Genomic DNA, 137,548 nt, shown 5'->3' on the forward strand with positions numbered 1-137,548 from the left:
CATGGGATAGAAAAAAACATGTAAAAAGAAGAGGGGACAAAAGAAAATGAAATGGGTCACATTATATGCATATCACAAGTAACTTTATTATAAAATGGTTGTCTCCATGAAAAGAAATACTATATCACAAAAATACAACAAATGTTATCTTTTCCTTATTATTTTATTTTTAATATTAGAGTTCTTGGTACTCAGGAAGCAGTATTGCACCTAGCCAATTATAACTCTAATTGTAGTATTAATTTTCTGCATTGGTTTCATGGTAACCAGTTTCTTTTCCACATACAGCATCTCCAGTTTCTTGGAGATGCTGTATAAGCTTGCTTTCATGCATTATGTGCCTCTACTAATGCATCCACTTCTGTGTAATCACTGAAGCTTAAGTTATCTTGTAAGTTGATGATGCACATGCTCAAATATTTCTTCCCTATTATTGGACTGTTCTTTACAATTAATAGAGGAAGAAGCATGTGAAACTTCACACATTGCATTATTCAAGTCAGTAAATTCAGCATGTTTCAAGCAGTTGGCGATCACTCTTTCATCAACTTCATCCCATGCTGAAACACAAATACATTGCCTACAGGATGTTGATTTTGCATTGAATTTTGCCTTCAAGACAGCACAATTTTGTTTACTAGAATTCTTCGACAGTTTTCTTAAAACACTGGATTACACCTTGAAGAACTGATGTCATACTTGGTGGTAGGTACTCAACAGTGATTGCATATAGGTCATTTACTTGACAATGAGCAGTGCAGTTATCCATGGACATCAAAATTTTTCAATTCTTCTCACTCATCCTGCGATCTAAGTCTGTAATCCATTCTTCACAAATTTGTGATGTCATCCATACCTTTTGGTTCTCCCGATACATAGTCGGTAATGCCTTCAGACCTTTAAAGCATTGAGGCTTCTGGGCTTTCACAATGATTAAAAGAGGCAAGCTTCTCTGTGCCAGACATGTTTACTGCTAGGAGAACAGTAATCCATTGTTTGGCCTTTTCTCCGCCACTGCATTTCTCGCCTTTAAATGTAAGTGTTTTATCCAGTAGCAATTTAACGAGTCCAGTTTCATCAGCATTGAAGATGTCATTGTGGTTGTATGTCAAAAAAACATTTTTTAAATGGTTTTCTTTCCATTCCTTTGTAGTGTCAATGTCCACGGCTGCACTTTTGCCATACTTTTTTGAACGACAAGCCATGACATGTCTTAAATTTTTGGAATTATCCATCTGAACTTTTAAATTCTTCAATATCCATTCGATGCACAAACGATTCAGCCTTAACTTTTAAAAGATTTACCATTTACAGGAATGTTTAGTATGAATCATCATCATTGGCCATTCCAAAAGTACCTTTTCAAGATGTGGATATTTCGCCTTTCGTGCTCGAATCCTACCTGGCAGCAGATTTCTCTAAACTTTTCAGTCTTTTTCCGAACTCTCAGAATAGTGAACAGAATACTCTTAGGAATGCCAAACTGTTTCGTGATGTCAGTCTTAAAATTAGGATTTTGTAGAGATAATAGCATTCATTCTATCTGAGATTGGTAAGCTATTCGCTTTCTTGGAGCCATACCAACAAACATGCACTGCAAGAAAAGTGTGTGTGAATTCTTAACAAATGATTTCACACTGTCATTGCAAGCTTGTCAATTACTTCAATATAATTGAAGCATTCTTCATTTTTAAATGTGAATATTGTAATAAAAAAGTAAAAATTCAGATTAAGAGGTAGAAATTTATGCTCATTAGAGAGAATTCTTTTTATTTTCAATGTTGCTATACTGAATGTAAATTAGTATTAGTTAATGATAAATTGGCCAGGATCAACCACATAGGATGTTTATTACGTGTTGGGACATTACATTTTTTTTTTTACGCTTTTCAGTTCAATTTTTCCAGTCAAATGCAATTTGCAGTACAGTCAGTCCTCGTATAACACGTGTTAACATTACACGAATTCGATCATACACGATTTATAAATAGGGGAACGATATCTTATATAACATGAACCGAATTCGCTTATGCATGATTCGCCTTTGTGTTTACAAGAAATGGCAGTCAAACGCAGAATCACCCCAACCGAACGCAACACGATAGGAATGAAGAGAAGATTCTGAAAATGTATTTATGTTTCTTATATCAGTGAAGGGGAAACACATTTCACCATAATAACGTATAAAAACCCACACAATTCCAGCTATCGGTATTATCGCAAATGCAATTAGATCGAGTTTACTACCAGTTTATAACAGATTCCACTAGCAGAAACGCAACTGGAAATTGTTTTATGGTAGTAACCCCTAGAAATGTGCTTTAGTAAAATGTGAGGTGTTAATAGTGTATCTTGGCCTTTACGGTGTTGTTTATTCAGTTGCTACACGCGCGCAGCTTTGTTTATGTTTATCAAGCGTGCCTCCTCGTTTTCTAATTGTGCTTTATTCCCTAAAAATGAGTAAAATACTTAAAAGGTGTGAAAAGAAAGCATCCTGGTGAAGACATTGCAGATTCAGAGAGAAAAAGAAAAGCAATATTGATAAACAGAGGCGGACTGGGTCAAAAATTCTTACCCGGGGAAAATTTATAGTGGCCTCATACTAGCGTTTATGGCCAAAATCACACCGGCCTCCGGCCAACTGGGGTTTCCCCGGTAAGGCTTATGGCCAGTCCGCCTCTGTCGATAGAGAAAAAAATATGAAATTGTGAAACGCTTTGAGCGAAATGAAAGACCATGTGATATTGCACGTGCTACAGACCTAAATGAGGCAACGCCGAGAATTACACAGAATGCGGAGAAAATAAAAAAAACTTTAATAGCAGGAACACTCAAAGTGTAATTAAAATCCATTAGATTAAGACACAAAGAATTGGAAGAGATGGAACGCCTGTCATCTGTTTGGATAGAAAATCAAACAAAAAACAAGTTTGCTTACGATAGAAGCAAAGCATTAGCAATATTTTATTACGTAATAGTCGTAATAAAATACTTACGTATTTTATTACGATTATTTATTGTGTTTGGTAATGTTTTGGTTACAAATGTGTGCTCAATCTTGGGTGGTCGGCACCTAACCCTATTTTTCCCATAGGGCCTGTTGTTCATATTGCACGATTTTGCATTGCACGAGGGTTTCTAGGAACACAACTATCGTGCTATACGAGGACTGACTGTACTTGCTTTCAAAGGGGCATTCTTTGGTTTAAAGCAACTTTTAACCAATATTGTAATTAACAAGAAAACAGCTGAACTGCTAGCCAAACTTTGAATGCTATGAATAATTTCCAATTTATGATGAGAAATTTTGAAAACTACTTGTTTATTGCCAAAAAGTTATTTTTCATGTCCATAGATAATTTGCATCTGTTTTCCTGACAGGGAGTTGTTTTGAACTGTATAGTGCTAATTAACATCACTCAACAATGCTGTTTTCAGCTTAGTTTTGGTTTACATATTGTTCATGTATTGTGTCCAAGTGACTGATTTTAGTTTACAGTGTTCAACTTCTCTCTCTCTTTTTTTTTTATTATTATTCTTCTTTAATTGCATAACACTGGATGTTCTGTTGTAGTCAGATCTTGATCTACATAAACATAACTATCCAGTGTTATTTCATTTTCGATGTTTCCGGACGATTCTAATAATGTCCAAAAGTTTTTCAGTTGTGAAAGGGGTGGTTCATCTTGTTCGTCCAGTTGTTCGACTTCTTCTTTGTTTTGTTTTGTTATTTGGTTTTTAGGAGCATTAGCAACTAAGGCCATATTGCTCCAGGATATGCGGTGGTTTTCCACATCCTCCGTATTTGGTGGTGACGGGCTCGAACCCCGGTCTAATCAAGAAGCGTGTGCTATGCACTGCTGTTCCTTCCCATCTGGCTACGGAGGCGCCCCGTTCGACTTCTGTATTCAATGCAAATCCCGCTTTCGAAAAACAATTTTGAATAGTGTATTCGGTGACATCGTTTGTCCAAACTTTTGCCAGTTCAGAGATGCAATCTCTAAGGTTAATAGTAACCTCCAAGTTTCTATTTTCTGATAACGCATCGACAATCTTCATTATTATTCTCTTTCGATAATGAAATTTAAAATTTTTAATAATGCCCTGGTCCATTGGCTGGAGTTTTGACATTATGTTTGGTGGTAAAAACAACAGCTTCGCACTTTTAAGTTTGTAAAATACTGGCAGGATGTGCCGGACAGTTGTCAGTCACCAACACGATTTTCCTTTTTTCTTTTGTTATACGCTTGTCTAGTATCCATTCTTCAAAAATATCACTTGTCATTTATGCTTTTTTTATTAAAGGTGTAGTCAACTTCCAAAGATTTTGTGCCTCTAAAACATCTTGGGTTTTTTGATATTCCAATGCCTAAAAGTCTTAATTTTTCACTTCCTGTCATATTTGCTCCAACTAGCACAGTGATTCTCTCTTTGCTTTGTTTTCCGCCAAAACATTTATCATCCAAGCAAGTGTTCTATTCAGTAAACAGTTAAAGAATAAACCCATTTCGTCAGCATTAAAAACATCATTATGCTCATATTCTTCCAAAATCTTCTTTAAGGTATTGTTCCTCCAACTGTTGCAGTCTTCTTCGCTTATATTAACACTTTTTCCACAAATAACCTTTTCCACAATTCTGTGGCGCTTCTTAAACTTATCTAGCCACCCAGTGCTCGCATTAAATTCTGTATGTCCAAGGGACTGTGCAAGTTTCAGAGCTTGTTGCTTAATTATTAGGCCCGATATTGGGATATTCTTTTCACGTATCATTTCACCCATTTTAGAACAGCTTTATCAACATCTTTGTATATACACAACTTAATTTGTTTCTTGTCTGCTCCTCCTTCAATTGCATTTAAAATTGATTCTCGATTTTTTTTAAATCGTAGATAAACTGCTTGCAGGCATGCCATATTTCTCCGCAACATCTTTTTTCTTAAAATCCTGGTCAATATCATAACAATCTTTGCTTTATCATTAATACTTAAAACACTTTCTCTTCGACATTGTTTCCACAATTGTAAAAATTACTCTGCTGCAGCTCATGCCGATACATACACCGCAAACTTCGCTGTGCTGGCCATATAGTGAATTGTTAGTACCACCTACTCAATGACGTTCGCTTGCCAATTCAACAGTATCACATGACCTTTCCTATCAATCACTTTGAAGAAATACACGACTTTGTGAATTTATTTTATTCTGCTTTCATTCATATATACACAAAAGAAAATTTATGATTAATGTATGCTGTATGTTACTTTTTAGAAAAAAAAAAATAAATAAATACAAGAGCATATAGCCTATGTGATTGATGACGAACGAAATATAAAAAAAAAAAAAAAAAAAAATCACGAAAACCATCTACTGGGAGTCCAGTTAGATGAGAACGGACATATCATATAATGACTGACAGGAAGGTCACGTGGTACAGTTGAGGTGAGAAGCGAATGTCACTCAGTAGGCGTTACTAAAAACCGACTATGGTAGCATTCTATGTATTGCCGCTGCAGCATGCTAAAGGTTTACCGCAGCGAATTTCGTTTTTCCCTGAGCCAACGTCAATTTACAAATCTACCCTATTTATTGTAAAGTTTGTATGACCACTTTTAAGAAAACCCATTTGGTTTAATAACTGTAACAAAAATGAAACAAAGACCCTCCTATGGGCGTCAATGGCCACATGTGTTCACTAAAAGGATGATTATTTAATTACAGATGCTAATGCGCAATTTCGGAAGGAAGGAGGCAGTATATTTGAGCTGCTGTTTAGCAGTAAATGCTTGAAAATCTTCAAAAATGCTTTTACTAATTTTTTAAAAATTCATTATAGAGAGACTAACGCTATATGGGGTTAATTTTACATGTAATTTCGTTTCAAGGTGCACTGTTTTGCGAAAATTCATAATATAGAGAAATTCGTTAAATAGAAGTTCCACTGTATATATATATATATATATATTTTTTTTTTTTTTTTCCCAGGATACATCCTTCTATGGGGAAAACTGCTCCTCATTCATGAACTACTCTCAGAAATAGTTCATAAATTGGGAGGTTACTGAATTGAGATAATTCAAAATTATATGGGGGAGGCAGAAGGAATGCTGAATTTCTGTTAGTCTGTTTTAATGAAATTTGGGCTGGTTTGATAAATCTTTGAAAGATACAAATTAAAATTTCATAAAAATCTTTCTTCTCGAGTTGAGTTGTTACATAGAGATGGACGGACAGATAGACGTGATGAAAACAATAGTGTTTTTGCAGCTGTACCTAGAATTTCTAGAATATAAAAGAAATTCACTTCAAGATAAAAAAGCAAAATTGCAAGAATTAAAAACAAGCAGGCAAAATAATTTAAAATTTAAAAATATTATAATGAGCTGTTCTCTGAATCAGAACTGCTCTAATGGTAGGCATCTTACAATGCATATGTAATTAATGGAATGCTTATTTAATTCCATGATGTGGTGAACTATTCTTATGCACTGAGAGTTGTTCTAATGAATTCTCTATTATTTCTGTATTTGATTTGCAATGATCAAACTGAGTTCATGAATGAGCATAATCAAATAAATGCTGTAAAATCAATCCAAAAACTTTCATTATTTATCTTTCCAAAATATAGTAGAAAAACATTAACCCAAACAATTGCCATATGACTAGACTTATGAACAGCAGCTCAACTTCAAAATGGAAGGAAACAAAACATTTATTCTTACGAAATACACATACAATAACATATAATAATGGATAACACTTTGCTTAATTATATGTCATATATCGTGGTGTTGCACTGAACTTTGCATAAGATTTAATAACTTTATTAATAGCTTCCAAGAAGTCCTTTTCTGTGGCAACTTTACGTCTTGCACGGATAGCAAACATGCCAGCTTCAGTGCATACGCTACGAATCTCAGCACCTGAAAGACAAAGCAGAAGGAATATGTTACTTTCAGGTACATTACCTTAAAGTAAATTATCAAAATTACTTTACCACATTAGTATTTTGATTCTTGCATTTACAGAATCTCACACAAACCAATTATCCCGAAAGATCATTACAAAATAGTAAAGGTCTCAGGGTTATATTTCAATGCAGGCATTGAAACAATCTGAAAACTGTGTGCATTTTTGCATTCAGTTTTCATCTTGAGGACTTAAGCTCCTCCACATGACAGAGATCAACGTTTTGCTCACATTACAGACGACGGAATTGTCCAGGAGACAACCGAAATTGCTAATAATTCTGGAGGGAGACCCAAAGTGTCTCCAAGTCAGAAACTCAACATAGAGATATGTACAATCTTCAGAATGTTTCTGTGCCACCAATTTTTAAATATAACCTCCAAACCTTTACTAAATTTAGATAGCACAATTTTGAAAGTAATTGTTTGTTTGTTATTTGGGTTTTTTAGGAGCATTAGCAACTAAGGCCATATTGCTCCGGGAATATGTGGTGGTCATTCCCTGACTTTTCCGCATCCTCCGTATTTGGTGATCACGGGCTCGAACCCCAGTCTAATCAAGAAGCGTGTGCTACGCACTGCTGCTCCTGCCCACCTGGCTACGGAGGCACCCAATCCGCAAATGATTATAATATGAATTTACCCTCAGTGTATTGTCACAAATGAATCAAGTTAATATAACTATTAATTAAAATAAGCATGTATTCAACTCTCATATCACGTCGAGGGAATCGGAAAGAATCACGGAAAGACAGTGGCCACCAACCTCCAAAAACCAACCAACACCACAAGCCGTCATGAGAATTGAAAAACAATTGTCGCGAAATTCTAAAAACGACGACACAAACTAATTCACACGAAAGTTAAACTTTAAAATTGTGTTCACAAGAAGTACAAAAGTGATTCGCGAATGCTATCCCCCCTGTTTTATATCAAATTAACGACACCTGACACAAGATTATTTATATAAACCAATGTACGAATTGCTATTCATGCATGCGCGTAAGGGTCCAAGAGTCCGAAATATTATAAGGTCTGCGTACATTAATAGAATTAACATTTAATCTCATTTATAATGTTTCGGGCAAGTGATAATTTAAAATATTCACACTGTTTATTAAGAACCTTGGATTCATTAAAAAGAAACACATATCCATCAGTTGGTTGGTTGGTTATTAGGATTTTTATGGCGCATCATCATCTAAGGCTATAGTGCACCAACATATCCATCAGTGATTGCATGAAACGCAATCACTGATGCACCCATTCTACCTGCTCTAACTGATGCCAAATGCTGCTGTATCCTTACCGAAAGTGAATTTTGGGTCGAACCAATATAAGTAGAATTGCATCCACCACGAGAAATATTGTAAACAATATTGTGAGCTTCCATGGTAGGAACTACATATGCCCTATATTTCAATACAGTATGGAGCTTACTCATGGGTTGTGGAACAATCTTAAATTCAGTGTTCTTAAATATGTTAATAAATTGTCTATACCAATGTTGTATATACGGAACTTTAATAAAATGTTTGTGATCTGCCCTGTCATTTGTTGTACCCGTCTCTAATTTATATTTCGCCTGTTGACTAATCTGCATAATGGTACCTAATGAATAACCCCTATTTAAAAATCTTTTAGTCAGTTCCGTGAGTTCATCCAATAAGGATTCTTGAGTAGAGCTGTATCTATATGCATTATGAAACTGGTTAAAAATAATGCTCCTTTTATATGTAAAAGGGCGGTAGCTCGAACGGCGCAAGAATTTCTCCGTATTCGTTGATTTCCTATAAATTTTAAAAAATAGGGCCAGAGGTGTGAATATGCGGTGGCAGTAAATATATGTTATATAGCAGGTCTGTTGCACACGCACACACACACACACACACTTTATTCTGCTTCATAATTTGGTGCTTTCATGTCAAGTTGGATGTTTTTCATCCTTATGCTACTTTTTATATTATTGTTGTTTATAAGAAAAAATATATATTTTACCATGGACAATTGGGTAATCAGAACAAAATGGCCAAGGAGTGATGACAATAATTTTGCTACATATACTTCAGAAGCTAAAAGCCTAAGAAAAATATCATGTGAAAATTTGGTCACAAATGTTATTTCAAGTGTAGTGTAACCACCAATTTCTGGTAGAAAGCTATCATATTCCAAATCAAAAGAAATGAAAAAGAATAGAAAATATCCAGAGGGATTTAAGAAGTACAGCTTCACTTACAGTGTTGTTGATGGTGAGCAACGTCCTGTGTGAGTAATATGTTATGAAAAACTGGCTAACGAAAGCACAAAACCCATTAAATTAAAGCTAATGAAAAAAACCGAATACACACCAACGCCATACAAGGTCTGAAAATTTTTCATGAAGGAACATATGGCAGTTCCTTGTGAAGCTTTAAAAACATTGTTGGAAATTTCATATTTAATAGGAAAAAATTTGAAATCACACACTATTGCTGAATCTCTTGTTCTCCCTGCTGCAATAAAAATGATTTCAATTATGCATGGAGAAAAGTAGAGTAACGATTTAAATACCATTCTGTAATATGCTGTGAGACACAGTCTTACAGCATATTACAGTTATTATGGACAATATAAAATTCAGTTTATTAAATCGATCAAGAAAAGGTCTAACTTTTCCAATACAGTTAGATGAATCCACAAATATTTCAAACCTTGCACAATTTATTGTATATGTCAGATACTGCTATGAGGGGCATATTTTGGAGGATTTTCTATTTTGCAAAGCTTTGGAAGGAAGAACGACGAGCGAGAATATTTTTGATGTTATAAATATTTTCTTTCAAACAAATAATCTAATGTGGAACAACTGTTTTGTGATTTGTATTGATGGCATGGCTGCATTAACAGGACAAAATAAAGGAAATATATATAGTTTTTAATCATTACATTATACATAGGGAAGAATTAATAACGAATGAAATGCAAACTGATTTTCACAAAGTTTTGAAAGTGCAGTAAGTATGATCAACTTTATTAAAAGTAGAATCTTAAATAGCAGACTTTTCACTATTCTTTGTAATAGAATCGGATCTGCTTATGAATTGCTTCTTTGATATACGAAAGTGCGGTGGCTATCCAGTGGTAAAGTATTTCGGCTTCTTTTTGACCTCAAACATGAAGTTTTATTGTTTTTATTGGATAAAAATCAGAACCTTGCTCAATTGTTTACAAATCAAAAATGGCTTGGAAAACTTAGTTCCCTTGTTGATATATTTGAAAAACTTAATGGTTTAAATTTAAGTCTTCAAGGACAGGGAACAAAGATATTAATACTCTTGATAAAATAGAAGCTTTATCTTTGGAAAACTGAATTTGAGTGTAATAATACTGAAATGCCCCCAAGTTTTTCTGATTTTGTTAACAGCAATAACACTGACATTTTACAATTTAGGCATATCATTGCCACTCACCTAACAATACTAATTAAGAATTTTTCCAAAACAATTAAATGTATCTCCACAATAAAAGTTGTATTGGATTCGTGATCCCTTTGCATTTGATATTTCTTCATGCCCCTTCATTACCATTCAGCAAAAGGAAGATCTTATCGACCTGAAGAAGCATTATGGGCCCGTTTCAAGACAACTTCTTGTGAAAAATTTTGGCTTTCTCTTCGAGACGAGTATCCAGAATGATCAAAAATGGCGATATAAAGATTGTTACCTTTTGGGTCTACATATTTAAGGTTGGTTTCTCAAAATTAACTATAAAAACAAAACAGCATTCCAGATGACATGAGATTAGCAATTTCAAATATTGTGCCAAATGCGGACCAAATATTAATGGGTATCCAGGTTCATCCTTCTCATTAATTGTTTTGTTTTGTACTTGTTCATTTTTTATTGTTATGCGATCTTAATTGAAGAATAAGAATTTCATTTGTTGTTTTTGCTGTATTCAATTAAAATATTAAACAATTATTTTAAAGCATAAATTAAATAGGAAACAATTTTTTTATTCCTTACTCAGTACTGGAATAAAATTTTCTACTATATAATTTATAAAATGCAATTTTTCTTCTCTAAAAATCTGGTCATTCTACCTCGGGGTTTACGTTGATGAGTCGCATCAATTTTATATTTAATAAAGGGGGTTGTTGTTTGTTATTTGGTTTTTAGGAGCATTAGCAGCTAAGGCCATATTGCTCCGGAGATATGCGGTGGTCATTCCCTGACCTTTCCACATCCTCCGTATTTGGTGGGCACGGGCTTGAACCCCGGTCTAATCAAGAAGCATGTGCTATGCACTGCCGCTGCTGCCCACCTGGCTACGGAGGCGCCAAAGGGGATTGCAAGCGAAATAAGTTTGTGCACCACTGGTATAGAGCATTATGAATGAACAAAGAGCAAATTTCATCCATGTCACTTCAGTATAATACCAACCACAGTGATGATGATAAAAACTCGGCCATGAAAGGTTATAAATTCAACATTACATAAATCATGGCAAATAAAAATTTATGTACTGATCAATTTGTAGACATTTTTTTTTTTTCAGCAGAATTTTTATGCATTGCATCAGCGTGGTCAGAACAGAAGTAGCATAGATAATCTACTAAGCCTGTTTAGCTTTTTTTCAGCCACATCAGACATCCTCTTTTTTTCTTTTTTTTTGGCTTTCATTCATATTTCCTCAATTAAGCTTTCAATGAACAGGGGTTTTCTCTCTATAGTTCCATAAAGTTTATGATAAATTCTTTGGACTTGAACAGCATTGCACAAAACTAAAGATAATGTATCAGCTGTGCATTAACTGTAGATTGTTTTTGTAATGATCCATTACCACTTTTTGATAGATAAGGAAATCGTTTTATCATTATTTATAACAATCAGACAGAAATTTATAGCCAGTGAAGCCTTTAATGCCTTTCAGATTGGATGGGCAAAATCTCAAAAACTGAATAAGAACTAATTATGTGTTTTTAAACATCTTTCAAATAGAAAAAAATAATAATCGTAAATGTTTTTCTGTTTGAAAATCATAAATGGAAATCACTGTAATTTTCCTCATTCACTTTTTCCCTGTTTGCATTTTATATTATAGACAATGCATTTAAATTTGATTATCCAAAAAAATTGACTAAACAAAATTCTCATTCTCGGGCATTTTGGATAACTGGATCCTACTGTGTGGCATTTTAAATTTGTTATCTATAATATTACTGTTGAAATAAATGCATAAACACTTATGTAGTATAACATAACAATTTAGGATACAAAACACATACCTGTACTGTTAGGACAAAGTCTTGCTAAGAGTTCAAACCTAATATCACGTTCTACACTCATAGACCTCGCATGTATTTTAAAAATGTGTGTTCTTCCCTGGAAGAATTAACACCATAATGAGAAGTAAAATTAAACAATATTAAAAATACAAGGTACTTTGTAAATACTTTAAAAGATATCTCCATTATAATTTAACACAGATGTAAGACAAAAAGTGCATAACCTCTTCTGAATACGATTCCAGGGTGTTTCAAAAAATAAGGTAACAGAATGTCAAACATGATGGGGGAGGGGGGACAACATTTTTTAAGGCAGGTTTAATCAAGAATGCCTGTTTCTCCATATAGGCTGCCACAAGTCAACAGTATCCTGGATCCCAAAATTAAAGCGTGGAACTGGTGATGTGAAGAGACGACCTGGATCAGGCCATAAGAGAGTGACGACGCCTCCCCAAGATCGATATTTGAAATGGTATGACTTCGTAATCACCATGCTAGTGCTCCTGATCTAAAACTGGATTTTGAGATGGCTTCTTGTGTTGAAGCAAGTGCACAAACTATCCAAGGCGGCTTTCGGAATGTGGTCTGCATGCCTACTGGGCCAAGAAGAAGCCTTTGTTGACCCAACAAATGAGGAAGAAGTGACTTGCTTGGGCTAAAACGCATGTTTCATGGACAAAAGAGCAATGGGACACCGTCATCTTTTCTGACGAATCAAAATTCAACCTGCATGGCTTAGATGGAAAGCGATGTTAGAAGACGAAAATCGGAGGCATACCATCCTGACTGCATAACAAGCAAAGAGGTGGGGCGAATTAAGTTTATTAATGGAACAGTGAATGCAGAAACCTACACTGCTGTCTTGGAGAGTGCCTGAAACCTGTTATTAGGGATCACCACACAGATGTCCAAAACTGCATTTTTCAACAAGACTCAGCACCTTGCCACACAGCAAAATTGTTAAGTTTTATGCTATTTAGATTTAATGATGAGTTTGTCTTCTTGTCTCACAAGGCTTAAAACATACTTACACCAATGTTTTCCCTCATTTCTCTCCCTTAAGGTGCAGTCATACTTCAGAAATGCTGGCATTACAGTGTTGGACTGGCCCAGCAACAGTCCAGATTTGAACCATACTGAAAACTGCTGGTACATAATGTCATCTAAAATTGCTCAGAAGAAGCCAACAAGTAAGATTCAGCTGCAGGAGGGCATTGTAAGGGTGTGGTACCACGAAATTGGCTATATCCAGAAGTTGATTAACTCTATGCCAGATCGTTGCAAGGCTGTAATGGCAGCTCGAGGAGGAACAACAAAATACTGAGGATTTATTTTGCTGATTTACAGTACATAATACTATTACGTTAATTTGTCATTTCAATTTGTACACGTAAATGCAATAAAATGTATGTTTGGTTGTCATGATTGCTATTTGCACTATTTCTCATATTTCCATTAATTATGCATTTTACCCTTTGGGAAGATATTTATGGCAATTAGGTATATCAGGTGGAGTCTTTTTATTGGATTTCATTCACAGAGATATATATCCCATCTAACAAATGCATTTCGAACATTTCTGCAACCCGCAATGCAGTGCAAAACATTATTTGCAAAATTCACAAGTGATGCAGTTTTTTGTCCACCACCACTGTATATGTTACTTTTGCTTTTATTCACTACATTTATTGTAAGACAAATACGTACAGTACTTATTAAAAAAAAGGATAAAAAAATGAATAACCATAGCTCGTGATTACACAATTACCAATTTATTTAATATATTTATAAATAATAATAATTTCATTATTAAGCAGTCTTGATATAATACATTGTATTTTTTTTAAAGAAGTCTTTCAATGTTGTTTGTTTCAAATTTCTTTTAAGGTGAAATTTATGAACATTGTCTTTCATTTTACTGAGATAAAATTGAAATTCTGGATCAATGTCATTGGTTTCATAAAACAAAGAAAGAGTTTTTAATGGTTTGTGCCTTTGTGTTCGACACTACATTAATCGGACAACTCAACCACTGTCTTCTTCCTTGCTATTGTCTTCAAAAGCCTCTTTTTCTGTAATAGCTTTGAAACTGTCCTCATCTGTCAATGTGTCAGCAATCACGAGATTGCTGTCCACAGTCTCGTGATCATCTACACATGCCAACCCATTAAAAGCAGCATCCAAGTTATATTTCTTCAACCACACTGTTAATGGAATATTGTTATCATTTTCTTTAGTGTCTTCATCAACTTTTGTGGGCTTTAGTTCTGCCTTATTAAAAGCATTTCTGATGTCTGTGATGTGACCTTATCTCTTTGATGCCTGTGATGTGACCTTGCTTATTCTAACCCCCCCCGCTACCTACAACCGTTCGAACCCCCCCCACAGGCCTTCAGCACCCCCATCACATGGGGTGTTTGGGGATTCCCGCCATGCCAGTGGAATGAGGATTATGCTCTTTGTGGTAGCATATTGCACTAAAAACATTCTGAGAATCATTAAAAGGGTTATACGTAAATTGCTATTGACAGGGATGAGGAAAGCAATAATGGATCTTAGTCCCTCATGCAGAAGTACAGCTGCTGCTTGTTGTAATGGCGTAAAGATTTGCTCGTTATACTTGTGAAGTTCTTACCTACCTTGATTGCTTTAATCAAGAAATGTTGCTCTTAAAATACATAATCTACAATCAACTCTTCTCTGTTTGTTTGCAACAGCTAAACTCTCGTTATAATTGTGCTCATTATAAATGAGTTCAACTGTATTTTAATTTGCTTTATGAGTCTTTAACTTCAGTTATTCTGTAAAATTTTATTTTATAATAAGTTTTCTTTTGAATTGTTTGGCATTTGCAAGAAGTCATGTGTATCCAATACCCGACATCAATCGCATCTCTCTCTAGATAGAAGTGTCTACCAAATATTCGTCCGCATTTACAGAAAGCAGCTTCCCTTTACAGAACACAAATTAATAAGATGACAAGGACAGCCTATTACCACCAAATGCTCAATTTCCTCTTTTAATAACCTTAACTTTAGTTTTTAGGCCTATCATAACAGGCACATTATCACCACTTAAGTGCCAGACTGTTTTTTGAAGGGATCCACATGCTTTCAGGCTGTTCAGAAGAAGATACTCAACATTGTACCCTCTACAGGCACCGTGCAATGCCGGCACTGAGAGAAGTTGCTCACAATTTCACATGATTTTTTTTATTATAAAAGGTTACCACAATGGGACATAGCTGGAACACTTTGATTACTGCCCTCTGTAGGAATCAAAAATGCCCCCCCCCACCATTTTTTTTCAGAGCCACCACTACCTCTTCTTTCTCTATATGTGCAATTTCAATGATACATCTATTTTTGCATTTTTTTCTGTGCACTGCACTCTGTCTTTATGCTTATTTATTTGCAAGTGCTTGGTTACATCATGTTTTCTGCTACCTGGAATTGAAATATCACATCTACATACAGAACACAAAGCAAAATGTCACTTTTTTTTTTTTAGATTTAATTCAACATGGTAGATCTTGTGTATGTCTTCTGAAATTGTACGTTACATTTCTTTAGCATCTCTACTGAAACATATTGTTAATTATCTTCCCACTAATATGAAATGATTGCACATAACAGAGAACAACACTATTATCCCACATTTCTATTTTGCAATGTAGACTAACATACCTGATGGCCAATTCATTAATGAAATTAAGAAATTAGCATATTTAAAAAAAAAATTCTGAGAAATGTTTTGTTACCGACTATATCATAGTGGCAAACTTCTTGTACTGGGCCAACTTTTCAATGAACTTTTCAATGAATGCAAAATTGGTTGCCTAAGTGCTCCCCATTTTTGTAAAATAAATCTGTAATCACTCATCAGATTATGCAATTTTCTTTTCAATGTGCAGATTTACGTTGGGAACCATTTTTGCCAGAAAAGGACTTCATTTCTACTTCAATATTCAATGCATTCCATTTTTTTTGAAACACTGTCATCTTTTTTGCACCCATTGTTCACAGTATGAATAATAAGAATTATATATAGGAACTGTATATGAATTTTTACACAAAAAAATATATAACAAATAAATATATACAAAATGTGCTCACATACAACCATAAACTGAATGATGTTAGTAAGAAAGATTGTAACATGGCAGAACATGGGTTTTGTATACATAATTTCAACTTTGTTTTGGATGTAATGGAGGAAAGCTGTCAGAAAAATAGTATTATTATTAGTGGAAAATGATGCAAGACTATAAGCTCATGCATCAGAAGCAAAAAAAAAAAAAAAAGCCAGCACTTTCCATATCATCTGTTCATTCCCTCTAACAGTGTCTACTACTTTCTTAATTCATTTAAACACTTCTGTGATACCAGATGAGAGTTTGTCCGGTATGTTCAGTTTGTCCCCAACAATCGACTACCTGCTGGCAAATTTCCATGCGACTATCCTGCAATCATCTTTCCTCAGTTTGAATTTGTCCCCTCATATGCAGAGTCTGAGCAAGAGGAAGAATCCCATCAGCATTGGGTTTTCTTAAACAATTCAAAGCCTTTAATACCTCAATCAGATCTCCTTGCAGGTGTCTAGTCTACAGATTTCTACTGATGCTGCCATTTGCAGAACTGAAGCCTTCCCTGTTAAGAACACCCTTCTGCCTCCCTCACTAATCTTGTTGCTCTTCTCTGCAACCTGTCGAACAGATTCATGTCCTTCCTAAAACGAGGTTTCCAAACTTGCATGCAGTACTCAAGACACAGTATACAATTACCCCTTATCTCTGCTGGCAAAATTCCTGTATATTACCGACAAAACCCATGAGCTGTTCTGCTCAGAGAACTTCATAAATGACTACACAATACCCCCCCCCCCCCAGTCTTTTCATTTTTCGGTAACCTGAGTGGTACCACACAGATGCTACATTAATCTGGGATTACTGCTACCCTTGTATTTATCAACATTAAACTTCGATTGCTGCTTCTCAGTCCATCTGCCTAATTTGTCTAGATCTTTTCCAGTAGTATACCCTGATTACTGTCATTAGCCACCTTACCAAACTTCATATCACCTGCAAATTTAAGACATTAAGTCTAATATGCCTTCATCAATATCATTAATACATAAGAAAACAAAATTGTGCCTAGATCTGGGGGACTGCTAATAATTAGTCCAAGAAGAGCAGTGTCTATTGATAAACGCACTCACTCAACCATCCCTTTATCCATAGCAGTAGTTTGCTACTAATGCCATACTGCTCCAATTTGTACAGCAGTCTTTATGTGGAACAGTGTCAAAAGCTTTTCTTAAATCTGAGTATATTTTGTCAAAATTATTTTTTGAACCCAATTCCTTTGTTACTGTGCCATAACATCTGATCAAAATTGGTCAGATAAGACTGTCCTTAAGAAATCCATGTCATGAATGCAGTATAAATGCATTCCTGTCTAATTGGTCCTGCTTACTTCTTTAACCAGTGACTCCATTATTTTCCCTGGGACAGAAGTCAAGTAATTACTCATTTCACCCTTTGATCCCCATTTGTGAACTGGGCATAGTTTCACAAATCTACAGTCCATAGGAAAATCCAAAGATGCTCTTTTTAGCCATAAATCCAAAGATTTATGGCTAAAGGTTTGCTTACCTCTTTTTCTGCTCCTCTAATATAACTGGATAGTTCCTATCCACCTCCAGGTGCCTTTTTCATGTTCAGCTTCAACAACAATTTCTCTTCCACATTCCTCTTGGTTATCACAAAATCATTTAGTACTGTTAGAATTTGATATACACCTGGTATTATTGGGTTAACATGTTCAACCTAATCTGTCTGCCTCCTACCTCTTTCTTTCAGTAAACGAAACAAAATTTGGGTTCTACACGTGTTATATTACCTACACCACAAATCCGAGGATGTGACTAACTGGGAAGATTAAAAGGATGCTTTTACTGTTCCTGTGGATACTCAACCACACTGACAATTGCTATTTTTGCATGACAAAACAAAAAAAAAAAAAAAAATCAGAAAAAGCAAATATCCAAAATGAAATATCCTAACATACCATTCACATAATGAAGACCTGCTAATATCAGATTCCCCCAAAACATGGGACAAAGGAAACAGTGTTGAAAATAGCACAGCAGCGGGAAAAAAAAGAGGGAGGAATTATGAACAGAAAGAAGTAACTTAAAACATGTTCCACTGGTTGAACGAAAAAAAGGTTCTTCTTCCACCTTTGCTTATAAAGGTTAGATTAATGAAGAATTTTGTTAAGGCTCTGGATAGCCACTGCTACATTAAACAGATGCAAAACTGAAAGAATGAATTTTCATAAAGAAATTCCTCAAAAGTGATGTATTTGAAACAAAGCTATAGGATACTGAACTTTAGCTTGGCAATCATTTAAAGCAGTTGTGCATGGATTTCTTGGAAGAAGGAAAGAAGATAATTATGAATCTGTGGCGTCAGCTTTACTGCAATGTTACAAAGATACAGGCTGCCAATGTTCTTTATTCCCATCTCATTCCCCCCCCCCCAAAGTTCGGAAGATGTAAGTGGTGAGCAGTGGGGCAGTGCTTCCATCACGATATATCTACAATTGAAAAGCAATACCAATTAGTATTAGAAGGTCACTGAGATATGATGGGAGATTAATGCTGATTTTTAAGAGGAAAAAAAATTAAATTATTTAAAATTAATTATTTGATTATATATTTTTAATGATATTTGGAATCAGAAGTTCAGTTTTGTTAGAATCTACAACTTTTGCTCCAGAGGTATGATTTCACCCCCCCCCCTTTGTTGAATGATATTTGTTTTTATTATTTATTTAATTTTGGTGATGTCATATAATTTTGCTGTTAATTCTAATACTAATACATGGAGCCCTATCAGAACCCATACTGTGTGCAGTATTCTCTTAAATAAACAGAATTATCTAAGAGTATCAGATTAAAATAATTAAGCAAACTGCTTTCAATAGTTCAAAGAAAAATTTGATGAAATGATTAATTAAAACAAAAGATTCCAAATGAATAAACTATGGAGATAATGAAATGAACAAGTCACTTCCAGGTAAAAAAAATTAGGATATATTATTAAAAGAAATGAAAGCCACATCCCTTTCTTATTTAGGTGTGCACACACACACACACACACACACACACACACACACACACACACACACACACACACACACACACACACACACACACACACACACCACACACACACTCTAAAAAGGTTCAAAGATGGGCAACACCTAATAAAATTGGCTAAAGAGTGCCCCAAATGAGAAGAGACTTCACTATGTGGGCTACAACAGCTTAGTAACTACGTACCTTGGAAGAGATCTGATTAAGATACATAAGGTTCTGAAAGGGAATATTAAAATGAACAAAAGTGAAATTTCAATGTTATGAAATGATGCTATATGGTACCAAATTACGAGGGAAGAATTAGGCTGGATTGTTAAGAACTTTTCCTTTAGCAGTAAAGCCTCTGGGGCAGCAAAAGCTTTTTGTTTCTTTGCAATGCATGGTCAATAGGCATTTACCTTCTCAGATAAAGGCATCATTGCAACAAAATATTGTGTAATTTATACAAACATTGCATGCATGATTCTTCATCCAGTTTGCCATTCAGAAGAGTGCCACTTTTCAGTGGCACTCTCAAAAAAGAAGTTTGCCACTTTTGAGTGGCAAACTTCTACCTAAATGCTTTCTTCAATTTGTCTTTAAAAAAATGGAATCTATCTTATTTAGATGTACATGGTATTTGAAGAAATATATATTTTCACACAAATTTTAAAATACAGATGTGTCTTTACCTCCAAATCTGGAAGACCAAATTCAATTTTCCTATCTAATCGTCCAGGTCTCATGAGAGCAGGATCTAAAATATCTGGTCGATTAGTAGCCATGAGCACTTTGATGTTACCTCGAGGATCAAACCCATCTAACTGATTTATTAACTCTAACATGGTTCTCTGTACTTCATTATCGCCACCAGCTCCGTCATCAAACCTAGCACCTAAAGAATTATTACGTAAAGATTTTCTATATTTTATTTTTATACATCCAATTACAAGTAAACTAAATTAAAAAGTTATTTAACAAGTGGAAATATGAAGTGATCACTAAGAAATATACAATTCATACAATTCAAAATACAGGAACTTTCCGACTTACGTAAGGGTTGCATTAGCGGAACACCATGTAAGTCGGATTTTATGTAAGTTGGAATTTCCCTCATGCTTGTGCAGCATTTGCAACTGTGCTCGCTGAATTGATTGAATCAAAAAAGAAATATGTGATGAACATGTAAATAGATTTATTGTATTTATTTAGTTTTTTATCTCATGCGCAAGAAAAATTACAAAAGCTTGCAATTTAAAAAAATTTCAAAATTACAAAAAAGAGAGGAGACAGGCATAACGTCAGTAAGTGTCACCGCTCGAGCATCGTTGCCAGAATCGACATCTTCAGCTGATAAGTATACCACTGCGGAGGTTGAGGGCTGTGGAGATTTAGAAGGGGTCGGCCGTTCAACCTTACAAAAGAATATATTAATGGTTGACTGGACCATGGCGTTTTTCTTTTCATCGTAGATTTCTTTGTAGCAAGCAAGCATATCATTCACCCCTCTGTTAACTTTCAAGAATCGTTTGCTGTCAGGATCCATCTTCTCAAACCTTGCCATTGCTGATGCAATTTCACGAAATGCCATCTCTCTGGTGATGAAGCGCCTCGGCTCCTCATTTGGTTCATCTTTAGCTTCGTCAGCATTTTCTTCTTTTACTATTGCTGCCTGCAAGTCAATAAGTTCGTTACATAATTCTTTCTCTTCTTCCTCTATCAACTCCTCCACGTCTTTGGCATCAACCTCCAACTGAAGTAACTCTGCAACCTTTACAATCTTATCTGTAACCTCTTCATATGATTCAACTTTTTCAAATCTTCGAAGCCTTTTACGTGCCGTGGGCATATTTTCTCCCATGCAACATTTAAACAACTTTTAGTAATTTACGCCCAGGCCTTATTAATGTTTAAGATGGCATGGTAAATATTGAAAGATTTCCAAAAGTCTCTTTATTTTAACGTAAAATTTTTCTCATAGTCTACTGCAGACAATGCCTGAGCCAATTTCAAAGGACACTGCAATTGTTCACTTAATGTTTATTATACAAAATGCCTGGTGTTGACTTAGTTTGACACTATCTATACATGTAAGAGGGAACTTGAAAGATTATATCAGCCTTAACAAAATAAACTTGCATATAAATAGAACACCCATATACCCAAATGACAGTCTCAAACACATTTGGAAACAACTCAGTAGTAAGCAGTGTGTTGCATTCATTAGCACATAGTAATTTATAACTTTCATGATTTATAACAACATAAAAAGGGGGGGGGGGAAAGCAATGATTCATTCCTCCAGTCAGTGTGTGCAACAAACAATGTTGCCATACTTCAGCTACAATATACAGTATATGGATAGCTTATGTGATATGTATAGAAAAAATAATAATAAATAAATAAATAATAAAAAAAATAAAAATTGCTAGATTTTCATTGGTCTGATTTTAATTGAATTTGGGATTTGACAAATCATTCTAAAAGGGCAAAATATAAAATTTTATGAAAATCTATCCAGTGGAAGTCTTTATATGCAGACAGATGGATGGATGGAATAGTAAAGGAATGGTGATGGGCAGACATGACATGGTAAAGGGAACAGGAGCTTTCTACATATGCTAATGTACCTAATAATTCATGATATATATAAATAAATAAATGTGAAAAAAGCAACGACTTTTATGCACAAACCGAGAACATTTCATTTCTGTGCATCCTCCATATTGCCTATTCATTCCTTCAACCAGAAAATGGCAATACATGTACTATACAAGGTGTGGCTATTAAATAACAATGTTTGCGTAGCCACTACACACTAATTATCAGTGAAACAAAACACAACAGTTGACCCTGAACCGTTCCCTAGTTGTCTGCCAAGTTACGTTCCAACACGATCATTCACTTTGCAATGAGACAGATTTCCATTACCTTGTGTTTTTACATTTTGCCAGAAAATTTACAGATAAAAGAATTGAACAATGAATCAACCTCAGATTTTTAATAAAACTAAAGACAACACCAACCGAAAGTTATTAGTTGTTATGTCAAGTTTACTGGGTAGATATGTCAAGAGCTCACATGTTTGAATGCCATAAAAGATTTTTAGAAGGAAGAGAGAATGTGGAAGATGTCAGTCCAATATCCAAGAAAACTGATGAAAATGTAGTCTGGGTAAGGACAATGATTAGAAGTGATCATCATTTAAGCATGGTTGCATCAGAACTCAATATGGACAAGGAAACAGTTAGACAAATTTTAACTGAAAATAGGCATGAGAAAAGTGTCAAGATAGTGTCAAAAATTCTGAATGAAGGTCAAAGAATGAGAAGATGTTTGAAAAAAAATTGAAGGTCCAGACTTTCTGGTTACTGTAATTACTTGCACTGAAAGTTGGCTGTTCCAGTATGACCCAGAAACTAAAAGACAGTCAATCAGTACAATGGAAGAGTAAACAATTTCCCAGACAAAAAAAAAAAAAAAAAAAAAACACACACACACACACACCCAAGAATGTCAAAATCAAAAATTAAAACCATTCTTCTTTTTTCTTCAATATTAAAGGAATTATCATGGTTGAATATGTCCCACCAAATCAGACTGTCAATCAAACATACTACATTGAAATTCTGACAAGGTTGCATGAAAAAATTCAAAGGAAGAGATCTGAATTGTGGAAGGATAGCTTCATGCTCCAGCATGCAATGTGCTCTCTGTTTGCCAGTTTGTGACCAAAATACTGTCCAGGTGTGTGAACATGCACTCCATTCTCCAGACCTAGCCCCTTTTTTCCCATCCCTAAACTGAAAAGCATACTTAAGGGAACCCATTTTCAGTCTATTGAAGACATTCAGAAAAAAAAAACAACTGAAGTGATAAAAGGAGTTACAGAAGTTGACTTCCAGAAATGTTTCTGTGCTTGGAAAAAATGTATGGAACAGTGTGTGCAAGCCCAAGGCAATTATTTTGAAGGAGCAAGTTGTCGGGTATGAATTATTTCATTATATTTATTTTATTGCAACATTGTTATTTAACAGCCATAGCTTGTACAGTGCTTCAGCTACAATATATGATATACGGTTAGCCTGTGTGATATGTATGAATATATATAATAATAATAATTATCAGATTTCTAACGCTTCGATTTTAATGAAATTTTATAAAAATCCATCCTCTAGGAGTCTGTTATTACATGTGGACAGACAGTCTGATGGACATGGTGAACACGATAGGCATTTTATGCATATATGCTAATGCACCAAAAATGACAAAAGTTTGAGAAAAATCGAAATTGGCCTCAGCAATAATTAAATTCAGGTCTATAACACCACCGTGATCTAGTTTCCAAGCAGCTATCAGTTTTAGCTCTAGGAAGTGTCTCATACTATGAAATTTCATCATTAATGCCAAGGATATTCAGTTTTTTGTTTTAAATCATGTTTGAAGATAATCTAACACTTCCTCAATATGCCCTTTCAAATGAAGTCTAAACATGGCTACCACTTCATTTTTTCACTGGAAAGAATTTCATGCTAATAGGGATTCACCAAATAAACACATGCCAACTGTCCAGTTAATTATTATAAATAAAATAAAACATTTAAAAATATGATTTTAAGCTTTAACAATATGATTATAGACTTTTACAGAAGTGAAACATAAATCTATAAATACCATGAGATAAATCTGCATTAGGAGCACTCCTAACCACAAGTTCATTATATCAGGGAAGAACCTGTAGTTACTATATTCAGTAAACCAGTATTTCATATGAAGAATGGAGCTGGAGACATGTAATTGGGACAAGAAGCTGTGATGCCTAAAGTATTCAGTGTTCCTGCACAGCTGTATTTTGATTGTATCAAGACTAAGGGGCAAGAGTTGGATCCAATGTGGTATCTAGCAGAACAGATGTAACACAGAGGAACAACTGACCATACATCAGGCACTAGCACAAATGGGCTATTGCAGATAATGACCTAACCAAGAACCCTCCTGATGACCCAACACAAGTAAATGTACCCACAACGGACACAGAAGTGGAGTCATTGTGCAATGGATGACTGGAAACAAGTTGTCTATTTCAAGGAATCGTGTTTTCAACTACCCATGCTGATAGGGTTGTGTACAGGCAACTGGGGAGAGCATAATTGTCTAGGGTAGGTCTGGACAGAACTACCTTGTGGAATAGTAATAGAGGCATGTGATGCAAGAAAGCAAGTGTATGAGCTTATGTAACATCAGCAAAAAAAAAAAAAAAAAAAAATTCACACATCCATTCCCTCTAAAAGTTTGTCAACTTCCACAACGACAGATGGAAGTTTGTTCCAGTAGTTAACCAGCTACTGGCTAAAGGCAAATTTCCACACATCTATTCTACAACTGTCTTTCCATAATTTGAATTTATATCCCACCAGGTTTGTAATCTGAGCAAGCAGATTTTTTTTTTTTTTTTTTTTTGATTTGGTAGTTGTTGGCGCATCGGCTTCTGTGGCCATATTGCACCTCCCAAGGTTTTTTGTAGTACTTTGATCCAAGCCCGAGGCGGGAATCGAACCCGCGACCTTTGGGTTGCCGGGCAGGTACTTTACCCACTCGGCTAGCCCGGTCGGCCTGAGCAAGCAGAAGAATCCCATCACAATTCAGTGTGCTCAACCTATTCAAGGCCTTCTATGCCTCAATCAGATCACCTTGCAGGTGCCTAGTCTCTGGCTGCTGCAATTTGCAGAACTTAACCCTTTCTTGGTAAGAGGACCCCTTCATTCCCCTCACAAATCTTGTTGCCCTTCTCTGTACACACTCAAGCAACTCTATATCCTTCCTAAAATAAGGCCTCCAGACCTGTATGCAGTACTCAAGGCGTGCCTCACCATTGCCTTATACAAAGGGACAATCACCTCCTTTTCCCTACTAGAAAAATTCCTGTATATCATTGACAATACCACATGACCTGCTCTTGCAGCATGTCAGCATTGCTCAGAAAACTTCATATCTGACTGCACAATTACTCCCAAGTCTTTTTCATTTTCTACCACCCTAAGTGTAGTACCACACAGTTGGTACATTTTTCGTAGGGTTACTTCTAACTATATGCAGTATTTTGCATTTGTCAATGTTAAACTTCAGTTGCCACTTCTCAGCCCACCTGCCCAAATTTTCTAGATCCTCTTGCAGTAGCATATTGATCTGATTGAGGCGTAGAAGGCCTTGAATAGGTTGAGCACGCTGAATTCTGATGAGCAAGTGGAAGAATCTCATCACAATTCATCATGCTGAATTGTGATGAGATTCTTCCGCTTGCTCAGATTACAAACCTGACGGGATATAAAAAACCTTTGTATCATCTGTAAACATTGGTATTAAGCCTGATATACCTTCATCAATATCATTGATAAATATACAAAACAACAGCAGGCACCCAACACTGAACCCTGGGGGGGGGGGGGAGAACTACACTAATAAAATTAGTCTACAAAGAGCAGCATCCACTGATTACCACTCTCTGTTCTTCCCACTCAACCACCCTATTACTATTATCCATTGTAGCAAATTACCCTGCTCCAATTTGTACAGTAGTCTTCCATGCACAACAATGTCAAAAGCTTTCCTGAAATCCAAGTACAGTAAACCCTCGCTATTCGCGGGGGTTACGTTCCTGAGAAATGTCGCGAATACCGAAAACGCGAATACTGAGTTATGGCTCCCATAGTAATAAAGGGGTTCCGTTCCAAAGTACGAAATATATAAGAAAAACTAGTCTAAAATTTTGTCTATGTATGTATTATATGTACCTTCATAATATGACAGTACATAGTGAAATGCAAGCATATGGCATCGAAATGAAAATAAGAAACAATTTAATATTAAATGTAATATTTATTAGAAATTTCAAACAAATCTTTCAAATCAGCGCCTTTGCTAGAAAAAAAAAAACATCCCGCCAGTGCTATCACCAGTTTCGCTAAAGTGTTGATAAAGAAGTTTTGCCTTTTCACGAATGATGAGTGAACTTAACGGAATTTTATTTTATTTTGAATTCGGTCTTCTATCCACAGATTTAAAGGTTTTCCATTTTTTTTTTAATTTAACATCACGAGTTACAGAGCAAATTTTTGAAGCAATTAGCGCGGTTTCACAGACACTACGGCAGATTTTTTCTTCCGATTTCTTGTTTGATCGTACCGTTGACTCATTGATTTTATAATGTTTTGCCACTGAGGAGACACTTTCACCTTTAGAAATTTCGTCTAATAACTCAATTTTATTCGCTAGTGTCATCACCTTCTTTGATATTTTCACATTTCTCTTTTTATTCGTAGCCATATTTTTGTAGAGGTTAGAAAGAACTTGACCACAATAAAGTCACTTTCTTCCGTTAACGCACTCGAAAAAGTCTGTTTTACACTGCAAAACGGTAGAGTTATCATTTTTGTAAGCATATCAATTTATAAATTGATAAATTTATTCAATTTATAAACATATAAATTAAAATCAAACGACGAAACCTTCCATGACTAACACATACTGAACAAGGATTAGCGAGAAACATCCACGCTCGCGATTTTTTTCACCCCTCTACCCCCCACCCACTGAGCGCTGTTTTGACCGGGAAAGATAATTTTAGCCACGCCCATGTTTTTTATGGCGAAAAATATTCACGGCGTTTTAAAATTCACATTTTTTTAGGTTTCATTTTATATTAAATCGGCGATCGCGAATACGCAAAACCGCGAATACAGATACCGCGAATAGCGGGGGTTTACTGTATATGATATCAAAGTTATTTTTTGCATCCAATTCCTTTGTAACCAACATCATAGTATCCAATCAGATTTGTCAGACAAGACTTTCCCTTAACAAACCCACGTGTGTCTAAATTATTATTGCAGTCTTGTCTAGATGATCTTGCAATGCATCTTTAATAAGTGACTCCATTATTTTTCTGGAACAGAAGTTAAATTAACTGTTCTGTAATTACTCATGTCACCCTTAGATCCCTCTTTGTGAATTCGGGATAGATTTGCATATCTTCAGTCCAAGGATGCTCTCATAATTATGGCTAAGGGTTTGCTTCCTTCCTTTGCCACCTCCTTTAATATAACTGGATATATCCCATCCATCCTAGGTACCTTTCTTATATTTAACTTCAACAATTTCTCCGCCACTTTGCTCTCATTTATTACAATATCATTAAGTACCCTGTTACAGTTCGATAAACTTCCGGCATTTTCCTCCCTTAATAACTTCTCGTGTGAATGTAGATGCAAAATACACATTCAGATTATAGCTATCTGAGAAGGATCATCAACAGTCAAACCAACGATATCAAGTAGATCAATCTGATTCATCTTCTTCCTTCTAGAGTTTATATAAGCAAAGAAGTCTTTGCTGTTTTTCTTGGCATCCTTTGCCAAAGATTTCTCGTAATCTGCCTTCGCTTGCCTAATCTCCTTTGTGACTTGATTACAGACTAACTTATATCTGTCGTAGGCTTCTGTGTCGCCTTATAATTTATATGCATTCCATGCATTTTTCTTCTCTGCCATGAGTCTCAATAGTTCATCTGACATGCAATTAGGCCTAAACCTTGAACAATATTTTTTAATTGGTATGAAAAGCCTAGTAGCTTCCACAATTAGTTCCTTGAATGCTTCCCACTTAGAATTTGCGGTTGGTAACATCATCAGTTGGTCACACTGTGCAGAATTTAAAAACTCTTTGAGACCATTGCAGTCACTTTTACAGAAGCAAAAACCCTTCCCTTTACCCCTGATGGTAATTATATCTAAGTATATCCCACATCAGTAATCAGTACACTGTGATCCTGCCACCTAGTGTTCCTTTATCTGCAAATTCTTAATGCATAAATAATCAATGCAACTGCAGATAACCAGCTCAAGAGTATTACACTCTCTGGTTGCCTCTTGAACATGCTGCTGCTGCAGAAAAAAATAATCCAATAAATCTACAAAAGTCTTGCCAGTGTGCGAGTGACCAACAAAAGTTCTAGTCAATATTTGGGAAGTTAAAATCCCCCATTATAATACAATCTGATATACTGGTCCATTACATTTCTCTGTACAATTGTTCGTTGTACTCATTAGAGTAGTTAGGCCTATAACACACTCCTACTGTAATTTTTGCTTTCCCAGTGCTTATGTCACACCAAACTGACTCAACATTGCACTGTCCACCCATGTCAACTGGATGCACTTCCTTAGATTTTGTGTTTTTCTTAACTAACAGCATAAACACTCTTCCCTTCCTATCCTGTCTGTACACATTGTACTCCTCAAATTCGAATTCTGCATTTCTTATCTCTGTGTGACATCATGTCTTTGATATCCCAACAACGTCAGCCTTTGATGTCTTCACCAGCACCTCAAATTCATCAAATTTATTCACTATACTCCTAGCATTAGTGTACCAAGTATATATGCACCTATTCTTACTTTTAGCTACCTTAACAAAGCTCATGTATTTGTTTCAAGATGACTCCCACCAGTCCCTGAAACCACCAGCACCCTGCCATCCAGGCCACTGCTCATTCTAATAGAAGCAGTGCAAGAATAAATTTCACCTCTGCCTGTGGCTACTTTTAACCTTTTAGTCTGTGAATATCCCCAAGCTAAGCAGTTTTCCGACCCACCTAATTTTTATTATTTTTTTTTTTATGAAAACCCCAAACACGAAAGGTATCAAAACCTACAGTACCGTGCATGGGTTGAAGGAGAAGTATGGGGGGAGGGAGATGCCGGAAACTTTGCTCTAGAGACTAAACATGGGTTTCACCACTTCAAGCCTCCAATAAGCAAAGTGGTGGTATTTCACTGGTTGATGAAAGTCATCTACCACCTACTGAATAATGCTGGCTTGATAGCATCAGCAAACAATCTTGCATCCCTTCTATTTAAATGTATCCCATTGTCGTAGAAGCAGTCTCTCCTGTTAACAAGCATAGACCATGTTGAGAAAAATTCTAGCCCATGCACAATTCCTCCAGGGCCGAACTGAGTGACATGCCACAATGTGTCCTGTGGAAACTATCAGCACAAAAAATTCTGTGAATTAACTAAAACCATTGCTTTTACTTTAAAAAAAAAATATTCTACATTTCACTTATAGATAAGAAGTACAGTAAGTGACACTAAACTACCAAGTGTAAAGATTAAGCTGTTTTAGTGAAAATGTTACCGAGTTCAGTTGAATGAAAACAACCTACTATAAACACTTTTAGCATTAGCATTAGTAGAGGCATTTGATGCAAGAAAGCAAGCTTATGCAGCATCAGCCAAAAAAAAAAAAAAAAAAAAACCCACTTCCACTTCACCCCTCTGTTCGTTCAAAATACCTGTCCAGCTGAGCCTTAAACTTATTTAGGCTATCAACCTCCACCACAAGGGATGGAAGTCTGTTCCACCAACCAACCACCCGCTGGCTAAAGGCAAATTTCCGCACGTCTATGCTACATCTGTCTTTCCTCAATTTGAATTTATGCCCTCTCAGGTGATTTTTCTGAGCTAGAGGAAGAATCCCATCAGCATTGAGCATGCTTAAACCATTCAAGGCTTTATACACCTCTATCAGATCACCTCGCTGGTGCCTAGTCTCCAGACACTGTAATTTGCAAAACTTAAGCCTTTCTTCGTAACAGCACCCCTTTGTTCCATTCACTAATCTTGTTGCCCTTCTCTGTACTCGTTCCAGCAGCTCTACATCCTTCTTGAAATGAGGCCTCCAGACCTGTATACAGTACTCTAGGTGTGGCCTGACCATTGCCTTATACAAGGGAATAATCACCTCCTTATCCCTGCTGGAAAAATTCCTGTATATCATTGACAATACTCCATGAGCTACTCTTGCAGCCCGTCTGCACTGCTCAGAGAACTTCATATCTGCCTGCACAACCACCCCCAAGTCCCTTTCATTCTCTACCACTGTCAGTGTAGTACCACAGAGTTGATACGTTGCTCTGGGGTTGCTGTTTCCCATGTGTAGTACTTTACATTTGTCAATGTTAAACTTCATTTGCCACCTCTCAGCCCATCTGCTCAACCTTTCCAGATCCTGTTGCAGCACCATAGTGTCAGTAGTGTCCTTGACAACCCTGCCAACCTTTGTATCGTCTGCAAACTTGGACATTAAGCTTGATATACCATCATCAATATCATTTATAAATACAGAAAACAATAATGGACCCAACACTGAGCCCTGAGGGACTCCACTAATAACATTAGTCCACGATGAGCAGTGTCCATTGATTACCACTCTCTGTCTTCTCCCCCTCAACCACCCCTTTATCCATAGCAGCAATTTGCCTCCAATGTCACACTGCTCCAATTTGTGTAGCAGTCTTCCATGTGCAACAGTATCAAAAGCCTTTCTAAGATCCAAGTATATAATATCAAAGTTATTCCCTGCATCCAGTTCTTTTGTGACTGCATCATAGTATCCAATCAAGTTGGTCAGGCAAGACTTCCCCTTAACAAAACCATGCTGTGTCTGAGCTATAACTGAAGTCTTGTCTAAATGATCCTGCAGTGCTTCTTTAACCAGTGCCTCCATTAATTTTCCTGGAACAGAAGTTAAGTTCACAGGTCTATAATTACTTGTGTCAGCCTTTGATCCTCCTTTGTGAATTGGGATCACATTTGCACATTTCCAGTCTATGGGTACATCCCCTGAGTCCAAGGAAGCTCTCATAATTATGGCTAAGGGTTTGCTTACTTCCTTTGCTGCCTCCTTTAATATAACTGGATAGATCTCATCCACCCCGGGTGCCTTTCTTGTGTTTATCTTCAACAGTTTCTCCTCCACTTTACTCCCAGTTATTTCAAGATTTTGTAGCTTACTGCTAGAGTTGAATACACCTCTGGCATTCCCCTTGCTGAATAACTCCTCATGTGTGAATGTCGATGCAAAATATTCATTTAGTTTGTTAGCTACCTGAGCAGGATCATCAACACTTGACCCATCAATATCAAGTGGACCAATCTGATTCATCCCCTTCCTTCTAGAGTTTACATAAGTAAAGAACTCTTTGCTGTTTTTCTTTGCATCCCTTGCCAAGGATTTCTCGTAATCTGCCTTCGCCTGCCTAACCTCCTTTGTAACTTGGTTGCATATCAACTTGTATCTATCATAGGCTTCTGTGTCATGTGTTAATTTGTAAGTATCCCATGCATTTTTCTTCTCTGCCATATGCCTCATTAGTTCATCTCACATCCATTTTGGCCTAAACCTTGAACAATATTTCTTAGTTGGTATGTAAAGCCTAGTAGCTTCCAAGATAAGTTCTTTGAATGCTTCCCATTTTGAATTTGCTGTTGGCAACATCATCAGTTGGTCCCACTGTATAGAATTTAAATACTGTCTCAGTCCATCGTAGTCGCCTTTACGGAAGCAATAACCCTTCCCTTTACCCCTAATGGTAGTTACCTCTTTGAGTAAATCCCACTTCAGCACACTGTGATCACTGCCACCTAGTGGTTCATTTATCTGCAGATTCTTAATGCATGAAGAATCACTGCTGATAATCAAATCAAGAGTATTACTCCCTCTAGTTGCCTCCCGAACATGCTGATGTAGAAAACAATCCTCCAATAAATCCACAAAAGCCCTGCTAGTGTGTGAGTAACCAGCTCCCAAATTCCAGTCAATATCTGGGAAATTAAAATCTCCCATTATAAGACTCTCTGATTTACTGGCCCACTCTATTTCCCTGTACAGTTCCTTATTATACTCATCAGAGTCATTAGGCCTATAGCACACTCCTACTCTCAATTTTGATCTCCCAATGCTTATGTCACACCAAACTGACTCAACACTGCACTGTCCAGCGATGTCGACTGGCTTCACTTCCTTGGTTTTTATGTGTTTCTTAACTAATAGCATAACCCCTCCCCCCTTCCTATCCTGTCTATCCTTTCTGTAGACGTTGTACTCCCCAAATTGCAGTTCTGCATCCCTTATATCTGTGTGACACCACGTCTCTGATATCCCAACAATATCTGCCTTTGATGTTTTGAGCAATACCTCAAATTCATCAAATTTATTTACTAAACTCCTAGCATTGGTGTACACGCAAGTATACCTGCACCTGTTTCTATTCTTAGCTACCCTAACACAACCCATGTGTTTACTTGTACCGCAATGGCTCCCAGCAGTCTCTGAAATACCATGCATCTTGTTTTTCAGGCTTCTGCTCATTCTAATAGAAGCAGTGCAAGAATCTTTCACCTCTGCCAGTGGCTACTGTCAATCTATTGGTCTTTGTCTCCCCCCAAGCTAGCAGTTTTCCGACCCACTACGACCCACTTAAACAGTTTGATGTGGAATGGAAACTCCTGGAATTCTAGTATTTCAGACATTTCCACTGATAATTTCTCATTCATTATATGTGGACATTTCTCATTCTAATTTCCAATCAAAGAGGCAAATTAACATTCTAAACATGCCTTACGATGAGAAACAGTAACTTTTCCAAATTCTGCCAACTGTTTAGTGTTTGTATTGAGGTGTTTTCAGTTAACTCTGTAACATTTCACTAAAACAGCTTAATCCTTGTACATGGTAGCTTACTTCATATCTATAAGATGAATAATTATGTAATGTGCCTATTTAAATTAATTCTATATTTAACTTAAAAATATATCTTACCTCCAATGGCATCAATTTCATCAAAAAAAATGAGGCAAGCTTTTTTGCTCCTGGCCATTTCAAATAACTCCCTGACCATTCTTGCACCCTAAAATTAAACATTTAGTTTCTTAAAAGCAAGTTAAATAAAAGTAGAAAATTTCTATATGAAATATATATATATTGTGTTTCCCTCACCTACAGCCAACGTATCAATTACTAATATGTGAATAGGAAAGAGCCAGAAGCATTTGACAGATCGAATAAAAAGTGAAATCAACAAATGGCCTGACTTTCTGCTTGAAAAGCAAAGTCATTACACTTATCTATAGTGGTCCCAGAATATTAAATAGCCCTTACGCATACACCGATGAGCCAAAACATTATGACCACCTAACTAATATGATGTTGGTCCTCCACGTGCAACCAGAACAGCTTGTACCCGATGAGGCATGGACACTACAAGATTTCTAAATGTCTTGCGGTATCTGGTACCAACACTTAACCAGCAGATCCTTTAATTCCTGTAAGGTCTGTGGTTGAGATGCCACAGATCAGAGTTGCTGTTCTAACACAAACCACAGATGCTTGATGGGATTGAGGCCAGGGCAATACCTGGAAGTCTTCCTCATTTTCCACGAACCAGTCTCGAACAATCCGGGTGGTGTGGAATGGTGCATTATCCTGCTGAAAGATGGCACTGCCAGAGGGGAAGACCGTTGCCACAAAAGGGGTGTACCTGGTCAGCAATGATGTTTAGGTAAGGGGTAAGGTATATTGTTGTCATGCAAGCATCAGGGGTTTCCCCCATCTCCGCATTGCTTTCTTTGTGGGTGTACCAGTTTGCTGGGAATGCCAGAGGTTTAAAAGTGTGTGGGTATCATACTTGCGTAATGTTGTGTACCATTGTTCATCTGGTCATTTAGCCGCTGAAGCCCAGCATTGCCCCACCTTCGCCCCCATGGAGGCAGACCAGGAACCCAGTAGACTTAAGTTACTCTGGCAGGTCCTGCCGCATAATTTCCTGAGATTTTGGCAGCTAGGACCTAAAAGAAAAAAAAAAAAAAAAAAGTACACATACAAGGACATACATATATATGCACATATACACAACAGTGATACACAATATATATAAATATATACGCATCCATGCAGTCGTAATTACTTTGGATGTTTGCATACAGCACGGGTGCATGCATTCATATGGCAGGAGCAGGGCAGTGCTTGTGAGATAATTAGGCCGAGACTGGGTGAAGATTATTTTTGGGCTAGATTAAATTTAGTGTGTAGGGTGTTCGCATTGTGTATAGGTAGAGTGGGGGAGGGGAGGCAGAAGATTGGGGGTGGAGGCAGAAGTATGGGGGTAACAGAGGAGATGTCCCCAGGTGGTCAGTGAGGCATGCCCATGCCTCACCAGAAGGAAAGGTGGGGGTAGGGGTCGAGGCAACAGGTCGCCCCACCCTCCCTGCCAGGAAGGGGTGTTAAAGGAGAGCCAGGCTAGTGCTTGGCTCAGGCTGCCAGAATGGCTGCTATTCGTCCTTCATTCAGATCTTTTGTCTATCTTCATGGTTGTTCGGTAGATCATCTTTAGTGTTATGCACATTTTGGCTTCGCCATTATGTGGCTAGTGTACATTCAGGTCCTGTCTTCTTCTGTACAAGTCTTCAGCGAACTTGAAGAAGGCAATATATTCCTGCCTCCCGTCCAGGAGGTGTTGTTCTCTATCTCTGGGCAAAAAGGTGATCCGGTGATGAGCTGGCATTCATGCATGAGGTGGTGCCAGCTCTCCAACTCTCCACAGCAGCAAGTAGGGTAATCTGTAATACCCTGGGCTGTAAGCTTAGCCTTAAAGACACCATGTCCCGTTAGCAGGAAGGTTGTGTGGAGTCCCGGCATGAACCATGCTGGAGTCATTGGGTAGAGTTTTCCAATGTTGGGGAAGAATCGTTTGGTGACCTCTCCTTTTGGGGAATTGTCCCATCTGGTTTGCCAGGTCTGCATGAGGTGATTTGTAAGTCTCCTTTCTCAGTCAAATTGTTTGTGGTAGGATCTGTGTGGAAGCTGGCGAAGGTACAGGCTTTCCCCTTGGAGAGTTCATATAATACTCCACATTTAGTCACTTCAAGGTCTAAAGGTAGGGTTCCCACCAGCACCTGCAGCGCGTGGGTGCTAACTGAGCTGCAGGCCCGGGTTATAGCAAGCAGCATGGCTCTATGGATAGAGTCGAGGATTCTGCAATTTACAGCCATGGTAACTTTGGGGTACCATGCTCCGGAAGCATAGGTAGCTATCGGCAGGAAGGCAGCTTTGCAAAAAAGCTTGAGGGTCTTCTTTTTCAATCTCCAGTCCTTTTTTGCGACTCTGGTAAGAAGATACGGGGCTGTATAGCCCCGTATCTTCTTACTGTTATTTTTTTATTATTTTTTTTTTTAGGAGCATTAGCAACTAAGGCCATATTGCTCCGGGAAATGCGGTGGTCATTCCCTGACCTTTCCGCATCCTCCGTGTTTGGTGGTGACAGGCTCGAACCCCGGTCTAATCAAGAAGCGTGTGCTACGCACTGCTGCTCCTTCCCACCTGGCTACAGAGGCGCCTGTATCTTCTTACGGATGTATTTCAAGTGTGTCCGGAAGGAGAGAGTGGGGTCCACTATTACTCTCAGGTATCTAAGTTCCTTAAAAAGTCATAGTGTGACACTATCAGTCTTAATCTGTGGGGGTCTCCTGTAATCTAGGGCACCCTTGAGGAGAATGGAGTCTGTTTTGGTTGCAGAGATCCTAAGGAAGTGGATATTGGTCCACTCTTGTAGGATTTTAAGGGCATGATTTGCCTTTCTTTCCAGCTGGATTCTGCTGTTTGCCTCTATCATCAGGATGAGGTCATCTGCAAAGGCGTGGGAAGACACCACTCCAATATCGGTATTTAAGAATTTATCCAAGGCAATGTTCCATAACATGGGTCCTAAAACGGAGACTTGTGGACAGCTTCTGTTGATTTTTCTGGTATTTTATATGGAGCATTCACCATGATATGTCTACTGGAGAGGTAGCTTTGGATTACTCCATAGAGGTTATTTTATTTTATTATTATTGACTTTGGTGGCCCCTAGAGACATTTGTCCAAATCCACCTAATATCACTGACTTTATTATCCTTATACAGGATACCCAGCCACCAGAGAGCAGTCATCACCCAGGGTAACTGCTACCTGATGCTCGTCCTTATGAACGTGGACCTGGGCCTAGGTCTACTGTACTGTCTGTGCTGACCACACAACATTCCGGCACCCTCTGGTAGAAGTGGTAGACCAGAGGTTGCCAGCAATCCCACCCCCAAGTTGCCCAAGCCTGGGAGCCAGCAAAAAAATAAAAAATAAATAAATAAATAATAAAATAAAATAAATACATAAAAAAAAAAAATAAATAAAATAAATACAGTAAACCCCCGATATTCGCGGTATCTTAATTAATATAAAATGAAAGCTAAAAAAAAATGTAAATTTTAAAGCGCTGTTAACATTTTCTGCCATAAAAGACATGGGCGTGGCTAAAATCATCTTTCCCAGTCAAAACATCGCTCAGTGGGTTGGGGGGTAGAGGGGTAACAAAATCGCGAGCGCGGATGTTTCCCGCTAATCCTTGTTCAGTATGTGTTATGCGCTTGCCATGGAAGGTTTCGTCATTTGCTTTTAACTTATATGCTTATAAATTGAATAAATTTATAAATTGACATGCTTACAAAAGTGAAAATCTACTGTTTTGCAGTGTAAAACAGACTTTTTCAAATCGATAAAAAAATAGAGTGTGTTAACAGAGGAAAGTGACTTTATCGTGGACAAGTTCTTTCTAACCCTTACAAACATATGGCTACGAATAACAAGGGAATTGTGAAAAGATCAAAGAAAGTGATGACATTAGCGAGTAAAATTGAGTCATTAGACAAATTTCTAATGGTGAAAGTGTCTCGTCGAATTGCTTCAAAAATTTGCTCTGTGATGTTAAATTATTTGCTCTGTGATGTTAAATTTCTAATTTTCTAATTAGAAAATTAGAAAAAATGGAAAAGGCTTTAAATCTGTGGATAGAAGACTGAACTCAAAATAAAATTCTGTTAAGTTCACTCATCATTCGTGAAAAAAAGCAAAACACCTTTATCAACACTTTAGCGAAACTGGTGATAGCACTGGCAGAATAAGTTTTTTAGCTAGCAAAGGCGCTGGTTTGAAAGATTTGTTCGAAATTTCTAATAAATATTACATTTAATATTAAATTGTTTCTTATTTTCATTTCAATGCCTTATGCTTGCCTTTCACCATGTACTGTCTACGTACATAGTTATATTATGAAGGTACATAGACAAAATTTTAGACTAGTTTTTCTTATATATTTCATACTTTGGAATGGAACCCCTTTATTACTATGGGAGGCATAACTCAGCATTTGCGGCATTTCTCAGGAACGTAACCCCCCGAATAGCAGGGGTATACTGTACATAAAATAATAATAATAAATAAAATTTAAAAAAATAATAAATAAAATAAAATAATAAATCTCTCCTTCCCACCCAGGTATCAGGAATCAAAGCTTCCTACTCCTGTGGGCAGAGAAATAAAAAAAAAAAATAAAAAAAATAATAAAATAAAAAATAATAATATATATATAAAAAAAAAAAAAAGACACCATCCTGGTCCACAATCCCGCACTTAGTTACTTACATAGTGCCAGCAAACACAAAAAAAAGGAAGGAAAAAAAAAAAAAATAATAATAATAATAAATAAATACTAAAAAGGAAAAAAAAAAAAAAAACCCCGAAGATCAGGGTGGTTAGAGAGAAAAAAAAAAAACTCTACCCCCCACCCAAACTCACCCTAGCAATTTATCCCGCACTATGTTAATTTCCACAGTGCCAGTAAACAAAAAAAATATAATAATAATAAAATAAATAAATAAATAAATAAAATAAAATAAAAAACCAGGATAAGAATAGGATGGTGGAGAGAAAAAAAAAAAATCTATACAGTGAACAGCTATTAGTTTACAAATATCCAGGCTGATAACTCTTCTTTTTAGAAATACAGAAATAGCAAACCTTTGAAAAGCAACAAACTTAATATAATCTGACAAGTAGTTATTTTCATTTCCATATCTCAAATCACTAATGACATTCTTTAATTGAGCTCTGTAATTCTGATACAACAAACAATCATACAATACATGGCACCAAGTTTCTTCAACACCACATACACAATAAGGGTTTGACTTTAATTCAAAATAATATAATTTACTATTCAAAGAACCATGCCCTGTTAACAAAAAAGAAGTCTTCATACTAGGAAAAAACCACTTGTTCAACTCCATAGAGGTTGCCTGGCATCCCAGTTCCCTGGAGCCGGGCCAGGACGCTCTGCCACCAAAAGGGTGTTGAATGCCCCAGCGAAGCTGATAGAGATAGCCAGGAAGTATTTGTTTTCTGTGGCAGCTGCATGTGCAAGGAGGTTCTTCAAGGCATCCACAGTTGACGTTCCCGGTCTGAAGCCACACTGGCTTGAGGACATTAGGTTTGCCTGTAGGTAATGAGGCTATTGGTCTGGTGGTTTTGTCGGGTTTTTAATTATGAGTTTAATATCTGCTTTTTTCCAGTCCTTCGGAAAGGTCCCAGTTTGGAGACATAGATTGAAGAGGTTCAGTAGCATATCGGGGCCTATCTCCACCACCTTCCTGATAATTTCCGGCTCCAGGAGTCCGGACCCGGGCATTTCTTACTTTTAATAAGGTGCGTAGCCGCTTGTAATTTCTCTATTGTGAAATCCGGTTCCCTGTCTTCTGTTCAGAAGTCGTCATTCTCCGTGCACATCTTGATTTGTTGGGGTGTCTGCGGGTCTACATGAGGGTGGAAGGTTGCGTCCAAAATATTGTTGACAGATACCTCCCAAGAATTGGTAACTTCTCCCTGTGGTGTTATGGTGGTTGAAATTACCTCTTCCCTGGGGAAGTTATTAGTGGTTACTTTGTAGACCAGCCCCCAGGGGTCAGTGTTGTCAGTGGTTGTTACCAGATTTTCCAACGAGAATTGTTTACTCCTGTATATGAGCGAAGTCTTTAGTAGGTGGTAGATGTCAGAGTGCCCGACACATGGATGACTGGACCCAGGGCATCCCAGCAGAACATCACCCAAAGCACGACACTGCTGCCACCAGCTTGTTTTCGTCCCACGGTGCATCTAGGCGCCATCACTTCCCCAGGTAAACGATGCACACGTATCTGGCTGTCCACATGGTGCAACAGGAAACGTGATTCTACAATGGGCATGCTCACTTGCCCATTCTAAGCGCTGTCGCCGGTGAACTGTGGTTAGCATGGACACTCTGAGCAGTTTGCGGCCATGCAGCCCCATTTCCAGCAGAGTTCGATGTACTGTGTGTTGTGACACATTACTCCTGTCACCAGCATTCCAATTACCGGCGAGTTGCGCCACAGTCTCCCTTCTGTTGCCATGTACCATCCGGGAAAGCCTTCGCTCACCTCAAGCATCGATGAGCCGTGGTCGTCGAACACCTCGCCGGCGGTTTGTGGGTTTTCCTCTCCTTGGACCACTTTCGGTAGGTACTAACCACGACTGACCATGAGCACCCCACCAACTGTGCCGTTTTGGATATGCTCTGACTCTGTCGCCTGGCCATTACAATTTGGCCTTTGTCAAACTCGCTTAAGTCTGCTGCCTTTCCCATCTGAAGAACAAGAGTAACAATGATTAATGGAATTCAGCATCAGGTGTTTTTTATACCATGTCCTGACTCGTGCCATAGTTCATCTGCAGTTGCTTCTATGTGCATAATGACTCGCTGGTCATAATGTTTTGGCTCATCAGTGTATATTCATGTTAAAGGGTTAACAAGTTTTTTCAAAACTTTTTACTGCTGCTGCTATAAATACTGCATTAGCATATAATATATTACTGCCTTAGACTTTACAGCACAGCCATTCAGGATAGCACTCATAGCATAGACATTTCTTCTTATAAACATTTCTCATCCCCCCCCCCCCCAAACCTAAAATGGCTGCCAACAGCTTTTTGTTGAATCTTTTTTTCCTAGTCAATAATATCATACTCAATGCCAAAATAACATGTTCACAGCACCAATAGTGACCTAACAATTAAAGCTTGACATGTGTGCTGAGTGGGCAATGTAGAAGCATAGTGGTATATGCATATGAGTTAGCATTAGCATTAGTAGTGTAAAATGTGCAAGAAAGTAAGCTTATACAGCATTAGCAAAAAAAAAAAAAAAAACCCCACAGAACAGAACTTATTTTTTTAATGTTTATGCATAGACTGATACAAACATGTTTCACTTTTTTTACTGATTTATTTTTCCCTAGCCTTCTCTTGGATTGACTTAAGTTGCAATTCAAATATACCTTCATGTGTATCTATGTTACAAATTAAACTTAGCAATGCTTAATACAACTTTTTATAACAAGCAATAGCAAACAAGTTTGCTATTTAAAATACTTTGTCTTTTCAATTGTGATCTTGTTTAGGCATAGAGCTCTCAAATCATATGACTACCACGTTAAAAATAACTTCAATTGTAATGGAAGCATGGCTGATTAGTTAAGGTAAGTGCTGAAGTAACTAAGGCCATGAAGCATCAATATATGATCACATATGATCTAAGCAGGTTTGCAAGTATCTCGAAGGAAAAAATCATTCCTATAAAAAAAAAAATCCTACACTCACCTGAGATCAGCCAAGTATAATCAGTAGTCTGTGATGGAATTTCCATCGTGCAATGATTATTAGACTTTAAATTTGGGCAAGCATTAAGTAGCTGGCCACAGTAATACCTCCTCCTCCTCATCATCATCTTCTTTCAACATCTTATAAACATCTTTTTTGGTTTTCTTTAATCATATGTAAATGTCAGAGCTAGTGTTCTAAGTTTATGTCCATAAAAAATTTGCAGCACTATCTGAAAACAAAAATAATTCACCTCATGTCTCCACATGCTCAGATGAGATGAAAAGATTATTAGGCTTTCATGCCTAATAATGTAAAGAAGTTGTCGTTATTCAAAACCAGACCTTTCAAAACAAGAATAAATTTACACACTTCAGATTTAAACTAAAAGTAATCAAATACATATATAAAAACACCAGCAAAACAACCACAGCAGCAAGAGAAAAGTAATATGCAAACTAAGTGAAAATGGGTCTGTGCTGTTTAGCATAGAAAACATCCTTCCCCCATATAAAAATGCTGATAAAAAAAAAAAAAAAAAAAAAACCTTTTCATTTGAATATGCATTATTCAAAAATCTCATTTTGCATAGAAGTTATCTGTAACCAGCACTCTGGAAGTTTACCTTAAACATAAGCAAATTAATATTGTGGAAATAACTTTTTAACTAAATGTAAAATTCAAGAACTGTGAGTTGTAAATTAAAGAAACTTCGGTGATATTTTAATGGTGAAACTTCTTACCTCCCCCACATATTTTTGAACTAGCTCTGAACCAATCACTCTGATAAAACAGGCATCTGTTCTGTTGGCAACAGCACGAGCACATAATGTCTTCCCAGTACCTGGAGGACCAAACAGCAAAACCCCTTTAGGAGGCTCGATTCCCAAGTTCACAAATCTCTCAGGCTGTTAAAACAAGCATTAATAATTTTACAAAAAGACATAATACTAAAGGATGATATAAGTGGTCTCCCATGTTTTCTAAATGCATTACAACAAATAAGGAAACTGAATACTACTATTAAGGAAAATTTCCCAATACAAAAAAGTTCTAATACACATTATCTTTTTAACAGGTAAAAATGGCCCGAAAATTAGAAAAACATTTATTATCATTTTTATTTTAATGTTAATTTCCATATAAAGTAACAATATATGGAAAGTCTGCAATGGGTTTCAAAAATAATATCAGGGTTTAAATGAAAATTTAGTGTATTATAGTTTGGAGCTTTTAAATACGGTACAAACCCAACATTGATATATAATCAGAGGCATATTTTAATCAGTTTAATTTGTCAAATAAAAGAATAAAGCTGGTACTCAGGGCTGGTATTTAGATGACCATTTTCCTTAAGTTATTCAAGACTATGCTTTGCAGGTTTTTTATTTTTATATGTTTTTTCAGGGTCCATATTTTCAGTGGCCATCATCATATCAACTAAAGTGTTACTTCGCAACTGGGTTGTGATTATTGCAACACCAGGGTACCTGCCCACCCACCAATGAGGAGCCAATAAGCTCTGAAATGGTGCCGTATGGGTGATGGTATCCACTGAGAATAAGTAACAATAGTCTTCTCCTATGGTGGTGTTACTTATTCGAGGTAGTGCAATATCATGGCAACTCGTTGTGAAGGTATTCACAATATGAGATATACTTAATGATGCCAATTTTATTCTGTGCATGACCAACTACTTAACTTGGCCATGTACAGAAATGATGCAATTGCACTAATTTGTATGCTACAGTGTTACTTGAGCCAAAGCTCATCAATACAAGTAATTATTTAACATTATCACAATTAACATAACATCAGACTACTTGGTCCTCTCTACCAACTGAAATTCAGCTTTTGTGGAGAGATTACTGCCAAAGGGAGGTGGTCTTCTACTATCATAACAACTTTATATCACTCACGTCCATGTCTCTCAAGTGATTTAAAATCACACAATTTAAAATCCTGTATATCACTATACAATATTTACATCTCTATTTACATTACTTACAATATATATTTTCAACATGTTTAAAATCTCTATTTACATTACTTACAATATATATTTACACCATGTTTAAAATCTCTATATACAAATATACAAACACTATACACTATTTACAACTCCTTTCAACTATATACACAATACAAAACCAAACATTTTGAATCTTAAAATCCTCAGATATAAAATGAATAAATACCAAATAAAATTAAGTCCCCAAAGAGCTTCTGCAGCTCGATGATCTCTCCTACCTTTCTTCTAAATTCCATCCTAGGCTCATCATATTAAGAGCATCCAAATATAACATGCTCACTGGTTTCAATCTTGCCATATCTACAATTCATGCTCCCCACTAATCCAAATTGTCGCAGTTGGGCTCTCAACCATGTCCAGTAACCACCACGGTCTGGTACAAACCCAACATTGGCCAATTTTTATTCTTTCCCATTGTCTGAACACCAGGTATCATACTATGTTATTCTTCCTACATTTGATTCCGTCCAGTGGGCCTGCCAAAGTTGATATATTTCTGTCTCTGTTCTTCTCTTTTCTTGTTTTATATCCTCTTTCCCATAAACTTTTGTTACTATGGGGCAGGATCTCACCCCATTCAACTCTATTGGCTCATTCCTTTTAGTTAAGTATAACAAATATCTACTCATTATTACTAAATGTATTGGCAGCTTTCCTGATATTACTTGTAATGCCTCGCTGGATACTGTACAACAAGCTCTAGTTGCAGCTAGAAGTGCCAATCTCTGTGCTGCTTGTGTCTTCTCACAAACACATGATTAATTGCAGTGCCCCATGCACCACAGGCATATGTCATAATAGGAATGAAGATACACTGATATAATAATCGCAATACCTTCCCTCTTATACCCCATTCCATTCTTACTATTCTTTTAATCTGCCCGTATATCTTTTTCACCTTTTCTCTTAAATATTTTGTCTTTGTATTCTCTTAAATATAAAAGCCATTACATCAATCAATATATATCACCTCAATTCTTATTCAGTATCTCAGCTAGCACATAGCTCCTCATTGTAGGACGAATAATTGATTCTCGTGGTGCTCCCCGCTCTATTTCTTTACTTATCTCTGTATACTTATTTTTAACTATAACTCTCCTGTTTGTAAAACATTAGCCTATAAATATTACCTGGGCACTCTATATATCTCAGTCTTCCTAAAATACTGTCCTACAACAAGAAATCAAAGGCTCCCTTAAAATCAACAAATATACCAAAAAAAAAAAAAAAACCACACCATTCCCTCCAAATGCCTGTCCAGTTCCTCCTTAAATTTATTTAACCTATCAACTTCCACAATGACAGATGGAAGTTTGTTCCAGCAATTAACCACCCACTGGCTAAAGGCAAATTTCCGCACTCTATTCTACATCTGTTTCCTCAATTTGAATTTATGCTCCCTTAGGTTCGTAATCTGAACAAGTAGAAGAATCCCATCAGAATTCAGCGTGCTCAACCCATTCAAGGCCTTATACACCTCAATCAGATCACCTCGCAGGTGCCTAGTCTCCAGCTGCTGCTGCAATTTGTAGAACTTAAGTCTCTCTTGGTAAGAGGATCCCTTCATTCCCCTCAACAATCTTGTTGCCCATCTCTGTACATGCTCAAGCAAATCTACAACCTTCCTAAAATGAGGCATCCAGACCTGTACACAGTACTCAAGGTGTGGCCTGATCATTGCCTTATACAAAGGGACAATCACCTCCTTTTCTCTGCTAGCAAAATTCCTGCATATCATTGGCAAAACCCCATGACCTGCCCTGGCAGCCTGTCTGCATTGCTCAGAAAACTTCATATCTGACTGCACAATTACATCCAGGTCTTTTTCATTTTCTACCACCTTAAGTAGTACCACACACAGTTGGTATGTTTCTCTGGGGTTACTTCTACCCATATGCAGTACTTTGCATTTTTCAATGTTAAACTTCAGTTGCCACTTCTCAGCCCATCTGCCCAAATTTTCTAGATCCTGTTGCAGTAGCACACTGCAATTAACAACCCTACCAGCCTTTGTATCATCTGCAAACTTCGACACTAAGCCTGATATACCTTCATCAATATCATTGATAAATATACAAAACAACAGTGGACCCAACACCGAACCCTGTGGGACTCCACTGATAACATTAGTCCAACGAGTACGTTGATCCTTTGACATGTTCTTTTATACATGTCAAAGGATCAACTCTGATCCTTTGACATGTATAAAATCCTTTGACTATTTTAAAGGAACACTGTCCTTTAAAATAGTATTCACTGTTGAAGCAGTGAGACCTAATTCCCTTGCAATAGATAACAAACTTTGTCCCGCTTTGTACTTCTTAATCATTTTTTTCATCTTCATTTCTAAATCAATTTTGTTTCGTTTCCTGGCACTATCACCACTTGCACTTTTCGTTGGTCGCTTTCCCTTCATCATTATAATACGTAAATAGGAATGAGGAGAAATTCCTGAAAATCTGTTTTTTATATGATTGAAGATTTCAGTGACGGGGAAATTGAAGATTTCAGAGAAGGGGAAATTCATTTCACCATAATACCATAACGTAAAAACCCGCACAATTGCAGTTATCGGTATTATTGCAAATGCAATAAGATCAAGTTTACTACCCGTTTATAATTAGACGCACTAACAGAAAATCCCAATGAACCAGAAAGTTCAAATTGTTTTTATTGTTTTATGGTCATGACCTCCAGAAATGTGCTTTAGGAAAATATCACAAAGGCGTTCACAATTGATTCTTATAACAGGAACATATGATAACGATGAAATTTGTGTGCAATTTCCATTTTAAATATGACCTTTTAGAGAGATAAATAGCTTAGTAATATAGCGAAATTTTAAACTTCCAAGGACTTGGAATGAATTACAAAAAAAAAATGTGCTATTGGGTTCACATTACGATATTTTCGTGATACCTCCATTTATTCCTACGGGATGCAAAATACATTTCCATAATTTTTTTTAAGTTTGCACCAGCTGGCAAAAACTTACGTAAAGTCGAATTTCCGTAAGTCGGGGAGTTCCTGTACTACTCCAAAATATCTACAGCAACAGCAATGCAGCCATCAAACTAGAGCGAACAGGATCTGAATTCAAAATAGGTGACTCAATAGCACCAAGGCTCTTCACATGAGTACTAAAATTGCTATTCAGAAAACTAGACTGGAGTGATACGGCTAAACATCTTAGGCAGGCAACTAACCAACCCTCTGTTTCGCAGATGACACAGCCTTCCCTCTGAAAGCAGTTCACAACTGGAACGAATGATCAATGTCCTTTAAACATCAAAAGCAAAGAAATTGGCCTAAACATTAACTATGACAAAACAAAAATAATGACCAACTATGTAGCCTCACCCATCAACACTGGATTCAAAAACACTAAACTACAAAGAGCAGTTCAAATATCTAGGCTAAATAATATCCCTCACCAATAGAATGGACAAAGAAATAGAATTCAGAATCAACAACCCTTGGAGAAGTTATTGGAGCATGAAAGAATGGATGAAAGGAGATTTGCCTATCAGTCTAAAAAGAAAGTTATACAACATAATCACTTTATCCACTCTAACATACCTCAAACATGGTTTCTGACAGCAAAGCAAGCAAATAAACTTAGAACATGTCAGTGAGCAATGGGAAGAAGTATGCTGGGTATAACAAAAAACGACAGTAAAATCTACTTCTATCTGACAAAAAACTAAAATCAACGCCATCAAGTCCTTAAAATGGAAATGGGCAGGACATCTCGCCAGGAAACGAGAAGACTCTTGGGATAAGCTCACAACTGTTTGATTACCAAGAGAAGGAAAAAGAATAGAAGGCAGAAGACCATGTGGCGAGATAAGTTAACATCCCTTATGGGCTCCACATGGACAAGACTGGCACTGAACCAAGAAAAATGGAGAAAGTCGGGGGAGGCCTTTGCCCAGCAGTGGGATTCTACAGGCTAACACAGCAACAACAATAATTATTACTGACCATTTTACGAGGGACATTCAATAAATTATCTACCTAAGGTACTTCCCACAGGTATATTTCAATGATTCATATGTTCCTATATATCCCCACTTGAATCATACTATTGATCCCACTATATTTTTAGGTCGTGCTGCTACAACAGAAAGAAGGAAGACACTTGTATCAAATTATGGATTTACTGAAATTGGAGCATCTTTTAGTCATCAAGTTTCTCACCAAAGAAGGAAATGGGCCAAAGGCCATTCATGAAAGGATGGTGGCTGTGTATGGCAACAGTGCACCCTCAGAGTACCAGGTGAAATTCTGGTCAAAACAATTCAAGCGGGACAGAGAGTCCAATGAAGATGATCCAAGAAGGCTTGTGACAGCGACCACTTCAGAAATGTGCCAAGCTGTGGAAACCCCTTGTGCTGAATGACAGACGTTTAAAGATGTCCCAAACCTCTAGGGAATTTGACATATCTGAGGGAACAGTTATAAACATCCTCCATGAACATTTTGGGATGACTAAGGTCAGTGTAAGGCTGGTTCCCAGATTTCTGACCCCATATGCAGAAGCAATTCAGAGTACGGTGTTGTGAGGAGAATTTAGAGCTTATGAAAGGGATCCTGAAAAATTGTTATGGGTGATGAAACATGGGTTCATCACTGGGATCCTGAGACCAAGTAAGAATCAATGCAATGGAAGCACAAGGGTTTGCCCCCACCCAAAAAATTTCAGACACAACCTTCAACTGGCAAGATTATGGCCACCATTTTTTGGGATGCTGAGGGATTCTGTACACTCACTACTTGGAACATAAGCAGACAGTCACTGAGGAGTCACATGCATCCCTACTGTACAACCTAAGGGATGTCATAAAGGAAAAACGCCATGGAAAACTTTCCAGAGGTGTGCTGCTTCTTCAGGACAACGCACCAGTATACAAGTCACATGCTGTTGCTGCTGTTTTGAGAGACTGTAACTTTTACCCGTCTACCTGACAGGTCAAAACAGGAAATAGTCACTGCCCTGAGTGAATATTCCTGTTTCAACACCTCAAGAAAAATGTACATGGATGACGCTTTGCTGATGATAATGAACTGTCTGCTGTTTCTGCATTCTTTGATGGACAGGACAAATAATTTTATTTTTCTGGTATTTCCTCATTGCCAACAAAATAGAACAAGTGTACTGAAGTTCAAGGGAGTTATATTTCTTTGCCTCTCTCATTTTCTTCCTAGGTAGATAGATAATTTATTGAATGCCCCTCATATTTGAAAAAGTTGACTTTTGGCCCAACCTGTAGAATATACAGGGTGATTCTAAATTATTGTCAAGGTTTCCGTGGCCTATAATTTTCAAACTGGAAACAACAAAAAACTGTTTACACAGTTTTATTTTGTTGTTTTTTTGACAACAACAACAACAAAAAAAAAGATAATTGGAAGACAACAATCTTCCAGTTGTCTCTCCACTGGCAACGTACTCGCTGCATTGATGTCTGAGAGATATTCAAGGCATTACTTCAAAATGGTGACTGTTCAAGAGAAGGCAATGTGCGTACTTTGGTTTTTCAATACAAATTCAGTTATCACAACGCAACGTTGTTATAGCACTCAGTATGGAAAAGATCCACCTTCAGATAATCTTAACTGACGTTGGTTAAAGCAATTTCAAGAGGCTGGTAGTGTTCTGCACCGACACTTCGCAAGAAGATGTTGATTGAATCCCCAAAGCATTTCTCGAAGCCTACAAAAACCAACTAGACGAGCTTCTTTGCAGTTAGGTATACCACAAATGACTGTTTGGAGGGTTGTTCATAACTGCCTTCACCTCCATGCCTACAAACTGCAGATTGTGCAGGCTTTAAAGCTGAACAATAAACCCAACTGCTTCCAATTTTCCCCAAGACATTTTGTCAAACGTCAAAGCTGATGAAAATTACCTTCGGAGATGGAGATTTAGTGATGAAGTAATGTTTTACGTATAAGGGAGGGTAAATCGTCATAACTGCAGAATATGAGATCAGAAAACCCTCACGCCATTCAAGAATTCGAAAGAGATAGTCCAAAGGTCAATTTCTGGTGTGCTTTGTCATGTTTGGAAGTTTTGGGGCCCTTTTTCTTTGTGGAAAAAATAGTGACAGTGTCAACCTATCTGGACATGCTACAGCTGCAACTGTTACCCCAGTTGGAAAAGGTGTTCCAGCAAGATGGTGCATTGCCACATTGGGCTCTTATTGTCCGAGAATTTCTTGACATGCATTTTCCCGGGAACTGGGTTGGACGTGGTGGACCGATTCAGTGGCTCCATGCTCACCCGATCTTACGCCGCTTGATTTCTTCCTGTGGGGATACATGAAGGACATTGTGTACAAGACCCCTGTGACCTCCCTCGATGAACTGAAGCTCAGAATTGTTGGAGAACACTTGGAGGGAAACTGAATATCACTTGGACATCTTACTTGCCACGAAAGGCACGCATGTTGAAGTTGTTTAGCATTCTACAGTACTGATTCTATAGATAATAAAACTTTTTGAGTTACACTTTCATATTCCGTAAGCAGTTTTATTTTGTTGTTTCCAGTTAGAAAATTATAGGCCACAGAAACCCCGACAATAATTTAGAATCATCCTGTGGTATAGTCCTCTCCATTCTATCTTGATTTCTCCCTTCCATTTTAAAATTTACATCATATTATCTTCAATGCTTTCTGCTAATTCTCTGCCTTCATCTGCCAGTGTTCCATGCACAGTGTGAGCTTTTTCACGTTCTGGTGATTTTTCATATGAAATAAAGCTATAATTAAGAATAATAATTACTACTAGCTGGATATTACTATCCTCGGTAAGACATTAAACAGCATATTAAATAAACATTTATATCAAATACTTACATGTAAAAGGGGCGTCTCTACAACTTCTCTCAGTTTTTCTATCTGTTCCTTGCATCCTCCTACATCACTATAAGTAACATCTGGTTTTTCTTCCACCTGCATCATAGTTACAGTAGGATCAATCTTCGGTGGTAGGGGGATATGAATTTGGTATTTATTACGATCAACCCTAAACAAAGTCAAGTAGATTATAATGAAGTATTATTTAATTTGATAAAAATAAAATTCTTGTTAAAGTTACTAACCACATTCTTAACAAATCAAAATGCTCCCCCAAACAAAGCCAATAAGGTTAATGCACATTTGATTTTATTAAAATGTGTGCACAATTTTGATATACATCAGCAATTTGATGATACACTCGAATCTTGTTAATACAAAGTTCAAGGGACCTAAATTTTCACGTTTTGTAATAACGAGGTCTGTAGTAATGGGGTCCCCCAAAAGTGTCAAAATTTTACCTTTTTTTCTTTTTTTGACACATATTATATATCTAAGAATAATAATAAATAATAATAATGTCAAAAATAAATGAAAAAATAAATTAAAATAAAAACAAAAGCCTTGTCTAAAACTACAGTAATAGGAATAACACATTTTTTTAAATATTTTATTTTATTTGTAAAATAAACTAAGAAAAAAGCAACTCACAGAAATGAAAATATTGTACAGTATAATATATTTTGATATATACAATATTTTAGTATCACAGTAAAAAGAATTAGTCTTAAAATAAAGGAGACATACGAACCATTAACTTTTTAATAAATTAATCTAATTTAAAGAAAGAATCCAAAGTTGTTTGCACAGTTTTTGCCCTATATGTATTTTTAACTACAGCACAGACATTATCAAATGCAATAGTTATTTCTTCTTCAACATTATTGCAGGCCAACACATCCTCTATTATGTTCAATGCATTTTGGGCATCTTTTTTAGATGGCAGTGTGTGTGTGTGTGTGTGTGTGTGTGTGTGTGTGTGCGCGCGCTTCTTCACTTCCACTATTGCTGGTAACAAAAACATCATCGTTTGTTTGGTGCTCAGAAGATCTGGTGTTGGCATTGCAGTGGTAGCAACTTCATCATCCTTCACAAACAATTCAAATTCGCTGACAAAATCCGTTTCCTCCTTCAAATTCCTCCATTCCTCAATATTGGTATCTCATTCGTCTGCTGGACCATGTTTTTCAATGATATTCTCTCCAAAGCCACTCTTTCTGAAGCAGTTGATTATTACACTTGATGCAATATGGTCCCAAGCAATAGCAAGATTATGGATAGCATCCAAGACATTCCAATTTGGCTGCAAATTGTTCCTTCCTTCTATGTTGCGGATCAACTACCTTATCAGACAGGCTCTGTACTCTCTCTCTCTCTCTCTCTCTCTCTCTCTCTCTCTTGAGGTTATAAATAATACCTTGATCCAGTGGTTGCATTAAACTGGTGGTACTGGGGGTAAAAACAGCCATATATTTGTCAACTTAAGTGTCTTGGCAGATGTGCTGTACAACGATCTACAATCATAAAAATGTTCCTTTTTTCTGAAGCCATTCTTCTGTCCACTTTTGATAACCAAGACTGAAAAATTCTGACCGTAAGCCAAGCACTTCTATTGGCCTCACAATCGCAGAACAGTTGGTTAACTGCTTTAAAACATCTTGGCTTGGAAAACTTACCAATCACAAGTGGGCATAGTTTTGTACTGGCATCTGAATTGCAACATAACAGAACAGTGAGTCTTTGTTTACTAAATTTTCCACCATGACAAGGCTCTTCTCGAACAGCAAATTATAAAAAAAAACCCTCTCATCAAAATTAAAAATATCTTTTGCCTCATATTTTTCAAGAATGGGACGTACAGAATACAACCAGTCTGTAGCCTTTTCTTTGTCAACTAATTCAGATTCATTGCAAACATTTTGCAAAACCAAGTTATTCCTGTCTTTTAAATCTTTGGAGCCAACCGTTGCTGCATTTGAAGTTGCTAATTCCATGTTGCTGAGCTTGATAATTTGCCTTTTCTTGCAAGATTGGACCTGATTTTGGCAAATCGGATGCACAAATTTGTTGGTACCACTCAAAAAGTTTTGTTTCTAGCTTCTCGTGTTTTGCACCACAAATTCGTTTCCTTTTTTTTTAATTTTTTTTATTGCTGCTCCAGTGTCACGCATTTCTATTCAACTATTTTTTGGTTTTTCAGTATTGTAGATAAAGTAGGTAAAATGATGTATTCCTTTGCAATGTCCAAACTATTATTATTAGACCACCCTAAAAATTAAAAATTAAATTCATCTGCAATGTTGTGTGTCTTTCGTTTGTTAATTGCATGGTGTTCTATGATCAATTTGTCTGTTTTGCTGCACAAAAAAAAAAAAAAAAAAAAAAAAAAAAACTCTAGTTTTTTTGTCCAGCAAAAAAACTAGCCTTTTCCATCCGGTGTGGAGAGGACAGTGACTATACCACTGTACTACCTGCACAGACCCTTTGCAGTGTCCCATTTGCTTCTTTCCATCCTACCAGCCTCTTGTATAATTTTTTTTAGTTTAATTTCCAGGCTTAATTCCATCCGTTTACATAAAAAAATTCTCGGGTTACCCTGAGAGAGAGAGAGAGAGAGAGAGAGAGAGAGAGAGAGAGAGAGAGAGTCAGAAGTAAAAGAGTCACCAAGAAAGAGAAGAATGATGATATCCAGATAAATAAATTTTAAATAATTTTAAAGACAAGTTTCAAAAAAGACATCAGCTCAGATAAAATGGCACAAAAAACAGACTGCTGTATACTGTCGCAAAAGTTTCTGAACTGGGGTAACAAATGCAACTGACCTTAATCCTGTGGAGAGTGAGGGAGTGAATGTAAACAACTTAGAAAAACTTTTTATTCTTTTGTTAATTTAACAACTCATCCTTCAGAAAGATGTTTTTCAGAGTGCACTTTACACTGTAGCTACCATAAACTGCTTTTGTTTACACAAAACTAATTTCTAACAAGTCAGTGACATCCTTCAGGAAGTAGGGAGCTGGGTGGCCAAAGGCAATAATAGGGACAATAATCGGATAGTGGGCAAAAACGAACTTTGTAATACAGATTAACCGGATTTTGTAATAAATGAATATATACACACAGAAAAAGCCTATCCTTTCACAGGGGAATGGTATGTGCTTCATATAAATGAGTACTTTGTATTAAAAAGGTTTTACTGTATATAGATAATACTGATAAATCTAATCATTACAAGAGGCTTTTAACATACTAAAAGAATTAAGTCTACTTTTTTTCTTAAATTTTTGTTAAAGCAACTTAATGACAAGTGTTTTAAGAGAGAGAAAGAAGGATAAAGTCATGCTAGGTAATATTATACAGTTTTCTCTATATGCTATTGAAGCAGTGGCTATATTAAAGTTGAAAAATAGCAAAAAGTTCCTAAAGCTCAGAGGATAGAAGCTGAGAATTTTTTACAGTACTTCATAAAACACAAAAATTTTGTGTGTGTGAGCAAATTTAGAAAATATTCAAATGCTGTACAAATAAAAATAAAATAAAATAATACAATAAATATATTTTTTTTACATGTAGAAGTGCTCACTTTTGCAACTGTGTCCATTTACCAAGTGAAAAGGACTGTTGAAAAATCAGTTACTAGTAAACATGTGATTGTGTTTTATTGATTTTAATATAAAAGATTTAAATGTTAGAAAACAAAAATATTGGTTAACAGTTTGGTAAACCTTACTTGTATTTAAAGAAAACTGTAAATGAACCTACAGGTTGACAGTCTTTACAAGTTCCAGATGTGAATTACAAGCTCCAAACAAGCATAAATGTTTTGCTATTTTATTTAATTAATTGTCATATTATATTGTACTTTACAAGACACTTTATAGTTCTAGTTACGCTCGTTATTTTTATTTTTAATTTAGATAGTCTTTTGTAGGTTACTACTTAATTTACGTAAAACTTGTTTCATTTGAATCTTGCAGCCATTGTTTTGGTATAGAGTGAGTGGTAGGGAATTGAATTTTTAAATATAGTAAATAGGTTGCTCTAATGTAAAACTAGACAGCGTAATACATATCACTGCATTTAGGAATATATTAGATAGTGTAGTATTGATAATTAATTAATTAAATTTATTAATCTTATTAATTTTCATTGTTAATTTCAATATCATGTCCAAGACTAGAGCAGCAAAGCAATGGGCAGAAAGTAGCACTCGGGGAAGAACTGAGAGGGGGGGGCATTCTCCAATGCATCACAGCTTAAAACAATGTGCAACTTGTGAAATGCTTACGGAACTTTCTGAAACAGGACGTGATCTAGCCAAGGAGGATCTCGTTGTGTGTGCTAGGTGCAGAGAGTGTCAAGAAATTACGTGCCAACTCAGCGTTCTGATGGGGGCTTATGAGAGTGTGAAGAGTTGGGTAGATGCCCTTGAAGGTATTAAAATGGGAAACTCATCAGGCTCTCAACTACCCAACTCAATGCCAGAACTCACTCTTGTGCATCAGGCAACACAGCGGCAATCTCTAAGGCAGAATGCACTGGTCCCACAGGAGTTAGTTATTGTTGGTGACTCCACTGTCAGGAAGACAGTAAATTTATTATGCAAGAAGGATAGGTGGAATAGGACCAGGGTATGTCTGCCAGGGGCAAAAGTTGATGATTTTGCAGAACAGTATCATCTTTTAAGGGCATAAAGGATGCTATTGTTGTACATAATGGCATTAAGAGTACGAGATCTGCAGATTTACTTAACAAGTATAAGGTTAATGCTGAAAAAAAGTCACGAGTTAGGGTTAAATTTATAAGTGTCTGTAATTCTGTCCAGACACGATAGGAGGTAGTATATGGTGAGGGCCTTGTCAATCAATTTGGCCCTGGAGGGATTGTGCAAGGCTCATGGTGTAGAATTTTTCTCAGCGTGGTCTGTGCTTGTTAACAGGAGAGACTGCTTCTACAGGAATGGGATACACTTAAATAGAAGGGGTGCAAGAGTGTTTGCTGATGCTATCGAGGCAGAGTTAGGCAAGTCAGAAAACTGCTAGCTTGAGGGGATTTACAGACTAAAAGGTTAAAAGTAGCCACAGGCAGAGGTGACAGTGATTCTTGTACTGCTTCTATTAGAATGAGCAGCAGCCTGGATGGCAGGGTGCTGGGGGTTTCAGGGACTGGTGAGAGTCATCATGAAACAAATAAATACATGAGCTTTGTTAAGGTAGCTAAGAGTAAGAATAGGTGCATATATACTTGATACAATAATGCTAGAAGTATAGTAAATAAATTTGATGAATTTGAGGTGCTGGTGAAGACATCAAAGGCTGATGTTGTTGGGATATCAGAGACATGGTGTCACAGAAATAAGGAATGCAGAATTGGAATTTGAGGAGTACAATGTGTATAGACAGGGTAGGAAGTGAGGAAGGTTTATGCTGTTAGTTAAGAAACACACAAAATCTAAGGATGTGCACGCAGTTGACATGGATGGACAGTGCAATGTTCAGTCAGTTTGGTGTGACATAAGCACGGGGAAAGCAAAAATTACAGTAGGAGTGTGTTATAGGCCTAACTACTCTAATGAGTACAGAGAACAGTTGTACAGAGAAATATAATGGACCAGCAAATCAGATTACATTTTAAAGGGAGATTTTAACTTCCCAAATATTGATTAGAACTTGAGGGTTGGTCATTCGCACACTAACAAGGCTTTTGTAGACTTATTGGATTATTGTTTTCTGCAGCAGCATGGTCAAGAGGCAACCAGAAAGTATAATACTCTTGATCTGGTTATCAGCAGTGATTATTCATGCATTAAGAATTTGCACATAAAGGAACCACTAAGTGGCAGTGATCACAGTGGTCTCAGACAGTTTTTAAATTATGTACAGTGGGAATAACTGATGATATCACCAACAGCAAATTCTAAGTGGGAGCATTCGGGGAACTAATTGTGGAAGCTACTAGGCTTTTCATACCGATTAAGTAATATTGTTCAAGGTTTAGGCCAAAATGGATGTCAGAGGAACTAATGAGACTCGTGGCAGAGAAGCAAAATGTATGGCGTGCATATAAATTATCAGGCGAAACAGAAGCCTATAGCAGATATAAGCTAGTCTGTAATCAAGTTACAAAGGAGATTAGGCAAGCAAAGGCAGCTTACGAGAAATCTTTGTCAAAGGTTGCTAAGAAAAACAGCAAGGACTTCTTTGCTGTTTTTCACAGACTAAATTGTTAAAAGTAGCCACAGGCAATGATTCTTGTATTGCTTCTATTAGAATGAGCAGCAGCCTGGATGTTATTTTTGAAGTTAAACATAAGAAAGGCACCTGGGGTGGATGGGATCTATCTAGTTATATTAAAGGAGGTGGCAAAGGAAGTAAGCAAATCCTTAGCCATAATTATAAGAGCAACCTTGGACTCAGGGGAAGTCCTCACAGAATGTGGACATGCAAATGTATCCTCAATTCGCAAAGGGGGATCTAAGGGTGACACGAGTAATTGCAGACCAGTTAGTTTAACTTCTGTTCTGGGGAAAATAATGGAGTCACTAGTTAAAGATGCATTGAAATAGATTGTATAGAAGACTACTATACAAACTGGAGCAGTGTGGTATTAAGGGTAAGTTGCTACAATGGATAAAAGGGTGGTTGAGTGGGAGAAGACAGAGTCGTAATCAATGGATGCTGCTCTTCGTGGACTAATGTTATTAGTGGAATTGCCCAGTGTTTGGTGTTAGGACCACTGTTGTTTTGTATATTTATCAGTGATATTGATGAAGGTATATCAGGCTTAATGTAGACGTTTGCAGATGATACAAAGGTTGGCAGGGTTGTTAATGATGCAGTGTGCTACTGCAACATGATATAGAAAATTTGGGCAGATGGGCTGAGAAGTGGCAACTGAAGTTTAACATTGACAAATGCACAGTACTGTGTATGGGTAAAAGTAACCCCCAGAGTAATGTACCAACTGTGTGGTACTACAGTTAGGGTGGTAGAAAATGAAAAAGGACTGGAAGTAATTATGCAGTCAGATATGAAGTTTTCTGAGCAATGCAGACAGGCTGCCAGAGGAGGTCATGGGGTTTGTAAATGATAAACAGGAATTTTTCTAGCAGAAATAAGGAGGTGATTATCCCTTTGTATAAGGCAATGGTCAGGCCATACCACGAGTACTGTATACAGGGCTGGAGGCCTCATTTTAAGAAGGATGTAGAGCTGTTGGAACGAGTACAGAGAAGGGCAACAAGATTAGTGAATAGACCAAAGGGTTGCTCTTATGAAGAAAGGCTTAAGTTTTGCAAATTACAGTGTCTGGAGACTAGGCACCTGTGAGGTGATCTGATTGAGGTGTATAAAGCCTTGAATGGACTGAGCATGTTCAGTGCTGATGGGATTCTTCCTCATCCTGAGATTATGAACTTGAAAAGGCATAAATTCAATTTGAAGAAAGACATCTGTAGAATAGATCTACGGAAATTTGCCTTTAGCCAGCGAATGCTTAATTGCTAGAACAAACTTCCATCTGTCGTTGGGGAGTTGATAGCTTAAATAAATTCGAGGAGGAACTGAACAAACTTTTAAAGGGAATGGATATGTGAAATTTTTTTTTTTTTTTTTTGGCTGATACTAGATAAGCTCATATGCTTGCTTTCTTGCATCACAAGCCTCATTCCTTTATTCAAAAGATAACACTGACTATAAATTAAAATACAATAAGCATGGACACATGCTTATTGTAACAATAACACAAAAAGAAAGCGGAAGATCAGAATAAGCCATTAAGAAGAAGTCCCAGGATGTTAGCATTAGCAGAGGTATATGATGCAAGAAAGGAAGCTAATAACAGCATCAGCAAAAAAAAACCAAAAAAAAAAAAAAAAAAAACCCGTTTCACCCATCCATTCACTCCAAGTGCCTGTCCAGTTCGGCCTTAAAATTTATTTAGGCTATCAACTTCCACAACAACAGATGGAAGTCTGTTCCAGCAATCAACTACCTACTGGCTAAAGGCAAACTTCTGCACATCTATAACTGTCTTTCCTCAATTTCAATCTATGCCCCCTCGAGTTCTTAATCTAGGTAAGAGGAAGAGTCCCATCAGCATTGAGCTTGTTCAACCAATTCAAGGTGTTATACACCTAAATCAGATCACCTAGCATGTGCCTTGTCTCCAGGTGCTGCAATTTGCATAAATGGTTAATGTTAAGCCTTTCTTGGTAAGAGCACCCCTTTTATCCCCTCACCAATCTTGGTGCCCTTCTTTGTACTCATTCTAGCAACTTGACATCCTTCCTAAAATGAGGCCTCCAGACCTGTACACAGTACTCAAGGTGTGGCCTGACCACTGCCTTCTACAATGGGATGGGATAATCACCTCCTTGTCCCTGCTAGCAAAATCCTATATATCATTGACAAGACTCCATGACCTGCTCTGGCAGCCCGTCTGCACTGCTCAGCGAACTTCATATCTGACTGCACAATTATCTCCAGATCTTTTTCACTCTCCATTTCCATGAGTGTAGTACCACATGGTTGGTACGTTTCTCTTGGGTTACTGCTACCTATATGCAGTGCTTTGCATTTATCAATGTTAAACTTCACTTCTCAGCCCATTTGCCCAACTTATCTAGATCCAGTTGCAGTAGCATACTGTCTTTACTGTCGTTAACAACCCTAGAAACCATTGCATCATCTGCAAACTTGGACACTAAGCCTGATATATGTTCATCAATATCATTGATGAGTACACAAAACAACAATGGGCCCAGCACTGAACCCTGTGGAACTCCACTAACAACATTAGTCCACGAAGAGCAGTGTCCACTGGTTACCACTCTCTGTCGTCTCCTACTCAACCAACCGTTTTTCCAACTTGGCCTTATTGCCATACTCCCCAATTTGTACAGCAGTCTTCCATGTGCAACAGTATCAAAAGCTTTCTTGAAATCCAAGTATATGATACCAAAATTATTTATACGTCAACAATATAGATGCTGCGACGTATTTTGCTAAATCAAACTTTCAGTATGAGCATTTAATATTCATTGCTGAATGCTGTTGAAAGGGAACACTGAAAGATATATATATATATACTTTGTACACAGCAAACAACTTATGTACATTGCTGAATAAAATTCTGAATCATTCTCTGGGTTGGGTGAAATCTAGTATAAACTTGTACAAACACAGGATTTAGAAGTTGTACAGTCAGATGTTGCATTATATTTGAGTCAAGTTAAATGCTAGAATTTGGATATATATACAGTAGACCCTTGATTTTTTGGGATAGGCGGTAAAAAAAAAATTCCAGGATAATCGATTTCCCGGTTAATCCAAAAATAAAGTCCCCGACATACGTAAGAGATATGTCCCAGGACTTCTTATGTAAGTCGAGTTTACATAACTCGGGAATGACTAATAAAATAATGCTTCTATATCCCTGATATGCCAAAATTACAGAAACCACATATCCTCAGAAGAATGAAGAAAAATAGTTATATATTTTTAATTAGTTCAATTAAAAACTTTATCTGGGGACAACAGTGAAGTAGCAAGAGTGGCACATAAAAAAGAAAACAAAAGGAAGAAAAAAAAACGCATGTTATTGTACAGCAAAAACAGATATATATTTCGTAGCCTTGGTTATTATAGTTGACTTCATCGGTGCCGATGCCTTTACCTCTTATCACATTCTGTCTATGTCCTTTATTATTGTGTTCACTGTTGACACTGACAAATCTGAATTTCGCGTGATACTTGTTAATGTTCGGCCATTTTATTTTAATTTTCTGATCCAAATCGATTGCTTTCTTTTTCTTGATAGATTTACTAGTACCGCTGTCACTTATTCTCTTAGTTGGCACCATGATAACGGTCAAAATTTAATTTTCTGAAAAGAACTTCACAGGGTTAAGGCAAAAACTCATTATTATCACCCCACACAAGCTCGCATTTTACTAAAGCACATTTCTGGAGGTCACGACCAAAAAAACAATAAAAACAATTTGCCCTTTCTGGTTTATTGGGCTTTTCTGTTAGCGCAATCTATTATAAATGGGTAGTTAACTCTATCTTATTGCATTTGCAATAATCCTGATAACTGGAATTGTATGGGTTTTTACGTTATTATGGTAAAATGTGTTTCCCCTTCACTGAAATCTTCAGTCATATAAAAAAATATATATAAATAATGTAACATATGTCCGAAGCTACATAAGTCAGGGACTTACCGTATCGAAAAATGTTCAGCAACCTATGTAAAAAGTATGGAGATAGATAAAAAACGAAAAAAAAAAAAACTTACCACGCACTACTCGTGTGTCCAATAAGCGAGTAGTGCGTATTGGACACGCATTTACTTTTTACGACGTCAATTTTAAATCTAATAGCTTCCCTTTATTTTTTATGATGTTGCATATGGTTTTGTCACCAACGTTATAATGGTTCAGAGATTTAATGGATACAGTTTTCAAACTTTTGAATAATTTCAAGTTTTTGTTTAATTGAAAGCAGAATTCTTGTGTTTACCCATCATTTTCATGATTTCTAAACAAAAAATAAAAAAATTACTATATATATATATATATATATATATATACAAATAAATTAGAATGAGAATTAAAAATAAAAAATAAAATAATGCCAGCAGTATGGCAAGACAAGAGCAAAAAATAGTCTAAATTAAACTTAAGAATCAAACCAAACAGGGAGGGAAGAGAGGGGTAACAAGAGTAAAAACATTGCAGCAGAAAATCTCTAAGATAATTTAGAACATCTAATTATAAGAATAATAAATAATTCATTAATTTTGAAAGCCAATTAATCATTTTTCGTCTATATAAACTGGTTAAGATTAATTTTGTCAGTAGCGTGGCTTTGCACTGGAGTGCTCGTATCTGTTCTATTTTTAATTTTCGCTGCATCAGGACCACCGCTATTCACGTCCTCTGCATTGGCGGTTCGATCTAGAGATCGGGTGGCAGACTGATCTTTCGATCGACTCGACTTTGTGGCGATTTGTCTAGTGATCGAAATGCAGTGATTCCCTGACCATTATTGGCCTTGTAGTCCTCTGTTGAGATGGGGTGTAATGGTCAGTCTATTTTTGGTTTATTTTTGTTTTATTTTACTGTAGTGGTCTAGATCTCTGTTGGTGATATTTATGTGAAAATTTGGACCTGGTGCCCATCAGAGGGGGTGCCGTTAAATTTCAATTTTAATTGGCTTTCAAAATTTAATGAATTATTTATTATTCTTATAATTAGCTGTTCTAAATTATCTTAGAGATTTTCTGCTGCAATATTTTTACTCTTATTACCCCTCTCTTCCCTCCCTGTTTGGTTTGATTCTTAAGTTTAATTTTGACTATTTTCGATCTTGTCTTGCCATACTGCTGGCATTATTTTATTTTTTATTTTTAATTCTCATTCTAATTTATTTGTATGGTTATATTTCAAGCATCATGTAGAGGAATATGCTTTTTTGCTGCCTCTGATGTTTGCTGTACCTTTTTATTTTATCATGAAAGATTCAGTTTCCAACTATTTTAAACATTATTCAAATATATGTATATATATATAAAAAAAAATTCTGACATTCCTGACATAAATAACGAAACAAAATTTGTCCTTTTGTGGTGCGATGGAACACAACAATCATCGCAAAGCACTAAAACAAACTAAACATTTTGTCTCTCTTTTTTTTTTTTTGAGTGGCGGGTGTGAAGACAGCAGGGGCTGCAAGATGATAGGTAAACTAATCTCCCAATGACAACTTATAGAGCCGCTTCTTGTCACTTATTTACAATTTGCAAAACATCTGTTTATGCCTATTCTGTTTATTAGTTGAATTTTCTGATTTCCGTTATGGAAAAATATGGATATATTTTTTTAAGTTGGAGTCTTGAAGTGTCCCGGTTAATCCGATCCCAGTAAATTGAGAGTCTGTTGTATGTATATACATACATATATATACATATATATATACAGGGTGTTTCAGTTAAACGTTTCAGAACTTCTAAGAGGGGTAGGGTACATCCTGACAACTCGAAATCATATAGCAATGTGGGGTCGGAAATGCTTTCCTGAAGCGGTGTTGTACACAGAAGCACCATAAAGAAAAGAGACCGTAAGTGAGAAATCGTTTTAATAATACATGAAAAGAAGCAAAAGGTACATGGATTAAAGTAAGTGTTCGAAGTTTCTTCCACGGGCTACAATGCACGCCTCACATCTCCGACGCATGGACATCCGAACATTCTGGAATACTCCAGGCGAATTTCAAATTTCTTCGGCAGCTACTGCGATTCTTGCAACCAGCTCCTCAGCATTGTCAACAGGGGTGTCATAAACTAGCGATTTCATATGACCCCAGAAATAAAAATCAAGACATGATAGGTCGGGTGACCGAGCAGGCCAACGCACGGGACCACCACGTCCGATCCACTGTTGACCAAATGTGACATCCAGGTAGTTACGAACATCTCCGCTATAATGGGCAGGGGCTCCATCGTGTTGGAACCACATTGTCTGTTGCGTCGATGCAGAAATCTGTTCATCTCTCAAAAGTTGTGGCAATACTTGCTGCAGAAAGATCAAGTAGATAGGTCCGGTTAGACGACACGGTAACAGGTAAGGTCCGATGAGGTGATCTCCCATAATACCGGCCCATACATTGACCGAAAATCGAATCTGTGCTGCATGACGTCGTATTGCATGCGGGTTCTCGACCGCCCAGATATGGTCGTTATGCGTGTTGAAAATTCCTTCCCTTGTGAAGGATGCCTCATCGGAAAACAACACTTCAGCAGGAAAAAGGGGATTTGTAGCACATTTTCCAAGGTACCACTGTGCGAAAGCAATACGAGGTTGAAGAAACTTCGAACACTTACTTTAATCCATGTACCTTTTGCTTCTTTTCATGTATTATTAAAACGATTTCTCACTTACGGTCTCTTTTCTTTTTATGGTGCTTCTGTGTACAACACCGCTTCAGGAAAGCATTTCCGACCCCACATTGCTATATGATTTCGAGTTGTCAGGATGTACCCTACCCCTCTTAGAAGTTCTGAAACGTTTAACTGAAACACCCTGTATATACACATACAGATATACATATATATACAGAGTCTGCTGTATATATATATAAATATATATATACAGCAGACTCTCGATTTACTGGGATCGGATTATGGAAAAGGTGGAGATATGAGTATTTAGTTATAGTGTAAAGGTTATATGGCAAACATACCTAAGTGCATAAAGCAGCAACAAAAGTACATAAGCAAAGTTATAATTAAGCGTGAGAAAGAGCTGACAGATGGAAATGTAAAGAGCACAAGGTGCCAAACTAGTAGGGAAAGAAGGCAAAAAAAAAAAAAAAAACCTAAGTGATATATGGAATTATAAGAAATTAAAGGCTGAATTAGAAAGCCAATTAGATGGAATGAAACTACAAAGGACAAGTAAAAATAAATGATTAATATTAATAATTACAATAAAAGAGCATGCATCAAATAAGGGGTTGAAAAATTTTTTAATGTAAGAGAAATCTAAAGATTAGTAAAATAACAAAATTTTTTAATGCATGCTATAAATAATTAATACATAAAGTAGGTAATTCTTTAGGGGGCTGCACCTGATTATGTAATAATAAACTGCATTTCTATGCCTACATATAACTGTGGAAGAAAAAATATTAAAAAAGAGTACTCTGATAAAATGAAAATATGAAAAAAAGAAAGTAGCAAAAATTTTTTTTAATAAGGAGGATAAAAGTAACAAATTCTTCCACAAAGATAGGTGATTTCCATGTATTGCTTTTGTATTTTGCATTTTGAAAAATTGAAAGAATTCATATGATAGTCCCAATGTAGTGTTTGTGACCAAATTAAGGTAAAATTAAATAAGCAGTATAATAAAATTTAATAAAATTAAAATAATAACAAATCAAAATATGTAGTAAATAGTGGAATTTGAAGGCAGAGATTAAAGATGAATAAGGCAAAGCTGAAAAAATGGCAGGCTGGTAAATTATAACAAGCTTTGCATATGATATGACTAATAAGTACGTAGGCATAGAAACTCAGTTTATTGATACATAATCCGGTGTAGTCCCCCAAAGAATTACCTGCTTTATGTATCAATTATAGCATGCATCAAAAAATTTTATTTTACTAATTAATTTGAGTAATATTAATAATTTATTTTCACTTTTCATTTGTAGACTCATTCCATCTAATTCAGCCTTTAATTTCTTATAATTCAGTATATCATTTAGGTTTTTTCATCTTCTTTCCCTGTCATCCATCCCTAATATCTCTCTCTCTTTATATACTTTCCCTATTAGTTTTGCTTTTATTTTTGGCTTATATAAGACTTTATTTGCCTTAACTATAAATATTACGTCAATGGAATTCAATGGATCACTAACTTCACTAAGAATGAAATACAATCTTGCATTGGATTGTCAACAGAGGATTAAGTATAAACAAATATGGACCAGTAGGCTCATCCAGTACCTTTTACCAGTAGGTAAATGGTACAGCAAAATGATATGATAAAATTCTTAATTTTTAATTAGCAATTTTCTTATTCTCCACTTATGACCCTTGTCCAGGAACCTAACTGATTCCTGAACAAGTCTTAAGTGGAGCAATCGTAAGTCAAACCCCAAAATTCCATGGGCATATGCAATATTATTTGGAGTATTAGCTGGAATTGTGTGGGTTTTTACGTTATTATGGTGAAATGTGTTTCCCCTTCACTGAAATCTTCAATCATACAAAAAACAAATACATTTTCAAAATCTTCTCTTCATTCCTATTGTGTTGAGTTCAGTTGGGGTGATTCCGTGTTCGACTGCCATTTCTTGTAAACACAAAGGCGAATTGTGCATAAGCGAATTCGGTTCGTGTTATATACGACATCGTTCCCTATTTATAAATCATGTATGACGGAATTCGATTCGTGTAGTGTAAACACATTTTATACGAGGACTGACTGTACAAAGGGATAATCACCTCGTCTCTGCTAGCAAAATTCCTATGTATCATGGACAAAACTCCATGACCTGCTCTGGCAGCCTGTTTGCCAGAGCAGATGGATACATTGAAGGCAGAGTTTCTTCATCCTTTGGGTTGGATTCGACATCATTCCAGGCATCTTTGATGGTTTTCACAACATCCAAAATGAATTTCTTTCAAAATTCTCTAATTGTTGGCCCATTTTTCTTGTCAACTGCTTTAGTCAGCTTTTTAAAATATTTGTCAAAGATTGTATAGTATGCCTTGAAGGATGCAATGACGCCTTGATCCACTGTTGAAGAAGAGTTGTTCTTTTGGGAGGCAGTAAAATGACCTTGATGTCAGGATGGCTACAGTGTTCTCCCCAAGACCTATTTAATGGGCACACTGCCCGGCTAAAATTTAAGCGACTCTCGCAGTACCATATGGTGCTGCTCACCGATCTCGATCAATATTAATTCAAACATACCATGCAATTCAGGTCAATGCAACAGTAGTGGATGCCAAGTTTGGCTGGAATTGTGATTGGATGCCGAAAGATTGGTAGAACTCAGCTTTCTGGTACATAATCTACCTACAGTTATAAGACCTCTCACTATTCAACCATCGCAGATTACCGAGAATATTGTCATGTGCTTTATGTTGAGCTATCAGATGCCAGTCAGTTGAATTCTGTGATTCACTGAGTCAACTCAGATTCACTTTTGTTATTCAAATCTTTCGGGCACTTTCTGAGTCAACTTAGTGTATTGACTCACTGACTCTGTAGCCATCTCTATGGCAAGTTGAGTATTATAATCCTGCAAGCTAGTATACCACGTTAAATTCTGTGAACTGTTAAATGCATTGTTTATTCATATCTCATATTGTGATGCCATACCCATGCATAAATAACCTCCTTCAATACAACAACCTTCTTTCAGACTTTCAGTCAAGAAATATTTTTTGATGTTCGATGCGTTGTTTGCCTTGGTCTCCGTACAGAAGCGCAAATATAATAATATAAATTGCAATAAAAAATAAAAAAAATAAAAAACCATAACGAGTAAGAAGTTAAATCAGAAAACAACACTCTTAAGTTTCTTTAAGAAAAATGACATTATGAAAACAACAACAGAGCCAGCAATGTCTGACAAGGACAATGCGGAGGCTGCTCTATCTCGTGAAACAGTCTGTTTCAAAATTTGATTATAAAAAAGCTGCCTAAGAAGAAGAGAAGAATTAATACATAAAACGTTAATCTTGAGTTAAAATCACTATAAGGATTTAAACATTTTTTATTATTATTTTTTTATATTGAATTCTAATTAAATTGTTTTTTTTTTTATTTGTTATTAAAACAGTCTACTTTTTAAATAAAATGTACCTTATTTATTAAATTTAGTGAGTTTATGTATGTGTTGGAATTTTCATTTTTCAGTTAAAAATATAACACTAGCCAATATTAAATTTTTTCAATATTTGTTGCACAAATTATCATTAAATCAATATAATGTTAAATTATGCAATTAATTCTTGCTCTGGATCACTTAAGTCACATTTATAAATAAACAGAAAATTTTATAACATTGCAAAGTATTTTCCCCCCATTGGCTACTTCATAATGCCACCAGGCTGGCAAAATTTTCAGGGGAGAACACTAGGCTATGTTGAACAACTGCAGGATGGCCCCAATGAACAACTGTCCATAAGCAGCACTGCTTTAAAAGGAAGAAGCTAATTTCAGCACCATATTTCATGATCTATGGCACAAAATGATCCACAAACTAATCTTCAATTGCTGCAGTCATCCATGCTCTAGATTTCCAAATTATTGGAAGGATTGTTTTGGGTAAACCCTGGAGTGCTCTTGGATTCTTAGTAATCCAAGTAATTTATTAGTAATTTATTTCCTTAGTAATTTATCATGCTTTGGCATGATAAATTACTAAGGGTTTCAATTTGCAATTGCCTGCTGCATTTGATCCCAACAACAAAGTTAGTCGATCCATGAAACCACACATTGACATTTCTTTTTTAGCAATGTAGTTTCGTGAAGGCATCTGTTTCCAAAATATTCCTGTTTTGTCAATGTTGAATACCTGTTTTGAAGAGTAGCCTTCCTTTTCAATTATTTCAATTGACTTTTCAGCCAATTTGGCCAGAAAAATCATTTGGAACATGAGTGTCAGTGCTTGTAGCTTCCCCTGAACTCTAATTTATGTCAACTAGCTCTTTTCCAGAAGAAGCTGAAGCATCCTTTACTTGCATTGTGAGAGTTTAGTGTCAAACAATATTAACTACAAAAACGCGTTTTAGTTTTGAGACAACTTTAGTTTTACTTTATAGAAATAACAACGCACATCATGTCATAGAACTGTATCTCTCTAGTACTTTCAAGTTAGTTTAGGCTATAAGCACATTTCTGGAAAAACCAAGAAAATGTCAAATGACTTTTTATTCGTTAATTACAAAAACGTTTACTACAAAATGATTTTGTAATTAATGTTGTTTGACACTAAACCCTGGATTAAATGTTTCATATTGCTGTCTCACCACATTTCTTCTTAAGTTTCAAACTTAAACACCACCCTTCACCAATATTGTTGCTTGATTTAGAGGCATATGAACTGTTTGTGTCTGCTGATTAATCCATGCAATCAAAACTCTTCACCTTCCAGAATAGCACTAGATCACTGCAGTAAACAATAAGAAAAAGAGGCTCTTCACTTCCCTTAAATATTTTTCTTTATCCTTCAGAATTGTGCTTACTGTTAAATGCAATTATTTAAACTTAAGTGCAGTTTCATCCACTTTCATTCCCGATTCATGCTGATATAACAATTCATGTTTAACTTCTAAGGTTACAGTTTTTATAGCACTGAATGATACAAAACATTATCCATTACTATAATTAACCAATTCTCAAACCATTTTTCAGTAATCATCTCCTCATGATAGTCTCTTTTTATATATTTGGATTGAAAAATAGGGAAGCTTCAGATTTAAATTGGCCCTCAACTCCTGATTGGCTAATAATAAATGATCCCTTTTGATGTGAACACTAATTCCCAAAGCATTATCATACTTGCCGGCCTTTAATGGCATACACAATCAGTCAAAATCCATAGAAATCCTTGAAAGAAGACAGGCTTTGGGATGGGTAATGCTTTATTTTGTTTCAAATGCAAAAAAATGTGGTTTTTCCATCAAAATTTTTTGTCATTCTACTCTTTTCATTAAAACCAAAGGACTATTATTATTTTATGCAATGTGCTCTTCTCACCATTAATGTCTCCAGGTTTCTTAAGCAGGAAAACAGAGATTTCCGTTTCTGATTATATTTCATGAATTGTTCTGCAAAAAGAGCTCGGTGGTGGGAAAAGTCAATGAAACAGTGGAACAATGAAAAATTTTATGGGCAATAAAAAAATATTCTTTAAATTTTCTTGTAGTTTTATACTTTCTAAGTTTCTCCCTATGAATTATGTCAAATTCACCACATTTTATAGAGGTAATTTCCAGACCACCTTTAATTTCCAGACCAATGTCTGGAGACTGGGGAACCTTCTGAGCAGTACTCATTACCCGACATTCCCTGGTAATAGAGAAAAAACTACAGGGAGGAATTCCAGAAAATGCCACCTTTAACCCGCTGACTCTTGTTGACCTCATAGGTTAAAGGTGTTTCATGCTCTTTATCTATTCTGCTCATATAGCAGAAATTCCTAATAGCTCCTTTTGAAAATGTTTTCTTTGTTTTCTCCACTGAAAATTACAGAAATCGCTGTTAATTAACACAAAATTAGGAAAATTCGTGAATTTAATTTAAACCTAATTATATGCATGTATAGATTGACATGTCTCACAGTTATTGATGCAAGCTGGCTTTACTGCCATGTGCTTTTCTCCAATTGGTAATACTAATTTCGTGACATTGAAGTTTCATCTGGAATCAAACCATTGACACATGCACACTTCCAATTTCATGCAGTGGGTGCTCTTGTTACTCACAAGCTGGCATCCAATTGCAGATATTCAGTGAAGTGTGTAGTTTTTAAATTTGCATTTTGCAGCCAACAAGTCTAAGGGTAGTTTTAATTTCAAAAATTAATTAAAAATATATGCTTTTAATATAAAAAATAAATTTTTTAGGTTTGTTTAGTAAAGAGTAAAAATAAAGATGGCATAAAAAAATTAACTATTTTGAATTATGAATTATATTTTGCTGATTTTTCAAATTTAGGCATGTGGAGTCTAAGTGATCTTGTGTGATTAGAAGAACAATCCTTTTCACATATACTGACAGGTTAAGGGAAGAGACATAATTAATGATGACTTAGGCAGGAAAATATCTGGAGTCCAATGCCACCTGCGAACTACACATTTATCAAAATCATCTCGGTCACATGTAGGGACAAAATCTTAATACCGGTATTTTTAATTTATGAAACCGGAATACCAGTAATCCAAAAACAAACATTTTTCTCAATAAATTTTGATGACAGTTAGGTGCAATAAAGTAAGGAAAATATAAGTACAGTCAGTCCTCGTATAGCACGATAGTTGTGTTCCTAGAAACCCTCGTGCAATGCAAAATCGTGCAATATAAACAACAGGCCCTATGGGAAAAATAGGGTTAGGTGCTGACCACCCAAGATTGAACACACATTTGTAACCAAAACATTACCAAACACAATAAATAATCGTAATAAAATACTTACATATTTTATTACAACTATTACGTAATAAAATATTGCTAATGCTTTTGCTTCTATCGTAAGCAAACTTTGATTTTCGATCCAAACAGATGACAGCCGTTCCATCTCTTCCAATTCTTTGTGTCTTAATCTAATGGATTTTAATTACACTTTGAGTTGTTCCTGCTATGAAAGTTTTTTTTATTTTCTCTGCAATCTTTGTAATTCCTGGCTTTGCCTCATTTATTAGTATTAGTAACGGCCGCATGATGCAAGAAAGCCTATGGCTTATGCTGCACCAGCCAAAAAAAAAAAAAAAAAAAAAATTTAGGTCTGTAGCACGTGCAATATCACATGGTCTTTCATTTCGCTCCAAGCGTTTCACAATTTCATATTTTTCTCTATCGACAGAGGCGGACTGGCCATAAGCCTTACCAGGAAAACCCCGGCGGGCCGGAGGCCGGTGTGATTTTGGCCACAAGCCATAGTATGAGGCCACTACAAATTTTTCCGGGTAAGAATTTTTGACCCAGTCCGCCTCTGTTTATCGATATTGCTTTTCTTTTTCTCTCTGAATCTGCAGTGTCGTCACCTGGACACTTCCTTTTCACACCTTTTAGTATTTTACTTATTTTTAGGGAATAAAGCACAATTACAAAACGAGAAAGCACGCTTGATACACATAAACAAAGCTCCCCGCGTGTAGCAACTGAATAAACAATACCGTAAAGGCAGAGATACACTATTAACACCTCACATTTTACTAAAGCACATTTCTAGGGGTTACTACCATAAAACAATAAAAACAATTTCCAGTTGCGTTTCTGCTAGTGGAATCTGTTATAAACTGGTAGTAAACTCGATCTAATTGCATTTGCGATTATACCAATAGCTGGAATTCTGTTGGTTTTTACGTTATTATGGTGAAATGTGTTTCTCCTTCACTGATATAAAAAACATAAATACATTTTCAGAATCTTCTCTTCATTCCTATCGTGTTGCGTTCGACTGCCATTTCTTGTAAACACAAAGGCGAATCGTGCATAAGCGAATTCGGTTCGTGTTATATAAGATATCGTTCCCCTATTTATAAATCGTGTATGATCGAATTTGTGTAATGTAAACACGTGTTATACGAGGACTGACTGTACTGTAATTACTTGAATTTATTTAAAACATTAACTTTTATTACAATAATAAATATTCTGAATAAAATTATTAAAAATACAGTTATAGGTAGTTCTCGACTTCACGAGCTAATTCGTTCCTAGTACACACTCCTAAAGCGAAAACTCGTAAAGTGGGAATATATTTCCCATAGACATAAGATTAAAAATAGAGGTTACGTTCTCAACAATGAAATTAGTTAGCTAATTAGTTTATGTTTAAACAATGATTGATTTATCCAAAGAAATGAAAATGCAGCCTGTAAAATCAAGCAAATTATAATACTAGAGAAATCATTTATGAGTTACAAATGTTAAAGAATGTTTCTTCTTCATCATCTCATTGATCACTCATTATTGGCTCGGCACTTGTTGGTTTGTTGCACAAGGAGTCGTCTTCTTCAGAAATGTTTCAAGAGGTGTTTGTTTCCAAGATAATCTTCTCTTTTCTTTATAAATTTCACGATTGCATGCATAAGCATTTTTTAACAGCACACATAAATTGCAACTAACACAATTCGCGTGGAGCAACAAGTTTACGAAGCTTTAAAAAAAAGGAATGAAGAGAAGATTCTGAAAATGTATTTGTTTTTTATACGATTGAAGATTTCAGTAAAGGGGAAACACATTTCACCATAATAACATAAAAAACCACACAATTCCAGCTATCGGTATTTTTGCAAATGCAAGAAGATCGAGTTTACTATGCATTTATAATTGCCTCCAGTAACAGAAAAGCCTAATAAACCGGAAAGTGCATGTTGTTTTTATTGTTTTATGATCGTGACATTTTAGAGAGATAAATAGCTTAGTTATACAGCGAAAATTTCAACTTCCGAGCTCTTGAAACGAATTACCAAAGAACACACTGTGTTATTTGGATATTTTCATTATTTAGGATATTCACATTATGATATTTTAACGATATGATGGTGTCTCTGGAACTGATTAATATTGTAAAGCGGGGTACACTGTATTGTATAGCTATGCACGTGGTTTGGAATGGGGTATTTATGAATGTTTAGCATTCATTTTTTTCAATTAATGTTCTTATTTTTGATTTTGATGATACTTGATACTTGGGAAAAAAAAACCTCATAAACTATAGAACTTGTAAAGCGAAAACTGCCTGTATTCTAAAAAAAAAAAAAAAAAAAAAAAAAAAAAAACGTATTGGTACTGTAAAGTTTAGTTATGCTTAAGCATACTGTGTTATTGTTTAAACTGGATCTAATTTTGGTACATATTTGTTATTGGCAGAAAATGCCCTTTCAGATTCTATGCTGGATGATGCTATTGTACTGAGACAGTCGTAGACGATCTCAATCCATATTTTCTAGGCTTTGAACTTTTTTTAGCAGGAATAGTTAAAAGTACTTCATTAATTGCAGACTGAAGTTTATCTTTTAAAATCTCATTAGAGTCAGGAAATTTCTTATTTTGGAAAGAATTTGCAGAACACTGATGTTCTTTTCCATGTTGGTCTTCCGAGGTTGAATTCTGTTCATCATTTTCTGAAGAAGAAAGACATTTTATTAAATGAAGTATAATTTTCAGTATAGTATCTTTACTGAGTCTGGGAGAGAGCAAAGAGTGGGGATAAGGAATAAAGAAGAGAGCAAAGAGTGCAGTTAAGGAATTCTTCACATACATAAATGCAAAGAAGAGAAGGACAATTCAGATCAAACCCATATGTAATTGCATGGAATAGTATTAGATACCCCAACCGATGTTGCAGATGGACCCAACATTTACTTTGCATAGATATTTACAGAGGAAAAACCCTTTATGTCAATGAGAACATATGGGAGTGAAATGGAAAAATATGTAATTAATGATGTATTAAACGAATTTCACATGATTATTTAATGAAAAAACTTTCACGCCTACAGGCGAGTAAGGCTCCTGGGGTTGATGGCATATACTCTATAATTTTAAGGGAGGTGACAAGTGAGTGCAGTGAACCATTAAGGTTAATTATGAGAGCATCGCTGTACTCAGGAGAGATTCCGTTGGATTGGAAAAGTGTCAATGTATCACCAATACATAAAGGTGGTTCTAAGAGTGTAATGGGAAATTATCGACCGGCCAGTTTAAGTCATGGAGGCAATGATCAAGGGTGGAATTCAGGATCATTTAGATAGAAATGGAATTCTGAAGGATATACAGCATGGTTGTGTAAAGGGAAAATCATGTTTAACAAATCTGGTTAGCTATTTTGACAAGGTCACTCGTGAGCTGGATTTAGGAAATAATTTCAACATTGTTTATTTAGATTTCAGCAAAGAATTTTACTCAGTCCCACATAAGTGGTTACTTTATAAGCTGGAACAGGTTGAATCAGAGGGAAAATCCTTAGATGATCCTTAGAAAATCCTGGTGCCCTCAATCATCAGGCAGAGGGTTGTGATAAATGGTTATTCCTCAGATTTGGTTAGTGTAAGAAGTGGGGTTCCCCAAGGATCAGTATTGGGACCACTATTGTTTTTGATTTTCTTAAATAACATCTATGTAAGGATAGAGGGGTGATGTCTAAACTAGCAGATGATGTAAAGATCAGTAGAGTAGTTAATGATCACTGCCAAGCAGAACTTCTTCATAGTGACCTAGATAGACTTCAGGGATGGTCAGAAAAGTGGCAGCTTTAATGCTTTAATTCAGCAAAATGCAAGGTCTTACACCTGGGGAACAGCAACCCCAACACAACTTATACACTTGGTGGAGTTGAACTAAAGTCAGTAGTGGAGGAAAGGGACTTGGGAGTTATGACACAGTCAGACATGAAGTTCTCCGGGAATTGTGGACAAGTTGCATGGTGTCCTATCGATGATTTATTGAACATTTGCTAGTACAGATAAGGACGTCATAATCCCATTATATAAGGCTATTGTCAGACCACGCTTTGAATACTGTGTTCAAGTATGGAGACCGCACCTAAAAAAAAGACATCAAGCTTCTTGAAATGGTACAAAGACAGGTAACTTGCCTGATGAGATCGGCAAATGGGCAACTGTACGAGGAAAGACTTTGAATATGTGGGTTGAACAGCTTGGAAACTAGAGGAGACAATTGAGGTGTTAAGGCTCTGACTGGCAAAAGGACCAAAACAAAATGCTACTGAATAAAAGTTAATTCTGTTACAGCATAAAACAACCAAGTAAGTAAATGAAATACTTAAGATGTTGAGGGAATAGTTAGGAAAAATAAAAGAAACAGAGCCTAGCTAAAGTACCAAATACAGAAAGGAGCATTCCCAAAATCAGCAATGAAAAAGATGCCAGACACTAAATGGTTTACACTGAGAGCTTTACGGATGTGGCCAACTCAAATAAACAAAGATGTTACTGCAACACTGATAAAGTGGAAAGAATGAATGGAAAAAGGATATGATCTAGAATAAGTTAAGAACCAATTATAGTTAAAGAAGAATATGCAGTATCCCAGATCACAATTACTAACCTCTGCTGGGAGGTTTACTGCCATCTCATAAGAGATGGCCCCTCCCTCATCCCCCTACATCTGTGTCGACATCAAATTATAGAGACAAACCCCTGCAAGGTCAAATGATGAAAGTGACTGAAGAATGCCTAAAGGGCAAGAATAATCTTGATATTGGAATCTCTTTTTTTATTTTGATTAAATAAGAGATGTTTTATGGGCTAGAAATATAAAAACTGGAGAAACAAATTAATTATTACTTTGGGGATTACACTAAAAAATCCAAACATTAGTTGAAACATGCTGGGGGAGGGGCAAATGACATGTTGCCTGAACATACTGGCTTTATTAATGAGGAGTAAAATATCTTGAAAGGCAGTTCTGTAGAAATGGCAATGCTAACAGAATTTTTTTTTTCAAGCAGCATATATTTTTTATTTAAATGCTTACCCAACTCTCATTCCTTCTTCAATATCAGTTGGTGCAACAGAATCCGCAAGGTCAACAACAAACTTTGCAAACTGCTTAACATTAATTATATATTTTGGTTCATCTGAATCAGCATTAATAATTTTTGTACATCGTGCAACCTGAAGAGGCTGTTCATTCTGTAAAGTCTGCTTATCTGCAGCAAGATCCCAAAGGGCAGGTGGTGCAAGTCCAGTATCTGATTCTTTAATACCTACAAAAATAAAATTAACTTGTATGGATACTCTAAGCACAATACAGGCTGTTTCATAACATGTAGGCCATATTTTCAGGATCACTTCAGGATATTAAAACAAAACAAAAATTTACATCACGTGAGATTCTGAATGGTATGGAGTTTTCATTGGTAAAATAAATAATAAAATGAATAACAATGAGCAGGCATTATACCTAGTAAAGTATTTACTCATACTGGGTAAATATTTGCTTATTCTTAAATGTTTATTTTATTTTTATTTTTCATTGTTTTCACATCCTGAATTGACCCTGAAAGTATGATCAATACATTACATAACACCCCATATATCATTTTATAACAAATATAAAAATATGTAATATATATTAATAAAAATTGTTCTATTAGTATTAGTACTGGCAAAGTGAAGAAAGTAAAAATATCTTACTTACTGCATTTGCCCCTCCCTTCTAATAATTTAAATTTATTCAAACTTCTTATATCTACAACACTAGGTGAAAATTCATTCAATCAGTTACCCCCTTTTAAATTTATGTGTATGTTGCCTGGGAACAAGTAACAATGCCACCAGCATTTAGTTTACTACTCTTTTAAAACCTTACATTCTAAGTCTTCAACAGAGATGACCAGTTTCCAGGTGTTGAAATTTACAGAACTGAAGGCTTTCTTGGTAAGAATACCTTTTTGTGCCCCAAGCTAATCTTTTTTTTTTTGTACCATATCCAGCAGATCTTATTTTTATTTTTTAACTAAAAAAAAGTTTCCAAACCTGTATACAGTATTCAAGATATAGCCTAACCACTGCTTTATGTAATGGGATAATCACCACTTTGTCCATGCTACTAAAATCCCTGTATCACTGACAGAAACTCGGGAGTTTGTCTATTCTGGAAGACTATCTGCACAACTTAGCATGAGACTGTACAATCGGTATTAGTAGGGGCAAATGATGCAAGGAAGCAAGCTTATATAGCATCAGCCAACTACTCCACCTTATCTTCCCCGCTCATCTAATCTGCAAAACCAGATGGAAGATTGTTATAACAATCAATCATTGTTTTTCAATTTAACCCTAAAGTGGTGACCCTAATTGTTACAAAAATGGTAGTGCTACAACTGACAGGTATAAACTTCATTTTTAATTTTTGGTAAAAAGTTATGGTTTTTTTAAATTCTGCTTGGAATTTACCAATAATCCATCTTTTCTCAATGGATTACAATACTTATTGTATATTTTTTTAAGTTTTAATAAAAAATGAAATATTAAAAAAAAAAAAAAAGATCAGTTTTTTAACACCTTTTATTTTCAAAAATAACAAAAAAATTTTAAATTCTACCGAAAATAACAAAAAAAAATTACAGACATAAAATATAAAGATGAAACTGGTAGTTGCATCCAATTTCCAATTTTAAAAACCATTAATCATGTGAAACTTTAAAAGTGCACATGCATTTATATTTCTGCTTATTATTTGTATAAATGGATTGTAATAATTTTAAGAACACTTAAAAAAGTTTTAGAAGCATTCAAAAACTATATAACATTTTAGAAAGTGTTATTTACTTTTGTTATTGTTATTAATAATAGTAGCAGTAGTGGTATATGATTCAAGAAAGCAAGCTTATAAAGCATCAGGCAAAAAAACATAAATAAGTAATATAAATAAACTTCCCACATCACATGTCCATCCTTCCAATAATTTGTCTAGTTTTCATTTGAATTTATTCAAACTATCTACATCCAACAGATGGAAGTTTTTTCCAATAACAGCCCCCCACTGGCCTTCAGCCAGCGGGGGGGGGGGGGGGCTGTTATTGGAACTATCCTTCCTAATTTTGAATTTATACCTCTACATGTGTATATTAGCATTAGTTGAGGCATATGATGCAAGAAAGCAAGCTTATGCAGCATCAGCCAAAAAAAAAAAAAAAAAAAAATCCCATTTCACTCATCCATTCTCTTCAAATGTTTGTCCACTATCTTCTTTGAATTTATTTAAGCTATCAACTTCCACAACAACAGATGGAAGTCTGTTCCAGCAAACAACTATCCGCTGGCTAAAGGCAAACTTCCACACATCTATTCTACAACTGTCTTTCCTCAATTTGAATCTATGCCCCTTCAAGTTCTTAATCTGAGCAAGCGGAAGTATCCTGTCAGTTTTGAGCCTGCTCAAACCATTCAAGGCCTTATACACCTCGATCAGATCACCTTGCAGGTGCATAGTCTCCAGATGCTGTAACTTGCATAACTTAAGCCTTTTTCTGCATAAGCGCACCCCTTTGTCCCTCTCACCAATCTTATTACCCTTCTCGTTCTAGCAACTCCACATCCTTCCTAAAATGAGGCCTCCAGACCTGTATACAGTACTCAAGGTATGGCCTGACCATTACCGTATACAAAGAGATAATAACTTCCTTGTCTCTGCTAGCAAAATTCCTACATATCATTGACAAAACTCCATGACCTGCTCTGGAAACCTGTCTGCACTGCTCAGAAAACTTCATGTCTGACTGCACAATTACCCCCAGGTCTCTTTCATTCTCCACCTCCCTGAATGTAGTACCACATAGTATGTTTCTCTTGAATTACTGCTATCCATATGCAGTACTTTGCATTTGTCAATGTAAAACTTCAGTTGCAACTTTTCTAGATCCTGTTGCAGTAGCATACTGTCTTTAATGTCATTAACAACCGTGCCAACCTTTGTATCACTTGCAAACTTGGACATTAAGCCTGAAATACCTTCATCGATATCACTGATAATTACACTAAACAACAATGGGCCCAGCACCAAACCCTGGGGGGAATCCACTCTACATGGACTAATAACCTTAGTCCATATAGAGCAGTGTCCAATTATTACCACTCTCTGCCATCTCCCACTCAACCATCCCTTTATCCATTGTAGTAACTTTCCATTAATGCCATACCACTCCAATTTGTACAACAGTCTTCCATGTGCAACAGTATCAAAAGCTTTCCTGAAATCCAAGTATATGATATCAAAATTATTTTTTGCATTCAGTTCCTTTGTGATCACATCGTAGTATCCAATCAAATTGGTCAGATAAAACTTTCCTTAACAAACCCATACTGTGTCTGAACTATTACTGCTGCTTTGTCTAGGTGATCCTGTATCACCTCTTTAACCACTGACTCCATTATTTTCACCGGAACAGAAGTTAAACTAACGGGTCTATAATTATTTGTGTTACCCTTTGAACCCCCTTTGTGAATTGGGGATACATCTGCACATCTCCAGTCGATGGGGACTTCCCTTGACTCTAAGAATGCTCTCATAATTATGGCTAAGGGTTTGGTTACTTCCCTTGCTGCCTCCTTCATTATAACTGGATGGATTCCATCTGCCCCAGGTGACTTTTTTATGTTTAATTTGAACATTTTCTCCTCCACTTGGTTCTCAGTTATTACAAAATCACTTAGATCTCTGTTATAGTTTGATAAACTTCTTGCATTCCCCTCCTTGAATAATTCCTCATGTGTGAATGTAGATGCAAAATACTCATCAGTTTACCAGCTACTTGAGCAGGATCATCAATAGTCGTCAGTCACAAAATGTTAAGTGGACCAATCTGATCCATCCCCTTCCTTCTAGAGTTTACATAAGTAAAGAACTCTTTGCTGTTTTTCTTTGCATCCTTTGCCAAAGATTTCTCGTAATCTGCCTAATCTCCTTTGTGACTTGATTACAGACTAGCTTATATCTGCCATAGGCTTCTGTGTTGCCTTATATTTTGAGCAAGAAGAAGAAGAAGAAGAACACCATCAGCACTGAGCTTGTGCAATCCATTCAGAGCCTTAAAGAACTCACCTCGCAGGTGCCTAGTCTCCAGATGCTGCAATTTGTGAGACTGTAGCTTGCCTTGATAAGACCCCCATTTCATTCCCTTCAACAATCCCGATGCCCATCGGCATAATTATTGCCTTTGTACAAAAAGTTGTACAAAGGCAATAATTAGGCAATAAAACGCAAAAAGTTGGCTGCCTGAACAACTTTGTACACAAGTTGTTCAGGCAGCCTGTCTGCACTATTCAGAGAACTTATAATTGACTGCACAATTATCCCCCCCCAGGTGTTTTTCCTTTTCCATTGGTATTGGTACAGATGTTTTAGGGCACAAGGGCAACTGGGACCAAAATGTGCCTATACATTTTTCATTACCCTGAGTGTAGTACATACAGTACATGCCGTATATGGGATTACCCATATACGGCACTTGTCAATGTTAAACTTCAACTGCCTTTTCTCAGCCCATCTGCTAAATTTTGTTAGAAAATCTGTAGTAGCTTACCCTGATTACTATCATTAACCACCCTGCCAACCTTTGTATCACCCGCAAACTTAGACATTAAGCCTGATAAACCTTCATTAATAAATATGGAAAACAACAATGGTCCTAGCACTGAACCCTGGAGGTCTCCTCTAATAAATAAATTTGTGAGCAGCATTCTGTTCCTCACATGTTTCAAGTCCATTTTTATGTAAGCAAATGCTGAACGGGCATAAACTTGACTGATTGCCAAGGTCACACCATGTGCAGGAGTCAACTGCACAGTTTCTGTGTGATGCAGCTTGGTTTGGTCTTAAATTCCGCAGCTCGACTAGAAATAGCAAGCAGTACGGTTGGTCATGAAAAATTATGATCATTCTTTATTGAACAGCCCTCATACTTAGCCCATGTAGTGTTTCCTCAACAATTAAGACTATGTGCTCTCTTGCAATGTTGTGATGACTGGACATTTTCTGATTGAAAATGTCCAGTAGCCATCTGGACATTTTCAATCAGCCCTTTTTCTGGTTCACTTCTCAATTCAATTTCTATAGAACTGAATTATAATATTATCCAGACACAGTACATTTTCCCCAGTTTTTCCACAAAAAAAAAAAAAAAAAAAAAAAAGCCTTTCATATAGAAAAAGTGAATCCTACCCTTGCTAGCAGAATTCACAGATTATGCCTTCTCTGGAGGTAGAGTTGTGCTGTGGTGCAGCTCAACTAGAAATAGGAAGTAGTGTGGTTGTTCGTGAAAAATTATCATTCTTTATTGAGCAGCAGTCATAGATACAAAATACTAATTCAGTCTGCCAACAACCTGAGCACGATCATCAACAGTTAAACCATCAACATGGGAAAAATTTTTTATTGGCCTACAATATTTGTATAATAAATGTACATCTTCTTTTCAGAAAATTTAGTTTTGGGAAATCTCTAAAATTTCCCAGAACAAAGTAACATTAACTACATAATTTTCCAACATGCACCAATATAAATTTTTCAGCACTACAAAAATGTAAATGATTCAGCACACAACACAAAATATAAATTCTAATTATGAGAAATAGTTGCTGCAATGTTAACCACCAACATGCCAGTTTATGTGAGACTTATGTCATATGTGCACATATTACAAAACAAACCAGGACTGCTTCTCTGGCTGAAAGCAAACAATGCAAATGTGCTTCCCACATACAAAAAAATATAAACAAATAAATAAAATAATATTATTAATATCAATTTTATTTTTCAATTTGAATTACAGATATCTTAAATTATTCCCGAAACTGGTTCTATCCAGGCAGACAGAACCAGTTAAAAATATATGCTACTGTATAAAAATGCTATCATATAGCATTAGTAGAGGCATATGATGCAAGTAAACAAGCTTATGTAGCATCAGCTAAAAAAAAAAAAAAAAATCACACATCCATTCCACTAAACATTTGTCCAGTTCCTCCTTGAATTTATTTAAGCTATCAACTTCCACAATGACACATGGAAGTTGTGTTCCAGCAATCAACAACCCGCTGGCTAAAGGCAAATATCTATTCTACAACTTATCTTTGTTCAATTTGAATTTATGGCCCCCTCAGGTTCGCAATCTTAGGATGGGGAAGAATCCCACCAGCATTGAGCCTGCTTAACCCATTCAAGGCCTTATACACCTCGATCAGATCACCTCGCAGATGCCTAGTCTCCAGATGCCACAATTTGCAGAACTTAAGCCTTTCTTGGTAAGACCACCCTGCACTGCTCAGAAAACTTCATATCTGACTGCACAATTACTCCCAGGTCTTTTTCATTTTCTACAACCCTAAGTGTAGTACCACACAGTTGGTATGTTACTCTGGGGGTTAACTTCTACCCATATGCAGTACTTTGCATTTGTCAATGTTAAACTTCAGTTGCCACTTCTCAGCACATCTTCCCAACTTTTCTAGATCCTGTTGCACTAGCACACTGCTGTTATTGTCATTAACAATCCTGACAACCTTTGTATCATCTGCAAACTTCGACATTAAGCCTGATATACCTTCATCAATATCACTGATAAATATACAAAACAGTGGGCCCAACACTGAACCCTGGGACTCCACTAATAACATTAGTCCGTGAAGAGCAGCATCCATTGATTACCACTCTCTGTCTTCTCCCACTGAACCACCCTTTTATCCATTGTAGCAACTTACCCTTAATACCATACTGCTCCAATTTGTACAGTGGTCTTCTATGTGCAACAGTGTCGAAAGCCTTCCTGGAATCCAAGTATATGATATCAAAATTATTTTTTGCATCCAGTTCCTTTGTAACCACATCATAGTATCTAATAAAATTTGTCAGACAATACTTTCCCTTAACAAACCCATGCTGTGTCTGAATTATTACTGCAGTCTTGTCTAGATGATCCTACAATGCATCTTTAACAAGTGACTCCATTATTTTCTTCGAAACAGAAGTTAAACTAAGTGGTCTGTAATTACTTGTGTCATTCTTAGATCCCCCCGTTGCAAATTGGTGATACATTTGCACATATTCAATCCTTGAGGACTTCCCCTTAGTCCAAGGATGCTCTCATAATTATTTTCTTCGGAACAGAAGTTAAACTAAGTGGTCTGTAATTACTTGTGTCATTCTTAGATCCCCCCTTTGCAAATTGGTGATACATTTGCACATATTCAATCTTTGAGGACTTCCCCTTAGTCCAAGGATGCGCTCATAATTATGGCTAAGGGTTTGATTACTTCCTTTGCCACCTCCTTTAACATACCTGGATAGGTCCCATCCACCCCGGGTGCCTTTCTTATGTTTAACTTCAACAATTTCTCCTCCACTTTGCTCTCAGTTATTACAAAATCATTAAGCACCCTGTTACAGTTTGATAAACTTCTGGCAATCTCCTCCCTTAATAACTCCTCATGTGTGAATGTAGATGCAAAATACTCATTCAGATTGTCAGCTATCTGAGCAGGATCATTAACATTGAACCATTAGTGCATATGGGCTTATTGCCCTGGTGGCACGTTGAAGGCTGCATGTTCAATGTGATGATGATGTTAATCATGGTTTGACCATTTACAAAATAAAATAATAAACAAACAAAAAACACTCGAACCATCAATATCAAGTGGACCAATCTGATTCATTACTTTACTTTCCAAAATATTGTTTTTAATTTTCCTCTCTACATAGGTTCTGTACAGATTGGTTTTATGCAACTAATTTATATGCCAAGTTGTAAATACAACTTTCAACCAACCAGATTAATAATTAAGCAAGCAATATTTTTCTTAAAAAGTAAATAAATTTTAATAATAAACATATCGTTTCAATAATATTTTCTTTTTTTTTTATAGCACAGATTATGACTTCAGCTAAAGCAAGCCAAAATATGTTTTCAAACAAAAAAAAAAAAAAAAAAAAAAAAAGGAAAAAAATAAAGAGAGCACACACTAAACATTCCTCTGTAATAATTCCTGTCTTTGTTGTCTACAACTTGAGCAACAATCAAAAGTTGTTATGGATATCAATAATTCTTCTGTGCTTCTTAAGCAACTTTAAATATTTAAAAATACAGATAAATTCTCTACCATGGTTCAGAGTTCAGATAGTGATAAAATTAAAATTCCAATGACATTCTGAAAGTGTCATATGTGAAAAGTGCATTTTATTTATATAAAGCATTATGTATCTTCTGATGTAGATAAATAAAGAACAGTTCCTTTTTCAGTAGACTTAAATTCACTTAGCAAATCACTTGCACTTAAACACTTTTGGTAGGGTGACCACCTGGGAATACCCAGTGCAGTTGACTTTTTGCATTCCGTTCTTTTTTTTTCTTTCTTTTGTTAACCTGTGGAAATATTCTTCCAATTTTCACATATCATTTAATTTTACTAATTGGTAAGGTAATGAAGTGTAAATCTGTGCCTTTTTTAAAACCTGTGGATAATATTTCTCCTATTTTCGTTTATTAGAATTGCCATGAAAAAATTCAATTCGTAAATGTGATTGCAACGACCGGCAATTACTACATATAGTATAGTGAACAGTATTTTGAAGTGAAATTTCTTTAGGCATACTCCAGGCAGTTTTCAGATGGGAGTAACATGTGTTTATGGATTAACAAAAAATGCAATGAAAATGTGACAGAGCAAACTAAGCCATAGATAAACACGTTACAGGCACTCTGAACAGGCAACTATCATACTAGACTGAATGCATTGGTTCTCATCTGATCAGCTGAAGTTAAGCAGCATTAGGTCAGGTTAGTAATTGGGAGGATGACCACATGGGAATACCCGGTGTAGTTGACTTTTTGCCTTCCATTCTTTTTTAATTGGTAAGGGAATAAAGTGTTAATCTGTGCTTGATATCTTTACTTTCATAGCATGTGGATAATATTCCTCCTATTTTTGCCTATTAGAATCGAAATTCAATTTGTAAACGTGATCACAATGACCGGCACTTACTACATATTGTATAGTGAATGGTATTTTGTTATGGAGTGTCCATCATAAAGTGATTTGATTGTACAAGGAACCAATCGTAAAGCCGGGGTCCACTGTAGTGAGCATTGTAAGGCGTATAGCGCACGTACACGCGCAATGCGTCCATGGATTGACAAAAATCCCAAGAAAATGCAACACAAAATGATTCGTTCCCCCACCATTGTACCACTCCACACCATCTACGAGCGACACATGACCCAATCAGTACCCCTACCGATTGCATCATGCTGCTTCTTTCATCATTCTCCACTGTATTTAATAAAAAATTTCGACGGAAAAAAACTTAATTTAGCATGCCGAAGACTGTGAGCGTTGTAAGGCATATAGAGCATGTATATGTGCAATGCGACAACTGAAACCACCTCCATTGAGTACAAAAGAGAGATCTAAGCTATTTCAACAGTGAAAGAAATTATAGCATATGATGGAGTTGAACAAAGAAGCTGGAGAAGGTCCATCCACATCTTCAGAGCCTTCATCTCCCCAGAAATATTAGAAGTGAATTTGGGAGGCATCATGGAAGTTGATACTGCAAATGAAAACAATGAAGAGTCCTCTCGAAGCCCAGTTGTAAATGAAAAGAGAAGAAGCCAAAACCGACTGCCAGAAGTACTCTGTCAAATTGTTCAATGCATAGCGGCATAATACACAGCAGGAGCAACAACAGGATTTTAAGAAACACCGAAGCATCCACGCACAGTTTAAATGTGTGTGATTGGCTTTGGTTCAAGAACAATGTGAGGATTGTAGCAGCTTGAGATGACGCTCTTCTTCAAACAGCATTTCCAAATGAGGATGTAAGTCAAATGTTGGCCTGTAACAGCTGTCATGGCTCTCTCAAAGTCAAATGGTTTTAAATATCATCCGATGCCACAGCATTTGCTGAAACTAGATTTGGTAATGGAAAGTGTCGTATCTATGAGGCTCCCATTCATGCAAATTCATTGCCTGCGGCATTCATACGGTCAATATAGGATCCTCGGTCAAGTGATAAATATTCGCCTAAAGAAGTTTCACTTAACTTCCGCTATGAGTGCTCGGCACACACACAATTTTTTTTTAGTTCTCTTCACTATACTGAATAATCATTCTGAAGTCCCTTCCCTCTGTCATTGTCAGCTGTTTAAAACACAATACATCCAGTATTTTAGACTGTTTCAAAGTTATCACATCTAGCACACTCTTATTTCTGGTTAACAGATTAACATATTTCAAACCAAAAAATACTTGAAGCTTTTATGTTACAACTCAGTTTACAGAAATACTTAGCAAAATAGATGGAGAATGCTTTAATACAAAATTAACCAAGTATAACCAGTTTTACTATTTCTCAACCTTGACCAAAACATTTATGCTACAAGTCAGTTCATCAGTTCACAGAAATATTTAGTAAAGCACAGAGAGAAAATGCACATTAACAAATATTACTCATATAAGTACAACAATTAGTTATTATTTTTCAACCTTTTATACTATTTATTCATTCTAATTAATTATTTGATTAAATCACTATTCCTTTATGAATAAAGTTGGCTGTTGGGCTGTTTTATTTTTTTTATGGTGCACTAGTAGCTTAAGCTACTAGTGCACCATAACATGCCAAATTGGATGAATGATGGTAACTTTCAATTAGACAACTCATGCATTATATAAAACTTTTATTTGGAGAATTTTTTCTCCAAATAAAAGAATTTTGGAGGATGGCACACAAAACATTTCTCTGTTTTGTGTGCCATCCCACAGCTCCATGGTGCTACCTCTTTCTTGGGTTTGATAAATTTGTCTGATGTAGTTGAGTGGAATCCTTTGCTTTTTCTGCATAGAGCTTCTTTTAGAATCTTAGAGAATTCTACAAACTTCATCTCACTTTACCACTTCGTTCAGGAAGTGAATCATTTATATAATCTCTTTTATTGCCTGTAAAAATTTTATTTGCACTAATTTTAACTTAACAACACATATTAAATGATTTAACAATATCTAACCATTATGTCACATTAACAATATATCTAACCATTTTTATGGAGCTAAATTTCTACACTATAAATAGATAATTCACTTATAAACATCAAAAATCATACCATATATTTAAATTATCCTATTTTACGCAGTTACTGATACCAAAAATACAATTAACTATACCCTCTCAAGCTCTTTAAAATACATTAGATCACTAGAAGAACTGCAATAATCTCATATATGTATCAATGAATTTGTTTGGTCATATATTACATATATATTTGTAAAACATCAAATGTAAGGCTTACGTTCACTTGAAGTTTCTGCTTATGTGAATAGGCTTTAAAAGTTCTTCAGATGAACTCTCTTATCTTCACCGGTTCAGCCTTTCCACGGACTCATTCAAGAAGTTTTCTCTGTTTTGTGTGCCATCCCACAGCTCCATGGTGCTACCTCTTTCTTGGGTTTGATAAATTTGTCTGATGTAGTTGAGTGGAATCCTTTGCTTTTTCTGCATAGAGCTTCTTTTAGAATCTTAGAGAATTCTACAAACTTCATCTCACTTTACCACTTCGTTCAGGAAGTGAATCATTTATATAATCTCTTTTATTGCCTGTAAATGCTTGAAAATTGATCTAAGACCCTATCTTTAAGAGATCTTAATAAAGAATCTTAAAAAAATAAATAAATAAAATAAAAACATTTTCATTAACAGAGCCACCTCAAACTGATAGATATCCTGGACGCTTTGAAGTTCACTGATCTGCCACCATACTCTCTACATCTGAACTTATGATTACTTCTTAAGAACTTCATCTTTATCCCTCTCTTCTGATCTTAATTTATCCAAATGAATAAGCTTTTCATTTTTCAATGTCGCATCACATGAAACAATCAACATTATCTTTGTCATTTGTAGTTTTATGGTGCAAAAGCTGCTTCAGCTACATTGTGCCAACATTATCTTTCTCCAGTTCCTAAGGGCTAACTGCTCAGCTAAAAGCATTTCATAATTATCCATTATTTGCCTTGCTGTGCTCTGTCCAGCTGATAAAGGCCATGTTGCTATATGTCCTAAACTTTCAGATTCTTTTTCTGAAATTTTCAAAAAAACTACACAAGTTGTATACAAAGCACAAACTGCAATAATCCCATATATGTGTCAATGAATTTGTTTGGCCATATATTAAGTAACACAACATCAAACATGACTGAAATCTTCTTTTAAAAAAAAACCCATAAAACAACAAAAATACACAATTTCTAAAACCTTCCAGGAAAACTGGAAATATTGGTTAACACGTTCGCTGCTGGTCATGAGTCAGCATGCTATCATCAATAGCACGGCACAGAAGGAGGAGACTGCCGCCAGAAGCCGACTGTGTTTCCATAACGAAAAAGCTTGAAAATTGGTAATAAGGGATTGTTAGGTATACCATATCAATATTCAAGTGTCGTATAAGCAGTTTCCAAAAGATTTTGAGATTCACGCGCCAGTGCGTGATAGGCACTGGAGGCCAAATTTGGCTTTAAATGCCGCATCACGCGCTGGCACGTGACACAAAAACATAATAATATAGTATGTAAATAATAAAACAAAAAACATGGTAACATTAAGAAATACGTTTTATTTCATACCGAACCAATACAGATTACAAATACTATGTGTAAGAATGTTACTTATGTATAATGTTCCCACAATCTAAGCAATAGCCGGGTGATCCTTCACAAACACTGCAGATATAGATTGTATCCTTACGTTTCCCTTCGGAATAGCAACGTTTGCATTGCTTCCTCAATATCTTTCCACTTTTTCTTTCTTCCCGTGATTTGAGCACATGTTCCAGTTCAGGTACATCATGCACAGTATGAGGAAGATCAGATGGCTGTTTCAATAAAGATCTGATCACTGATAAACGGAAGTCATAAAGTTGCACCTTGTTATGTGAATATTTATTATAGATATGGTGTGCATTGATTATTATTAGTTGCAAAATATGCATAAATATTTTTGTAGGCCACTTAATGGTTTTCCTTTCACAAGGATAATAGGCAAGCATTTGATCTTGCTTGTCAATGGCTGACATAAACCTATTATACTCAATTATAGGCAATGGTTTTGATTTCAGTTGGCCTCGTTTGTTCTGCTTTTCCACCATATCATTTTGGTATTCTGTAGATATGTAACTGACATCTCTTCTGTCCTTCCACTTAGCAATCATTACACCACGGGCACACCTTGATAAAGTTTCCTCTTTCTTCAGCTTTTTTTCTCGAACCTCTTTCAGAAATGTTTTCCTATTACTTCTGATTGTCCCAGTACAATGGGTTTGTCTGTCAGCAAGTTCATAGCTATTGTAATAATTGTCCATAAATATGCTATGCCCGACATCTAACATCCCATCAAGTAAGTTCATGACGACTTTTTGTGCATGTCCTTTTCCACCAGAATCATCCAACATACCGGTATATACTTGAAATTTGATAACCATGTCAGTAGGCATTGTGATCACATATAACTTGATGCCGTTTCCACCAGAATCATCCAACATACCGGTATATACTTGAAATTTGATAACCATGTCAGTAGGCATTGTGATCACATATAATAAGATGGCGTTTGTTTTGAATGTACTGTCAAAAAACAAGCCTTCCACGCCACAATATCAGACTCATCTAAGCTAATCTCACGTCCTGGATAACATATTTCCGACATTTGTGCATTGAACTTCACCATTTTTCGAATTTTATATAGGCGATCCCATGGACATACCTCTTTCTTTTCTGGATTTTTTGCAAAATGCAAGGCCTGCAGTAATAATAAGAAACGATTCCTGCTCATGTTATCTGCGAACACATGTAATCCGAACAGCTTATCTGTTTTCCAATAATCTTGTATGCAGTTCAGTTGAATGGTTCCCATATGTAAAATTAATCCTAAAAATACCAGCATTTCATCTCTAGTGGTGTCCTTCCATGCATTTATTCGAGAATGTTCTTTATTTTCTCGGGGAAGAAGTATTTCATTGAAGTATGAAGAAGTATAAACATTTGTTTGTGTAATTATTTCATCCAAGATATTGTCGGTCAATAAATGACGAAAGTAATCTATAGGATTATCACCTGGCACGGGTTGCAGCAAAGACACGGATTTTGTGAAACGAAACTGTTTCATCGATGTTACGTCATTTTCCCACATGACGTTTTCCAACTTACAGGAATCCTGCAGTGGAAGTATAGCCTCTTCCACAATATCTTCTTCATCTACACTTTCTGAATCCGAAGCATCCTTTAGAGGGATAAAATCTTCATCATCATAACTGATGTCACTAGAATATACGTCAGATAAATCCTCCAACATTTTTGCAATTTCTTCATCTGTAAGGGATTTTTTATATTGCACTTTTCTTCTTTTCGGGCGTGACTGGCCTGCTAAACTGTCATCTGCACAACTCATATTACAAGGCTTTTCCACACGTCACGTAACAAAATGTTCAACACCACATACAACTACATATAGTTTACACCCTTTACTTGACGCCGAAACAAATATACACAGCAGAAACACAATGCCAATGTCATACAAAGTCTAACGAATCCCGCACTCACGCGTGATTGGCTACTGGGTAATGATGCCACATCCCGCGCCTGAGCGTGATTGGCAGCGAACGTGTTAATACAGAAGAAACATTTCCTGACAAGATGGCGCAAGATGACATAAGGCAAATGTCATTTTTGATTCCCTTAGAAAACATTTTCATTAAAAGAATCATCTCAAATTGATATCCTGGAAGCTTTGAAGTTCATTTTCTTCACTTTCGCCAGCATACTCTTTAGATTTAACTCATGATTATTTCTTAAGGTAATTTTGTTTACATTATTTTTCAATGTAAACAGAATTAAACTTCAAAATGAATTTTGAAGAAAGCCACTGTGGATAGAATTGCTACAGAAACACTAGTTTGAGTTATGAAAAATTTCAAAATTTCTACAGACACCAGTAAATACTATAAAATGCACAGATCATGTATTTAAAATGTTTTCATAAGAGGAAAATTTCCTGTACTGCATGAGCATTATAATATCAGAAGCAATGCTGCAAGTGAAAAAAGCATTACACAATACTTTAATAAATATAAGCAATTCAAACTACAGCATCTTATTTTGGTGGATACATAATGAAATGTAAAAACCACTCTCTGTAATCACTTGAAGGGAGGGCCACATTGTAGTAGGTGAACTGGATGCAAAAATTTGTCTCACATTTTATATCTATTTTATTAAGTAGTCAACTGTACATATATATTTTATACCAAACCATAAACAACATGAATACATTTAAATAAACTTTTCAATAATAATAATTATTGCTACTATCTACTATACAACACATAATCATTCAAGTTTTTCTTAAAAGACAGAAAAACAGATACATATGGATGAATTATTTACAACATACAAATATTAATGAGAGCAGTGTATTTGATTTTTACTTGTAATAATGATTGATATTTGCTGTTAAAATTGAAACACTCATTTTTAAAGTCTTCCAAATGTTTGTCTGTTAATCTTGAGCAAATTTCTGATTTTATGTTTCTCACCCTTAAGACTTGTCTGTTTGCAAATGCACTTATAACAAAAAATAGAAATTATTTTTCTATAAAAATGTTACTGCAACTGGTTTCAGGTAAGAGATAGTAAAATAAGTAATTATATTCATTTTGGAACATTGTTTTATAAGTATGAGTTGACTGTAAGTCAGTTAATCCCAACTGTAGATTTGCTTTGATATTTTCAATCTTAATTCCGAAATAATATAAATGAATTTTCATTAATATTAAAATCAATAAATCACTTTTGAAATTCAATCTGCAACAAAATGATGCTCTCGATACAATTTATGGAAAAACTGAATTTAGACGACATTTTTCCACAAATTTTCACAGCTGTTGTTGTTATTTGGTTTTTAGGAGCATTAACAACTAAGGCCATAATGCTCGGGGAATATGAGTTGGTCATTCCCTGACCTTTCCGTATCCTCCGTATTTGGTGGTGATGGGCTCGAACCCCGGTCTAATCAAGAAGCGTGTGCTACGCACTGCTGCTCCTTCCCAACTGGCTACGGAAGCGCCTAATTTTCACAGCATTAAAAATTTCAAAATTTTTTTTTGATGTAACTGTTTTTGGAACAATTCTAATTTCACTTGAAATTATTTTGCATCAAAAAAGAGTTTATGCACAAGTTTACCCTTGCCTTGAAGTTTTATGCTGAGATCATTGAAATCGGTTAAGAATGAGAGATCCCATAACCATGCAAGTTCAGAAAGTTCAGGCACTGGTTTCAACTTTTCAATCATAATCGTATCAATTTCATTGTGCAGATCAAAAATATGTTTCAACACTTTTCTGCAATTCAACCACTGCACTTCAATGTGGTACAATAAACATCAAACTCAGCTTCAGTCGTCTCCAGAAAACTTTTAAACTGACATAATGGCTACTGGTGAATAATGAAGCATAACTTCAATGGTTTTTTGGCCACCACCATTAAGCATTGCTTTGTTGATGTGCTCTATTAATCCCAGAATAGAGCCTATCATATTATTTGCACTATCTGTGGTATCACAAGTAAGAGATTCCTGGTTCAATCCAAACTCATTTACATTTCAGATGTCTTCAAAAGTATATTTTCACCAGTAATAGTATCCTTCAAGCTCTTTAATATTGTTAATTCTTCAGGTATTTCAAAATTTTGGTTAATCCCACAAATAAATATAAATAACTGAGAGATATGATCCACATCTTTGCTCTCATCAATTATGTTCACCCTTATGCATACTACATCATTCCTATTCAAATAAAAGTGAACCCAAAAATATTATCCCTGGAATAAAGAGAAAAAAAAAGAAATTCTTATTAAAAAGAATAATATTAAAGATAAAAATATTGCTGTTTACAATGGAAAAAATGTAATTTCATCATTTCTTAACCATCTCAATAAAAATATCCACAGACCACATAACTGGATTTAGACTGTGGTCCATAGTTTGGAGGGGGGGGGGGACACCTGACAGATTATAGTAATAAGAAACATTCAAGAACTGTTGCACTCTTAAGTATTCTAATCTGCCTTATGGAAACTACTAGAGGTCGAACATGTACCTCGAAAAGTCATCACACTCGTCCAAACTGCATACAGCGGTTTAACCAGCCAGGTGCACATCCAGAACGATTTATCTGAAGAATTTACCATCCAAACTGGAGTCCGCCAAGGGGATGTAGCCTCCCCGTTGCTTTTCAACATCGTGGTCGACGCCATTATGAGGCAAGTATTCAGAAACAGACGGGGCATACAATATGAGAAGGATCACTATGTGACTGACCTGATGTTTGCCGATGATAGTGCTATCTTTGCTGGTAACGACTCTGAAGCCACGGACATCCTCTACAACATTGCCCGGCCATACGGTTTGAAGATCAATGCTGATAAGACCAAGGCCCTGACACCAGATGGGTCGCAAGCCACCATCTATCTCGAAGGCATCCAGATTGAGCAAGTGCAGGACTTTAAATACCTTGGGTCGCTGGTCCAGGAGAAGAAAGTTGCATCCACCATGGAAATCCACAGCAGAATTGGACAACAGGCGGCCACTGCATTCGCCTCGCTCAAATGGTGTCTGTGGAAGAGGACCAACATTTCCTCAAAGACTAAAATCCGACTCTTCCGGACTTTGATCCTGCCCATTCTCCTTTACGGATCAGAAACATGGATTTGTCTCAAGCTAGATTTAAACAAACTTGAGGTATTCCAAATGCGCTGCCTGCGGCAGATTTTGGGCATCTCACTTCGCGACCGCATCACTAATGATACCATCCGCACCAGATGCCAACAGCAACCAACCATTGCCGACCAAATCCAGAAGTGAAGGCTTAGATGGTTTGGCCACGTATGTAGAATGGGCACGAACAGAATACCATCCACACTCCTTTGGAGACAACGACCCACCCAATGGAGCATCCAACGGACCGCGCCTAGAAAAAGTGGGCCAAGCAAGTGGAAAATGACTTGAAGAGCCGACATCTCGACCTTAACCAGGCCAGGACTGACGACATGGATCGTAAAGTATGGAAGAACATCACAGAGCAAGTCCGAAACCTTGCGGCACCTACAGCAGCATACTGGTTGCGTGGCCAACCGCCTCCCCCAGCTGGCAGCTAAGGACCAAGAAGAAGAAGAATTTGGGGGAGGGGAAGTTAATAACCCTGTATGCCAGCCTTCTGTTATATTAGACATCACACCCATGTGGATCATAGCTCTCAGTTACTTATTTTTATCCATGGTGTTAAAGTAAGGATAAATAAAAGAATACAGTAATATATAAATTACAAAGGAAATGTCTATATCAAAAAATGAAGGCCATCCCCTCTCTCACTGGGTCAGGGATATGGTTCTTGGGTTATTAATAAAGAAATTATCACATTCAATATATAGCATCAGTACATTAAAAAGAAATTAATTACCAGTCAGTTCATTAACTTTCTTTAAAATAGACTGAACATCATCTTCTACCTGCTTGATAGATTTGCTGTACTGTCCTGCTCCCTATATTAAAATTACAGGAATTATGAAATTTGAATTTCAGATTTATTTGAAATTTTTAATATTACTTTAATATAAAATTGAAATAAATATTAAATTTTTCAACTGTAAACTCTTCTGTCAAATATATTTGGGTAGCTACTGTGTGTGTGTGTGTGTAAGTTAATTGAGAGGATGAGAATAGAAAATGAACTACCAACCAGGATTAGAATGATGGAAAACAAGAAAAATATGAGAAAATAATAAGGAAGTATTTACTGCTGAAAAATGCATGATTTCAACATCTTCGTCAAGGGTCAACCATTGAAATCACAGGAAGGACAGCAAGAAGTAGGACCCATTTCTGACATGAAATATATGCTTACAAACAGAGGTAGTGGTAAGGGAATTTTGAAAATTCAAAATCCCCTTACAACTACCTAAAGGCCCTACTACTTCTTGCTGTCTTTCCTCTGATATCGATGGTTGACCCTTGACGAAGAAGAAGTTGAAATCATGTGTTTTTCAGCAATAAATACTTCCTTATAATTATCTCATATTTTTCGTAGTTCCAATACCTATTTGTAGTTCATTTTCTATTCTCATCCGCTCAATTAACTTATATATCCATTATGGTTGTTGGGTTCCTTCTGCCAAAAAATGTAGTGTCCCTAGTCCATAAACTATATTATGATTTTTTAACATACCTCTTCAATTTCTCATAAATTCAATTTATGTGTGTGTAAATATATACAAGCAGTTCTCGCTTTACGAGTTCCCGGGTTTACGAGTTTTTTTCCCCAAGTATCAACAAAATCGAAAATATGAACATTAATTGCAAAAAATGAATGTTAAATTAATAAATATTTCAAACCACATAAGTAGCTATACAATACAGTGTACCATGCTTTACAATATTAATCCGTTACCATCGTATCGCGAAAATATTGTAATGTGAACCTAACACACTGTTTTTTGGTAATTCATTCCACAACCTCGGAAGTTAAAATTTTTGCTATATAACTCCCTAAAAGGTTGTTTTTATAGTGTAAATTGTATTAGTTACCAATTCAAATCATTAAATGCACTACATGTTCATTGTTATCATATGTTATAAGAACCAATTTTGAACTGCTTTGTGATATTTTTCTAAAGCACATTTCTGGAAGTCACGACCATAAAACAATAAAAACAATTTGCACTTTCTGGGTTTCTTGTGCTTTTCTGTTACTGCAAGCAATTATAAATGGGTAGTAAACTCCATGTTATCGCATTTGTGAAAATACCGATAGCTGGAATTGTATGGGTTTTTACGTTATTATGGTGAAATGTGTTTGCCCTTTACTGAAATCTTCAATCATATAAAAAACATAAATTTTCAGTCTTCTCTTCATTCCTTTTATTTTTTTAAGCTTCGTAAACTTGTTACTCCACGCAAATCACATTAGTTGCAATTTGTGCATTACGTTAAAAAATGCTTATGCATCTATTGAAATTTATAAAGAAAAGAGAAGATTATCTTGGAAATAAATGCTCTTGAAGCATTTCTGAAGATGATGACTCCTTGTGCAACAAACCAAAGAGTGCCTAGCCAATAATGAATGATCAACGAGTGTGCATTTAGTAGATGATGATGATGAAGAATAAACATTCTTTAACATTTGTAAGTCACAAATAATCTCTCTATTATTATAATTTGCTTGATTTTACAGGCTAAGTTTTCATTTCTTTGGAAAAATCAATCATTGTTTAAACATAAACTAATTAGCTAACTAATTTTATCGTTGATAACGTAACCCCTATTTTTAACATTATGTTTATAGGAAATAAATTCCCACTTTATGAGTGTGCGTTAGGAATGAATTAACTTGTAAAGTTGAGAACTACCTGTATATAAAAATATTAAAATTAGTGGTCCCTGAAGAAAAACAAAGTGGCTGGAAAATTAAAGCAATAAAGAAATACTGGAAAACGTTAGAGGCTGCATAAGCATAGCCAACCATATGTAGCCTGAATTATAATGTATGTTGAGCAAAATAGGAAGTAGGCAAAATGGAAAAAGCATAGAAAAAATTAAAGAATAACAAAGTTAAACAAAGAAAGTAGTGCAACAAAGCAAAAATCAGAAGAAAAAAAAGAGAGAGAGAAAAAATAAGCACATTGGAAGGAAAATGTACCAAAAATTTAGAACATTTAAATAAAAGGCAAATATAACCAAAATTACAAGTTAATAAATAATAAATTTAGACTGGTGCACACCTGATGATGCAGAGGCCAAAAAATGCGAAACATCATGACAAAATACAATAAGCCAACTGCCAAAGTACAACAGATGAATAAAACAACTAACAATAGAAAAACAGACAACCATTGAGTCCATTCTCATCAGAGGCCACTCGCAACAATAGTTGTGGAAAATGCTGCATTTCAAATGCCATGCAAATCATTGCAACAGAAAGCAAATGACAAAAAAAGAACAGCACATTGAAGCAACAGACTTGCACCATGTAGGACCTAATACAGTAAAGAAATAAAACTGAGAAAGCTTAAGCACTTGCCAGACACAAAGCCAGACTACCAATGAGAGAGTGAAGTATAATACAACACAAAAAGTTTTTTTTTTTTTTAATGAAAACCCCAAACACAAGAGTTGTCAGAACCAATAGTACTTAGTATTACCGTGCATGGGATGAAGGTTGAGAAGATGAAAGAAAATACTTGTTGACATTAGACTTGAACTTCTGCAGATTTTAATTTCCAGGAAATACATATGAAGGAAGGTTGTTCCAGAAAAAACAGAAGTTGAATGAATAAATGAGGAAGAAGAAAAGTTGGTTCATTGAGCTTGAAGTGGAGTGGTAAAAGGATGTTGACGGGTTGTAGCACATGTTCATACTGCTTTCGAAGAGAGAGAGAAGGAAATATAGAAGCCAATTCAGAAGAACAGTGCCCATGGAAGTATCTATAGAAAAGGCATTGCAGCAGAAATAGAACATCTATGAAACAAAGAGTGGAGAGACTGTTAGAGATGATTAATTAACCTAACTGCCCTCTTCTGAACAAAATCTAAAAGCTTGAGGCAGGTTTTGTGGGCACTGCCCCAGATGTGGGAACTATATTCCTTGGAAGGGCAGATTTGTACAGAGTGAACAGCTTTTGGAATAAAAGTAACACTGAGAGCAAAAAAGAAAACCCAGTTTTTTAGATGCAGAGGAAGCAGTATTTTGTAATGTGCTTATGCCAAGAGAGATTAGAAGTCAGGGTAATCCCCAACAGAGATATATGATCTTGCCCAGAAATCAGAGTGTCATTGAAGATAAGCACAGAAGCAGAAGAATTCTTTTAGCATTAGTAGAGGCATATGATGCAAGAAAGCAAGCTTATACAGCATCAGACAAAAAAAAAACAAAAACACCTCCCATTTCACCTCTTCATTCATTCCAAATGCCTGTCCAGCTCAGCCTTATATTTATTTAGGCTAACAACTTCCACAACAAAAGATGGAAATATGTTCCACCAATCAACTACCCACTGGCTAAAGGCAAGTGTCCGCACATCTAACCTACAACTGTGTTTCCTCAATTTGAAACTGTGCCCCCTCAGGTTCTTAATCTGAGTAAGAGGAAGAATCCCATCAACATTCAGCTTGCTCAACCCATTCAAGGCTATTTACACCTCAATCAGATCACCTCGCAGGTGCCTACTCTACAGGTGATGCAATATGCAGAACTTAAGCCTTTCTTGGTAAGAGCACCCCCTTTGTTCCCCTCACCAATCTTGTTGCCCTTCTTTGTACTCGTTCTAGCAACTCTACATCCTTCCTAAATTGAGGCCACCAGACCTGTACACAGTACTCTAGGTGTGGCCTGACCATTGGCTTGTATAACAGGATAATCACCTCTCTGTCCCTGCTAGCAAAATTCCTATATATCGACAAGACTCCATGACCTGCCCTCGCAGCCCATTTGCACTGCTCAGCGAACTTCATATTTGACTGCACAATTGCCCCCAGGTGTTTTTTTTAACTTTTCACTTCCTGAGTGTAGTACCACACAGCTGGTATGTTTCTTTTCGGTTATTGCTACCCATATGTAGTACTTTGCATTTGTCAATATTAAATTTCAGTTGCCACTTCTCAGCTCATTTGCCCACTTATCTAGTTCCAGTTGGTAGCATATTGTCTTTACTGTGGTTAACAACACTGCCAACCTTTGTATCATCTGCAAACTTGGACATTAAACCTGATATACCTTCAATATCATTGATAAATAAACAAAACAACAATGGGCCCAACACCGAAGCCTGGGGAACTCCACCAATAACATTTGCCAATGAAGAGCAGTGTCCATTGATTACCACTCTCTGTCGTCTCCCACTCAAAAGGTTACTTGTGTAACCTTTTGAATCCCCTTTGTGAATTGGTGATACATTTGCACACCTCCAGACCATGGGGACCACCAGTCCAAGGGTTTGCTTACTTCCTTTGCTGCCTCCTTTAATATAACTGGATAGATGCCGTCCAACCAAGGTGCCTTTTTTATGTTTAACTTCAACAATTTCTCCTCCACTTTGCTCTGTTGTTTGGAGCATTAGCAACTAAGGCCATATTGCTCCGGGATATGCAGTGGTCATTCGCTGACCTTTCTGCATTCACCGTATTTGGTAGTGAAGGGCTCGAACCCCGGTCTAATCAAGAAGCGTGTGCTACGCACTGCTGCTCCTTCCCACCTGGCTACGGAGGCGCCTACAAAATCACTTAGCTCCCTGTTAGAGTCTGATAAACTTCTGGCACTCCCCTCATTGAATAACTCCTCATTTGTGAATGTAGATGCAAAATACTCATTCAGTTTATCAGCTACTTGAGCAGGATCATCAACAGTCGAACCATCTATGTTAAGTGGACTAATCTGATTCATCCTCTTTCTTCTAAAGTTTACATAAGTAAAGAATTCTTTGCTGTTTTTCTTTGTATCCTTTGCCAAAAATTTCTTGTAATCTGCCTTCGCCTACCTAACCTTCTTTGTGACTTGATTACAGACTAGTTTATATCTGCCATAGGCCTCTGTCACCTGATACTTTATATGCATCCCATACATTTTTCTTTTCTGCCACGAGCCTAATTAATTCATTACAAATTCATTTAGGCCTAAACCTTGAACACCATTTCTCAGTTGGAATGAAAAGCCTACTAGCCTCCAAAACTAAATCCCTGAAGGCTTCCCATTTAGAATTCAACATTGGTAACATCATCAGTTGATCCCACTGTACAGAATTTAAAAACTGTCTGAGACCCCTGTAGTCACCTTTACGAAAGCAAAAGCCCTTTCCTTTAGCCTTGATGGTAGTTAGAACTTTAAATAATTCTCACATCAGTACATTGTGATCACTGTCACCCAGTGGTTCCTTTATCTGCAAATTCTTAATACATGACTAATCACCGACTGTTTTTTTTTTTTTTTTTGTTTTTTTTTAGGAGCTGTTATTGTTGTTATTTTTGATTTTTAGGAGCATTAGCAACTAAGGCTATATTGCTCTGGGGATATGCGGTGGTCATTCCCTGACCTTTCCGCATCCTCCGTATTTGGTGGTCACAGGCTCGAACCCCGGGCTAATCAAGAAGCGTGTGCTACGCACTGCCGCTCCTGCCCACCTGGCTACAGAGGCGCTTTTTTAGAAGCAATAGCAACTAAGGCCATATTGCTCCGGGGATATGCGGTGGTCATTCCATGACCTTTCCGCATCCTCCATATTTGACTAATCACTGCTGATAATCAAATCAAGAGTATTACTCCCTCTGGTTGCCTCTCGAACATGTTGCTGTAGCTTTTGGCATTTTTGTTTTGTTACTTTTAGCGAGACATAAGACAGGTCTAAGTTTTAGAGGATTAAAATTAACTAAGTTATCTTTGCTTCAATGGAGAATTACCTGGAGATCAGCATTTAAGGAATAGGCACAGGATATTTGAGAAGTTGAAGCTGTTTGTGCAGGGCAAGGTTTCTCAAACTGGGAAGTGCAATGCAATGTGCTATCTTCAGCAAAACTATGGATAGAATTTCTGGTCAATGGAAGAAGGTCATTTCTCCTACTCTTCCATTGAAGATTGTCGAGGGAAGAGTGGGAGAAAGTACTGAACCTTGGGGAACACCAGCATTATTGAAGAAGTTAGAAGACAGAGAGCCATCTACCATCACCTGGAGTGAGTAGTCAGAGAGAAAACTGTACACAATTACAAAAAATAGTTGGCAAACCATAAGATGGAAGCTTATTTAGAAGACCTTAATGCCAAACATGATCAAAAGCATTTGAAATGTCAAGAGCAACTGCTGGAGTTTCATCAAACTTTTCCACTGATTTGTCTGTAGATGAGTAAAAAAAAACAAAAAAAAAAAAAAAACAGAATATCACCAGTGGATCAACGCTAATGGAAACCATACTGGCGATCTTTGATCGGATGGAAGGTTTCTAGATGGTTTAAGAGTTGGCGGTTAATTGATTTCTGCATTACTTTAGAAAGAGTAGAAGTAAGTGAATTTGTCACCCTTTTCAGGAACTGACTAGATATGAGCAAATTTCCAAGCAGAAGGAAAAACACCTTTGGAATAAGAAAATTAAAAAATGTGACACAGAACAAGAGTAAGTTCGGAGCACAGGTTTTGAGAGCAAGTGGAGAAATACCATCAGGACCTGGTGCTTTCTTAGCATCAAGATTAATCAAAATCCTTCTGATGGAAGACAACAGGAAGCACTGAATAGAGTGTACTGGTAATTGTGGGAGGTTTGTTTGTTTCTTATTTTGGAGCATTAGCAACTAAGGCCATATTGCTCCAGGGATATGCGGTGGTCATTCCTTGACCTTTCCGCATCCTCCGTATTTGGTGGTGACGGGCTCGAACCCCGGTCTAATCAAGAAGCGTGTGGTACCCACTGCTGCTCCTTCCCACCTGGCTACGGAGGCGCCCATTGTGGGAGGTGGTCTACCAAGATCATCAGTACATGAGTTGGAACAAAAAATAGAATCCTAGCAGGTCAGCTTTATCTTTGGATGAAGTTGCAATGGAACCATCTGGTTTTGATAGAGGTGGGAACAGAGATGGGCAAAAGTTAAGGCCAATAGCTTTGACCAGAGACCAGAATACTCGGCTACCATTTGGACAAGATGCAAGTATTCTACTCTTAGACTGTTTGAAATCTAGTTTGGACTGATTTACAATTGTTGCAAGCTTTGGTGTAGGCAGAAAATGAACCTAGAGATTTGGATACAAGCCAATTATGATATATCGTAAAATTGGCTTGTATTGATCAAGAGAAGAATGGTGCATATATGCAACATTCTTCTCTTGAACAGTCTTAGCACATTTATTAGAAAACCAACGTTTAGATAAAGGATGAGATTTTAAGGTGGAGTGTGGAATAGAGGATTCTATTCTAAAGGATTCACTGATATGAATCAGGCGAACATTGACATCAGAAGATTTGAAACAGTAATCCGATCAAGGAAATGAAAAGAAATCTCGCAGATCATCCTATTTTGCATTCTTATAATGCTGAACAACACAAAGTTGAGAAGAGCCACAAGATAAAGGCTACATTGGAGAAGAGATCATCAGCAAGTTGTGATCTGAGGTACCTAGAGGACCACTCATCTTGACCATGTACTTAGAAGGGGTGTTTGTGAGAAAAAGATCAAGTATGTTGGCTGTGGTTAGAACTATCTGATATTCTGGTAGGTAAATGAACAATCTATGCAAGGTAATTAGTAATTGCAAAACCCTCACAGCATCTTGACTAGCTAGGTCCGTGTAACTAGAAAGCGGAAGCCAGCTGGGTTGTGAACATTAAAATCACCAAAAAAATTAACTCATTGTTAGGAAAGTTGGACTGGAGAAAGTCAAGTTTCAAAGAGAGGAAATAAAAGAGTTCTAAGTGATTAGCGGAGTTCAGTGAATGATAGAGGCAACAGATGAATTTGACAGAATGTGGTAGAGAGATTTTAAGTCAGAGAATATCAAAAAGAGGAGATTCCAAATTACTAAGTCTCTGACAGGGAATATCAGAACAGACATATGCACAAGTACTGCCTTTGAAGCGAAAGGAATCATACAGAGAATAATTCAGACAACTGAGATGAGCAGTGGTTGAATCAACAGATAACCAGGATTCTGTCAGAAAAATTATAAGGGGGTCTGGCAGACTGTAAGTGGAAATGGACATCACTGATATTAGAACCGAGACCATATTTATTTGTGAAATTAACGAGGAAGTGTTTGGCAGGTTTAGATCTTTTCACAGATAAATTTGTTCTATTGGCTTGACAATTCACGGTGTACTAAGTAGTAAGAAAAGATTGGGATGAGAAGCATTCTCTATGAATTAATGAAATTTTTGGATATTGTTTACATGTGGTAAGAATATACCCAGTTCCTTGACGTAGCGTGGCCTTGAAAAAAATTAATAAATCCAAGTTTTATAATAAAAATTAATTCAAACAAAAAATATGTTTATTTACGCTGTGCCAGTTCATGCACCTTCTGGCTGTCAATGTGACATCATGTTTTGATTCTTAGTACTAGATCTGTTCACCTATACTACACAAATAATAAGTGCATTATTAAATATACCCAACAGAAATAACTTCCTTTTAGCAGCAGCGAAAAGGTTGAGAAACAGTGGTATAAAGCAACAGCAGTAAGGGGTTGGATTTTAAGAAGAAATCAGGATGTTGCGTAATCACTTACACTGCATATGTGTAAAGTGTGGCAAAACAAAAAATAATTTTCCCCCCCTATGTATTAGTCCTTATACATCTAATCGGGACTTCATAGAAGTGATAACATAATCCATGATTACAATAAGTGATGTACACTGAATGTTGTTTGTTTTATCTTTATCAATTTTGCTATTTAATCAAATGTTAAAAATACTTGCTTTATTTTTTTTTTTTTAGAGAGGGAAATAGGGAAGGGAGAGGTTTTTTTTTTTTTTTTTTTAGGAATAGAGTTAATTGTAGCTTTATTGTTAATGAAAAGAAAAAAAAAAAAAATCATGGAATTATTTCAGTATATTTGTATATCTGCAACCGATGTTAACGTATATAGGAACAAAGAAATCGCTTGGTTTATTTTTTCAATCTAAAAAAAACTGTCAGAGTAAATTAGAAGCCTCTAAAAGAGTTTTAACAAAAAAGAGTATCGAAACCTTTCTATAATTACTCTGTTCATGCAAGTTGTGATGCTTAACAAATCAAAAATCGGACATATATAAATACATACAAAAAATGCCATTTATCAGGCTGTGGTTTATTTTATCACTCTTTTGCCATATCATAATTGACGCATGTGCAGAGGAAGTGATTATGTAAAACCAAGAGTTGTTCTTGACATATTGTGTGGGTAGTTACTGATTTTTCTTCGTACAGTTTGTGTGGTTCTTGACATCGTTATTCGGTGAAAGAAAGTACTGTATCTCTACACTGGCTGTTTTACAGTAGAGCATTAACTATATTCTAATCTTCGATTTTAATATTTTCTTTATTTATTTTTGATGGTTTATATGGATTTCCAGAAACACCACAGTACAATGCTGAGGGTAGTGGAAATTAAAAAGACCTGAGGGTAATTTAAATTGTCAAGACATGAAGGTTCCTGAACAGTGAAGACAGACAGCTAGAAGAGGTTTATACAACAGGCTGCTTATCCTGTTCTATAAGGCAATGGTTATGCCACATTTTGAGTACTGCATACAGGTCTGAAAGCCTCGTTTCAGGAAGTATGTTGGTCTGTTGGAATGGGTGCAGAGAAAGGCAGTGAGATTAGTGAGAGGAACAAAAGGATGCTCTTACTAAGAAAGGCTTCAGTTTTGCAAACTGCAGAACCTATAAACTAGTCTGCAAGAAGACCTGACTGAGGTATTTAAGGGTTTGAATGGATTCAGTAAGCACATATATTTAAATCGAGGAAGGATAGTTGCAGGATAGATGTGTAGAAATTTGCTTTTAGCCAGTGAGTAGTTGATTGTTGGAACAAACTTCCTGGTGTTGTGGAGCACTACTAATACTAAATACTGAACAAATCACTATCCTTCCAGAACAATTACCTACATAAAGGAATTAAAATTCGTTGCTCAAAGCCACAAAACTCACGTTAACTCCTGAATGTTAAAATTGTTTTTTATTAACTCTTTCCCTTTCTATAATTCCTGTTATATTGTCAAGCATATTACACATTCAAAAAAGTATTTATAAATACTAACTTCATCTGTCTACAGCACTGACAACCAATTAACGACAAAAAATGGGAAACAGTCCAAACTCGCATTGAACTGCTTTATTCATTTTCAATAATGTGAAGTGAGCAAATGCATTAAATATTAGTTACAAGTAAGTAAATAAATTATAAATATGAAACTGCTTAAAATTATCAAAGAAATTTCTAAATGTACAATAATTTTAATATTCAGGTGTGTATAATGCTGTTTTAATTTATTTATTGAAACCATTACTGAACAGGATATACTTCAGCACAAGTAAAACGAATATTATAATTCATTTCATGCACAGTTTATGGATATCACTGCTGACTATTAAAACAATCATAAACATAAGAAATCTGCTTTATTTTTGTCTTAGTCTTTTACTTTTGTAAGAAATAATGAGGTAAGAAATACTCATTACAATGTGAAAGGAAAATGAGTCAATTCAAGAAATCTAATCAAACATGACATATTATAGCTAAAAGCAGTCAAAAAAAAAAAAGGTTTCCAAAACTGCTTCTGGTGTGTGTGGTTAAATAAGGCTATATTGAAGAATATTAACAATGTAAAGATTTATCATTGAATAATATTAATTTTTTGCAACTTGTACATTTATGAAACCTTGTACATAATATTAATCTTGTACATTTATGAAACCTTGTATATTAAAAAAGAAGGCAGTTTTGAATTAAAGAGGGTTCAAATTAGTGGGGCTTTATGTATAATGCAATACTATAGGCCTGACGTAGCCCAGTGATCAGGAGCGAGAGTGCATTGTACGCATTCCTTGAGTGGACCGGGGTTCAAACCCATGACTACTAAATACGATAAATATTTGTATTGACGATTTATTGTAAACTCCACTGACTTGGTTGTTGTGCCGGAGTATAAACAGAATTTTTTTTATTTTTTTATTTACAACATTCTGTCTTTAGAAAAAAAAGACTAATAAAATTTAACTTGCAGTTTGAGAAATCTTAAATATTCTTTCAGCAGCACAGAGCAGTTATATCAAGAAATGGAAATTAGTGGAATAAGCACTTAAACCTGTGTGGAGTGTAATCTGCCTTTAATTTCTTAAAGAATTTCGGATTATTCTCAGACATTTCGTGGTACTTCCTGTATCATTTCTTCAGTGACTGTAATGATAGCAGAACAGGTAAATTATGGTGACTTGATTTACAAAAAGCTGTTAATTTGATTATGCATTTCATATTTGTGAAGGTTTAATCTTGAATTAGTTAACAAATAGCTTAAAAGTTTTAAGTAATTTTACTTTAGTTATTAATTTAGTTAATAACATTAATAATTAAAATTACATAAGTTAACATTAAGTAAATGGATAACTATGAATACTTACACTCTTGTGATGCTGTCTTTATAGAAACATTAGCCTCACATAACAAGACAGTGGGTTACAATTCATTATATTTATATGTCCTGTACTGTACTCTCAAACTAAGAATGTTTTGAACTAAAACTCCAGGGTCTCCTGGGCCAAGCCTAGATTAGTTTGTTGTTGAAGGTAAGGGTATTTAGAACGAGAATAGGGACTTGGATGTTGTAGAATTAGATATTTGTTTGGCGGCTAATCTTTGTGAGAGTCTTAGTTGTGTGGGTGGGTTCAAGGGTATGTTAGGAGGAGGATGGGGGTCTTTTATCGAGATATACAGCCAGTCCTCGTATAGCACGATAGTTGTGTTTCTAGAAACCCTCGTGCAATATGAACAACAGGCCCTATGGGAAAAATAGGGTTAGGTGCCGACCACCCAAGACTGAACACACATTTGTAACCAAAACATTACCAAACACAATAAATAATCGTAATGAAATACTTACGTATTTTATTACGACTATTACGTAATAAAATATTGCTAATGCCTTTGCTTCTATCGTAAGCAAACTTGTTTTTTGTTTGATTTTCTATCCAAACAGATGACAGCCGTTCCATCTCTTCCAATTCTTGTGTCTTAATCTAATGGATTTTAATTACACTTTGAGTTGTTCCTGCTATGAAAGTTGTTTTTATTTTCTCTGCATTCTCTGTAATTCTCGGCGTTGCCTCATTTAGGTCTGTAGCACGTGCAATATCACATGGTGTTTCATTTCGCTCAAAGCGTTTCACAATTTCATATTTTTTCTCTATCGACAGAGGCAGACTGGCCATAAGCCTTACCAGGGAAACCCCGGTTGGCCAGAGGCCGGTGTGACTCTGGCCATAAACGCTAGTATGAGGCCACTATAAATTTTCCCGGGTAAGAATTTTTGACCCAGTCCACCTGCCTCTGTTTATCGATATTGCTTTTCTTTTTCTCTCTGAATCTGTAGTGTCTTCACCAGGATGCTTCCTTTTCACACTTTTTAAGTATTTTACTCATTTTTAGGGAATAAAGCAAAATTACAAAACGAGGAGGCACGCTTGATACACATAAACAAAGCTGTGCGCGTGTACCAACTGAATAAACAACACCGTAAAGGCAGAGATACAATATTAACACCTCACATTTTACTAAAGCACATTTCTAGGGGTTACTACCATAAAACAATAAAAACAATTTCCAGTTGTGTTTCTGTTAGTGGAATCTGTTATAAACTGGTAGTAAACTTGATCTAATTGCATTTGCAATAATACCGATAGCTGGAATTGTGTGGGTTTTTACGTTATTATGGTGAAATGTGTTTCCCCTTCACTGATATAAGAAACATAAATACATTTTCAGAATCTTCTCTTCATTCCTATCGTGTTGCGTTCGGTTGAGGTGATTCTGCGTTCGACTGCCATTTCTTGTAAACACAAAGGCGAATCGTGCATAAGCTAATTCGGTTCGTGTTATATAAGATATCGTTCCCCTATTTATAAATATCGTGTATGATCGAATTCGTGTAATGTAAACACGTGTTATACGAGGACTGACTGTACTTATTTTTGTTTTTTATCTGCTGCCATACGCTGCTTTTGAAAATATGTATGTGTTTATTGTCTAGCTGTATGCCATTATTTTGGTTATTATTATTAGTAATACCAATAATGAAAGATTCTTTATATATATATATATATATATATATATATATATATATATATATATATATATATATATACAGTCTGTGTTTTCTGAGCCTGTCAGTGATTAGGACTGAGGTGTTCTTTATGTAAATCAATCGCTATAATTTACCTGTTCTGCTGTCATTAGAGTCACTGAAAAAATGGTATGGGAAGTACCATGAAATGTCAGGTTTACATGCTCATCTACACTCACGTTTACATGCTCATTATTTCACCAATTTTCAGTTTGAGAAATGTCAATTCCAGTGTCAAGTCCTACATAGTATTATTGATTATGAGAAAACACGATAAATCACTTCATTATAACATAACACTTATTTTTCTTTATAAAAAATACTATATAATAATATTGAACAATTACTTACATATGTTTTCAATAAAGCTATATCTCCCTCATCTAGAGCTGAAATAAAATCATTTAAGATCATAAGACAGTTTATCTCAAAATAAAATATGAGCTAAATAAATAGGACTAGAAGGTATAAATGCTGCAATTGATTAATAAATGATTTATCCCATTACATGATGTTATATATGTTATTAACAAATCTATAAACTTTTAATAATAAAAAAATAAGTATTCAAGTCAAGAAACACAATAAAAATTATGAACTAGTTTTAGGACAAATTCAAATGTACATAACACATTTCTGGTTAGAAGTCTCCTGGTGCATTAGATGCAATGGTCATAGTATACTAGTTCACACTAGTAACTTATGTGTACTTCTGTCTGTTCGTTGTATGCTCACTGGCTGATTTGCAAAAAATTCAGGCTAACTGAAGGAGGAAGGGGTTCCATTTCGGCCTAAGACAGGCTGACTTCACCCACAATTGAAAAGGCCTTTAAGAATTCCTCCAGTCACTGATGGGATCTGAACCCAAACCTCTGCAGCAGCATTTCTCAAACTGTGTTCCGTGAGATGTGAACAAGTGTTCCGCGAACAATCGTAATGAATAATTTAAAAAATAAAATAAATAAATTTTGCATATTTGTAGCGGACACCACTTTTGTATCATTATAATTTTTAACATTATTTTTTTTTCGGTTATTAATAAACTGGCATAGACTAATAATCGAATAGCACGCGGAAGACTTTATTTTGGCGGACTTTGCATAGAAAAGTATGCGTAGAGGTAATGCCATCTACGAAAAAGTAGCAATGCAGTGATCGAATATACCACCCATATGCGATTTAGCCTGGAGTACACGGGTTGAAGGAGAGGGGGAAGCGAACCAATATCATAACTAAACTCACTTCCTTGTTTAAATTTTTTTTGATAATTATCAGTATTTCGAAATACTATTATTAAAATAAATGACCATGGATTTGTGGTTGAAAAAAGAAACTTTAAAACGAGAAGCAAGTACTTCTAGTAGTGCAACTGTGGTTGATGAAAATGAACACAATATTTTCACACTTCAAAGTGAGGATGAACAATCGCAGCCTTTTGTTCCCCAAAAATCCGAATTGAAAAAAAAAACAGGAACAAACTAATAAAAGACCAAAACGAAAGTATAATGACAGTTATTTGAATTTCGGCTTTACATGTATTAGAAATAAAGATGCTCCTGATGCACAGTGCATCGTATGTAATAAAATATTACAAACAGTTCTTTGGCTAAACTCCCGCTAAACTTGTGTTTCGTAAGTGTTCCGTCAATATACTGTGAGATGAAAAGTGTTCCGTGACTAAAAAAGTTTGGGAAACACTGCTCTACAGATAAGTGACAAACCCACTATACTATCATAGAGGACCTTATGCTAAAATAATCCTGGAAAAATGAAGTTTTCTTACTTTGTGTTGCTTTTATCAATACTAACCTCATAATCTGAACTCAAAAAAATTATCGAATAATATTCTCATTTAGTCTATAAGATATATCTCAAAAGCTGTCTTATGCAATGAAGTCCTGAGCCTAGATTAAATCAGGATGATACTAATAAAAATACTTCTGCAGCTTCAACCACCTCTGAGGATCCTTGTGTGACACTTACAGATTCAAATGAAAATACTTTTATTCTCAATGGATGCAGAAGTAATTTCTTTCCTGACCTGGGTTTCCCACATATTCCTTAATGAATAGAAGTAGAGTTGAACCTCAAATTCAGCAATCAATTTCATCACTATTTTTATGAAAATGGAAAAATATGACAGACTGGTGGAGGAGTGGCAAATTTAATTCTATGTCTGGTAATTTGCCTAAGCAGCAGATCAGAGCTGGTTATGCAGGATGGATATTTCACCTCAGTACAGAGGCAAAATCAAAATGACTCCACTTTGTTTGACATGCCATGCCACCGGCATAATTTATGCCAAAGCCACTATGGCAAAGTATGGAAACCAATATAATTTTAAAAAGAATTTTGGATCCAAAAGCAGATTTATTCAAAAAATGTTAATTTAATAGTATTATAATGCTTGTAGTGTCAACACCTCACACAACCATTCCAGGGTTAATTACACTGCCCAAAAGAAAAAGAATGTGGCCACGAGGAACATGATGGCTAAAAATGGACATACTAGAAGTGATTGATCACTTCTAGCTTTTTAGGCTCATAGCAATAATTAAAAAAAAAAAAAAAAAAAAATAGATACAGGAAAACAAAATAGAGCACTGAAAGAAAAAAAAAATGAGAATTTTTTTAAACAAGCAACTGTCTACTTTTTTCTTTGCAGTGATTTGCACAGAAATATGCATTTGTTCTGTAACTTTCACAGTGCCGATTTCTGCTTCCACAGAAACCGAATGCTATAACAGAAAACTATAAAGGTTAAAAAAAAAGAACAAATGCAACTAGTAAGAACTGCATTTACAGTAAGAAAGAACCAATACAGTTGTCTTTGAGAAGATCATATATCTATTTGATACAAGATGTTGCAGGTGTCCTGTGGTAGTGCTACCCATGCATTGTATAATGTGTATTAATTAGGTGTTGCTAATGCAAAGCTGTGTGTATGCGCACGCGCGCACACGCACACACACACACACACACACACACACACACACACACACACATATATATACAATTGAATTCCGATTATCCAAAATTTAAGTTATCCATAAAATATTATTTCACCATTTTTCCAAATAATTCAGGAAAGCTTCACTGATTTCTTTACCCATGTATAGTGCTGATTACCTTGTTTGCACATCACCCAGAAATTAATAAATTTATGCCACGTTTGTTTGTTTGTTATTTGGTTTTTAGGAGCATTAGCAACTAAGGCCATATTGCTCCGGGATATGCGGTGGTCATTCCTTGACCTTTCCGCATCCTCCGTATTTGGTGGTGACGGGCTCGAACCCCGGTCTACTACGCACTGCTGCTCCTTCCCACCTGGCTACGGAGGCGCCTTTATGCCACGTATAAACAACAAAGCTTCCTCATGAGTTGACCAAATCTTTTCAAATTTAAAGCGATTCATTATTCAGAAAGCACTTGCTGATAAACTACAAAAATATGGGAAGCAAAGGAAATAAAGTATTAAGTGGAAACATTGCAAGACCTTTTAAAAGTATTGAAAAAAAAAGCAAAGAAAAAAAAAAGCATTTCTAGTCAAAGTGGGGTTGACGCCTGTGGTGAGCATTGTGTTTCGTCTTATATCATAACACAGCAACAATGCATCACTAAATGAAGACTCATGACACCACAGAACGGGAACAATTAACCATGTCGGTGTTGTTGAAATACTGGCAGTCTTGTTGTGTTTAAAGTCAGAAAGATCTTAATGCCAACCCATTGTTCCTTGCAGACACTCAAAAACTGATTGCCATGTATGTGCAAACTACAATCTTATATCAGCTGTTCCTGACTTTGAATCTTCAGCTTCACAGATCAGTCCATTCGTACACAAGGGGGAAGGTGTTGCTAATGCAAAGTAAACTCAGAGAGAGAGAGAGAGAGAGAGAGAGAGAAAAATACAGGGGCTCTCATCTGGTGAGTATGGACTTGGCACACCCAGGGTCCTGAGCTGGATATCATTATTCTTCTCTTTCTTGGTGATTCCCTTTTACTTTCTCTCTCTCTCGTCTGGTACAGCATAAGCTTTAGGCTTCCGTATACCATATGGCTAATAATAATAATAATAAATGGGTGTTTGTTATTGTTATTTGGTTTTTTTTTTAGGAGCATTAGCAACTAAGGCCATATTGCTCCGGTGATAAGCGGTGGTCATTCCCTGACCTTTCTGCATACTCCATATTTGGTGGTCATAGGCTTGAACCCCGGTCTAATCAAGAAGCGTGTGCTATGCACTGCTGCTCCTGCCCACCTGGCTATGGAGGCACCAATAAATGGGTGCATGTGCGTGTGTTGCATAATTAATAAATGAAACTGATGAAAGCTAGTATTAAACCATCTCCAGCAATCATTTTTAAAAGGCAGTTACTGCTAAAGGGCCAAAACTTTTCTGAATAAAACTTATTTATTATTCCACTGGGCTGTCCAAAATTTAGATCTGAAAACATAGACATAACAAATTTTCCATGATATCTATTCATGGAAATTGTTCCAAGCACCCATGGTATCTGGATGACCAGAATATATCATAAAAATAAACAACATACTATTAGTCGAGCAGAAAGACAATCAAGGATGATCATTATGCAAAATGGCTATTTGGGGGCTTTATATGAGGGGGGGGTATCAAAAAGTTCATACCCTGATCTAGATTAAACATTAGCAGGAAGATGCTATTTTTAATATGTTGTCTACATATTCATACGATGGAAAATTCTGCCCACACCAGAGGTGGAGGCCGGAATCTGAGAAAGGACACTATGGTTGACAAAGTGGAGTATCAAGCAGTGATCAATTTCCTGCATTTGCAAGGGCAAGAACACTCAGAAAATTGACAAAGAAATGAAAGCTGTGTGTGTGGGCAGAATTGTCCATCCTATAACACTGTAAAAAGTGAAAACGGGAGTTCCAGTGTGGTCATACAAGTGACTTTGACGAGCCAAAAGAAGGAAAGCCACCAACATCCACAAAGAGTGAGACAGTTGCAAAGGTTGAGTAGCTGGTGCTGAGTGACAGACATGTGACAATTCATTTATTGCAAATGCAGTGGGAATTAGTTATGGTCTGCCCACAGCATTTTACATGACCACCTGCATATGTCTAAGGTCTCCACAAGATGGGTTCCAAGATTGCTGACACCTTTGCAGAAGCAATGTCGAATGCAATGTTCTCGCCAACTGTTGGATTTATGTAATGCAGATGTTGAGAACTTTTTTGATCCACTGGTGACAAATGACGAATGCTGGGTGTGCAATGAAGAAACCATTGCATGGACACCGCTTTGATTCGTCTCAGGAAGTCATCAATGAAGTGGAATTGTGTTTTCAGGCAAAAAGTGCAGACTTTTTGAAAAGAAAAGGATTAAAGTTCCACCTTTCTATGGCTATTATTTCTAGGTAAGAGTACGAACCTTTGGATACCCCCTTGTATATGGAAAGAAAGTCTGCTTTCTTCCAGAAGAGTTTTTTGCTATTATTAGTAGTCATTACCCCCAAGATCAACAATTAAATTCAATGAACGGTGGGCCTATAAAGGCATTTCTGATTTTTTTAGGATCAGTATTGACAAATTTTACAAGAAAGTAAGCTTACATACATTCTTGGCCAAGACAACTTCCCATATCACTTGTCTGTCTACTCTAATATCTTGTCTAATTACTCCTCAAATTTATTCACACTCCCACATCCACAACACCAGTTGGAAGTTTGTTCCAACTATCCTCTGGCTGACAGAAAATTTCTGCAAATCTATCCTGACACCATTCTTCCACAATTTAAATTCATGCCTCCTTTGTGTGTTGTCACTCTCAGCTTATTCAATCAATTCATCATAGGTGCCACTTTCCAGACTGTACAATTTGCAGAACAAGACTTTATTGGTAAAAGCACCTGTTTGTTTCCCTCGCTAATCGTGTCGCTCTTCTCTGCATCTGTTCCAACAGATCCACATCCTTTCTAAAATAAGGCTGCCAGACCTGTATGCAACAGTAAAGATGTGGCCTTGCCATTGCCTTATACAGAAAAATAATTACCTCCTTATCTCTGCTGACAAATTCCTGTATATCAATGACAAAACCCTATAAGTTGTCCCAGCAGCCCATCTGTACTGCTTAGAGAACTTCATATCTGCCTGCACAAATATCCTCAGGTATTTTTTGTTCTCTACAACCTTGAGTGTGGTACCATACAGTTGGTATGTTATTTGGGGATTACTATTAGTTTTATGCAGTACCCTGCATTTTTGCCAAACTTCAATTGCCACTTTTCAGCCCATCTGTCTAATTTTTCCAGATCTCATTGGAGCAGCATACCTACCCTGAGAGCTGTCAATTTACCCCCCCTGCCAACTTTTGTATAAATTTTTTTTTTTATAATTTCATTAAAGATATATATATATATATACACTCTGCAAAAAATCTGTCAGAAAAAGAAATCCATAAAAATTGACAACAGGATCCAACAGTACAAAAACAGTTTAAAAAAATGGAATCTAGTGTATATGGAAACCAACAAAAACCAGGTTTTACTGGCTAATGCACCAAGTAACGAGCATTAGTAACGGGCATTAGTAACGGGCCTGACTGCAAGTTTAGCTATTAAATTTCCAGGTCTCCCACCCATAAAGTCCAGCCCATAAGGTTCTAATACCCCCCCCCTGCAAGATTGGCTCATCATATATGTCATGGTTATCTAGGCAAAAAAAAATAATAAATAAGGGGGGACTGAGTGAAACTTTTCATTACTATACATTATTATTATTAGCCATATGGTGCAAGGAAGCCTGAGGCTTATGCTGCGCCAGCCAAAAAAAATTTCTGAGTTAATCATTGGGAAGGAGAGAGAGAGAGAGAGAGAGAGAGAGAGAGAGAGAGAGAGAGAGAGAGAGAGAGAGAGAGAGAGAAGAGAAAGAGAGAGTCCAAAGTAGAAGGGAATCACCAAGAAAGAGAAGAGTGATGATACTCAGCTCAGGACCCTGGTTGTGCCAAGCCCATACTCACCAGATGTGAGCTCCTGGGGTTTACTTGTATGGTAATGAAATACTATGTACAGTAGAGCGTCAAAAATCCAAACATCAATAATCTGAAAGAGCCAGCATTATTTTTTTTTATGCTGGTGCCATAAAATAATTACAGAAAGCACCAGTTATTGTGATTGCCTCTGCGAATTGAATTTGATTCTATTAAATGGCAATTGCAATAAGCGAAAATCACAGGAATATTATCCACAGGCTATAAAAATGAAGATATAAAGCACAAATTTATACTTTTGTTTACCACATCAGTTAACAAAATTAAATGATACGTGAAAATCAGAAGAATATTATTCACACGGTAGCAAAATAAAAATAAATTTATGCTTTAATTAATTAATATATATACAGTACTAACGAAACATAACAATTTGTAATTTGTTATTCAACACACTTCGTAATTTAATATTTCTGTTCACTGACATTTTTTTTTTTTTTTTTGGGGATATAAAATCTAAAGCAGGAAAAAAAGACAAGTATCAATCAATAACAAAGAACATGGCATGCATAAATTGCAACTAACACATACACGCAAGTGAGATGGGGATTAAAAAGTTTATGAAGTTCAGATACAGGAATGAAGAGATTCTGAACACGTGCAGTTTTATTTTACCATACTGCAGTTATGGTCTTTTTCTTCATCTTTTAAAAGGAAGCAGAAATTTTTAACAATTAAATCAAAGATTGAGATTTTAAACAGACTTCCAAAGGGAGAAAGTGGGTCTTCTTTAGCAAGGTTTTACAAGGTTGGAAAGTCAACCATAACAGAAATGAAACACAAGGAAAAAATTTTGAAATTTGTATCAAAACTTGATTCAGATGACAGTGCAAAAAAAAAAAAAAAAAAAAAGAGAAAAACTGAGACCATCTAATGACTCACCCCTCAAATATGCTGTTTGTTGCTGTTGTAGTTTGGGTTCTGGAAGCATCGGTGACTAAGGCCATACTGCCCAGTGTATACTATCTGTATATTGCGTGTTGTGTGGTCTATTTTCTGTTTGCCTGATGAAAAACCCAAGCTTCCAGGAAAAAGACTGACTAACTCAGCCATGCTGTGAAAAATGACCCATAAAAATTCCTCCCCTCCCATTATCGACGGGTCTCGAAATCAGGTCTTTTACATTCGGGATGGGGAGGATGGTGATGCTACCAACTGTGTTACCCACGAGGGCTAGGTATGAGCAACAAACTAAATGCTGTCCAACTCCACTACTCTTGCTGAAAAGAGTGAGCAATCTGGCAGCAAAGAAACAAAGTTCGAAAATGGTACAGCTAAAAATAAGAAATTATTTTCGTTAAAGGCCTATACATAGGTGTTATTGTGGCTGAAAGTTCCATTTGTTATGTTACCTACGAATAAATATACGTAAGTACAACTTGGTTTTTATTTTTAAACTTACTAAACCTTTTTTTGTAGTCTCTTGAAATTCCGAACTACCCCCGGTCCCAGGTAGTTCGGATTATCAATGCTTTACTGTATTTTATTACCGTACAAGCTCTAGTTTACAGTACTATGTATTGTAAACAAGAACTTGTACAGCAGTGGTTCCCAAACTACTGAGATCTACGGATCCTTTCAAAAATCAAAAAGTTCACGGAACCCCTTCAAAAATCAAAAAAAAAACTTTGCTGCCCCCAATATATAACATATATATATGCATATACATATAGACAAAAATGTTATTATTTGTGTATTTGGTAGGGGAGATGAGATATCAGGTGTAATAACCATGGAAGAAGTGAGAGAACCTGTATGCTAAAACAACTTTTTAACATACAGGTTCTCTCAATTCTTCCATGGTTATTACACCTGATATCTCAACTCCCCTACCAAATAATAACCTTTTTGTCTATTTTTCATTATGGGTGCCGGTTTTCTCTACGTTTACCATTGTATCCCGGATCCATAACCCAGACTTATATACAGTATTTTAATTTTTCATTCCTGTTTACTAAGACTTTCAGTAATTTCATTGCATAGAGGGAGTATAAAAATGATGCATACGTTGCTTCCCCACCATGCCTAACATGTCCAGACGAAATACAGTAGAAAATAAATTCTTAGATATGTCAAAGTTTCAGATCGCAAGATTGCTATATTTCGGAGATTCCATTATACCATGATATTCAAAATCTGCTTTGTCATTACAACGATACCTTTGATATCTTCCTCTTTCTCTTCTTTTTCTTCCTTTTTCATCTTTCGCATATCATCCCCTAAATAATCAGGCATCGGAATTTTGAAATTATGTCACCAAAATTAATGAATTTCTAAAAATAAATACAGCAAGATTAAAACAACTTCAGTATCCGCTACACGCACGTCTACGGACTAGTAGATGTTTCATGATACTACTGGGCGAATTGATTTTCAGCAAAATCCACATCCCTCTATATCCAATTCCTTCCTTCTCTCTCAAAACAATTAAAAAAAAAAATATATATATATATATATATACACATACACATAAACAATAATTTTAACATTAACTTTAATCTTATCATGATCTTAGCTTTAGCTGTGATTTTAATTTCATTTAAATTATTATTATCATTAGCCATATTAGGGTGCATGGAAAGCCTGAGGCTTTCCATGAGCCCTAATATGGCTAATAATAATATTGGTGCAGCATGGAAAGCCTCAGGCTTCCATGCTGCACCAACCAAAAAAAAAAAAAATCCCTGTGTGAGAGAGAGAGAGAGAGAGAGAAGTAGAAAAGAATCAACAAGAAAGAGAAGAATGATGATATCCAGCTCAGGAAACTGGGGTTGCCAAACCTGGGTTCACCAAATGTGAGCCCCTGGGGTTTGTGATAATTGTCATGTATTAATCCAAAACATTGTTTGGTTAGTCTTTACAATCTGGTACCCCTTCTGATTGATTGTTGCGAGTAGCAGTGATTGACATGCCTAGGATGGAATACCCGGAAATTAAAATTGGGAACTCGTTTTCCGATTTTAAAACTGCGGCAGAGGGGACGGGATAAACACCCTAAGACTAACCATAGCGAGCTAGGCATGTCAACCATTGTTACTCGCAACGATCGATTGGATGGGGTTGAGATTTAAAGACTAACAAGTTTATATATTAATAGAAAATTTTTAAAAAGCCCAAATTTGTTTAACTCTCACTTTGATTATCCTAAATTTCGCATTCGGTTAATTAGTTCCGTTAAAATAGTTCATAATGGCTAAAGTTCAAATTGATTAAAATTAAAAATTCCTAGTTTATTTCGAATGGTATTTCTTATTAATACAGGCCAGATAGCTGAGGTAAAGTTTAATGCTTTAAAAGCGCGATTTTCAAGCATTTGTTCATTTATGAACGCGACCTGCCTGATTAAGAAGACTAGAATAAGGGAATTAATCTTAATTTGATATGACATGCTGTACATAGTCGTTTGTTTCCTTACTGCTGTTTGCCGCGGCATGGTTAGAACAAGCTTCCATCTGTTGTGGAAGTGGGCAGTTTGAAAGGTTTTTTTGGCTGATGCTTTATAAGCTTGCTTTCTTGCATCGTGTTCCATTATTACTCCTACTACTACTAATAATAATAATAATAATAATAATGATAATAAAATGAAATATATTTAAGCTTTTTTAGTATTTTTATGCATAAAAATAGTTAATCCGAACAATGTTAATTAAAAGATGAAGCTGTATTAACTGTGATGACTGACTAATGGAGTATAAGGTTAACAGAAATGTATATGCATAACATCATTTTATTCATTGCTTTTGAATATTAGTCCATTCAAAGTCCCTGATGAGTAATGGAATAATGTTCATATGAATAAAATTAAACTATCACATTAGGGTCACTCGGAAAGTTAATTCATATACCCATGTGCTGTCATCAGACTCGACTCTCTAAATTTACCTCACATATAACCTGTGTTATGGAATTTACAACATTTTGATCTCTTATCTTCACCACCTACTCTTGACTTTCATCCAAGAAATCAGATCTCCCGGTTAATATGAATCCAGTGGGGGCTCTTGAAAACCTGAAATTGGCAGTCTCCAGATGTTGAAGCAGATTATGAGGACACCAAGGATAAACTCCTGCCGTCCACGAAGAAGAAACCATTCTCACAACATTGTAAGTTCCAGCCTTGTGTTCTCACAAAATTATACTGATGTTTTGGGGAAAATATACTAGTACGAAACAAGCAACGCAGAAGAATAGTGGGGTTTTAATTGTAATGAATAAGTTTTTTGACATAACATAGCTAATTTAACATTGGGATCGGTACCGTACAGAGCAACAATCTTTTAAGGTAATGATCGATTAGCTTAGTATAGTATTGTATAGCTAAATATAGTCAATTAATCAATTAAATTTATTAACCTTATTAATTTTCATTGATAATTAATTAAATCCTATTTAAACTGAAAATATGCCCCAGACTAGAGAAGCAAAGCAACGTGCACAAAGTAACGGGAGTGCTGTGGCTCGGGGAGAACCGAAGGGGGTTGATTCTCTAACGCATCACAGCCTGAAAAAGTGTGCAACTTGTGAGAAATGTTCGCGGATTACTAGAACAGTGCATGATCCAGTCAAGGGAGATGTGTTTGTGGGTGCTAAGTGCAAAGATTGTGAAGAAATTAGGTACCAACTCAGCGTTCTGATGGACATCTACGAGAATTTGAAGCGTAGGGTAGATGTTGAAGCAGGAATTAAAATGGAATTTCAAAGGAATCAAAATGGGGGCACCATCAAGTTCTCAGCTTACCAATTCAACGACAGAGCTGATTTTTCTGCATCAGGAAACACAGCGGCATTCTTCAGGGCAGAATACGCAGGTGTCACAGGATCTAGTTATTGTCGGTGACTCTATTGCCAGGGAGACCGGAAATATACTGTGCAAAAAGAATGTCTGTGCATGTAGCATAAAGGTAACGTCACCCTTCCCCCAACACCGGATGGAAAACGTACGGGTTCGAATCCGGTCGACGACGCGAGGAACTTTAATGGGCTTTTTTTCACTCCGTGAATTAGTCAGCTCATGCGTAGATAGCAAGGTTTTTTTCGTCCAGCAAAACAGGCAAATCGACCGGAGATCACGCAATTTACAGACAAAATAAATATATGGGTAGATGTGATCATTTATGGGTGACTCTAACATTATAATTTTTTTTTTTTTTTTGTGAAAAAAAGATAGATGGAATACGACCAGGGTATATATGCCATGAGCAAAATTGATGACGCTGTAGAGCAGATATCATCTTTTAAAGGCACAAAAGGTTTTATCGTTATACTACACGTTGCTACTAATGGCATTAAATGTAGGAGATTTGTGGACAACCTTAACAAGTACAAGTCACTACAATGGCATCATTTCTGTACGTCCAACTACTTAAGTAGTTATAAATTGTCATCATTAAGTATATCTCATATTGTGAATACCTTCACAACGAGTTACCATGATATTGCACTACCTCGAATAAGTAACGCTTCACCATACAAGACTATTGTTACTTATTCTCAGCGGATCCAATCACCCATACGGCACCGTTTCTAAGCTTATTGGCTCCTCATCAGTGGGTGAACAGGTACCCTACTGTTGCAATAATGACAATCCAGTTGCGAACTATAACTCCACAATATGAGAGATGCCTGATGGTGTGAAATAATTTAGATTGCAGAATAGTTTAGGACTAAAGCCTCACGTTACATAGGAAGTTAACTAGCATACAAGTTAGGCGCCTCCGTAGGCAGGTCGGAAGGAGCAGCAGTGCGTAGCACACGCTTCTTGATTAAACAGGGGTTCGAGCCCGTCTCCACCAAATACGGAGGATGCGGAAAGGTCAGGGAATGACCACCGCATATCCCCGGAGCAATATGGCCTTAGTTGCTAATGCTCCTAAAAAAAAAAAAAAAAAAAAAACCCAAATAACAAGCTGACAAGTTAGTGCAGTTGCATCATTTCTCTACGTAGCCAACTACTTAAGTATAGTAATCCCTCGTTAATCCGGCTTAATTTGCGGATCCAGATTAGTGAAGCAAAAGATAGCCTTAAAAGAACAAAAATAAAAGGAAATTTTAATAAATAAAATATAGCTAGTGCTGATAAAAGGACAATACTTTTATCTATTGATAGATGGATAAATGTATTATCAAGTGGCGCTCGCGTCGCAGGCCAAGGCCACTTGATTATTGCTGCACTTAAATGCAGGTAACTCCTCGTATAACACGGTAGTTAGGTTCCTATAAAATGTCGTGTTGTGCGAAACCGTGTTATCGGGACTAAGAAAAAGTACGAAAAAGGGGGTTACGTTCCAAAAGCTAACAAAAAAAAAACACAATTTCGTTAACAAAATGTTAACAAAACTGACAAAAATACACCATTCTAGATTTCGTGTATCTTCTGCTCTCTTTAAAAAAATCAGTAATCTCGGTGTGCTGTTGCTTGATAAATCTTTGTGAATTTCATCGTATGGAACTAAGATTTTTAAAGCTCCCTTTTGAACTTTGGACTCCTTTCATTCAAGAATTTGCATTCGAAAAATAATATTCTATTTGCTCGGCTAATTTTACGCCTTCCTGTAAGCTTTTTACTGTAAAATTTGGAAGTTTAGAATTTTCATCTATTCATATTAGAATTTTCATCTATTCATATTATAAATGATATTGATGATGGTATATCGGGATTAATGTCCAAGTTTGCAGACGATACAAAGGTTGGCAGGGTTGTCAAGGACACTACTGACACTATGCTTCTGCAACAGGATCTGGAAAGGTTGAGCAGATGGGCTGAGAGGTGGCAAATGAAGTTTAACATTGACAAATGTAAAGTACTACACATGGGAAACAGCAACCCCAGAGCAACGTATCAACTCTATGGTACAACACTGACAGTGGTAGAGAATGAAAGGGACTTGGGGGTGGTTGTGCAGGCAGATATGAAGTTCTCTGAGCAGTGCAGACGGGCTGCAAGAGTAGCTCATGGAGTATTGTCAATGATATACAGGAATTTTTCCAGCAGGGATAAGGAGGTGATTATTCCATTGTATAAGGCGATGGTCAGGCCACACCTAGAGTACTGTATACAGGTCTGGAGGCCTCATTTCAAGAAGGATGTAGAGCTGCTGGAACGAGTACAGAGAAGGGCAACAAGATTAGTGAATGGAACAAAGGGGTGCTCTTACGAAGAAAGGCTTAAGTTTTGCAAATTACAGTGTCTGGAGACTAGGCACCAGCGAGGTGATCTGATAGAGGTGTATAAAGCCTTGAATGGTTTAAGCATGCTCAATGCTGATGGGATTCTTCCTCTAGCTCAGAATAATCACCTGAGAGGGCATAAATTCAAATTGAGGAAAGACAGATGTAGGATAGACGTGCGGAAATTTGCCTTTAGCCAGCGGGTGGTTGGTTGGTGGAACAGACTTCCATCCCTTGTGGTGGAGGTTGATAGCCTAAATAAGTTTAAGGCTCAGCTGGACAGGTATTTTGAACGAACAGAGGGGTGAAGTGGAAGTGGTTTTTTTTTTTTTTTTTTTTTGGCTGATGCTGAATTGATTTCGTTTTACCTCTGATGCCATTTCTACCAAATCCGTTCACTAGCCTCTTTTTCTACCAGTAATTCTTGAACGTCTTCAGTAATCATATCTTTTTTCATTTTTTTAGTAGCATCGGCAACTAGGGCCATGTTATTCTGAGTATATTGTCTATAAATTGCGTGTGTCCTGAGGTTGATTTTCTGTTTTGCTGGACGAAAAACCAAAGTTTCCGGGAGAAAAAACATGCTACCCTCTCCTGATTAACTCAGCCACGTTGTGAAAAATACCCATAAAAATTCCACCCGTCAACAACGGGTTTCGAATTCAGGTCTTTTCCTCCCGGTGCGAAGTGGAGGGCGATTCTCCCAACTGTGCTACCCACGAGGGCTGCAGTAGTCTTATCACCAAAACCTTTCTCTCCTACCGAAGTAGCAAGTTCTACTGTCGCACCGATTCCATTTTCTGCCTGTTCGACCATATTTCCTGAATGAAGTCACTTTGGCCATACATTCTTTCATACGTAACGTTGTCTATTTACTTCTTTCAGCGATAAAGCCATGAATCTGATACAGTCCACAATTTAGAAATGTTTCCATGCCTCCATCACTTCAATATATTGGAATCAATTTTTTTCCAAAATCCATTGTAACTATTTTCTGATATAATGAGTTTTGAAGGTCAATATAATGTCTTGATCTAATGGCTGAATGAAAGAAGTTGTATTAGCCTAGTAGAATTGTAGTAGCAGGAACGTAACTTCAGCGTTTGGATGACTTAAATCTTTTGGATGGCCTGGTGTGCTGTCCAACAGTAATAAAACGTTGAAATCTAGATTTTTCCACGAGTTCAACAAGTAGAAATTCAATAGCCCAGAACGTAATACGGGGATTTTCCAACAAATAAAATACAGGTACAAAAAGATTGGAAATGTTGAAAAATTACATCCAACATAATAGCAGGGTTTTCCAGCACAAAAGCTTAAAAATACCTAGTTATGCGAGGTTTACCGAAGTTTTCTAACCGTGTTAGAGCAAAACTGTGTTGTAGAAGTACCGTGTTATATGGGGGTTGGCTGCACAGCTTCTTCCAGCAACATTTCTTTTATCTTTTTTATTCATTGGATCGTCCGTAAGAAGATCTCTTGGATATTGATTCTATGACGATTCAAGGGTCTCTTGAAACAACTACCTGGGTTGCTACTGTGGACAAGATCCTTGATGCCCAAGAACCACAAGAGCCTAGTGGTTCAAGATCATCCGGACATTAATACTGAATACCAAAGAAATATTACCAGTTTGAATGACAGTTATTGTTTCTCACTTACGGATGAAGACGTCTCACATGCTGAAATTAATAATGCTATTTCGAAAATCAAACCTGATAAAGCCCCGGGTCTAGATATCATTGAGGGTGAAGGTATTCAGTGCTGTGGGCTAATCACCCTAATTTGCTAATCCAATTGTATAATTCCAGTCTTCCGGATGGTGTCTTCCCCACTAGACGGAAACATTCCAATATTCTTCTGATCCGAAAGAATAGTGCAAATCCTTCACAGCTTTCCAAATCCTACCGTCCAATTGCCAGACTTCCCATGTTAGCTAAAGTTATGTAGCAGCTTCGGCTTACCAGGCTACTGTTCTTTTATGACAGGAAATGAATGAATGTCCAAAATCAATATGGGTTCAAGCCAGGTTGCTCTACCGTGGATGCTCTTTTCAACATTTCACACGCTGTTAGTTCATCACAATCTATTTATGTGGTTGCAAATTTTGTCATTTTCCCTAGTGCGTTTGATAGCGTGTGGTGGCCTAGTGTCATTGAGCGTGCCAGGGAATGAATGTGCTCAATCGGCATGTACTGCTATTTTACAAACTACTTGAACACATAAAGAGCTCTATAAAAAGAAAATACCATTAGATTACCAAGGAAATTTCGAGTGGATGGGATACATCCTGGGACTTGCTGCCTGGAATATGATACTTGATGAATGGTTAATGAAGCAGATCCAACACACTTCTACCGTTTCATATGCAAATGATCTCGCGCTCCTCATTGAGGATCCATCACAAGGGCTCACATCTGGTGAATATTAGCTCTCTCTCTCTCTCTCTCTCTCTCTCTCTCTCTCTCTCTCTCTCTCTCTCTCTCTCTCTCTCTTCAGGGTAATAGGTAATTTAATTTTTGCCCGGTGCTAATAATAATAATAATAATAGTAATAATCACGCTTAGCACTGGAAACCCAGGCGAAAATTGTTTTGTCTGACCTGGCTTCCTGGACAGCAGTTCACAAGCTTACCATTTCCATCAAAAAGTGCGATACCCTCACTGAAAGGCAAACTTGACATCCGTCGTCCTCGAACTATAAGTATTAGCGAACAGTCGCTCACCAACCGCCGTTCTGTGAAATTTCTTAGTATCAACCTCGCAGACTGCTGGCCCGTTATCTGAAGACAAATGGTCCTTACCTGAAGGCAATCAGAGACAAGACTAGGCAATTTATCCCATGCTTACAGTTGTCAAGAGGAGAGACTGGAGATTGAAGGGTAGATCCATTCAGCTCATGTGCTCCACTATCTTCATTCCAATTGTTCTCTTAGGTCCAGAAGTATGGTACCACCGGACCTAAAAGCGATTCAATCAAGCCCATCTCGAACAGACAGAGAATCATCCTACTCCATATGATCCGCGTTTGAATAACCTATACTGCAGCTCTCCAACTACTCACTGGTACCTTTTTCTTGGATATTCATGTCATTTTCCAGGGTTTAACTTGCCTGCTTCGTTGGTATTCAAACACAAGTTGACTCTAAGATCAATTCAGAGAAAAAAAAACGCAATTAGGCTGAACTCGTCCCCATCTGGCAGACTCATTGGTTAACTGGGAACAAGGATCTTAATACCAGGAATTTTCATCCCTTGCTTGCTTCCACTTTGTATAAAAACATTATGGGAATCCTGTTGTCTCAAAACTTTACTAAACATATTGGACAGACAACCTGTGTGATCGAGACCCTCTAATACTTTTAAAAGGGAGGACTATTTTAATTCCATTTTTGCTGTAAGTATTTCGATATGAAATAATATTCTCTCCTGTAGATGGTGAGAGAATGCATTCCATAAGTCCTCCTTCACAAGTTATTTTGGTCGATTTTTGACTCTATTAATATATTATGATTAGCGGGTCTCAATCACAAAAGTTGTCTGTCCAACGTGTCTAGTACACTTTCGAGACAATAGGATTCCCATAATGTTTTTATACAATGTCAATGTCTCTAAGTACCAGGTAGTTACAAAATAAGTTTCCCTATTGAGGAGACCCTAGTGTCAAAACGGTTAGAGGTAGCGATGTGAACATCGGTCGTATCTCATTTAGGGTATGGTTGAAGGGATTTGTAGAAAAAAAAAAAAAAAAAAAAAGTTTAAATTTCCGCCACCAGGGGGGCAAATGGCACTGAACGTACGTACAAGTTATCATTTACTTCAATACACTCTGCTTACGCAAATGACATATTAGTAGCAGTACTACCAGTAGTAGTGGTAGTGGCATGTGATGCCAGAAAACAAATGTATGACCTTATGCAGCATCAGCCAAAAGAAAAAATATTACACAACAATTCTCTCTACACGTTTGTCCAGTTCCTCTTTAAATTTATTTAACCTATCAACTTCCAAACGACAGATGGAAGTTTGTTCCAGCAATTAACCACACGCTGGCTAAAGGCAATTTTCTGCATATCTATTCTACATCTGTGTTTCCTCAATTTGAATTTTTGATCACTTAGGTTCGCAATCTGAACAAGTGGGAATCCCATCAGAATTCAGCTTTCTCAACCCATTCGAGGTCTTATACATTTCAATCAGATCACCTCGCAGGTGCCTAGTCTCCAGCCGCTGCAATTTGCAGAACTTAAGAATCTCTTGGTAAGAGGATCCCTTCGTTCCCCTAACCAATCTTGATGCCCTTCTCTGTACACGCTCAAGCAAATCTACATCCTTCCTAAAATGAGCCCTCCAGACCTATACTCAAGGCGTGGCCTAACCATTTCCTTATACAAAGGGACAATCACCTCCTTTTCCCTGCTAGCAAAATTCCTGTATATCATTGACAAAACCCCATGACCTGCCCTGGCAGTCTGTCTGCATTGCTCAGAAAACTTCATATCTGACTGCACAATTACTCCTAGGTCTTTTTCATTTTCTACCACCTTAAGTGATAACAGGCATAATCCCAACACCTTCATTCTGGGATACCTGTGGCTGGAGGATTCCCCCTGCTGCCCTTAGGGCCAATCCCGAGCTCTACTCGCATTCAGCGCGACTCCATCTCTCGGACAGGTTCCTCCCTCAGCAGATGTTCAAGAAACCCAGGCACTTGACGCCGATCTGAACAAATTCGCTGTTGACCGTCCTTACAGGAAAAAAATTATGACTAGTAGGACTAATCAGCAATGACTGATATGTACTTTGCATCTGTTCCTGTCTGATTGAGCTGGTGCTCTTATCTCGATGTTAATCCAGCTCAATCAGACCTAACTCTCATAAGGAGTTCTCTCCTTTGTATCAAAATATGTTTTAATTTGTAAAATTACCTTTTTTTGTAAATAATTGTTAGATTTTCCCGGAAGTTTCGGGAGGCTGTAAAAATGTAAACCCCTCGCTTTTTGGCCGTGAAGGGCATTAAAGATTCTCTCTCTCTCTCTCTCTCTCTCTCTCTCTCTCTCTCTCTCTCTCTCTCTCTCTCTCTCTCTCTCTTAAGTGCAGTACCACACAGTTGATATGTTTCTCTTCTACCTACAGGGCTAGCCGGGTAGGTAAAGTGCCTGCCTGCCTGGGCAACCCAAAGGTCGCGGGTTCAATTCCCGCCTCGAGCTTGGATCAAAGTACTGCAAAAATCTTGGGAGCTGCATAATAGCCACAGAGGCCTATGCGCCAACAACTACCAAAAAAAAAAAAAAAAAAAAAAAAGTTACTTCTATCCATATGCAGTATTTGACATTTGTCAATGTTAAATTTCAGTTAAATCTAAGTCCATCTGCCCAATTTTTCTAGATCCTGTTGCAGTAGCACACTGCCATTCCGGTCATTAAAAACCCTGCCAACCATTCTATCATCTGGAAACTTTGACAGTAAGTCTGATATACCTTCATCAATATCATTGATAAATATACAAAACAACAGTGGACCTAACACCGAACCCTGTGGAACTCCATTAATAACATTAGTCCACGAAGAGCACCACCCATTGATTACCACCCTCTGTCTTCTCCCACTCAACTATCCTTTTATCAACTATCCTAAAACAGTCATCTTAGCACATAACCCTTAATACAATTCTGCTCCAATTTGTACAGTAGTCTTCCATGTGCAACAGTGTCAAAAGCTTTCCTGAAATCCAAGTATATGATATCAAAATTATTTTTTGCATTCAGTTCCTTTGTAACCACATCATAAAATCCAATCAAATTTGTCAGTCAAGACTTTCCCTTAACAAACACATGCTGTGTTTGAATTATTGCTGCAGTCTTGTCTCGACGATCCTGCTATGCATCTTAACCAGTGACTCCATTATTTTACCCAGAACAGAAGTTAAACTAACTTGTCTGTAATTACTCGTGTCACCCTTCGATCCCCATTCCACCCCCTGAATCCAAGGATGCTCTCATAATTATGGCTAAGGGTTTGCTTACTTCCTTTACCACCTTCTTTAATATAATTGGATAGATCTCATCCACCCCAGCTGCCTTTCTTATGTTTAACTTCAACAATTTCTCCTCCACTTTGCTCTCAGTTATTACAAAATCATTAAGCACCCTGCTAGAATTTGATACCCTTCTGGCATTTTCAAACCTTAATAACTCCTCATGTGTGAATGTAGATGCAAAATACTCATTCAGTTTTTTGCTATCTGAGCAGGATCATAAACAGTCGAACCATCGATATCAAGTGCACCAATCAGATTCATCCCCTTTCTTTTAGAGTTTATACAAGTAAAGAAATTCTTGCTGTTTTTCTTAGCATCATATGCCAAAGATTTCTCATAATCTCCCTTCGCCTTCCTAACCTCCTTTGTGACCTGATTACAGACTAGCTTATATATGCAATAGGCTTCTGAGTCGCTTGATAATTTATATGCATCCCATGCATTTTTCTTCTCCATCAAGACTCTCATTAGTTCAATTGACAACCATTTAGACCTAAACCTTGAACAACATTTCTTAATAGGTATGAAACTTTTAGTGGCTTCTAGGATTAATTCCTTGAAAGGTTCCCACTTAGAATTTGCTGTTGGTGACATCATCAGTTGATCCCACTGTACAGAATTTAAAAACTGTCTGAGACCACTGTAGTCACGTTTACGGAAGCAAAAACCCTTTCCTTTACACCTGATGGTAATTATATCTTTAAGTAAATCCCACATCAGTACACTGGGATCACTGCCACCTAGTGGTTCCTTTATCTGCAAATTCTTAATACACGAATGATCACTGCTGATAACCAGATAAAGAGTATTATCCTCTCTGGTCACCCTCGAACATTCTGCTGAAGAAAACAATCATCCAATAAATCCACAAAAGTCTTACTAGTGTGCGAGTGCCCAACCCACCAGTTCCAGTCAATATCTGGGAAGTTAAAATCCGCCATTATAAGACATTCTGATTTACTAGCACACGCTATTTCTTTGTACAACTATTCATTGTACTTGTTGGAGTCATTAGGCCTATAACACACTCGTGCTCTCATTTTTGCTTTCGCAGTGCTTATGTCACACCAAACTGACTCAACAGTGCACTGTTCCTCTATATCAACTGGATGCACTTCTTTGGATTTTATGTTTTTCTTAATTAACGGCATAATACATCCTCCCATCCTATCCTGTCTATTCTTTCTTTATACATTGTACTCCCAAAATTCGAATTCTGCATTCCTAATATCTGTCTGACACCATGTCTCTGCTATCTGCACAATATTCTCCTTTGATGTCTTGACCAACACTTCAAATCCATCGTATTTAATTACTATACTACTAGCATTGGTATACTTGCAAGCATACATGCACATATTCTTATTTTTAGTTACTCTAGCACATCCCATACACCCACCTGTTCCACAATGACTGCCAACAGTCCCTGAAACCCCCAGCACCCCTTGCTCCAGGCCACTGCTTATTCTAATAGAAGTAGTACAAAAATCACCTTCATCTTTGCCTGCGACTACTTTTAACCTTTTAGTCTGTGTATCCCTCCCAAGCTAGCAGGTTTCCGACCCACCTAAAACTGCCTCAATAGCATCAGCAAATATTCTTCCACCCTTCCTATTTAACTCTCTCTCTCTCTCTCTCTCCTGTTAACAAGTACAGACCAGGCTGGAAAAAATTCTACCTCTTGAGCCTTGCACCTTCCCTCGAGGGCCAAATTGATTGATACAGCTCTCATCATGTATTCCCTCGTATCGTATACGGGCAGAATTGCAGACACTTTCAAATTTAACCTTAACTCACGAATTTGTTTTTTTTTTTGCAACATTGACCCGTACTTGTTAAGTAAATCTGCAGATTTCCTACTCTTAATGTCATTGGTGGAAAGGTGTATAACAATATCATCCTTTCTCCCCTTAACAGATGATGTATGCTTTACAACGTCATGAACTTTCGCACCTGGCAGACATACCCTTTTCCTATTCTATCTATCCTTTTTACACTTGTACAGAGAAATGGGGTGGGCTAGTATATCAGAATGTCTTATAATGGGGGATTTTAACTTCCCAGATATTGACTGGAACTTGTGGGTTGGTCACACACTAGTAAGACTTTTGTGGATTTCTTGGATGATTGTTTTCTGCAGCAGCAGCATGTTCGAGAGGCAACCAGAGAGGGTAATATTTTTGGTCTGGTAATCAGCAGTGATTTTAAGAATTTGCAGTGTGCTACTGCAACAGGATCGAGAAAATTTGGGCAGATGGGCTGAGAAGTGGCAACTGAAACCTTGAGAAATGCAAAGTAACCCCAGAGAAACGTACCAAATGTGTGGTACTACACTTATGGTGGTAGAAAATGAAAAAGACCTGGGAGTAATTGTGCAGTCAGATATGAAGTTTTCTGAGCAATGCGGACAGGCAGCCAGGGCAGGTCATGGGGTTTTGTTAATTATATATAGGAATTTTGCTAGCAGGGAAGAGGAGGTGATTGTCCTTGTGTATAAGGCAATTGTCAGGCCACGCCTTGAGTACTGTATACAGATCTGGAGGCCTCATTTAAGGAGGATGTAGATTTGATTGAGCGTGCACAGAGAAGGACAACAAGATTGGTGAGGGGAATGAAGGGATCCACTTACCAAGAAAGGCTTAAGTTCTGCAAACTGCAATGACTGGAGACTAGGCGCCTGTGTGATGATCTGATTGAGGCGTATAAGCCCTTGAATGGGTTGAGCACGCTGAATTCTGATGGGATCCTTTCACTTGTTGAGATTACGAACTTAAGGGGGCAAAAATTCAAATTAAGAAAAGACAGATGTAGAATAGATGTGCGGAAAGTTGCCTTTAGCCAGCGGATGGTTAATTGCTGGAACACACTTGCATCTGTCGTTGTGGAATTTGATAGGTTAAAAAAATTAAAGAGGAACTGGACAAACATTTAGAGCAAATGGTTATGTGAATTTTTTTTTTTTTTTTTTTGGCTGATGCTGCATAAGGTCGCTTGCTTTTTTGCATCACATGCCACTACTACTACTACTTCTACTACTACTGAACAATATATTCTCCGTCTCCCTTACAATAGAATCCTCAACAATAACTAACTCCTGTGGGACCAATTCTGCCTTGGAGATTGCCGCTGTGTTGCCTGATGCCGAGGAGTGAGCTCTTGCGTTGAGTTGGGCAGCTGAGAGCTTTACGGGCCCCTCATATTAATTTCTTCGTGGGCACCTACCCTACACCTCAAGCTCTCATAGACACCCATTAGAACGCTGAGTTGACGCCTAATTTCTAGACACCCTGTGCACCTATCACACAAAAAGACATCCTACTTGGCTAGATCATGTTCTATTCCAGAGTGTTCGGCAAACATTTCACATGTTGCACATTTTTTTAGGCTGGGATGCGTTGGAGAATCGTGGCCCTCAGTTCTTCCCGAGTCACAGCACTCCTGCTACTTTGTGCCCATTGATTTGCTGCTCTAGTCTGGAGCATGATATTTTAAATTAATAAGATCAATAAATTTAATTATTTAATTGGCAATACTACACTATCTAATAGAATCCTAAATGCAGTGATGCGTATTACGCTATATATATATATATATATTTTTTTTTTTTTTTTCCTGTTTATATTTAATTATTTAATTGGCAATACTACACTGTCTAACAGAATTCTAAATGCAGTGATGCGTATTACGCTATATATATATATATATATTTTCCTGTTTATATTTAATTGGCAATACTACACTATCTAATATAATCCTAAATGCAGTGATGCGTATTACGCTATACAATTTTACGTTAGAGCCACCTAGTTACCACAATTAAAAATTTGAATTCCGTACCACTCTATACAAAAACAATGGTTGCAAGATTCGAACGAAACAACGATTTTACCTATATTAAGAATTAATCTACAAAAACTCTTATATAAATTAAAAATAAAAATAACCAGTGTAACCTAGAACTATAAGGCTACTTATAAAGTACAATATAAAATAAGAATTAGGTAAATAAAACGGCAAACACTTATCACTTTTTCGGAGCCTGTAATTCACAGCTGTAATTTTTAAAGAGAGTAGCGCCCTCCTTTTATCGGATAAAAACAGAAAGACCAACACCACCGTGAATAACCATTATGTTTCTTAATAAAAAGGAACGTGCTCTTTTAGTAAAACTATTCTACCAGAATAATAGTAACGCTAATACAGCACTGCGTGAATATCGGAAACTTAAAGTTTGGGCTGAATCCATGAATAATATTCTGAATGCCCTACTTCAGACTGATGAGAGTCCCCTCAATGATGAACAAAAGCAAATTAAGCAAGACAACCAGGCCTTCTCCAACAATAAAATAGAACCTCCTTTCACCCCTGAGGAAATGAACAAAGCACTTGACAGAACAAAAATAAATAAATGCCCTGGTCATGATAATATTGAGGCTGAGGTCATCAAGAAAGCAGCAACACATCTCCCAAACCACCTATTAGCACTGTTCAACAAATGCCTTGCGAAAGGAATTTTCCCTGATTCTTGGAAACAGGCAGTGCATCGACTCATCCTAAAAGGTCCAGATAATGATCCTACTCTACCCAAATCTTACCGCCCCATTGCTCTTCTCCCGGTCTTGGGAAAGGTAATGGAGCGGCTGCTTCAATCCAGATTATCCACTTACCACCAGACAGCCAACTTAGACTCTGCAAAGCAGTATGGCTTTAAGCCAGGATGCTCCACTGAAGACGCTATGAACAATCTCCTCAACACAGCAAACTCAACCACAGAAAAATATTTACTGGCTATCTCCATTGACTTTGCTGGTGCCTTTGATTCCATCTGGTGGCCCAGCATTGTCAGGAGATAACGTCAACTCAATATTCCACTCAACCTCTACCGCTGTCTCCAGAACTACGTCTTCAACCGCTCAGTAACTGTTCAAACAAATTTTCAGAAACCTCCCGACCAGTTGTTAGAGGGTGTCCACAGGGCTCAGTTCTTGGGCCCTACTTCTGGAACTTGATACTAGATGAATTCCTTCTTATGGATCTAGGTCCTGTGGACTGCATGGCCTATGCAGATGACCTCATCCTCCTTATCAAAGCTGATTCTAGAACTCAGCTTGAGCAAATTGCCTCCCCTGCCTTAACGATCCTCCAAAATTGGGCAAACAACCACAAGTTAGTCATCTCTGGGGAAAAAACGAAGACTATCTTCCTCAAATGATCCTTGGACATAAGAAGACCGCCCCAAATTAATATCTCTGGGCAGACATTGCAACTCAAAACAGAACTAAGATATCTAGGAGTAACCTTCGACTCCCGATTAACATTCTTACCTCATCTTAATTACCTCTCCAACAAAATAAGTCGTTATACTGCCATGATCGTAAGAATTAGCAGAGCAGACTGGGGTTTGAAGAGGAAGTCTCTCATGCTACTTTACAAAACCATCTTCTTACCAGCTGTGTGCTATGGTGTAGCCATATGGTTCCCTCGTGCCATCATTGCCCGTAATAAAGCAAAGCTACATAAAATTCAACGCAATATCCTACTCACTGTGACTAGAGTTTGCCGCACAGTCAGTAATCCTGCCCTGCAGGTCTTAGCAGGTACTCTTCCTCTGGACCTGGAGGTTATTCGTCGCGGCCCTGCATACCACATAAAGAGAGAAATTCCAACCACCATTCTGGATATAACACTCGATCTAGCTAATGATCCAAAAAACGAAATGAAACAGATTTACTCTAAGCTCTTCCAGCATTGGCAAAGATCTTGGGAGCAAACAACCAAAGGTGAAACAACTAAAAGATTTCTTCCACAAGTCATGATAACTGCACCAAAACCTCCTCCATGGTACTCACCAGGCCTTCACGTCTCGTTCTTCCTCACTGGTCATGGATCGTTTCGGGCCAAGCTGCATGCCCTGGGTCTCACCGATTCTCCTCTCTGCACATGCGGTGACAATGAAGACTGGATTCACCTCATGTATAATTGCCCTCTTTATGATTTACCCAGAAGTCTCCTAATTACCAGAACTGGAAATATACCCAGTGGGCAGGAACATCTCTACATAATTGATGAAACCAACTACAAAGCCTTCACTACTTTTGCCCAGACTGTATTTGAAATGCGTCAAATTCACCTACTGCAAACTGTTCAACACACCTCCATCTTATAATGAACCCAAAACTCAATTCACAGAACATATCCTGAATGGAATCAAAGAAAACACAAACAGGATATTGATCTTTATCCTGACCTAACAGGAATCTCTCGACGTTCACAAAGGAAGCTATCTGACAAACCCACGAACCCAAAAAGGACTTTTTTACAATAGACACAAGAACTCCAAGCAATCCTCGAGCTTCGTGAATCCATGTGCCTCCTCTCATCCCCTAAGAGAAGGTTATCCAAGTCCTCTACCCAGTGTGGGACACTGCTCATTGCCCACAAGTCACCCTTGGAGGAAGATTAAATTGCTGACACTGGGCCCCTTGCCCAATGTGGCACCCACTCACTTGCCGGCACCTCCTCTCCTCAAGGTGTAGGACAATATCTGATTTTCCTACTTGTGTAGGAACTAGGGCTTGCAAACCGGTTTTATAAACCGGTTAAACCCGGTTTTCATATTGAGTTGTTAAAACCGAAACCGAACTTCTAAAACCGGATTCGAATATTTTCTTAGTTAGCCCTCGAATATAGTTTTTTGTTACGCACATTTTCTTTTGTTTGTTCGTTTGTCTGGATCGTTCAACTGCTTTATGTTTTAAACGTTTTTTATTTTATTTTAAGGTACGAATCTCATGGCAAGTGGCCCAAATCTAGGAGCAGTACCTTTTATCTTCTCACCTGTATCATGGTACGATGCAGGCATGATACGATCATTTACGACTGAAGTAAGGTGTAAGTGTAAGTGTTTTTAGGGTCAAGCGGCACCAGGGGTTCCCCCCATCTCTGCGTAGTTTACGTTGTGGTGTATTACAGTACACTGTAAATGCCAGAGATTTAAAAGTGTATGGATCTTGGATCATGTAATGTCGTGTACCGTTGTTCTTCTGGCCATTTAGCCACTGGACCCCTGTTGGGATCCATAGTTGTCCCACTTACACCCCGTGGAGGCAGGCCAGGAACTCCATAGACTTAGTTTACTCTGGCAGGTCCTGCCACTTAGTTTCCTGAGATTTCGGCGGCTAGGACCAAAAAAAAAAAAAAAAACTTTGGGTGGCATATTCCAATGGTCAACAAGAAAATAAAATAAAGTGTTATTTGCGTTGACGTGGGGATATTATCGCTTTAATTTCTTGGACCGAATGCTGGACGTATGGCGGTTTTGATGTATTAATTTTGATGTGTGGGACTTCGCTAGCGTGAAGATAGAGGGGATGGAGACAGAAGACTGGGGGAAAGGCAGAAGTATGGAACCAATAGAGAAGGCAGCCCCAGTTTCAGTGGGGCATGCCCATGCCCCACCAGAGAGGAAACAAGGGAAGGCGAGAAGGGGGGGACCGTGTGGCCGTCCCCTCCTCCCGGGGAGTTAGGAATTATAGATGAAAAGGGCTAGAGTGCCCTCTTCAGGTCTCCAATATGGCCTTTGTCTCACGTCTGTTTCTCTTCATTGTCACTCATGGGGCAAGACGCATACTTGTGTTCCCTTTTCTTTGGTCATCATCATTGGTTGATATCCCCGTCCTTAGTTTCTCGTATTCCTTGGTATCCATATTTGGTTTCATTACTCCTGTTGGCCTTGGTGGATGGCTATTTGTAGTTTTCTTCTGGAGAAGACGTCCTGGGCAAAGTGACTAAAGGCCGCAAATTCTTCTGGTGTGTCTAGGAGATGGTGTTCCTGGGTGTTAGGGATGTATTTAATTCGCGTGATCATTTGACATCTGATGTCTTCGTATATTTCACACTGATGCATAACATGATGCCATGTTTCTAGTTCACCGCAGAGACAGTGTGATTCCTCGATTATGCCCATGGCATTTAATTTGGCCTTGAAAGGCCCATGACCGGTGAGTAGAAAAGTAGTGTTTAGGCCTGGGTAAAGCCATGCGGGAGCCTTGGGATACAGCTTGGTTACTTGGGGAATAAATTTTTTTGTTACCGCTCCTTTTTCCACGTCTGTCCATCTTCTCTGCCAAATTTGTACGAGGTGGTCCACTATTTTTTGTTTCTCGTTTTTCCTGGTGATGTCAATGGTAAGACCATTGTAGGTGGTTTGGGTTCCTTTGGCTAGTAGATACATAAGTCCGCAGCGGGTTACCTCTAAATCCAAGGGTAGGGTCCCCGCAAGGACCTGTAGGGCACTCGTACTAACCATGTTACATGCTCTTGTTATTGTTAATAATATGTTGTGTTGGATCGTGTCCAGTATCCTTTTATTCACTGCTGTTCCTGCTTTCTTGTACCATATGGGAGATCCATATGTTATTATCGGGATGAAGATGGCTTTATAATACAGGGACAGGGTTCTCCTGTTTAGCCCCCAGTCCCTGCGTGTAACTCTGGCAACGAGCGCTGTGTATTTCTGCAGTTTCTCTTTTAGATAGATTAGGTGCGGTTTAAATGATAAGTTCTGATCGATGATCAGTCCCAGATATTTAATTTGCGTTGACAGTTTGATTGTTTGTCCTGCCAGCTTGATTTGTGGCGGTCTTCTAAGGTTTAACCTCCCTCTCAGTAGTACTGAGTCCGTCTTCGTTGGCGAGATTGTTAAGGTGCCCAGTCCTGCAAGGTTTCAAGGGGTTGGTTTGCAAGTGTTTCAAGATTCTGTCTGGAATCTGCCGCGACCGTCAGTACGAGGTCGTCTGCAAAGGCCTGGACCTCCACCTCCCCCAGGTCCATGGTGAGGAACTCGTCAAACACTATATTCCACAGGAGCGGCCCCAGGACAGATCCCTGAGGACAGCCCCCGCGGACCGGCCAGGTCAACTTCTTGTAGGGCGTTATTACTTGGACGTTTCTGTCCGAGAGATAAGTTTTGATGTTCCATTTACGACTGTGTGAGTCAGAGCGATAGCGTAAAAGAAAATGCTCAGCATTTCTCCAGTCCATCTATCTTGTTCGCCAGGCAAGTTATGGAATGCGCCTTATTGATGGTTATCCACTAGAAACAGATTCGCTGAATATTGCATTAAATTTCAATCGCAGAAAGTTTTTTTCTTCTTTATTCCTATTAAATTTGCGATCAAATGTTCTCCAAAAAGCAGCTTCACCAAATTTAGCTTTTATGTAATTTTGAAAATACAATAGATTTAATTGGGCAAAAAAAATTGCAAGTAAATAAATAATTTCTCTCGTAAAAATTTTGAAACTTGCCTCGTTTAGACCTTCATTCAGTGCTTGCGGGAGTGACTCATAGTATTGTGCCTGTGTTATTTTCAATATTTTTATTTAAAATTGTCGGTGGTATTCATCTTAGCATTTAAAATTAATGCTTCAATGTATTCTGTGCAAGAAATTCATGCACGTGTCCAAATAAGTAAATATACCAAAGAGTTGGCACAGCAAGAACTATGTGTTTGATTTTGTTGAGCATGTCAGCTTTGTACTGCAGAAACAAATGATGGGGGAATTGTGGAAATCTGCTTTCCATACATTAATTGCTGATGAAAGTACAGACATTTCTATACAGAAAATGTTAGTTTTGTATTTTAAGTTTCGACCAGAAAATGAAACTTCCTACAGGACTGTTTGCAGGTATTTTGAAACTAATTGCATGTGACAGTATAACTATTGCTGAAGCAATAAGAACATTTTATATCAAGGACAATCTTGACCTTCAAAAGGTGTTGATGTTTACTTCAGATGGAGCACATGTTATGCTTGGAAAGAATAATGGTGTGGCAGCAATTCTTCGATGAGAAATAAAGCATCTGTCTGAACAACATTGTGTTGTCCACAGAGAAGACCTGGGATTAGACAACACATGGAAAAAATTGTCAATCATGTGGGATATAGAAACGCTGTTACGAACAGTATATACAATGTTCAGTAGGTCGTCTATTAAAAAAGGAAAGCTAGAAGAACTAGCCAATGTCACAGAATGTGATGCTTTGTCATTTCAACCACTAAACGAAGTGAGATGGCTGTCAAGGCATTTTTCTGTAACTGCTTTAATGAGAAATTACGAAGTTTATATTGTAAAGAGAAAATTAATGAATGTAACGATCCAATCAGTAACTACTGCCTAAAGATTTTGACCAATCCACAATATCGAGTAGCATTAACTGTTCTTAATAATGTTTTAGAAGATCTGGCACCTCTGTAAATTCCTTCAGAAAAGTTGCTTGAACATAATTGAAGCACTACAGTTTCAAAAGAAAAAATTAACAAGTTAAGGTCACAGTATCTTGGCCATACTGTTTATTGGAGTGACAAAATAAAAAAAAAGATTTGCTTTCATTTAAAAGTTCTGACGTCAATACTACGCCTATTATTCTATTCATTAAACGTGTGTGTAATCACTTGGACAATATATTTCCTTATAATGAGTTAAGAGAATGGCATTATTTTGACCCAATTGCTATGGCAAATGCAACCAATTTTGAATTTGGAGAAGAGAATATTAAACTAATAAAAAATACTCAGCTACCATTACAATAAACAAAAGCATTGTCACAATTGCATCAGTACTGTAATTTGAAATTTGTTGTTTCTGAGGTTAAGAGTGGTTCAATTAAGTCGTTCATGATATGTCGAACTACATGCTCAGAAACAAAGAATTAAAAGAACTGTCAATTCCTGTTGACATCTGTGGAACATTTCAAGCTTCTAGTACTGAATGTGAATGTGGATTCTGTGTCTCGAATTGGATCAAATGTAAATCTAGAAACAGACTGAAAGTTGATTTTGATGATCTGATGATGATTAAGACTTATCTTTTATCTGGGTGCGAAATTAATCTAGATAGTGTTTATAGTCTATGGATTTCTAAAATAAGGACAGATGAGAAAAAGTTCTTGAAACATGAAATAATTTTCTTTGTTGTGCTGATTTTTATTGTAC

The 137,548-nt window shown here is 36.7% G+C and overlaps 1 protein-coding gene across 1 annotated transcript; it reads right to left on the reverse strand.

The window, feature by feature from the left end:
* Positions 1 to 6,737: 6,737 nt before the first annotated feature.
* On the reverse strand, positions 6,738 to 115,732 carry Rpt1 (26S proteasome regulatory subunit Rpt1). The gene is made up of 10 exons (XM_090383450.1): positions 115,507 to 115,732; positions 106,663 to 106,700; positions 92,927 to 93,008; positions 74,400 to 74,631; positions 49,649 to 49,817; positions 41,497 to 41,661; positions 33,035 to 33,122; positions 20,068 to 20,270; positions 12,233 to 12,329; positions 6,738 to 6,921 (listed from the first exon to the last, which is right to left on the reverse strand). Exons 1-10 carry the CDS (start codon positions 115,580 to 115,582, stop codon positions 6,764 to 6,766), a joined length of 1,308 nt encoding a protein of 435 aa, XP_090239576.1. The 5' UTR covers positions 115,583 to 115,732; the 3' UTR covers positions 6,738 to 6,763.
* Between the last annotated feature and the right edge of the window lie 21,816 nt (positions 115,733 to 137,548).

Source organism: Mastigoproctus giganteus, chromosome 10 (assembly GCF_048544385.1).
Source record: "Mastigoproctus giganteus isolate SK-2022 chromosome 10, ASM4854438v1, whole genome shotgun sequence".
NCBI classification, from domain to species: domain Eukaryota; kingdom Metazoa; phylum Arthropoda; class Arachnida; order Uropygi; family Thelyphonidae; genus Mastigoproctus; species Mastigoproctus giganteus.

Bases quoted from the DNA above. Each gene is read 5' to 3' on its own strand.
- Rpt1 (XM_090383450.1), bottom strand. From the start codon at position 115,582: ATGCCTGATTATTTAGGGGATGATATGCGAAAGATGAAAAAGGAAGAA. The intron at 33,123-41,496 runs GTAAGAAGTTTC...GTTTAATTTTAG, and splicing joins TTCAAAAATATGTGGGGGAG to GGTGCAAGAATGGTCAGGGA. The intron at 20,271-33,034 runs GTAAGATATATT...ATAATTCTTTAG, and splicing joins TGAAATTGATGCCATTGGAG to GTGCTAGGTTTGATGACGGA.